The 144179-nt window shown below is 44.0% G+C and overlaps 3 protein-coding genes across 9 annotated transcripts; 1 reads left to right on the top strand and 2 right to left on the bottom strand.

The window, feature by feature from the left end:
* Positions 1-87567: 87567 nt before the first annotated feature.
* Positions 87568-112678, bottom strand: ROGDI (rogdi atypical leucine zipper). 3 transcript variants are annotated; one of them, XR_011681855.1, is made up of 12 exons: positions 112535-112675; positions 110082-110153; positions 108708-108790; positions 107374-107428; positions 106760-106840; positions 104356-104451; positions 103061-103159; positions 102479-102592; positions 101708-101757; positions 101068-101194; positions 99793-100568; positions 87568-88215 (listed from the first exon to the last, which is right to left on the bottom strand). XR_011681855.1 is itself a non-coding variant. In XM_071444664.1 (11 exons), the coding sequence occupies exons 1-11, from the start codon at positions 112574-112576 to the stop codon at positions 100527-100529; spliced, it is 837 nt and encodes a 278-aa protein (XP_071300765.1). In that variant the 5' UTR covers positions 112577-112678; the 3' UTR covers positions 99666-100526. The 3 variants fall into 3 exon arrangements, 2 of the variants coding, with proteins under 2 accessions (XP_071300765.1, XP_071300764.1); XM_071444664.1 differs by lacking the exon at positions 87568-88215 and having other exon boundaries at positions 99666-100568; positions 103061-103135; positions 112535-112678; XM_071444663.1 differs by lacking the exon at positions 87568-88215 and having other exon boundaries at positions 99666-100568.
* Positions 112679-113715: 1037 nt separating this feature from the next.
* GLYR1 (glyoxylate reductase 1 homolog) lies at positions 113716-139873 on the bottom strand. 5 transcript variants are annotated; one of them, XM_071444659.1, is made up of 16 exons: positions 139725-139871; positions 137592-137628; positions 136570-136649; positions 129598-129736; positions 128782-129024; positions 125685-125771; positions 124733-124789; positions 123628-123678; positions 123407-123480; positions 121583-121682; positions 120201-120311; positions 119799-119900; positions 118642-118804; positions 118049-118228; positions 117367-117491; positions 113716-117027 (listed from the first exon to the last, which is right to left on the bottom strand). In XM_071444659.1, the coding sequence occupies exons 1-16, from the start codon at positions 139760-139762 to the stop codon at positions 116953-116955; spliced, it is 1662 nt and encodes a 553-aa protein (XP_071300760.1). In that variant the 5' UTR covers positions 139763-139871; the 3' UTR covers positions 113716-116952. The 5 variants fall into 5 exon arrangements, with proteins under 5 accessions (XP_071300760.1, XP_071300758.1, XP_071300759.1 ...); XM_071444657.1 differs by having other exon boundaries at positions 139768-139856; XM_071444658.1 differs by having other exon boundaries at positions 119799-119897; positions 139768-139856.
* A 155-nt stretch (positions 139874-140028) lies between these two features.
* Positions 140029-143628, top strand: MRPS34 (mitochondrial ribosomal protein S34). The gene is made up of 3 exons (XM_071444665.1): positions 140029-141966; positions 142068-142110; positions 142942-143628. The coding sequence occupies exons 1-3, from the start codon at positions 141649-141651 to the stop codon at positions 143217-143219; spliced, it is 639 nt and encodes a 212-aa protein (XP_071300766.1). The 5' UTR covers positions 140029-141648; the 3' UTR covers positions 143220-143628.
* Positions 143629-144179: the final 551 nt, after the last annotated feature.

Genomic DNA, 144179 nt, shown 5'->3' with positions numbered 1-144179 from the left:
AAAAGTATGGATTGTCAAGGGTGGAAGAAGATCTGTATGAAAAGGGAGAAAGCCCAGAAGCATGCAGGGATTTTCAGGTGTGAAAGGGAAAACGACATTAAATTGTCAAGGGAAAGAAATTGAAAGAGGCAGGAGGGAGAAGGGAGGCGGAGGAGGCAAATGCTGCCTTTGAGGCAGCTGACACAAGGACCGTCGGCCTCATGAGCAAACAAGAAAACCAAATGAAACTTCACAGCAATCTCATCCACAACTTAGTGGACAAATGTGCAAACCCATTTCTTCATTTATTATGTGTCTAATATATAGAGAGATGTTCTTCATTCGGACAGAATTTTCAGGGAGCAAGCTAGTGTAAGGCACCTGGAACCAATGGTGTATTGGAAATGGCCAACATGCAGAACACGCTCCATCCTGAACGCTACCACAGCAGAATCACAGGATCATAGAATGGCCGGGGTAGACAAAGACCTTAAGGGCCATCTAGTTCTCTGACATGGGCGGGGACACCTTTTACTTGCTCAGGTTGCTCAGAGCCCCATCCAGCCTGCCCTTGAACACCAGGTTGGGGTGTCCATAACTTCTCCAGGCTGTCTGTGCCAGTGCTTCACCACCCTCACAGGGAAGAATTTCTTCCGAGTATCTAATTTCAACCTGCCCTCTTTCATTTTGAAGCCATTGCCCATTGTCCTGTCTCCAGAGTTGCTAAGGAAGAGTCCCTCTCCTGCTTCCCTTCAGATATTGGAAGGTGTTGTGAGGTCTCCATGCAACCTTCTCTTCACCAGGCTAAACAGCCCTCATTCTCTCAGCCTGTGTGTCATGGCTTGACACTGGGACAATGCCAGTGCCCCCATGAGTATACTCTCTCCCTGATTTCTGCTGTGAGATGTGACCAGGAATAAGCAAAGCAGGCTCAAACCTGGGAAAAAAAATAATTATTAACTAAACTACAAGGGAAAGGAAAAAAAAAAAAAAAAGAAACACACAAGGAAAATGAAAACTTCACAAATACATCTCCTCCTCCTCCTCCCCAAATTCCCAATACAATACATCCCCCAAATCATCGACTCTCGGTCCAGCACCACCCTTCAGAATACTCAATCCTCAGTTCATCAAGAGGAGAAGGAGTCCTTCTTGTGCCAATGGTGACCTCTTCCTTTCATGTCCAGTGATCTCACCACTGAACACGGACCAGAGCTGCTTCTAGGGTCGACTTTTAAGGATGCTTCGTCCCACTGCAAAAAGGCACAGTCTCAACTTTGGGACATCTGTCTCCCCCATATTTTTCACCCCCTGGGGCCGAGGGGTACCCAGACCGAACCCTCTTGGTCCTGAGGCATTGCCTCCCCCTAGAATGCAGTCCCTGTATCACAAGGAAACGTGGCTCTGTCTATGGCTACACACAAAGAGTCCAGCATAAGCTACTCCATCATCTCTTCCACCTGCGTTCTTCTCTATTTCTCTCCTGGCCCATTACCTCTTATCTCCTCTATATCTCTCTTCTCATTCAACTCCAGGAGGATTAGCATTTGTAAGGTTTCCATCATCCAAGAAAAGGGTTAAAAATCTGAGGCTCTGTCTGTCCAGAACTCCCATGGCTGCCCTGCCAGGCACCTTCTTGCACTCCCCTCTTCTTCTCAGATGGCCAAGCACAGGCACCAGCTCTCTCTCTGTCTCTCCTGGGGCGGGGTGGGGGTGGCTGCCCGATGCCTCTCAGTGCTCCTCCACCCTTCCGTCCTGCAGGGGCCTTCACCTCCCTTCTGGCCAGGGCCCCAGCCTACCTCACCCGGCCGGGTGGCTTCCCCTGCCCCGCCCAGCCCGCAGCCAGGCAGGGGAGATCTGAACCTTTCCCTGACCAGAACCCAAGAGAGCCTCCCAGGGGAGAGCCCTGCTTTTAACCCCGTGTTCTCAGAGGCGCATCCAATGTCCCGATGGCCACCTTAGGTGCCAATATTAAAATCTGAACATCCATTGGCCTAACCACAGCATCCCAGAAAACACATTTCCTGTCAAACCACCACACTGTGGGATATGCTCTTGTCCTGAATACTGAACTGCAGTATTGTCTGATGATTTTTTGAATCCTTTGAAGGCATTTTGAATTTTGAATTCTTTTTCAGCCTTAAATTAGACTAAATAGCTTTGATTTGTGGGTATTGAGCAACAGAAATCACTGCCCTGGCTTGCCTTTTTTACAGCTCCTTTCCGTGGGAGACTCGCTGCAAACGTCACAGCTGGTGAGACAGTGGGCACACCATCATTCTGAAAGAGCTTTGCACAGTAAACATAGAGGAGGATTAAATATTGAAATGCAGATGACAGGAGCTGCCCAATGGACTCTGCTGGTGGAAATCAAACACTAGTCTAGTCTTTTGAAGGCAAATAATTCCTCCCAATGAGGCCAGACAGGCTTGTTTGCCTTTGAATCTGAGCATGTGGACAGTAGTGGATGGTCTACAGGTTGAAAACAGTGTAGATACTTCTCCTTTTTTTCAATAGTGGCTCAGAAATTGAAAAGGCAGCTACAAAATGGTAAATACATCCCTACAGATTCAAAAATGGTTGGTCTTAATTTGCATCTCCACCATAACAACAAATTGTTAGAACTAAAATACAGATGGGAATTTTATAGCTTCTCAGAAATGAAGCAGGAATTGGCCAATGGGCCTTAGCAGTAGCTACAAGTTTTTCAGCATGAGGCATCTCAAAAGTGTTTTAACCGTACAGAACTTTTCTGTACTTTTGGCCTTTTATCTCAAGGATGCATCAAAAAAAAAAAAAAAAAAGGAAAAAAACCCCAAGAAAAATAAAAAAGGACAAACCCTACCAAATACATATATATATATATATATATTACATGACTAAGATAATAAGCACAATCAGTAACATATATAGAAACAGAACCCATGGTTTTTAACTTTCAACCTTGTCTTCTCAACACACCCTCGAAAATGGAATTGTTTCCCTATCTGCCTTGAAACATTTTGGAGCAAAAAACACTCTAAGGTCCTGATAGGTGTTTTGGTCAAAAATCCCTTCTTCTGGTTTTCTGTCCATGTCCTAGGGTGACGTTATGATGCTTGTATCCCCATTCATGTGTTCTGTTAATGTTGGATATTATGTTCTGTACCTTTAAGACTGGCTCTGAAGAGGGAAAGTTTTGTTTTGGTTTTCTTATCAGCCTGGCGGGACACAGAGACTGCAGCTTTGCCTTTTCTGCTTTTGCTTTTCGCTTTGCTCTCTCTCACTCTTGCTTGCTTTGCTTCGGCTTGCTTTTGCTCATTAGCTAGTTTAGCTAAACTGTCCAATTTCTTCCTGGACGGTTTCTCCTTTCCTTTTTCTGACCATTTCGAACCTGCTCCAGACTGGGACCTGGGAAACACCGAGAGTTTGCACCTTGTGGCCTGCAGCAGCAGCCCCAGCGCTGGAGGGACTGAGAACAGAGTGACCACCCCCCAAGAGAGACTTTCTGAATTTGTCATCTTTTTTCAGAGCGGTGTCATCCGGTATTGTTCATTTTGTGTGCTGGGGGGTGCTGTGCTTGTTAAATAAACAGGTTCTTTCCACTCCTCTCCAAGGAATCCTTCCCGAACCGGTTGGGGGGAGGGGCTGTGTGGGTTTTGCTTACTGGAGGAGCCCTAATTTGGAAATTCTCCTCCAAATTTGCCCTAAACCACGACAGTCCATAAGCAGAGTAATGGAGGGGAAAACTGGTAGCTGGCCAAAGGAGGTAGGAAAAGTAATCATCATCCACAACACTGGGGCTAAAGAAATTTCCACAGAAAATTACCTGCCTTATTACTTGTTCATGGGTTGGGTTGAAAGCTCAGAATCTGTTTCCATGTTTCCCATCCCTCGAATGTTCTATTTCACAGAATTCGAGCCTCTCAAACATCAGTCCTGCCAGAACAGCCCGCCACCTGCTGTCATAGGGGATCTGCTGATGCCCACTGACTCTTACCAGTCTAGTGCTTGTCACTGTTGCAGATCAAGAACTACTGAATAGTTCTGATAAATGCTCTTAGAGTGGTTGAAAACAAGGAAAGAATGACTAGACATTTGTATGATCAAATCCCCTGATGGAATAAAAATATGCCAGGACAACAAGCTTAATAAATGTATTCATTGTCCTAAGAAGGGAGATGAAGGGTCCAAAAGATTACTTGCATACTTACTGTTCTAAATCCCTTGTTATCTGGTAAATTGCAAAGGATGCCCGGCTTTCACCAAAATGCAAATCAGATTAAAATGTGAAGCCTTACACTTTACTGAATATAAAACTTCATCATCCATTTTTAAATCTTAGAGATTGCGACGTTGTCCTGGTTTAGGGCAAATTTGGAGGAGAATTCCCAAATTAGGGCCCCTCCCCCCAAGTGGTTCGGGAAGGATTCCTCAGAGAGAAGTGGAACGAACCTGTTCATTTAGTAGGCACAGCACCCCCCAGCACGCAAAAGGAACAATTCCAGATGACACCGCTCTGAAAAAGATGACAAATTCAGAAAGTCTCTCTTGGGGGGGTGGTCACTCTGTTCTCAGTCCCTCCGGCGCTGGGGCTGCTGCTGCAGGCCACAAGGTGCAAACTCTCAGTGTTTCCCAGGTCCCAGTCTGGAGCAGGTTCAAAATGGTCAGTCAAAGGAAAGGAGAAACCGTCCAGGAAGAAATTTGGACAGTTTAGCTAAACTAGCTAATGAGCAAAAGCAAGCAGAAGCGAAGCAAGCAAGAGTGAGAGAGAGCAAAGCGAAAAGCAAAAGCAGAAAAAGCAAAAGCTGCAGTCTCTGTGTCCCGCCAGGCTGATAAGAAAACCAAAACAAAACATTCCCTCTTCAGAGCCAGTCTTAAAGGTACAGAACATAATATCCAACATTAACAGAACACATGAACGGGGATACAAGCATCATAATGTCACCCTAGGACAGATGCATTTCCTATTAATACCTTAATATTAATAAGGTTTAGAGCTGGAATTCAGAGGGAAAAGAAAGCTATTTTGAATTCATTCTATTCAATCATCTTGTCTGGACTGTCTCTTCCTGCTTTTCACTTCTGAAACTCTGTATGAAAGGCACAGAGTTCTGGATTAATTCTTTTCAACAGTTTCCCCTGTTATTCTTCTTTAAAGGCAAACCTGAAAAATCCACACTTTCTTTCCCAACCACTTCTAAAATTCCATTGAGAAGCACAAAAACCCCCATCAAAGAACTAAATCTCTGCTCCAATTTGTAGGAAAAAACCCCACGCCATTAACTGCTTTCCTAACATATTCTTTCTCTTGTATTAATATGGCAACCTTTTCTTGCTTTCATAGATTAGAACCAAATTCTTAAAGCTATAAGGAAACACAGGTTTACTGTAGCTGATTCTGAGATACAGTAGTCCAGCAAGGAGTTCAGACCTCAAAAGAAGAGTCTGTACAACAAGATTCAGCACAACGTTGAGACATATTAGCTATTTTTCAAGAAAAGCCGCCAAAATGAAACTGCTTAGACTTCTATACTGTCATGGGTGCCTGCTTCCAGAACCTGACCTAAGTTGCTGGAAACTAGCTGCAATATTACTGCAAACAATGCTGCGAATGTAGGACATTGTAATTCTTCTCTTCCATTGAAAACCACAAGTGGAGTTGCGTCATTTTCTTAAAAATTCTCTATTTCCTTCCAAACTGGTAAAATAATGATAAATAAAGTGTTCTGTTCATACAGTTTAAATCTAATAATGTTCAAAATGAAAAACAAAAAAAATTCATTCAGATATGGTCTGCAATAATACAGCCGAGAGAAGATGAACCAGTCTGGCCTACAAAATAAAGTGAAGCAGAATTTGGGAATTTGGAACACCTTACGATGTAATATTTAAAGAAAAAAAAGAAATAAAGTGTAACCTACCCAAACTCAATCAGTGATGCACCGACAGAGAAAAAAAAACTAATTACTACTAATATTTCTTTCATTCTCAGACAAGAAGTTAAATTATCCTCTTGAATGCACGGAAGATTGTTGCGAAAGACAGCAGCCTTCTTCTTTACAACATATTCTTCAGAACTCCAGGAGACAAATCATTAGAGCTATGAGGCTCTTCCTCTCTATAAAACTTCCAGAGCATAGCCAATATCATATTCCTTTGGAGATCCTCACCACTCCGGGCGACCGGTGGATAGTCTACAGCTCCAGTACATCAGCCAGACGCTCTGCCTTATTTAGCATGGCTACTGCAGCAAGGACATCATCTATACTGGCTTTCTATCCAAAATATATGCAAGGCACAACAAAGAATATACCCAAAACACTGAGCACAGCTTATGGCCTTCAAAACAAAAATCTCACGATGGCAATACTGGACCTTCTGATCCAAACCATCAGGAAACATTTCTTTAGAGGCGAAAAAAGCTCCTGTTGATTGTACAAAAAATAGTGATGTAAACCAGAGTTGCATGACCCAATATTTCTATTGAACTGGAACTATTTTGATCAATATTATGGATCCATTTCTTTTCAGGGCACTTGGTAAAAAATGTAAAGTATAGTTTAAAAGGAATTATTGGATGCGTACTAAGTACTAGGGATTAGTTAAGGTGTTGGTTTTGCATGGCTTGGTTTTTGGTGGGGAGGGAAGAAGCCAGCCACAGAAGTGAATCTTTTGTGAAAAGCTCCTAGAAGCTTCCTCCATGCCTGGCAAAGTGAATCCCTGCTTGGCACTAAGAACAGACATGCTGCTAAGCCAATTAGACAAGCAGTAATATAGTTCAGAAGGAAATCAAAACTGCAGCCAGTTAACTTTTAAGTTTGCTAATTTTTTGGTTGGCACCTCTTCTGGTTTGAAAGCAAAACCAGCAAGAGATGCTGTCGCTGTTGCAGTGTGTGTTTTTGATTGTAATGCAGTTTGAGTAGTCAGTTTTATAATACTTCCTGTTTTGTGCTGTTGTAGCATCTTTTATTATTAATGGATTGTTCCTTTCCCCCCGTGTTGTTAGTTTTTGCCCTAGTTGTCCATCTCCCCAAAGACCTGCCCTTTTCTTCCCTTTTCCTCCTCCCACTGAATGTCAATCCCTCCCCAAGCCTGCCCCTTTCTCTAGAAACTTCCCTATCAATTTTATAGTCTTCAAAACTCCATTGGTTTGTTTAAGTTATTCTCCTCCCCTGTAGTCCCCTATTGGTTTAAACATTGTATTCCCCGCCTTGTGGTCCACCCCCAGTTGCTCCCAGTGTGTTAAAGATTGTATCCTCCTCGGGGACCTCTCCCCATTTCTAAGTTGATGTATGCATTTGAGTCAGTGTCTTTCTGTCCCTGACCCTCCAGGGAAGAAAAACTCCTTTGGAAAACATACAGAAGACCTCTCCCTGTTCCTTGTCCCTGCCCTCGGCGCAGTCCTATCCCCAATGCAGTCCACCTGTGCCATAGAGCAGCTGTGCCCTACAGCTGCACCCTGGATTCGCCAGCTTTCTGGGGGCAGCCCACTCTGGCTGTTGGTGTCAGGAGCTAGTCGGTCTGAAGAAATCCAGCATGGCAGCAAGACTCCAAGTCAGAAATACAATTTATTAGGAAATGGGGAAAAACCAAATACATGCAATAATACAAAAGAAAAACCACTGACAGAATACAGCCTGTCACCCTGCTAGTTAGGGTGGTGGCAGCAGTCCGGATGAAATGGCCTTGTTGAACTGGTGATCCTGTAGAAACCATCTGGTAGCTCTTGTCCTCTGAAGACCAGTGGGTGAGGGTGGCCGTTCCTCTAGGAAGCCAGTGGAAAGACTGCTTGTGGTGTCCCAAAACTCAGATTATATCCAGCTGGGGATGCTTAGCTCCTGCCCCCTGGGCAGAGCATCTTGCAATGGGCTCAAATTGTTCTGAGTCATGCGGTGGTTCCTTGATTACCCTTTAAACAGAAATGGCTCCTGGAGGGAGTCATCTCTGAATCATGTGGCAAGACATGGATGGCTCCGTTAAGAGATAAGGAGATAAGGAAAAAACGATGCCCCTCCCGGTTTCAGCAGCTCTTGAGGTTGGGAGCAGAATACATTTTTATATTGTAGCCTAGGACAATACAGGATGAATGCTTTTGCATTTGCAGGAAGTTTGTATGGATTTGACAGGCATCCTTATAACAGAGGCACAAAAGTATTCTCATACCCTTTTAAATCATCTTCAAACCAAGCAATTCTCACAACAACGTAGCGCATGAATGACTTGCAAGTGAGTTGATGAAACACGGCAAAGATAAGTAGTGTTCAACTGCAGAGAATCGTTTAGGGACACCATACCTTTATATACCTTTATATTTTACATCAGGAAGCATGGATGGACCGTTTTTTTCCCCTTAGTTGACTACAGAACCAGCGGTCCCTTGCGGGAGGGTGTTTGGATTCAAGATGACACTGGCAGCTAAGAGCATGGCTACATAGAAGGTGCTACTTTGAGACCAGAACATTCAACTACTTCAAGGCAGATAGGAGAATAGCTGACTAGTGACAGCTCTGAGCAGAAGAGTCTGGGGCTTATCCTGTGGGACCAATAGTAAGACATTTCAATTGAAAAACCCCATTCATTTCCAAGGAGCAAACATCAGTAAAAATAGAAGGTCAAGTAAAGACACCCTAGTGCTCTTCTTATCAGAAGCATGTTCCTCCATATGAGAGCATTTAGGAAAGGACAGTCCATTCATAAAGAAAGGTGTGCCAGTTAGAAAACCTGTAGAACACTACAAGACAAACTCACACAATATACATCCTCAAATGCAAAATGAAGAAATAATCATTTCAAGCTTGCGTGGAATTAATTGCATTTTATTTGTTCTTTTCATTTCAGCTGCTCTCAAGTTATTTTTTAAGACTGAATTTTATGAATTCAGCAAAGCTCTCTTTTTGAATGTCTGCATACCCCTATAAAACACTGAGGTGACAAAGAGAACGGCAGTGGAAGGAAACCTGGTCCACCTCCCCCTCCTTGAAGCTTTAGGCCAGCGAGTGATTAGAATTTAGTCACTTCATTTGCTTTACCAAGAGAGAATGTTTTCCAGCCTTTATCTTTCCTTTTGGAGCTGATCCACTTTGTAGTCATAAATTCTTGACTCAGTTGGTGAGAAACAATGGCATTACAGCCGTGGATGTTACAGGGCACTGATGGGAAAGGAAGTTTTCATCTTCAGGTCCTTGCTTCAGTAAATATTCCAAATTCATCAGAAAGAAAGTTCCCAGACCGGTAATCCCCACTCAAAGGACCTAATTCAAATAGTCTGTAGGCATGAGAGGCATCAAGCAGGTGCTGTCATCTGTTAGGGGAATACCCAGCCAGTACATGATTGTCTAGTTAGGCGGCAACAATTTTGGAAATAATTTAGTTTTTTGTATTGCAAGTGAATGGTCAATACATTTTCTTAGTGGATACGGGTACAAGAATGTCTTCTGCATCCTTTCAGAGGGGAAGCTTCCCTAGATCTAAAGCTGCTCAGCTCCATGATAGGATGCTTTGTCTGAAAAGGGAACTCTAGTCTTTGTCCTTTTGGATTGCTTCCATAGTTTTTCACTCACTCTTCAGGTACCTGTTAATATGTTCTGTTATCCCATGCAAACTTTTATGGGCGTAGTCACTGAATTGGTACGTATTCCATGAAGTCCACGGGCCCTGTTGAGATGCAGCCACAGGTCTCAAGGGTGTTAGCAGATGTTATTCTGAGGCCACTCCTAATGATGTTTGAAGGATCATAGTGACTGAGGAAAGTGCCCAAAGACTGGATGAAAGCAAATGTCACCCATCTTGGAAAAAGGCAACTAGTAGGACTTGGAGAAGTACAAGCCAGCCAGCCAGCCAGCGTCATTTTTATCCCCAGGAAGTTGATGGAGCAGCTATTGCTGGAAAGCATTGCCAGGCACATGAAGGAGGACAAAATAACATAGTCAGCATGGATTTACCAGGGGAACTTCATGCTGAACAACTTTTTAAACTCTGATGAATCAACTTGCCCGGTAGCTGAAGGGAATATTGTCTGCCTGGGCTTCAGGGAGGTTTTTGACATTTATCTTGGTGGCAGCACACAGACATAGCAGAAGGAATAGTGCAAAGAGGAGGGAACCAGTGTCTTTTCAAGGATGCTCAGTGAAAAGACAAGAGGCAGTAGGCACACGCTGAAATACAGGAGATTGCCTCTGCACATCACCAAATGATTTTTTACTGTGAGGGCGACTGAACCACGGCACAGACTGCCCAGAAAGATTGTGGAGCCTGGATCTTTGAAGACATTAAAAGTACACCCAGATATAATCCTGGGCAAGAGGCTCTAGGTATCCTGGTTTAAGCAGGGGGGTTGGACCTGGTGAGCCCCACTGACGCCTTCCACTCTCGTTCATTCTGTGCTAGTGAATTCTCTTAGAGATGCATTTCAAGCACTGGCATGACAAAGTTCTGTGCAGAGAGAGATCCAAATGGACATGGGATCTAAGTTCCTTAAGTAGTGTTCAAGAAGAATGCAAAACTCTGGGATAAGTGTCTCTTCCATTACTGAATCCCTTTCATGGGAAAATTCCCCAGCTATAGAAAGATCTTCTGATACGCATGCTTAAGACTGACACTGGCTGAGCAAATTTCTCCCTATGTGTGTTTAAGACCAGTTAGGATCTTCACCAATAGTGTTGTCAACATAGTCACAGAATGTATATTGTTAAGAAGGGACAACTTACATCAGAATGGCAAATTTTGGTCCACAAAATGTATTAATGTATGGGAACTATCTACTTGGGTTGAAAATAAAAAGAAAGAGTTAGTCTTTATTTATCAATTTCATCGCAATATTGATAAGGTAAGAAAAAGACCTTAGTCCTTGTAGAGAGCTTTTTGGATAATTAGCTAGCTGAGAAAAGCCCCTTCGATGTGATACCGTTGGATAAGGATAGGAGAAACAAGCTGGGGATTATGTAACCGGTGTCCAATCACTGACAAAGGTCATAGTGACCTTCGCTGAAACGGGAAGATGGGGGAGAAAATCGCTTGCCAGAAAATGTAGATATCTTAGGTAGAGAAGCTAGAAGAATGCAAACATAGAAACAAAATAATTGTTAGAGCATAGAAGTAGGTGTGGTTGATCTAAGTGTGTCTTAACCAATAATGAGCTCAGCTTTTGCAATATGTATAAGCTTCATTAACACCAATATAAATATGTGTGAGCTTTCAATAAACTTTGGGATTTGTCATCTACGCATATGGTGTGTTGCAATTCCTCCGCCGTTCACGACAAATGGTGAACCCCAGACGTGATTCAACGGTAACTACGGTCGAGCGGCGTAAGAAGTTTGGGTCCTATCGCAGCTGAGGACGGCAAAAGCACCGCTGAAAAGAGGGAAAGTGCGGGGCCCCGGTTGACCTCAAAGGAGAGCCCGGCCGATACGTGCTGCCGGAAGCCTGCAAGGGCTGCAAGAAGCGCGCTGTTATCTTCAACACGGATAAAGAAAGGCAAGCAGCATATGATTTATTTCCTAGCTTTTTATAAAAGCTTAAGGTTAAGGGTATAGATTTGCAGAAAGAGCTTCATGCGTTGGTAGCTCATGGGTACGCACAAGGACTTTTTCGGACTCCTCGCACAGTGCATAGGTTATCAGAGTGCCGTATATTTGGGGATTAGTTGTGGCAGGCAGTCATAGATGATGATAAAGCCGCGAGAAAGTTGGGAAACTTATGGCGAGTCGTGCATGCTGAATTGCTGAAATACCAGGCAGAGGAAAGAGCTGCCCAGCAGACTAGTGCAGCCCGTGAAAGAAACAGGAATTACGGAGACTGGTTTGGCTCCCTGCCGACACTAGCTCCTGCTCTAAACAGCAGCTCCTGCCTCAGGCAGCAGCCCCCCCCCCCCCCCCCCCCCCCCGCCCCCGCGCGCGGACTCCAGCCGTGCCGTCTGCGCCTTCAGCCTCCCCGCCGCAGAGCGGCCCGCGGCCACCCCGCCAGGGGGGCTCGTGCTGGCCCTGGCCCTAAGCGGCTTAACAGCTGCAGCGCGGCCGCCTCCCGCTCCGACCCCCGAGCCGGGGGGGGCGGCAGGACGGGCCTCCCACCCCCCGTGGAGCAGCGGGCCCCGGGAGGTCCGCCTGCCCCGCGGCTGCCCGGCGCGGTTCTGCTTCCCGGCCACCAGCTCCCTGCGCCCGGACACAGGTAGCAGCTGTCACCACTTCAGCTCAACCTGCCTCCAGCCCGCCACCACCGGGAGCCTTGGATTGGACCTCGCAGCTGCAGCAACAGTGACTTTGATGACTATTCACCCAGAAAAGGTTCCAACTGGAGTGAAGGGACCGCTCGTCATTGATGGATTACCCATGGGAGCTTTGCTTTTAGGACGTTCCTCGGCTACAATGATGGGATTATTTGTTTTATCTGGAATAATAGATATACAGGAATATATATATATATCTGGAATAATAGATATATGCTGATTATACAGGGGAGATTTCCATTATGGTGCATACTCTTTTTCCACCTATGCGAATCGAAAAAGGACAAAGGATAGCTCAATTGATTCCTTTGCAACAGTTGGCTAAAACTGTACCCCCTCGTCAGCCGCAGTCCAGAGGCGAGCATGGATTTGGATCCACAGGGGGCCTTACTCTTTTAACAATGAACTGTTAGATGAACTTCGACCTTTGTTAAAGGGAACTGATCCGGCACAGCCTGTTCGTATAACCCCTGAACAGGTTGAGACACTGCAGCAGATATTGGACTGTGTTACACAAGGCAGTGTTCGGAGACGTGATCTTGATCTCCCTATACAGCTGACAGTTTGATGTGGACCAAAATTTTTACTGGGTGCACTTACTCAGCATAACAGAAAAACGGGGGAGATATGGGCCTTGGAATGGATATCTCCTCCACTTCAACAACATAAAACCCTTCTTCAGAAAATTGAAATTTTAGCTGATCTGCTCAAAAAGGGTCGTGAACAGACAATACAGATTATGGGAAAGGAACCTGATCAGATACAGATACCAATGAAAAAGGATACGTTGACCTGGTATCTGACAAACAGTATGGAATTACAAGAGGCCCTGTTGGGAGCCGGCAGCGTGACTGCCACTGATGATATTCCCAATGTACCATTGAATTGGGTAGGACAGTGGGGTTGGATTCAGTGTCCAAAGAGATCACTAAAGCCCTTATCGGATGCTATAACTGTCTACACAGATGCAGGAAGAAAATCCAAAACTGCAGCAGTGACCTGGCAAAAAGAGGGACAATGGCATCATCATATACTCCAAGCTACTGAGTTGGACACTTTGCAAACAATGGAGCTATTGGCTGTTGTATGGGCCATGATGCATTTCTCTGGACCTCTTAACATTGTAACAGATTCTTTGTATGTTGCAGGCGTGTGTGAGCGAATAGAGGATGCCTCTATAAAAAAGGTTCAAAACAGGAGGTTACATGAGCTGTTTATGCAACTGGAGAGAGCAATTAAGCTAAGAAAGCATTCTTTTTGTGTTATCCATATCAGAAGTCACAAATGGGATATTGGTCTGGGAGAAGGTAACATGCGAGCAGATAAATTAGTCTCAATTACACAAGCAACTCCGATTCCCAAACAAACCATAGCCAGGGAGGCACACTCCATGTTCCACCAGAATGCAAAAGGCCTTCATAGAGAATTTCAAATACCTATGGAAGAGGCACGGGCAATAGTCAAAGCCTGTCCTATATGTAGTCATCATAATGGAGGCTGTGGTTTAGGTCTGGGAGTTAACCCAAGAGGGCTGAGCACAAATGAGACCTGGCAGATGGATGTCACACATGTGGCAGAGTTTGGGAGGTTGAAGTATGTACATGTTACCATAGACACTTACAGTCATTTTATATGGGCCACAGCACAGACTGGTGAGAAAGCAGGGCAGGTAGAGAGACATCTCAGCAGTTGTTTTGCAGTAATGGGAGTGCCACAGCGCATCAAGACAGATAATGGGCCTGCTTACTGTAGCAAAAGAATAAAGCAATTTTTGCAGATGTGGGGGATAGAACACATAACAGGCCTCCCCAATTCTCCTACAGGGCAAGCGATTGTGGAGAGAGCAAATGGTACCTTGAAAAGATATCTGAGTAAATATATGGATACCAGAGAGCCACAAGAGAGATTGTTAAAGTGTTTGTTTGTTTTGAACCACCTGTGTGTTTTTGGGGAAAATAAGGTTCCTGCTGTGATTCGTCACTATGTACATGAAACAGATGGTGTAAAGAAAGATGTATGGGTGAGATACAGAGATCCTAAAACAGGACAATGGCAAGGTCCTGCTAAGGTGTTATATTGGGGCCGCGGATATCTTTGTGTTTCCACCCCTACAGGATCTCTGTGGGTACCTGCTAAATGGACCCGAGCAGCTGTGTTTGATGGAAACTTTATGTTATTACTTTGTTAGTTTTTGCTTCTTTTGTGGACAGTGTAAACCATCAGGCATGGGCCCCACCTCAGCCCAAGACTAACATATGGGTCACCCTGGCAAACTTGACTAAACAGGAGACTATTTGCCTGTCATTATCTTCTCCTGGCAATCCATTCACAACCTGCTTGGTTGGATTACCAGCAGATCCCTGGCCGTGCCCTTTACATGTACCAACTTGTAAGGTCAGCAACACTAGGATGAGTGTGGATAATTGGGATCAGTGGATTTCCCACTTTCCTATAGCACCACAGGAACCCCAAGAGTTGGAGTTGTTAGGGTCAGTGATGGCAGATGCATGCATTCATTTTAACCATAGAAGCCTGCTGTCAGTCAAGAACCATTCTAATGTTGTAACTTCCAGCATGACTGTCTACCGAAATGCATCGGCCTGGTGCAATTATACAACAAAGAGAGTGTCAGTCTCATCAAATGACCCTATTCAATTGCCAGCAGGATATTTCCTGATATGTGGAGACCGTGCGTGGGCCGGTATCCCATCAATGCTGCACGGGGGACCATGTACACTTGGACTACTGTCTCTACTTACACCTAACATGTCCATGATACTAAACATGAGCCGCCGCCATCATAGAGGCAAACGAATGGCTCATGCATTTGCAGCAGACTGCCGGGATGATGTAAAGTTTTGGTCCCCAGCGGCCATAATCGCAGCATCTTTCTTAGCTCCAGGGGTATCAGCAGCACGTGCTCATGCTATTTTAAATAGGTTAGGGTGTTGGCTTGCTAAACAAACAAATGCAACTTCTTTAGCGATTTCTAGTCTTTTGCTTGATGTTGATTCTATTCTCCATGCGACACTTCAAAATAGAGCTGCAATTGATTTTCTTTTACTTGCACAAGGCCATGGCTGAGATGAATTTGAGGGCATGTGTTGCATGAATCTTTCTGATCATGCACAGTCTGTTCACTCACAGCTCTCTGAGTTACGGAAGTTAACTGGGAATTTACAGGTAAAATCAGGCCTTGGTATTGATGGATGGCTCAAATCTTTAAACTTAGGATCATGGTTATGTTCTATTGTTAAGGTTAGCATTGTAGTAGCTATTGTAGCTTTGTTGTTAATATTAGTCTTGTCTTGTTTTTGTATATGCTTACAGAATATGGTGAGAAAGATGATAACTACCGCATTTAACCAAACCATGCTTGTTCAACAGAAAAACGGGGGAAATGTAGAGAGCTTTTTGGATAATTAGCTAGCTGAGAAAAGCCCCTTCGATGTGATACCGTTGGATAAGGATAGGAGAAACAAGCTGGGGATTATGTAACCGGTGTCCAATCACTGACAAAGGTCATAGTGACCTTCGCTGAAACAGGAAGATGGGGGAGAAAATCGCTTGCCAGAAAATGTAGATATCTTAGGTAGAGAAGCTAGAAGAATGCAAACATAGAAACAAAATAATTGTTAGAGCATAGAAGTAGGTGTGGTTGATCTAAGTGTGTCTTAACCAATAATGAGCTCAGCTTTTGCAATATGTATAAGCTTCATTAACACCAATATAAATATGTGTGAGCTTTCAATAAACTTTGGGATTTGTCATCCACGCATATGGTGTGTTGCAATTCCTCCGCCGTTCACGACAAGTCCTTAACCTTCTTAACTCAAGCAAAGATTTTTAAAAATTCCTTGAAAAAAATGTATCCTAATTATCAGACTATGAAACAATTATAGTTGGGAAAAAAGTTCCAAAATTGTGTAGATAGTGGTAAAGAAGCCAAGAAAATAGGTAAGAAACAAAAAGAGAGCAAAAGAGTCAGCTTCAGTCTGCAAGCTCGTTCTAGAAGTAATCTGCTAGAAAAAGGAACCCCCAGTTGAATTTCCAATGTATTCCTGCACTTGATTCAGTAACTAGTCAATGTAAAAACCAGTCCTTTTGTACAACTTCTCCCAGCAACAAAAACTCCAACAGCTTGACACCACCATCATGCCTGTCCCTGATGTATTTAAAAAGAAATTATGCTTTCTTGAAACTCTATTTGCATAAAAGTTGCAAGACATTGGAGGGATTCTCCACATTCTCATTTCTCCATGTGGCTTGAAAGTCTATTTGATAAAATATGCAACAAAGCATATGATTTATAAGGTAGGGTAAAACGGATGATTTGGGAATTGATCTCTTGTTGATATTAAACTTCATATCCACTCTCGGTGAAGTTTCTATAAGAAATGATGGAGCTGAGGCATGAATCTGCCACAACACGTGTTAAGCAAAGATACACACTCCCCTTCACATGCCCCCCTTCCACACACACCTAGGCCCACACAGAGGTCAGCATAGCAGATGATGAACACCTTGGAAAAGACCGAAATGCTAAATACCTCTCTTTGGGGGCAAAATAGCTGGTGCAACACTTCAAATATCTGGTGTAAAAATTCTGTTTAATATCTACCTCCTATTTAAAATACAGCTTTTCATTTAATTATATGTAGGGAATATTTTCATATCATTTGTTTCTTTAAAATTACTTCGTTCTCATGTGTTGTATGTCTAGGAATATTTTCTTCTAAAAATAGAAAAAAATAGATAATACCTTTTCAGAAGAAAACATTGGTTTATACAATTTTAAACCATCATGATATGGAAGAATTCTTTTGTCCCTCACTAAGGTGGAAGAACTATTTGGATCACGGATCATTTACAATGAAATACTTTACATTTTTAAGATGCTTTCAGTCAATTTTATATCCTCATTGCTTATTCATTGTAAACAGTAATTTTTCAGTGAAGGGAAAGTGTGTGGTATATCTACATTATGTTCAAACCCAGTTCCTACTAAAGGCCGGGCTGAACTCCAGTCAATAATGTCCTGAATGATCTTTTGCCGCCTTCTTTGGCACTTCATGAAATCCTAACATGAGGAAGTGTGGAAATACAGAGATTTTGTCCCATGTAGAAACCCATCCCATGTATTTTATGCTGTAATTCTTCTCTCTTTTAAAATTTGCTATCTTCTGCATAGTTTTCATTAACCTGTTACAGTAGTGAAAATCACAGATCAAGGTAATTTTGTAACACTTTGATTTTACCCCAAGAGCTGAGGGAAAACTTGCTCCTATACTTCCATCTGAGTTTCTTCTAGATTCAAACTTTGTTTCTCTACCATCAAGAGTCTCCTGTGTTGCTGCTCAAAGCCCCATCCAACCTGACCTTGAATACTTTCAGGGATGGGACACCCACTACTTCTCTGGGCAACCTGTTCCAGTGTTCCAGCACCCCCACAGTAAAAAAAGTCTTCCTTTCATCTAATATGTGTCAGAAGTATTAAATCTAGGCATATAAACTTTGAGGAAAGGTTTGAAATTCTTTTGATTTGAATCACATTTTCTATGAATACTGACTTACAGATGACTAAAATATGTGGATGGGCATTTGAGCTGACACTTTTTGAAAAGGTGCATGGAATTTAAAATTAAAACCAGTACCATTAAAAGCTTTGTGCCGTTTTCTTTTTCCTCTGGTATTCAAAATTGCATGTATCAAATATCTGTGCTTCATACAAAGCTCTTAGACACTCTCAGACAAAAGCTTTTCTTTTAGACTAAGTTGCAGTTTACGTAGAACACTGGTACTAGTGAAGGTTTTTCTGGGCATAGGGGGAACACCTTCTCATTGGATTTGTGTGCAGAATGCATTTTATGCAAACTGGAAAATTGATCGCCGCTGTGTTCTAGTCATCATTCTTACTGCATCAGGCCTGAAGATTCTGTGAAAAGTAGCCTGTGGACCTTGAACATAGCTCATGTGAAACAGATGAGAGGCGATGGAGAAGTTGAGGGAGAGAATAAAGAGCATATGGCCCAGTACAGACTAACAATTGTTTGGCACCCTTTAAAGGCTGTCTTTGACAAGCAGGGCTGAAGCAGGTCTGCAAAATATCTGGGAGATCAAAATCCATTGAAGCAAATTGCCCTGGCCAGTCACCTTGCCGCCGATAATTCACTCTCCATACCAGCTGATCAGGCCTAACAATGCTGCTGCAGAAGTATTGTGAAAAAGGTAGGCCTATTTTCACAGATGCAGGGGAAAATCCCCTTGGATGATGGCTCCAAGGGATTACTTGATGGAGCAAGTTATGTACCCTTATCTACCGTGCAATATCTAAGTTGGTGAGTTCACTATCTGTCAGCATCACTTTCGAAAATAAATGTTTGATCCACAAAACAATATTTCATATGTCCTGTCTACCTGCTTCATTTCAACCAATGAATAGGCTACGTTCCATCAGCAAAGGGTTTATGATCCTATGTTTCTTTAAACTGTGATAATTCTTTATTTTTTTCTAAATCAGACACTGTCTATTCATAAGATTCAGATGTCCATGGGCAGGGGTGTAATTAAATTCACATGTTAAAAAATAACCTTGTTATCTTTTTATTAAATTACTGCCATGTAACATCAGTCTGAGAGCTGAAGAAAACCCCTTCATTTGCTGTTTGCCAAGTATCATCTATGTGATACAAATTCTACTTGAGAAATCACACCCGTACATTGCCATGTAGCACTACTAGTAATGCTTTCACAACCTTTTCTTCATCATTAGGTCTTTTGGAGAAGTGAATGATTAGAACATAAGCAAGGGCATTTGTTCAAGATGCTCCAGAGGTCTGTGGTCTGTGGTCTGTTCTCTTCTTTGCTGCCTATGTTAGCACTGAGCTGCAAAAAATGAAAGATTACTAGGAAAAGTGTTACTTTCAGTCTAAATTTGTAAATGATGTTTGGAATACCCTGTTAAATGAGAAGGTGCTCTTCTAAAATACGGCATCTTAAGGGAAAATGTCAGCTTTAAAAAGGTTTTGAGACAGTTGCTTCTGGAAAAAAAAAAAGAAAAGAATTGGAGGCATCTAAGGTCTTTAGGCATACTATTTTGAAGATTGATTCAAAACACAGTTTCTTCATATAGGAAGAACAGAGGACCATAGATGCAACCCATTTGAAAATGGATTTCTATATGTTTCTGGTTGGGAATTACCAGACATCATTTCTTGTGAAGTTGAGGGACTGCAGTTAGCACTCCAATAATTTCCTTCCCTGAAATTCATCTGCATTTGGTCCTTTTTCCAGAGTCCCCATTTATTAGTGAAGGTATACTCTATCTATGCATTAGAATATTCCATTAGAGTGTGTGACTCATACTTGCTAGTTAAAATGAGCTGGAGCGGAATGGATAGTTACAGTTGCTTGTATACAATAGTCTTATTTTGGCAACTTTTCTTTAGACAATGTTGAAGCAGCACTAGCAACTAGGAAGTACAGCTTGCAGCAGGGAAGGACACTCTTCTGCTTTCTCAAGTTTCCTGTAGTTAAATAGACACCAAAAGGCTTTTCCTAGTACTACTACTGTCTTGTAGGAATACTTGATCTAATCCTATCTTTGATCAAATTCCTAATGGGTTACTTTTCTACAAGGCAGAACATTTTTCTTTTAATACTATGTATTTTGTAAGGTGGAAACATGAACTTGTGCACCAGTCACGTGGACTGTACTCCTTATTAAGTTTCACAACCTTCTTTAGAAAATATTGACTGTGTGTAACTTCAAAAGAAGAATTCTGGGCATCTTCATTCTATTGATGCAATTGTTTTTCTGCCATGCTGGTATTGTTTTCTATCATTTTTACCAACAGAAATATTTTTCCCTGACACCTATGGAGAAGACCTATGTTTACTCAACAGTGCAGCATCAGTACATTGTTTAGAATGATTTCAACATGGTCCCAAACGTATCGGACAGCTAGACAGCAGAGGTTAGCAACAGGGAATGGGAATAACTTCTGAACCGTTTCAGTAGATTTCTCAGGAAGGGCTTGCTTTCTGCCACTGCAAATTTTCCCAGAGATTTTGTCTGGTGAAGAGTTGCATCAAAAGAGTATTTTTGCACAAACCTTGGGGCAAGCTCTGTCTCCGATTTACTAGTGAATGCAAAGAGGGTGAAAGTGCTGCTTCAAAGCCCTCTGTGCGCTTTCTGTACCAAGAGGGGGGGGGACCCCAGAAATAAGTTTTGATCTCTCTTCAGAACACAAGGCATGTCATCACCTCATTCATCTTCTTCTGGGACTCATAGCGTCTTAAGACTAAGAAGCTCTCTTGCTTGCTGAAGTGCGTTCAGCAAAAAAACCTTGTCTCATCAGCAAATTTGAACACAACTACAGTTGAGTCAATTCCAATGCTGGCAGGGCAATACTCTACCCCACTAGTAACATGCCACTATTAGAAGACTGTGTAAAACTATTTTTGCACAAAGTAATTGGAAGGGAAAAATAGAATTGGGAAGAACTGCACATTGTTCTGGAAAAAGCCTCCTGCCTCAGTCTTACAGACATCATTTGCTGGTATCATTTTTAATAGTTGGGGTTTTTTAAATTTTGTAGAAGAAAAAATATTACTGCACCTTTATCTTTCCTTAATAGAAGTACAGCCATTTCTTAATAGAATAGAAGTAAGCCATTTGAATACGTACAAATGGTCTTTTCAAATACATATGCTATAGCACACTGTGAGAGTCAGTAGCTATAAATAGAAATCTAAAGGTTTAAAAAGATTTTGGAAGAAAGTAAGTCTAAGGTGATAGAAGAAGAAGAAAACAGCAGTTTTCTTCTGGTGAAAAAAAAACAAACGGAGGACCTTGTACAGTGGAGATGTATTATTTGACTTCCTGAAAAACTGAGTAGGTTTGCTATTGCCAACGGTTTTCATTAGGAAGGAAGAGATTCCTTTGGCAAAAAAAACCCTTCAAATTGACTTGACAAAAATGTTATTACACTTAACTTCACCAATCCTGAAGAAAAATTCTCATCACTTGATCTGGAAATCATGATGGTAATGGAGACAAGGATGTCTAAGCCATGCCATCAGGAACATAAAAAACCATTAGAATGCAGGTAAGACTGAGCTCCTGAACTAGTGTGAAGAGAATGCAAGAAGGACATTTTCCTTTAAGAGTCTTCAGGATGGAGAGCAGATCAAATTTTTTCATGTGAAGTATTTCTGAATAGAATGAATCCTCAAAATAACATTGTTTTCCAAAACCTGTCTACAGTATCTCTTACCATGATACACAGTTCCTATGAAGAGAAAAAGCAAAGCACTTTTTTCCAAACTGTTGTGCACTCTTAAGCAATCTACAATAAAAATAGTATTTTTTCATGCTGGGAATGATGTGAATTACAAAAAAGCCTTGTAGCACACTTGGCACTGTGGTCTCTTGATTAGCATAGCTTTTTATTCATCAAACACGTTTCACATTGACTATTTTTCTCTTTTAAATAACGGCGTCTTTGTACTTATGCAGCATCCATGAAGAATTTCTTGGGTGTTATTTTGTACCTGATCCTAAATGGCAGGTTCTGCATTCTGCCATCTGTCTAGCTTTCCCATTTGATGCAGCTTCTGAGAGGTATTTTCAGAATCGAGGACTACTTGCAAGAATGATGCTAAATCCATGCATTTTACTCCTTGGTTAATGCAAAACTATTTTTCCTTTACAGTTCAATGAGAACAGGAAAATAATGATGGTGAGTTCAATCCTTAGAGTAATCCAAAGAGGACTATTATCATCATTAGAAACCAAGCAAGGTGTATTTATTGCACATGCAGTATACTCACTAATGCAAATTACCCTGTAAATTCAAAAGGAATCTGTATCATAGGAGTGAATGGACTGTTTCTATTGATATTTTGCTTAAAGCAGAAAATTAATTCTTTTGACAGCCAACTCATAACTGCAAGCTCACTTTCAACTACAGTTTTCAAACAGATGAAACATGTCTGTTTATAAAACGATACAGTACAGTACACAATAGCAAGTCAGGTCATAGACATTCAAAAGAAAAAAACAGCTCAAAGGACAGATTCATTCACATCTACAAGCCCTCAAGAGTGTACAGGTCAAATGTCCCCAGAAAACTAGGCTGGTGGCGCAAATTCTCTATGTTGGCACCAGCAGAAGCAGCTGCTATCTTGATAGGATGCAATCTTGCTTACATCACCCTTCAGAGCAATCTTCTGTACCCCTGCCCAACACACCTTCTGCTCTATTCCTTGGACTTCACATTTGCATTTCTACAGAGTCCTGTCCTGCAAACTGACTCAAAGTTCAGGTAATAGATTTCCAAGATTTAGAAATGTTGTGTGAGGTTCATTTATTTCATATTTCACTCCATCTAAGCAAACTGTAACTTTCTGAAGTGAAATATTTCGAGTATGTCACGTGTATTTTAATGTTAGCTCTGCTTCACATTAAAACTTCTCACAGACCCCTGTGATGCCTTGCTGCAAAAATATATAGCTGCCAAGAGTGGTTGTGGGAAGTTAGAATTGCCAGAAAACCATACAAACAATCTAACAATAGAGCCTTGGATTTCTGAATATAATTGCACCATGTAAAGTCAAAATATAATATTTAAATGATTTTATATAATGATGAGTGTGGGCTAGAGAGAATCCAGACAGAATTTTATTTTTTCAAACAGTTCCAGGAAAAACATGGCCTTGACTTGGAAGTATAGCAGGAAATATTTTTATACAGCATGAGTTCTCATTACCTAATCATATGATTTGTAGACCTGAATTGGAAACCAGGAAATAAACAAAGAAAAATATTCAAGCTATAAAAGATGGGGGTTTAAAATTTTCTTTGTATTTCTGATTAAAGCTATTAGGTAGCTAAATGGTCACCCATTATTTTAAAAAGCACCTGGACATTAAAAATAGGTAAATTTCTGCGGGACTTGGATGTCAGCTATTCCTGAAAAGCTTTATTTCACTGCTTTCCAACCCTGAATCAATCCACTGAAACGCAGCTGTATTTCAGATGCTCAGTGGAACTGTCCATGTAATGCATATAGTTGACAAATAATCTGCAGAAAAAGCTAGATCCATTTGAAGACTTTTTTTCTGTAAATGGCATTCACATTATTTGTACAAACACACAGATGGGATTTCTGCTGTCTTCTTCAGGCCACTTCCTCCAGAGAGCTCTCCATCAAATCTCTCTAGTTCTACTCTTCTGGTGATCCAGAGTCAGCACTGGGATGGTCCAACTGCATGGAATTACTGTCTGCTAGAGGGCACCCCGAGGGCTTCCGTGTGCAGCATCACGTGAGCCGTACTAATGTCACCCTGTTGGTATAAACTGAGCTAGCTGGACCTTAAGGGACAAGATTGTGCACTGATATTGTAAGAGAAATTAGGTACTAAGAAGGAGGCTGGAGGATTTAAATATTTCTGCCTCCAGCTTAAGCAACACTAAATCTTGGTCTTTATCTGAAAAACTAGGTGAATTAACCCATTTGGCATTCCTATGCCAAAAATGTCAGTAATACAACAAGAACAGTCAAAAGAGTAACAATTCCAATCCTTACTTTATAAAAATAATTCATTGGAAGAAGTCGGGAAGAAGGATGAAACATGCCAATATCCTACCCTGAGAATCATTCTGTTGATTTGCAGAGGTTTCTTATTATATACCCATCTAATGCATTGGACATGCATGCTTGGGATGACACAAATACTTGCAAAGCTTACCAGATAAACCATGTTCTCTTCAGACAACACAACATTTCTTGATGGTTGTGTTTGCTAATTACATTTAGACTCAATGTTCTTAAAGGTCTTTTCCAACCAAAGGGATTCCATCTTTCTCGAAGTCGCACATCCTGCTTGTCCTGGTTTAGGGCAAATTTGGCAGCAATCCTCAAGAAGGGGTGATTTATTAAAAATACTGATCTAGTACTGATATCCAACTGTGATGGACAAAGGCTCTCTAACAGTTGAAAATTAGAAAGTGTATGTTTATTGCAACGCTGGGCAGCGTGCGGGATAGCTCCCAAATACACACTGTGATTTAGAGGTGATAACAGAGTCTTTTTATCTATACAAGTATTGAATCCCCAAAAGACAAATACAGATTCATAATTTTGGTACATCCCATCATTCCCCACTTCGTATGGTAATTAGTTCAAAAGCTATTAAGCACGCGTAGTTTGTTCCTCAAAATGAATCGGTGGTCCCTTTCATGGGGAGGGGTTCCAAAATGAGGAAATAAATGAAGTCTTCCTGGTTCTGAACTTTCTACATTTTCAATGCAAATATGACAAATGAACCCATTGGTAGAACTCCCATTCCCCATCTTCAATTGGTTTCAGAACAGAGGTGGCCTACAATTGTCTTATGTTCCTAAAAGCTATTTATGAGTTTCTATATTCTTCATGATAAACCCAGCTAAGCCAACATGATGTTGACAAGCAATCAATTATTAGTTAACTACTAACTCTTAACGTCATCAAGGCCTACCTATTTATTTTGATAAACTCTGATAAGGCTTATCTCTAACTAAAACCTCAGCTCCTCTAAAATCCCTAAATTTCTTTAAAGTTTATGTCTCAGACCACCCCCCCCCCCCCGCCCCCCCCAGAAAGCCCACCTACACGGCCCCTCCCCTCAACTGGTCTGGGAAACATTTCCTCTGAGAGAAGTGGAAAAAATCTGTTTATTTAACAGGGAAAGCACCCCCCAGCACAAAAAATGAACAATACCAGATGACAAAACTCAATCGCCGCTCTGAAGAGACAACAAATTCAGAAAGTCTCTCCTGTGGATGCTTGCTCTGTTATCAATCCCTCCAGCACTGGGAAAGGCTGCTGCCCAGAGTAGGCCCCCATAGGCCACAAAGTGCAAGCTCTCAGTGCTCTCCAGGTCCCAGTCTGGAGCAGGTTTGAGCAGTTCCAAGAAAAGGGAAAGAAAAAAAGACAGTCCAGGGAAAACTCTGCCTCAGCCAGCTAAACCAACTGAAAAGCAAACAACACTCTGTTCTGCTCCATCAGTGCCCAGACAACACAGTGCAGCACAGAATGTGGAGCAGTGTTGCTTTTAGAAGAGTGAGTGCAGCCTGTGATAACAAACTCCGTGCTTCTTCTTCTCCCCACCTTTGCTCTCAGAACCAGTCTTGAAGGCAGAGAATAGAATATCCAGCATACACAGAACAGATGGCTGGGGATACAAGCATCATAAAGTCACCCTAGGACACTGCTCTACTGAGATATGTCACCAGACTATGCTAAGACAAAGTTTTGGGACTGCTAATTAAAATTCTACCATCACAGTGAAGCTGAGGAGGAAAGACAGCTCACTCCAGTTACCTTGTGGCATGCCAATACTTCCTTTCAACCACAATGGTTTTCGTCTTTAAGTCCGTGACATCACAGGCATAATTCAACATCTTTTGGGCAGGAAGGAAGATATTCTTCTTCTCATTATACTGATGGGTAAGCTGAAATGCAAAGCAGTTAATTCAAAGTGAAACAGCGATAAAGTCAATAGTAAAACTCACCACAGTTTTCTTTACCAACCCAAGTCCTTACTATCCCAAAATACAAGAACAGCTGTAAAAGCCTTGTGGTTTCTTAATTTTTTCCTATACCTACATGGGAGGGTAAGGGATAAATGATCCCAAACAATGGTAATCCACAACAAAGCATTCTTGACATCATATTCAGCTTTTGCATAGCGAGCTCTTCACCTGATCAAGTTATTCCATTCCAATAGTGCTGTGGTTTAGGGCAAATTTGGAGGAGAATTTCCAAATTAGGGCTCCTCCAGTAAGCAAAACCCACACAGCCCCTCCCCCCAACCGGTTCAGGAAGGATTCCTCGGAGAGGAGTGGAAAGAACCTGTTTATTTAACAAGCACAGCACCCCCCAGCACACAAAATGAACAATACCGGATGACACCGCTCTGAAAAAAGATGACAAATTCAGAAAGTCTCTCTTGGGGGGGTGGTCACTCTGTTCTCAGTCCCTCCGGCGCTGGGCCAGCTGCTGCAGGCCGCAAGGTGCAAACTCTCGGTGTTTCCCAGGTCCCAGTCCAGAGCAGGTTCAAAATGGTCAGAAAAAGGAAAGGAGAAACCGTCCAGGAAGAAACTGGACAGTTTAGCTAAACTAGCTAATGAGCAAAAGCAAGCAGAAGCGAAGCAAGCAAGAGCGAGAGAGCAAAGCAAAAAGCAAAAGCAGCAAAAGCAAAAGCCACAGTCTCTGTGTCCGCCAGGCTGACAAGAAAACCAAAACAAAACTTTCCCTCTTCAGAGCCGGTCTTAAAGGTACAGAACATAATATCCAACATTAACATAACACATGAATGGGGATACAAGCATCATAACGTCACCCTAGGACAAAGAGTTTGGGGAGTATCTTAGAGGGCTGGCTGTTGTTTGGTTTAAACCATCATGATCATTCAGGAACCCAGTAGCAATGAGAAAGTTCATAATAGGATAGTGCTACACATTGATTTTCCTATAGGACAGACATATTTCTACAAGACAGAAGGCTGACCTAATGCTTCCCTACAACATGGCTGAAGTGGCATCCTGTTCCCCATAGGTTTTTCCGTTTAATTTTAGCAGCTTTCTTACTAGATTAATGAGCTGAACTAACTCAAAAAGGAATCAGATAAGTGCCAGAGCTTTAAAACAAACAACAACAACAACAAAAAAGACGCAAAATGGTGATTTGCGGGTGTGTTTGAAAATAGAAATTTTTTTGTATTTTTCATCGAGACATGGCATTCTCTAGAATGATATTGCTCCAATGGTTTGAGTTTGGTTTTCTTTTTCCCCCTCAATTGTAAATGTTATGCATTCTTTTTGGCCATTTCAGTAAATAGATTTTCTGATACGTGTGAAAGACAGTCTAAAGTTCCCCTCATTTGCCTCACGACCATTCCCAGGACAGACACTGGGACCCTAAAGACACCGATGGGAATTCTGGCCTGCCAGTAATGGATGAACACCAAAAATCCTGAGGCCCCTGAGCAGAATTCTGGCCTGCCAAGTGATTGTTCACAGCTGTGTCTTCAGTGACTGCTTCTAGCAGGGCCTGCCAAGGGGCGACCCAGCCTATATGCTTGCACCTGCTTCACGACAATAGACCAGGAATTTTCCCACCTCTTGGCCAGATGAACTTGCTGGGGCAACTTGGTAGCCCCCCCATGGAAAATCCTTCATCTGCTCCACTACCACCGTGAGGCACGGAGATGAAGCCCCCCTACCAAGGACTGAGACTGAGACACCCATAATTCTGATGCAGGGGTGCTGGCCTGACTGAAGCAGGATGCCTGCTGAGTGCTGCCTACAGATGTGTTCACTGGACCTAGACTGGTTTCCCACAGAAAGCAGTCCTGAAACAATGGGTCCCACTTACTGCTGATACTGACTCATCCTGCTGAGAACATGGACTGTCTGTACCCGTCTTCAATACCTTTTTCTCCCTCAGCAATTTCAATAGACTTCTTCTTCTTGATTGTATCTGTTCCCCCTCAGCCATTTCAAGATCTGTTTCCCCCCTCAGCAATGGACTATAATAGAACCTTCAGTTAACCAGGCAGGGCCATTATCTTCCCAACGTGACTAGGCAAACTCTGTCGGCTGGACTAAGAGGACTTAGTCTCTCCACATTTGGTAGCTATACTCCTATCTTGGTTCAGGGCAAATTTTGGGAGAACCCCCAAAGGGGCTCCTCTAGGAAAGCAGATTCATTTGGCCCCTCCCCTATGAAATATTAATCCAAATATTAGCGGGTGGGACGTGCCTGGGCTCCTCTGACCCTTGCTGCTGGGCCAAAGGCGGCAGCTGTGATGTTTCACCTCAGAGATACATTTGGCCGGCTGGATCCTGCAGCTAGGCACTCGCAAGAAATCCAGGCATAGTAGAAACTCAGTTGACCTCTGGTGGAAAAGGTTCAGGGGACGGTGAAGAGAAAAAGGAGAGGATTCTGCTGTAGAGTTTTAATCCAGAGTTTATTCCAGGATGACAGACCTCTGAATCTTGTAACAGCTCCCAACAGAATCCAGACCGCATGGTCCCGTCTCCTTTTAAGCCCGGGGACAGGGGCAGGGGAAGGCACAGGTGAGCCACCAACCAGGTGGGAGGAGGGGAAGGCTCAAAGGATAAAGACACTTGGACAGGCCAATGAGCCCGGACCTGAGGGGCATCTTTTGAACTTCTGCCAACCACACCATGACCCTGCTGGAATGTTAACATTGATGGACAGCACTTAGCAGGAGGGCAAAGGGGGAGGGGAAAGGACAGGTTTCACCTATCCCAACACCTGAGGGATTTTCCTGTTTCCTGAAACAGGAAATGGCGTCACACTGCAACACTCCCCCCAACCGGTCCAGGAGAAAATAGCTCCTTGGAAAGAGGTGGAAAAAACCTGTTTATTAAACAATAAAACCTAAACAATATTGAACAATAAAACCCCTTGTTGCTCCAAAAGAGATGACAAACTGAGAATGTCCCATCCCCCGGCTGCAGTTCAGCTCACACAGGCTCTTATCAGTCCCTCCGGTGCTGGAAATGTTGCGGGCCGGGCCCGGCCTGGTGGGCCACAGGTGCTAGCTGCCGGTGCTCTTCTGGGTGTTCAGTCCAGGGCAGGTTTCAAGAGGTCCAAAGAAACGGGAAAAAAGAAAAAAAAACACAGTCCAGGGAACTTCCTTGCCTCAGCAAGCTAAAACTAACTAAAAGCAAAGGAGAGCTCTGTCCCACTGTCTGTTCATCCCCAGACAACACAGTCCAGGAGCAGGAATGTGGAGGAGTGAGTGCAGGGTCTGAAAACAAACTGCTGCTTCTTCTCTCCCCCCTTCACTCTCTGCAACAAGTCTTAAAGGTGCAAAACTTATGATGCAGCATAAACAGAACAAGATGATTGGGGATAAAAGCATCGTATAGTCAGCTTAGGACAACTCCCTCTCTCTTTCTCCCCCTCTTTTCTATTCTTTTTCCTCTCCCTAATTCCTTTCATGCATTTGCTGTGGTCATTCTATAGAGGTGCATTTGTTTTGATACTGCAATCCCCTTTCCGTGTTGTCTGTTGCACTCCGAGATCAGTTCACCAACCATCACCACCCCCATTGGTATGAGCGGATCGTGACATTAAATTGGCATCATGGACAGGATTCTGATCGACAGAAGGGTCTGCAAGGCTGTTTGTAGTCTGTAACAGGGGAAGGACGATTTGCTTCAGCCACACCTAGCCCCTCATTGCGAAAGGGTTGAACGAAGCTGGAATGCAAGGAAAGCTCTTTGAATTTCCCACAAACTGCGTGCGCCCAGGTGAAATACGCCCCCACACTCTATTGAGGGTTCTGTCTTTAGAATTTCCCAAAAAATCTCTTAGCGCAAAAGGGGAAACTGTTTTTGTTTATGTGTGAATTTGGACTGTCTGGGAAGGAAGGGACAACTTGAAGGAACTAAGCAGGGCCTCCCAGGGAGATTTGGTCTCTTCACCCAGCCAGGGAAGCAAAGGGGAGCACAGCAAAGGCTGTGAGATTGTCTAACTTAAGTTTGCACCTCCCTGTCATGGTTTTGGTCCCTTCATAAAATGACTGAAAACTCTAGCACAAAAGTTAAAGCTGAGTTTTTTGCTCTGCTTGCTAAATAGAATGCCAAGCCTTCTCCAAGGGGGGAGGTTTGGGCAGAGAACAGCTGGTTTAATTTAGAAAATGTCATAGATAGAATTTGTTCTTTACAACATGAAACAGAAGTTAAACTGGGCAAAAATAAAGCCATCCTCTGCTCAGTTTCGGCAGCTTGTCTCACAGCACCCATAGAAACCCTTTTTAAGCAAAGAAATGAGGAAATAGCAAGAATAGATTCCCTTCAAAACCTAGTTGAAATTTTGCAGAAAGAATTAAAGGAAGAGAGAAATGAGATCTATATGTTGCGAGCTGCCCTTAGAGAGGAACTTGCTAAGAATTCACATCCTACTGATTCCTCTACAGAGCCAGAGGAAAAGGAAACTCCTGACTTGAAACAAATCTATCCCCGTCAGGAACTTGAGGCAGTAAAAAATTGGAGAGAATACTGCTGTCCTCGCTTGAGACCCTTGGTTCAAACAGAATAGAACTATCTTAATGATGAGGATTGTTGGAATGTTGGGGGACATAAGACAGATGATGCACTTTGGACCTGGTTAACATAAGAGATTTGATAACAGGATGCCTTGGCATAAAGAAACGGAACTTTGAAAATTCGACCTGGATTGCAAGAAGATTAAATCAAATGGGTTTACTGGAAAAAGAAAATCCCATTAAACTCTGCAAGCAAGAGATGTTGTTATATGTGTAAGTTTGTGTATGTGATTTTAACCTAATCATTGTAGTACACATTACTAGTCTCCCTGCAATGGTATGCAAGTGCTTGTATCCCACAATGAAATTGGATTCTGATTACCGAGTGGGTCTCCCTGTCTCTCTGCATTGCCGAAAGAGGATCTTGACCCACATATCACAACTAAACAAATACCGTTCAGTGCTACCAAATTAGCTAAGCTGTAAAAAGAATTTGGGCGCCTCCCACAAGAATCAGAGACAGAATATGTCTTCCGAGTGTCCCTCGATGGTGGAGATCAAATTAAATTAACCGGAGGCCAGTGGGTACGGGGGGACATGGAGCCTTCTTCACAACAGGAGATAAGGAGGTAAGCGTGACGCATGGTCCCTGACACAGGGTGCGTCTTTCTGGGTCGGGAGAATGAATCCTTTGGAAAGGGGTGACCCCCTGGCAATCGTTGACACCACGGACCAGCTCTTAGAAAGTGTCCACAGAGCCGCCTGCCTGCAAAAGATTCACGAAAAGAAATTAGTTCCTGGTTTTGAATGCCCAATGCAATTACCTGTGAAGCCAGAACTAATGACCAATTGAACTCATGGGCTTCCAGAAACACTTAAACATACAGCAATGACTCTACAGAAAACCTCTACAGGCTTTGAATCCTGTAGAAAGACTAGATAAGATTCCTCAGGAATTCCCCTGACCAAAGTGGACCTAGAGATCCTGGCTTCACTCCCTACTCTTCCCCCTCACAGCCCTCAGCTTCTCAATCTGATTCACCTGCCAGTAGCCATAAAGTTTGGACATGAGCTGAAGTTGCAGTAGATCTGATTAATTATTGTAGACAATATGGACCTATAAAAACCCCGGCATAGAAATCAGAAAATAACAAAGGTGTTTGGTTTATTGGGGCTCCTCACAGTGAAAATATAGAGAAAGGAAAACAGATCTCTAACTGCCACCATTGGTGGTTGTTGGGAATTAAAAAGTGGGTCCCCAAAGAGGTGATGGATGGTTGCCCCTTGATAAATTGCAGAAAATAATAAATAATTGGCACCAGCGAAAACCGAATCCATTGGCTCAACCCAGTGCACCCCTCCCTTCTCAGGGACAAAAACTAACCCTCCCCCAGCCTTTCCCACAGAACACAGGCAGTGAACCAAAACCAACAGGGTTTTCGGCAAACAAATCTCTCTGCCGCTTACAGGCGGGCAAAGGGGCGGAGCTTGGGTTTATTTAAGAATGCTCACTAAAAATAAATCAGGAGATATATTAAGCCCAGCTATCACGGGCCTCCACAGGCTACTAGTAACCTTTTTGATTGACATTGGGGCTCAAATCTCTGCACTGACAAAAAAGGATGCCCAGAGGTGTGGAATTGTTCCAACTAAGAGACAATGCTGTGTTCTTAATGCTCTGGGAACTACAGAATCTATGAATGTCGCCTTAGCCAAACTGAGGCTCCCTGGAAATGAGCATCAACTAGTCATCAAAATGGTAATTGGGAACATTCCAAATAATTGATTAGGAATGGGTGTCCTTGCTGGGAGGCAGTGGGAAGACTCTGAGGGATTTCTGTGGTCTTTTGGCACACTGCCACTTAACATTAGGCCGCTTCAAACCGCACCCTCCCTGCCCTATAATCAAACAACTAATGTAAAACTATACCCTCTACCTTCGGGCGCCAGAGAAGGTATCAAAGCGGTTCTACAGGACTTGAGAAACCAAGGGGTAATAATTCACACACATTCTCCTTTTAATTCACCGGTATGGCCAGTCTGAAAAGCCAGTGGAAAGTGGAGATTAACAGTAGATTTTCGCAGGCTTAAAGCCAACACAGACCCTCTTACAGCACTGGTCCCAAACTTAGCTGAATTAATAACATCAATTCAAGAAAAGGCTCACTCAATCATGGCAATGGCAACTATGGATGTCAAAGACATCTTCCTTATGATACCTATACAGCCAGAAGATATAGGGACCATTTTGCCTTCACATGGGAAAGGACAGCAATACACTTGCACTAGGCTTCCCCAAGGCTACAAACACTCCTCCACTTTGGCCCACCATGCTTTAGTTCAGGAATTAGAAAAAATACCCAAACCTGATCCTGCTGATCCTGTAGCTGATAATCAATACATTTAAGACACTCTGGGGGGGGGCGGGGGGGGGGGGTGGTGGGGAGGGGGGGGAAGGATGAAATAGAGGTAGTAGGGAAACATCAGCAGAAAATAATCTCTCACTTAAAAAGTCTTGATTTGCAGATACCCGCCGAGAAAATTCAGAAACCTTCTCAGGAAGTGAAGATTTTGAGAATTTGGTGGAAAGGAGGCATGACATGTATTCCACCCGATACCCTAACCTCTTTAGATCAGACTCAAAGGCCTGAATTGAGGAAAGATCTCCAGCAAGCTCTTGGACTATTAGCGTTCTGGAGAAAACACATCCCAGATTTCTCAATAATTGCTAGGCCCCTTTTTGACTTGCTGAGGAAAAGAATGACATGGGATTGGACTCCTTCTCAGGAAGAAGCATTGCAATTACTGATTTTTGAGGCAACAGCTCACCAAGCACTAGGCCCTATCCATCCCACAGATCCCTTTCAGGTGGAATGGGGATTTGCCTCCTCAGGGCTATCAGTACACATTTGGCAGTGGGCTCCTGAGGGTCCAACGGGGCCACTTGGTTTTTATTCCTGCGGTTTCAAAGATGCTGAGAAAAGATACACTACCTGGGAAAAGGGGTTGTTTGTAGTTAGCTTAGCTCTCCTAGAAGAGGAACAAATTGCATGACAAGAGCCTATTGTATTAAGAGGCCCTTTCAAAGTTATCAAAATCGTCACTAATGGGAGCCCCATCCCTCCCCCCCACCTGACGGGGTAGCCCAAAGGGCCTCAGTTAGGAAATGGTATGCTCAGATGGAAGGCTATTGTAATACCCTCTCACTAACGGAAGATGCTGCTAAAAATCTAACAATCCAAGACACTGAGAGCCTGGTTAGCAGCCAAGATGAATCTGCCTCTGTAATCAAAGCTGCCCTTCCTTTCTCCCCCGAACAAGCAGCAAGTTCTTGGTTCACAGATGCCTCTGCAAAACGGGAAGGGAAGGTATGGAGATCTAGAACAGCTGTCTTACACATTTCATCTGGTGAAAGAATCATTACCGAAGGGGAAGGCAGCGCTCAGGCTGGGGAACTCATAGCTGTTTGGAGTGTTTTCCGATGTGAGGCACAGAACATGTCTCTTGCCTGCATTTACACCGACTCTTACGCAGTGTACAAAGGTTGTACCGAGTGGCTTCCTTTCTGGCAGCAAAATGATTGGGAAGTTCACAGAATTCCAGTGTGGCAAAAGGAAAAGTGGCAAGAAATTTTAGATGTTGCAAGCCAAGGAAATGTTGCTATTGGTTGGGTAGCTTCTCAGCAAACAGATGGAAATCCAGCAGGAGAGTGGAAGAATAGAGCTGATGAACTAGCAAGGCTCAGCCCCCTGAAAAAGGAACTCATTCCTGAGGACTGGGATCAACTATTAGAATGGCTGCATGGAAAAAGACAGCACACAGGTGCGAAAGATTTGTACAAGGAAGCTCATGCTCGTGGTTGGCTGGTTACCAGGGAAATGTGTAAAACATGCGTATCAGGCTGCGAGCAATGTCGCAGGTGACTGGAGAGACATCCTTTAGAAGATGACCCTCTGCATTTAAGAAAGGGTAAAGGCTTATGGGACGCGTGGCAGGCAGACCATATCGGCCCCTTTAAGAAGTCAGGAGGTAAACACTTTGTGCTAGTAGGAGTAGAAATTGTATCTGGGTTGGTTCAAGCTGATGCTTTGAAAAGAGCTACAGGTGATAACGCAGTTAAAGCTTTGCAGGGGTGGGTTGGAACTTTCCCAAAGCCACAGGAAATTCAATCTGACAACAGGTCCCACTTCACTGCTAGAGGTGTACAGCATTGGGCAAAAGGTGAAGGAATTAAGCGGTCTTTCCACACCCCTTTCCTCTACCCTCAAGCTAAGGGCATCTTAGAAAGGACCAAGGGTTTTTTGAAAGGACTTCTGAAGCCCCGGGAGGGAAATTGGGACGTTCGGTTATGGGAAGCTGTTAAAAGAGTGAACAGTAGATGGGGGGTGAATGGATGTCCCAAAATCACTGCCTTTTGCCCAACAGCTCCAAGCATCATTCCCTTATTACGGCGACCTGACGATTCAAAAAGTCCAGCACATTACCCTGGACAACCTGTTCTGGTGGACCTCCCTACTGTAGGGGAAGTAGCACTAGTGCTGAAAACCCCTCTGAAGAAATATGCATGGGTAGCCTCTGATGCTCTAGGGAAAGAGCATTGGATAAATACATGCTGGATAATCCTATCCATTTTAACTCTTTTCTGCCCCTCAATGGAAAGATTTCTGTTGCTTTTACTTTTACAGAAGAACCCTGAGGGACATGAAAATCATCTGAACCATGATAACACTGGTGATGCTTTTCTGCATCCTACCACAATTCCATGGACAGGATCCTGCTGAGTGGTTGTGGTCTGAAGCTACCCTCCATCCCACTAATGTTCTAGGAGCGTATCCCAAGGGGGGCCACCCGAACCTAGAGCCTATAGTGCTGCATGACTCCCAGGTATATGGTCCAAGTGAGTGGGGATGGGATCAGAAGGACTGGACTAGAACCCTAACTGGAACAATTGGTGAGTCGATTGTGGAAGCATGCAGAAAAATGGAAGGATCTCTCTATGAGAAATCCACCTCCATCACAGTTGCCGGAAATTTTATGGAACCAGATGGGAAAAATGATTTGGATATCCCTTCAGCGAGACTGTGTCCTACAAACAAGTGGGAGTGTGCCAAACAAATTCCCCTTACTCTGTGTTGCTGCCAGGAGTATGTTGGTAATTACACTCTAGGTCGCAAAACGAACAATGTTGCAAGTACAAAGGATTGTAAAAATGAACCAATTGATTGCTGGCATAATTTGACGTTAACTAAACCGACTTAAGTGACATGCCGCTGGCAAAATAACTTGACCAACCTGTTAGGTTGAAAAGGCTTAGCTCATAAATTTAAGATAGACGCTCTTCCAAAACCCACGCTGAGCACCGTAGTTACATCCCAGTGGAATAGATGGGACTGAGAGCATGAAGCCCACACTGAGCACCATAGTTACACCCCAATGGGTAGAAGGGACTGAGAGCACAAAGCTGACATTGAGTACAGTAGTTACATCCGAGTGGGCAGAAGGGACTGAGAGTCCCCTTAGTCAATGTGGCCTTGGTCCCAAGCTTTTGTTCACTTGGCAGGAATGGGAAAAACAAAAAGCCTGGCAGCTTCAAGGGGGAGTGGGAGAAGAAATTAGCCGAAGGATTTGTGGAACTGCTTATAGCAAAGCAATCTCAATCAGTGTTTTGACAGATCAGACAAATAAGCGTGAACAGGTTTGTACGCCCCCAAGCGTACAAGACTGTTGGCACAATTTTACATTAACACAAACTGCAGAAGTAGTTTGTCTCTGGTCCAAAACTACTGAAGGCTTTTCTTTTAAGTTGATAAGAAATGGTATGAACCAACCTTCTACTACCACCACTCCAGCCCAAGCACCGCTTATGCTTGGGAACAGGTTTTGGAATTCTAAATAGTATTGATTCTGAAGTACTAATGGACAAATTGGCTGCCACAAAATGGTTAGAGATTTGACCAAATTAAAACAACCACTGCAATCATCCTTATTGGCTTTGGGAACACAGCAGGGCTTGCTGTCAAACATATTACCAGCTTGGGAAAAGGTAAATGGAAGTGATCACAAATTGGTAGACTGATGCACTCGGTGCTACACCAAACAACCTTTCTTTGGCTCTTAGCTGTATCCAGGCACAATTGTCGATGCAGTCAGTTGCTGCCTCAATGATAAGAGAAGGTGAAGGCAATTTTCCTACTGAAATTCAGAAAAGAATTTGGGACAGTGCCACTGATTTTGAAAGAGAATTCCAATCCTGGTGGAACTTGGTGAATTTTACTTATCACCCCATTACAAACACAGCCACAGCTCTTGTGTTAACCGTACGCAATGCCTCAGTGCATTTGAGATTTCCTATTATTGCAGTAGGGCTAAATCATGATGGAGCTATTCCCAATCTTTCTGAACATAGAGAATGGGCCCATCAAACTGGTAAAAAAATGGCAAGATGTTAATTTGGAATCTTCTATTGTCCGAGAACAAGGCTTCATCTGTGAAAGTAATGCAATTCTAGCTCAAGATGTTTGTTTGGACACAGAACAAAATATCTGTCATTTTGAAATTCATCCTAACGAGACTTTCGAAACAGTCCTTAAATATATAGGCAATGGGTGTGGGTGCTTTAGAACTGCTTGTGATATGGTATTTGTAGAAAATGCAGTAGTGGATAGTAAAAATCATTCAAAGTTTTGCGCTTGTAACTTTACAAAATTGAGGGATGTCATTTTTCTTCAGAAGCTCCAGTTACCTCCCATTACCTTTTTCAATCCAATTAAAGACTGATTCACAAACTATTACTGTTCTAGGGTGACGTTATGATGCTTGTATCCCCATCCGTGTGTTCTGTTGATGCTGGCTATCATGTTCTGTGCCTTCAAGACTGGCTGTGAAGAGCGAATGTTTTGTTTTGGTTTTGCTATCAGCCGCTCCCCCACAGCTGGCGCGACACAGAGACAGGGCAGTACATGGGTGCTGCTTTTGCTTTTTGCTTTGCTTTTCGCTTTGCTCTTGCTTCGGCTTTGCTCCTGCTTTGCTCTTGCTTTTTTGCTCCTGCTCATTAGTTAGTTTAGCTAAGCAGTCCAAATTTTCCCTGGACTGTTTCTCCTTTCCCTTTTTTGGACCTACTCGGACCTGCCCCGGACTGGGACCTGGGAAACACCGAGAGTTTGCACCTTGTGGCCAAGGTGCAGCAGCTACCCCAGCACAGGACAGACTGATAACAGAGCGAGCACTCCCAAGAGAGACTTTCTGAAGTTGTCTACTTTTTCAGAGCGGTGAAAGAGTGGTGTCATCTGGTATTGATCCTTTTGTGTGCTGGGGGTGCTTTGCCTGTTACAGAAACAGGTTCTTTCCACTTGTTTCCAAGGAATCCTTCCCGACCCGGTTGGGGGGAGGGGCCGTGTGGGTTTGTTTTTTGGAGGGTCCACCTTTTGGAGGTTTTCTCCCAAATTTGCCCTAAACCAGGACATTTACCTACTCCCATTGGGATGAACATTACTTTGGTAAAGCAATCTTTGCTTCATCAGGACTTCATTGAAATATTGGAGAAGATCAAGAAGAATAGACAGAAAGCACTGGTAACTGTTCATCACAATGTGAAAGAAATACACCATGTCATAGAGAGAGTAAGAAAAGATGCTGAACACAGGTGGTAGGATACTCTTTTTGGGGGGTCACCTACTGCCACAAGAGTCCTGAACAGTATGTGTCATCCCATCATTGCCCTTTTGCGTTTCATTTTGATTGGGGTTTTTTAATCAGCAGTCTTACTCATTATGAATTGGAGAATGATGAAAGAGTTAACAAAATTGATGTCTGTAATTAATGCACACAACTTGGCTGATGTCCTTTTCACTGTGGCCATCTCCAAGACTATTGACACAAGGCGACTATAAATGAGAGGATGTGTTTTGAAATAATCTTCAATTTTCTTTGAAGATTATAAGAAAATTACTTTTGATTTTTGGTGAATTGTTTTGAAAAAAAAATATTTAAAATTAACTGTTGTTGATTTGTTTATTGCTTTATTGCCTTTGATTATTTGTGATTAGTTTCAGATATTTGAAAAAAATGTTTTAAAATAATATGGTTTAAATTCCTGTTATTATATTTGTTTCTTGTTTCCTTACCCCCGCCTTTTTCTATCTTTTCTTTTCCTTCCCTTCTCTCTCTCTGTCTGATGTATTGTCTCTGCTTTCCGGGATATGCTACCAATGTGCGACAAGTACACCACAATACTACAGAACACTGCTGATGAAGACCCTTTGAAGCCTGTCGTGAGTCACCAGGTGCTGTGAAAGAGGGTCTGAGGTTCCCCCCATTTGCCTCACGACCGTCCACAGGACCGATATCAGGACCCTGAGGACCCCGATGGGACCTCTGGCCTGCCAGTAATGGGTGAACACCAAAAATCCTGAGGCCCCTGAGCAGAGTTCTGGCCTGCCAAGGGATTGTTCACAGCTGTGTCTTCAGTGACTGCTTCTAGCAGGGCTTGCCAAGGGGCAACCCAGCCTATATGCTTGCACCTGCTTCACGACAATAGACCAGGAATTTTCCCACCTCTTGGCCAGATGAACTTGCTGGGGCAACTTGGTAGCCCCCCCATGGAAAATCCTTCATCTGCTCCACTACCACCGTGAGGCACGGAGATGAAGCCCCCCTACCAAGGACTGAGACTGAGACACCCATAATTCTGATGCAGGGGTGCTGGCCTGACTGAAGCAGGATGCCTGCTGAGTGCTGCCTACAGATGTGTTCACTGGACCTAGACTGGTTTCCCACAGAAAGCAGTCCTGAAACAATGGGTCCCACTTACTGCTGATACTGACTCATCCTGCTGAGAACATGGACTGTCTGTACCCGTCTTCAATACCTTTTTCTCCCTCAGCAATTTCAATAGACTTCTTCTTCTTGATTGTATCTGTTCCCCCTCAGCCATTTCAAGATCTGTTTCCCCCCTCAGCAATGGACTATAATCGAACCTTGAGTTAACCAGGACTGTGAGATCTTCCCAACGTGACTAGGCAAACTCTATTGGCTGGACTAAGAGGACTTAGTCTCTCCGTGTTTGGTAGCTATACTCCCTCTCTCTTTCTCCCCCTCTTTTTTATTCTTTTTCTCTCCCTGATTCCTTTCAGGCATTTGCTGTGGTCATTCTATAAAGATGCATTTGTTTTGATTGATACTGCAATCCCCTTTCCAGGTTGTCTTTGCACTCCGAGATCAGTTAACCAACCAACCAGTCAACCAACCCGTTGGTATGAGCGGCTCGTGACAATACCTTCTTTCAAGCTGAACTTGGTTCTAGTCCATAGAAGCACACGGGTAGGTAAAAGTAGACTCTAAAAGATAACATTCAAAACGTATTTCCCTTGTCTTCCCATTAAAGCAAGTGAAGAAAGCAGACAGGAGATCTTCAGATAACATGCTATGCAAATTGAAAAGATTCTGTCCTTATTTGAAGCAACTGAGAAACTCACACAATGAAATACAGTTCAGACAGATGGAAGGGTCACAGATGATGTCAAATCTATACGTCCAATGTTTGAATGAAGCAAGATTTCTTGAAGTACAATCCTATACAATGAAGGTGAGTTTGCAGAAGCAATTGAACTGGCTCTGTTTTATAAACACAATGTTTCCTAAGTAACTGAGGATTCAGGAAGGCAACCTTGGAATTTAAAGGATTTAGAAACATACAAATACCAAGACTGGCAGTTCATTAGCTTTAACAGTCTCTTCAAATAAGATCTATTTTTAACTTCTTCTTGTAGTAGGTCTGAAGACATTGGGAACGATGCTATAAAAAAAAAACAAACAACAAATCAAAACAAAACCAAAAGAGCTTTCTCAAAAAGCTTGGAGAAACCAGAGAAATTATGATTTTTAGGGGTTAAGTAGTCCTTTAAAAGTTGTCTCTGGGAAAAGAGATAAAAAGCCACTAATTGACTGTGCAGTATATTCCAAACTTTTACTGAAGCATGTAAGGGACAAGAGCCGGTAATAAAACTACTATGCTGGGTTCATCTGTTAAAAGCATTCCAGAATGGCTGAAATTATGAAATTATGAATCACATAATGTGGGTTTAAAAAAAAAAGAAAAAAAAAGAGAAAAAAAGAAACAGAAAAAAGAAGAAAACATAAGGAAAAAAAATATTTTGAACATGTTTTCCCACTCCCAGATGGCATAACAGCTTTATTTCATTTTGTTCCTAAGACTGATTAATAGCTTATGAAGTGTTTTACAATTGAGAGTGAGAGTGTTCACACTAACCATACAATTTGGATGGATCTCTTTATCTCTTTTACTTTGCACAGCAGCAGATACGGTTTAGCACTCCACAGTTCAGTCCCCAAAAGTGAATGGGTGTGGCAGAGTTAACCTAACTGCCCAGTCCACCAGAATGCTTAATCATCCTGAAAAATGCTTTGCTCTATCTCATTATCTGGACATGTCTCTCTAGCTCTGCTTTGAGCTCCTTGATCTTTCATCTACAGGATGAGATCCAATTTAGCTTAGCAAGGACATAGCCTTTCAAAACCACATCTTTTATCTTCTGCATTCATACAAGTACATTTCTACTGCAGGGAACCCTTTGGAAGATCCTAGTTGTTTTGTTTCTCAGATATGTAGTTGCATAAAAGAGCTCTTCTTTTAATTTTCTCCCTGCTAAAGGATAGGCTCTGTACTTAACTGATTGTGATGCTAACTCATTATCATCTATTCTTCAGTCGTACAGAGTAGGCAGCAAAGTTTTCTTCTGAAGACATTCATTTAATGAGAAATGCTGAAGGTCTGACTTTACTTGCAAAGGTCACTGATTGACAGGTTGCAAAATTGTTAAGTCTAGTAAGAGCAGGAAAAGTGTGCTGTTGCTGTGCCTGTAAATGTCATGTCAGCTGCTGTTGGGATAAAAAGCACGAGCGTAAGAGAAGATATCTGCATGGATAGAGAAGAAATTTGTTGTGATTTCTGCACTAAGGAACAAGAGGAAGTATGAAGCACTTATTTCAGTGGCTAAGACAGTATCATCATTGGGCCAGTTCTCTTCAACATCTTTTGAACAACCTGGACACAGCACTTGAAAGAATATCAAGAAAGTTTGCCAAAGACACTAAATTGGGAGGAGCTGTGAACTAACTCCCTTGAGGGCACAGAGACCTTGCCGAGAGATCTTGCCAAATAGGAGAGATGGGCAATTCTTGCTGGCCGGGAGCCTATGCACAAATCACAAAAGGGGCGGGACTGCTGGGGACGGCATCTCAAGCTGGTTTTTTTTCCAGCATCAGTCTCATTGCATGGTGATGACAATGGGAAGCTGCCAGCAGCTCATGTCCCCAGCAGCAGACAAAGAACTTAATGTTACAACTGACTTGAAAAGTTTTTTGACCAATCACACAAAGCAAAAGCATATTGACAGTACTTCTATCCAATCACTATAAAGACATGTACCTGGGCTTAGAACAATGCTCGCTTCTTTCAAATAAAAGACCTGCTTGTAAGCCTTCAGATACAGTGCACAGAGCTCCGTTATTAAGCTCAGAACTACCTAACATCTGGCTAGATATACTTTGCTGTAGCTTAGGGAGTTATTCTAGACAAGCATTAATACACAGACCATTGTTCCATTTGTCCTTACTTTTCTGCTTCTCATCTAACTTTTCTGCTGACAAACCTTATGACTACTGCTTAGCTCCAATGACAGTTCTGCTGTCTCTGAGGCCTTCCTTTTGCAGCTTTCCCAAACCCCCTCTGTTTTTGAGGATTCCCACAGGCAATCACCAACCAGATGGAGTTGAACAAGGGCAAGTGCTGGATTCAGGACCTGCAACAGGGCAATCCTGGTGGGTGTATAGACTAGGGAGGGAGCAAGAGGCTGGGAGAAGCACTGCAGAAAGGGACCCAGGCTCCTGGCCAATGGCAAGCTAAATGTGCATCAGCAGTGCCCTGGCAGCCAGGAGGGCCAAGCCTGTCCTGGGGTGCATCGGGCACAGCATCACCAGCTGGGCAAGGGAGGGGATTGTCTTGCTCTGCTCTGCTCTGCTCTGCTCTGCTCTGCTCTGCTCTGGGGCGGAATCACCTTGGTATTAGAAAGTCCTCAAATGAGGTCTACAAAGACAGGACTCAAAGAAATGGCATGCAGCTGAGTCAGGGAAGGTTTAGGTCGGGTATCAGGGAAAAGTTTTTAACCAGAGGATGGCTGGGCACTGGAAGAGTCTCTCCAGGGAGTGGCCACACCATCACACCTGTCTGAGTTTGGGACATTGCTCTCAGGCATATGGTGTGATTCTCAAGGATGGCCCCAGGCAGGGCCAGGAGTTAGACTGATGATGATCCTGATGGGGTCCTTCCAATTCAACAGATTCGACGACTCAATGGTTCTGTCCTGGCCACTCAAGGTATATTGCTTGGTCTCATCAGATTTTGATCTGCTCTTGTTGGTCAGACTTTGTCCCTAGTGGCTAATGATATTTATCACAAAAGACAAAGTGCCTTTTCTCAATTTTCTCAAGCAATTGGAACATGCGCCTTAGAATCCTAAAAAAGTCTTTTCTTTGAAACAACACTGTAGTGTTTTTCACTGCCCAGTAGTCTTTCCAGATCTTAAGGAGAAAGAAGGCAAAATGAGGGGACGTATTACAATGAATGATTGTCAGTTTTCCGGTTCTTTAGCAGTATATTTGTACTTCCACTATGCTTTTCTGTAAAATCATGGTTTTCTATAGTATCCAATTTTCTAGCAAGACACATTTCTGCAACTGAGCCCATCAGTCTTTGTGAAAAGATATTGTCAAAAGTACAAAACATATGAATAGGCAGTGACAAGTGAGGGAAAAAAGGAGTATGAGAAGCAGCTGCATGATACTAAAGTGAGACAAGAAGGAGGAGAAGGTGCTCCAGTTGACAGAGCAAAGAATCCCCCACAGTCCCTGGAGGACATCATCATCAAGCAGGTTGTCTCCCAGCAGTCCCTGGAGAACCGTGGAGGAACACAATGGAGCTCGTGGGGAGCTCCATGCCACAGCAGGTGACTGTGCCTTGAAGGAAGCTGCAGCTTGTGGAGGGAGGGAGGGAGGGCCAGAAAAGCATCCTTGACCTCTTGGAAGAGTGGAAGAGTAGGTGCAAATCTTCAACAGCTGCTAACTCTAATCTATTCTCTTTCCACTTCTTGTCTTAGGTAAGTAAGAAGACAACCCAAGAATTAGAAGCCTAAATTCTTTTGCTTGAGGCTCCCATTCTTTCTGCCATTCTCTTCCAATTTAGTTTGAAGTAAAACTGATGATAAAGTTCTTAAGGCTTGATGTTCAGGCTTTTCAGAAAATAGGGAGTGCAAATAACTCTTGTCACTGTCATTTTTTTCATAGAAGGAAAAAAGGGAAATTACTGGTTTTCAAGGACTTACGGAAATCCATTGGCAACGGTGGTGAGACTGAAGAGTTTAATTAATCTGAAAAGAGAATGTCGTGGAGCTACCTCAGCTCTGTACAAGTTTTTTTACCAGGAAGTCTAGACTTTTAAACAGACTAAGGACACAATAGTTATCTCTGGGAATATTTTAGTATGTATAGTACATTCATCTTTAAATAGTTCTATCTGTTTTACAGTTATGACTTAGGCTTTAAATTTGATGGGAAAAGAAATATTTGTGATTCAGATCATTTCCATTTCTGAAGCATTTCAGTTGTTGACTGTTTTTGCTGTCTCCTGAGGGCGGGAAAATAGTCTTTGTACCAATACTGAAACAAACTAGATGGAAAAATCTGTTTTCCTCATTCTTTTCTGTCTATTCAAACAGGCACAGCAGCAAGACCACTGCTATGAGTCAGAGTGGCCCTTCCACTCCAGGATGACAAACTTGTAGTGGCTAGTATGTTATTTGCATGCATTTCTGATGCCGGTTGTTAACTGTTGTGCAAAAAGATCTGTCAACCTTTTTCCCAGGAGGACACTTCTGAATTGCTTCACTTGTCTCTGAAGCAGAGACCTAAGCTGGCACTCCATTTCTGAGATCTTGCTGTGTTAGCCCCCAAACCCATTACTTTCAAATGCCTTTTACTTTCAACCCAAGCACTTCTTTACTTCATGATGTAATCTCTTGTTCTTAATGTTCGGGGGATTGTTTTAGACTGATAAGAAGTCTTACTTGCAGTAAGCAGGTAGAACATCTATCTTAAGCAGTATCCATCACTTGGCTTTGGTTCATGTATCATAACATCTGCAAGGAATGTCATTTACAATCAATGGATGGGCTGGGGTAACGGGCCACAGGTTTAGGAATCTTTCTCCAATTAATTTTGCCTTAAAATTTAGCTCTTATCATTTCAAGTGGGTCTTTATTAAAACAATCATCTATTTATTACCTCTACCACAATGAACAGTGTACCTGTACCACAGTGAACAGTGGCTGAGCATCCTACAACAATTCCAAGAAGAAGAATGGTCTGAGCCCCCAGTGCAGCACATGAAGTCTGTCATCAAGCCAGAGTCCCGCAGGCGTTTTCTCAGCCTGGAGAAGAGCAGACTCTGGGCAAATTGTTAGAGCAGCTCTCCAGTAGCTGAAGACAGCCTACCAGAAGGAGGCAGGTGAGCTACACAAGGGCACGGAGCGATAGGAAAAGTGTGGATGGCTTTAAAACCTGAAGAGGATAGGTTTCCTTTGGCTATTGGGAAGAAATTCCTTGCCAAGAGGGTTGTGAGACACTGGAACATCTTGTGGGTGACCAATTCCTGGAAGTGATCAAGGCCAGCTTGAATGGGTCTTTGAGCTTAAGGCGGTCTAGTGGAAGGTGTCCCTGACAATGACATGCTGGGGGGGAGGTAGGTGAATTTTAGGTCCCTTCCAAACCCAACCATTCCATTATTCTATGGTAACCATTCTGTACAGTAGCAGTAAGAAGTTGAAGCTAGAAATAACATATTCATGCTGAGAAACTGCTATCCAATGAGTTGAACGGTTTGGGTCTCACATTTATGGGCCATTTAGCAATACTATATCTAATATCTACTCCTCGCTCTTTATCATACACGCAAGTATTTTATCATCTTTAACGTTTCTGACATTTGGGAATTTTCTTTCCTTCTCTTTCTTTCTTCCTTTCTTTCTTTCCCTCGTTCCTTCTTTCCCTCTTTTTCCCTTCCTTTTCTTTCTTTCTTTTTCTTTCTTTCTCTCTTTCTTTCTTTTTCTCTTTCTCTCTTTCCTTCTTTCTTTTCTTTCCTTCCCCCACTTCCTTCCATCACTGCCTTCCTTCCACTATGTCCTTCCTTCCGCCACGTCCTTCTGCCACTTCCTTCCCTCCCTCCCTCCACTTTGATATTAATTTGCAAACTGTCAAGTAGTTACAGGAAATTACTCTTCTTTAAATATCATTTTGAAGCTTAGAAATGAAGAAATAACAAAATTGTGTCAAAACAGGGCATTTAAAAGCCATTTGAAAGTGAAAACTAGCTATTGAAAAGTCAAAAATACAAAAATGAAATGATGGCGTGGATGGTTTTAAGGGATATTCTTTGTATGGTTTTGATACAAAGGAGGATATCAATTTTTACACCTTCTAAAAACACTTCTTGAAACTTTCTGCTTTTCATGACAAAAATATTTCCAAAAAAAAGAAATTGATTTATGCAGATGAAAATATCATCCTCCGAATAGTCATTATCAAGTCCAAAAGATTACCCTGCTTTTACGTAGTAAGCTTTATGGAGATTTCTATTCTCACACAAACAATGAAGAATCTTTCAAATGACTAGAAAATCTTTAAAAGCAAAATAACCTTGAAGAAAAAAGATCCAAAAAAGAGCAGGGAATTCCATACGTGCACACTTGTTACATGTTGGTTACTAATATTGGCTCTAGTTTGTTGGCGAGTACACTTCCCATTCACGCACGCAGATAGCCCTCTTCCTCCTGCACACAGATGTGTGATATTGGGTCTCAAAGAATGGACTATTTGCTCTTAGATAGGTTTTGGTTCTCAACGTCAAAGCGTAGTCTTCCTGGATCTATTACCAGGATTTTGTTGCGGGAAGGGAATGTGCTTGTGCCTGTTAGAAATGGGGAGGAGGGGACAGAAAGCAAAGCCATTTGAAGACAACCTGCAGCAGAACTAAGAAAGAGGGGTGCTTCTTGACTGCACAGCAAAAAAAATATCGGGAGTAAAATGGAGGAAAACTTGAGGTGCTGATAGAGTTTCTCCTTGTGACAGCTTTGAAACGTACAGAAAACAGCACTTCCCCATTCTCCTGCCTTTTCAATTCACATGAACATTCGAAGAAAAGGGGTTTTGGACAACTTTCTTTTGCTTCTTGCTAAACACTCTGCGGACACTCCGTGCAACTTCCAGAAAAAGATCGGGGATGCTTTTTGTACTGGGATAGTTTCTCCTTGCGAGACATAGTAGAAAAGCTTTTTGCTAAGATGTAGGCGACAAGAGACGCAGATTCAGAGATACGGAGCTCTCCGAAGGTAAGGGCCTCTCCCGGGCGTCTTTCCGCAGAAGCCGTGCTCCGGAGCGCACCGCGACCGGCACAATGCTCTGTGCGCAAAGAAGCGGCTTCTTCGCCTCCGGAAGACTGAGGCCGCGGCCGCGTCTCTAAAAGCGAAGAACGAAGCCGCACAACATGGGGATTGTGTGTGCAGCTCTCAAACCTAAAGAAAACAGTACCTTAGCACTCTCCTGCCTTTTCCATTCATATTACCATTCAAAAAGAAGGAGCTTTGGACAACCTTCTTTTGCTTCTTGCTAAACACTCTGCAGATCGCCGTGAAACTTCTAGAACAAGAGCGGAAATACTTTCCGTACTGGCACAGTTTGTCTTGCAAGACATAGTAAAAAAGCTTTTTGCTAAGTTTGATGCGACGAGAGAGGCAGAAGGCAGAGCTATGGAGCTCTCCGAAACTAAGCCCCCTGCCAGGGAGTCTTTCGTCAGAAGCCGCTCTCCGGAGAGCACCGCAACCGGCACAATGCGCTGCGCGGAAGAATCGGCTTCTTCGCCGCCGGGAGACGGAGAGAGCGGCAGCTTCCCAAAGGCGAAGATGAAAGCCGCACCACACAGGCACAGTGTGGGCAGCATTCAGACTAGGAGAAAACAGTACTTTACCACTGTCCTGCCTTTTCCATTGGTCTTATATTCGAAAAGAACGAGTTTTGGACAACTACCTTTTCCTTCTTGCAAAACTCTTTGCAGACCTTCCTGCAAGGTTTCGAAAACGATTTTGGATGTTTTTTGACTGGCACACTTTGTCTTTGCAGGATATGATGGAAAAGCTTTTTGCTGCTTGTTGAACGACAAGAGCCGAAAAAGACGGAGATACGCAGCTCTCCGAAGCTGAGTGCCGGTCCCGGGCATCTTTCGCCACAAACCGCTCTCAGGAGCTCCCTGCGTCGGCACAATGTTGTGCGCAAAGAAGCCCCTTCTTCGCCTCCGGGAGCCGGAGAGAGCGGCAGCTTCCCAAAGGCGAAGATGCAAGCCGCACCACACAGGCACAGTGTGGGCAGCATTCAGACTTCGAGAAAAGAGTACTTTCCCACTCTCCTGCCTTTTGCATTGTTCTTATATTCGAAAAGAACGAGTTTTGGACAACTATCTTTTCCTTCTTGCAAAACTCTTTGCAGACCTCCCTGCCAGCTTTAGAACAAGATTTTGGAAGTTTTCTTGACTGGCACAGTTTGTCTTTGCAAGATATGGTGGAAAAGCTTTTTGCTGCTTGTTGAAAAACAAGAGCCGAAGAAGACGGAGATACGCAGCTCTCCGAAGCTGAGTGCCGGTCCCGGGCATCTTTCGCCACAAACCGCTCTCAGGAGCTCCCTGCGTCGGCACAATGTTGTGCGCAAAGAAGCCGCTTCTTCGCCTCCGGGAGCCGGAGACAGCGGCAGCTTCCCAAAGGCGAAGATGCAAGCCGCACCACACAGGCACAGTGTGGGCAGCATTCAGACTTCGAGAAAACAGTACTTTACCAGTCTCCTGCCTTTTCCATTGTTCTTATATTCGAAAAGAACGAGTTTTGGACAACTATCTTTTCCTTCTGGCAAAACACTTTGCAGACCTGGATCCAAGTTTAGAAAACGATTTTGGATATTTTCTTGACTGGCACACTTTGTCTTTGCAGGATATGATGGAAAAGCTTTTTGCTGAGTGTTGAACGACAAGAGCCGAAGAAGACGGAGATACGCAGCTCTCCGAAGCTGAGTGCCGGTCCCGGGCATCTTTCGCCACAAACCGCTCTCAGGAGCTCCCTGCGCTCGGCACAATGTTGTGCGCAAAGAAGCCCCTTCTTCGCCTCCGGGAGCCGGAGAGAGCGGCAGCTTCCCAAAGGCGAAGGTTCCAGCCGCAGCAAACAGGCACAATGTGGGCAGCATTCAGACAAGGAGAAAAGAGTACTGTACCACTCTCCTGCCTTTTCCATTGTTCTTATATTCGAAAAGAACGAGTTTTGGAAAACTATCTTTTCCTTCTTGCAAAACTCTTTGCAGAGCTCCCTGCCAGCTTTAGAACAAGATTTTGGATGTTTTCTTGTCTGGCACACTTTCTCTTGGCAAGATATGGTGGAAAAGCTTTTTGCAGAGTGTAGAACGTCAAGAGCCGAAGAAGACGGAGATACGCAGCTCTCCGAAGCTGAGTGCCGGTCCCGGGCATCTTTCGCCACAAACCGCTCTCAGGAGCTCCCTGCGTCGGCACAATGTTGTGCGCAAAGAAGCCCCTTCTTCGCCTCCGGGAGCCGGAGAGAGCGGCAGCTTCCCAAAGGCGAAGATGCATGCCGCACCACACAGGCACAGTGTGGGCAGCATTCAGACTTCGAGAAAAGAGTACTTTCCCACTCTCCTGCCTTTTGCATTGTTCTTATATTCGAAAAGAACGAGTTTTGGACAACTATCTTTTCCTTCTTGCAAAACTCTTTGCAGACCTCCCTGCCAGCTTAAGAACAAGTTTTTGGAAGTTTTCTTGACTGGCACAGTTTGTCTTTGCAAGATATGGTGGAAAAGCTTTTTGCTGCTTGTTGAAAGACAAGAGCCGAAGAAGACGGAGATACGCAGCTCTCCGAAGCTGAGTGCCGGTCCCGGGCATCTTTCGCCACAAACCGCTCTCAGGAGCTCCCTGCGCTCGGCACAATGTTGTGCGCAAAGAAGCCGCTTCTTCGCCTCCGGGAGACGGAGAGAGCGGCAGCTTCCCAAAGGCGAAGATGCAAGCCGCAGCAAACAGGCACAGTGTAGGCAGCATTCAGACTAGGAGAAAACAGTACTTTGCCACTCTCGTGCCTTTTGCATTGTTCTTATATTCGAAAAGAACGAGTTTTGGACAACTATCTTTTCCTGCTTGCTAAACACTTTGCAGACCTGGATCCAAGTTTAGAAAACGATTTTGGATATTTTCTTGACTGGCACACTTTGTCTTTGCAGGATATGATGGAAAAGCTTTTTGCTGAGTGTTGAACGACAAGAGCCGAAGAAGACGGAGATACGCAGCTCTCCGAAGCTGAGTGCCGGTCCCGGGCATCTTTCGCCACAAACCGCTCTCAGGAGCTCCCTGCGCTCGGCACAATGTTGTGCGCAAAGAAGCCGCTTCTTCGCCTCCGGGAGCCGGAGAGAGCGGCAGCTTCCCAAAGGCGAAGATGCAAGCCGCACCACACAGGCACAGTGTGGGCAGAATTCAGACTAGGAGAAACCAGTATTTTGCCACTCTCCTGCCTTTTCCATTGTTCTTATATTCGAAAAGAACGAGTTTTGGAAAACTATCTTTTCCTTCTTGCAAAACTCTTTGCAGAGCTCCCTGCCAGCTTTAGAACAAGATTTTGGATATTTTTTGACTGGCACATTTTCTCTTTGCAAGATATGGTGGAAAGGCTTTTTGCAGAGAGTAGAACGTCTAGAGCCGAAGAAAACGCAGATACGCAGCTCTCCGAAGCTGAGTGCCGGTCCCGGGCATCTTTCGACACAAACCGCTCTCAGGAGCTCCCTGCGTCGGCACAATGTTGTGCGCAAAGAAGCCGCTTCTTCGCCTCCGGGAGACGGAGAGAGCGGCAGCTTCCCAAAGGCGAAGATGCCAGCCGCAGCAAACAGGCACAGTGTGGGCAGCATTCAGACTTCGAGAAAACAGTACTGTACCACTCTCCTGCCTTTTCTATTGTTCTTATATTCGAAAAGAACGAGTTTTGGACAACTACCTTTTCCTTCTTGCAAAACTCTTTGCAGACCTCCCTGCCAGCTTAAGAACAAGTTTTTGGAAGTTTTCTTGTCTGGCACAGTTTGTCTTTGCAAGATATGGTGGAAAAGCTTTTTGCTGAGTGTTGAAAAACAAGAGCCGAAGAAGACGGAGATACGCAGCTCTCCGAAGCTGAGTGCCGGTCCCGGGCATCTTTCGACACAAACCGCTCTCAGGAGCTCCCTGCGTCGGCACAATGTTGTGCGCAAAGAAGCCGCTTCTTCGCCTCCGGGAGCCGGAGAAAGCGGCAGCTTCCCAAAGGCGAAGATGCAAGCCGCACCACACAGGCACAGTGTGGGCAGCATTCAGGCTTCGAGAAAACAGTACTTTACCAGTCTCCTGCCTTTTCTATTGTTCTTATATTCGAAAAGAACGAGTTTTGGAAAACTATCTTTTCCTTCTTGCAAAACTCTTTGCAGACCTCCCTGCCAGCTTAAGAAAAAGTTTTTGGAAGTTTTCTTGTCTGGCACAGTTTGTCTTTGCAAGATATGGTGGAAAAGCTTTTTGCTGCTTGTTGAAAGACAAGAGCCGAAGAAGACGGAGATACGCAGCTCTCCGAAGCTGAGTGCCGGTCCCGGGCATCTTTCGCCACAAACTGCTCTCAGGAGCTCCCTGCCGTCGGCACAATTTGTGCGCAAAGTAGCCGCTTCTTCGCCTCCGGGAGCCGGAGAGAGCGGCAGCTTCCCAAAGGCGAAGATGCAAGCCGCAGCAAACAGGCACAGTGTAGGCAGCATTCAGACTAGGAGAAAACAGTACTTTGCCACTCTCCTGCCTTTTCCATTGTTCTTATATTCGAAAAGAACGAGTTTTGGACAACTATCTTTTCCTGCTTGCTAAACACTTTGCAGACCTGGATCCAAGTTTAGAAAACGATTTTGGATATTTTCTTGACTGGCACACTTTGTCTTTGCAGGATATGATGGAAAAGCTTTTTGCTGAGTGTTGAACGACAAGAGCCGAAGAAGACGCAGATACGCAGCTCTCCGAAGCTGAGTGCCGGTCCCGGGCATCTTTCGACACAAACCGCTCTCAGGAGCTCCCTGCGTCGGCACAATGTTGTGCGCAAAGAAGCCGCTTCTTCGCCTCCGGGAGCCGGAGAGAGCGGCAGCTTCCCAAAGGCGAAGATGCAAGCCGCAGCAAACAGGCACAGTGTGGGCAGCATTCAGACTTCGAGAAAACAGTACTTTACCAGTCTCCTGCCTTTTCTATTGTTCTTATATTCGAAAAGAACGAGTTTTGGACAACTATCTTTTCCTTCTTGCAAAACTCTTTGCAGAGCTCCCTGCCAGCTTTAGAACAAGATTTTGGATATTTTCTTGACTGGCACATTTTCTCTTTGCAAGATATGGTGGAAAGGCTTTTTGCAGAGAGTAGAACGTCTAGAGCCGAAGAAAACGCAGATACGCAGCTCTCCGAAGCTGAGTGCCGGTCCCGGGCATCTTTCGACACAAACCGCTCTCAGGAGCTCCCTGCGTCGGCACAATGTTGTGCGCAAAGAAGCCGCTTCTTCGCCTCCGGGAGCCGGAGAAAGCGGCAGCTTCCCAAAGGCGAAGATGCAAGCCGCACCACACAGGCACAGTGTGGGCAGCATTCAGACTTCGAGAAAACAGTACTTTACCAGTCTCCTGCCTTTTCTATTGTTCTTATATTCGAAAAGAACGAGTTTTGGACAACTATCTTTTCCTTCTTGCAAAACTCTTTGCAGAGCTCCCTGCCAGCTTTAGAACAAGATTTTGGATATTTTCTTGACTGGCACATTTTCTCTTTGCTGGATATGATGGAAAAGCTTTTTGCTGCTTGTTGAAAGACAAGAGCCGAAGAAGACGGAGAGACGCAGCTCTCCGAAGCTGAGTGCCTGTCCCGGCGTATTTTGGCAGAAGCCACTTTCCAGCGCTCACCGCCACCGGCACAATGCTCTGTGTGCGATGAACTCTCTTTTTCGCCTCCCGGCTGCTGAAAGAAGAAGCATAAGCTTAAGACGTGATTGCCTCAATTGTGTACAGGTTTGGCCGCTCCTCTGGATTAATTGTGCCATTCCTGACAGCAGGCGTCGCTGTTGGTCAAGCTTTGAGTATGCTTAATAAGTTGGGATGCTGGGTGGTCAAACAGGTCAAGGTAAGATCAGCGATTTTAAATCAGGTTCTCATTGTTGTAGATACCATTAGTCATTGCACACTGCAAAATAAAGCTGCTCTAGTTTTCTTGTTAGCACATGGGCACGAGTGTGAGGATTTTGAAGGAATGTGTGTTTTGAACCTCTCTAACCATTCTGCAGTCATTCACTGGAAACTCAAACAAGGACAAGATAACATGAAGAAATTGATTGGGAATGAGAGGGTTACGCATGAATGGTTTGAGAGATGGGCAACAACTCGATGATTGGAAGATCTTGTAAAGGGAACTTTGTTGTTACTAGTAGTCATTATTAGATTGCTTCTTGTTATTCCATGCATCATGAAACTGGTGAGCCTCTTGGAAGAAAATACGGTGGAGAGGGTTTAGCTGGTGCAAGACGAAGAAGGGGGAAATTGTAGCAATGTAGCTGAACCTCTTAGACTACAGGGTGCACCAGCCATCCAGCTGGAATATGTTCTTCTCAGAATTTTCTCAGAGCCCTCTGGAATTCATCAAGGTTACTAAGACATACGCCGTGCTAAAATAAGAAAGAGAAGCTGAGAAACCAACTTCCAAGACTACAAGAACTCGATAACGGGGGGCAGCAAAGTGCCTGGACTGCAACCAAACGTATCTTCTGAGAGGTGCACACAGAATGCGTGGACATAACAAAGGCACCAAGATAAAAATGTGGGCCTAGCGTGTGCAGAGATTTAGAATGTGTAAGTGCATCATGTCAACAATCAACGGCTTCTGCTTAATCCTCTTGCTCCGTTGTCCTGGAGTCCTGAATGTCCCACAAGGAAAGCCCTACTAAAAGGGCTCTGATTTTAATGATAGTTGCTGTCTAGACGATGAATAATGGGACTAGTTCTTTCAAATCCTTCCCTTGCTGACATCTGTAAGTTTCATCTTTTCCTGATTGTACTGGTGGCTATACATTAGTTAGGACTAGAAAGGAATGAGTTTTAGGGATATGTTGCAAGGAAATTGGTAGCTCTGCTTCCATTTCCATTGTCTAAGAAGAATTCTGATTAGTTTTGGACTTTTCATAGACCTCTGACTAGATTGCATTTGTCTTTGATTGAGCCCGTAAATTTTAGGCTACTAGGCTTGACCAATGAATAGAAAGGGGAAAGTCACACAGCTTAGGTGGTTCCCTTGTCAACAACTTCTCAGTAGTAGGGCGATTTCTGTCCTCAAGTTTGTTACTTCAGCTAGCAGATTATGCTCACTCCAAAAGAAGGTGAGAAGTTTGCTACCGTAAATGGTCCGAGAATTCTTCCTGCTTCTTGGTGACTCTTTTGTATGACTGGGTTCTGTATTATTGGAGTTTGTTATAAAAAGTTGGATTAAATTGCGTGCGTCCGCTCTTGGGGGAAACAGAGTATTTAGCCAATAACATCTAGGCTTTTATCGACCTGAGACTGTCTGAACGGACCGGACGCTTTAAACACAGTAATTCCTGCTAGTTCCAATTCCATTTTTAGACTCGACAAACCGAATGGTAAACCTGCACCAGTAGGGAGGGACATTGGACTTTCTCCTTTTTAGAGAGAAACTAATGACAAAGTTTCACCAGAATCATAGCAGGTGGTAAAATAAGAAAAGCATCATGAAAAGAGGCCAATCCTATCCTCTTAGTATTGCTAGTTGTGATTGGACATGAATGAAATATGTCAGCTCTGTGTTCCTGGGTAACATCAGTAACAGCTACTTCAGCTGCTGTAGTTGTCTCCTAAAGCTAAGAACAGAATCCAGAGAATTGTGATTCCATGGTCCCAATTCACCCTGTGATGGTGACAGGTGAAAAAGGAGTGGAAGGCGCACGGGTAAATTAACTTGAATGGCCTATCTAAATCAGCAGCCACTGATTTCCTGAAAACTTCAACAGGTCAGTTGACCTGTTGGGATTCTTTTAATCCATGGTCATGTTTTTCTTGGGATTCTTGTAACCTTTCCCCATTCATTCAGCCTTTGCCCTCAAGCCTTTGCTGACATTTCAAGTATCTCGACAAGCTGGAAATGTGTTGTCTTTCTTTATCATGTCATAATTCCCTTCAAAGGGTTGTTTGCCTCAAGTCTTATTTTTGCTGGTTTTCTGCTAGTTCATTGTCAGAGGGCAGCAGGTGCTTTGTAAGAGCAAGTACACAATCCTATAGCTTGCTTTTCTTTTGATTTGGCCTGTCTAGAAAACTGAATGACTGGACATTTCCGACAGGATTTTCTCTCCCTATTATGTTTCACCGGAAGGGCAGATGCAAATCATCTACCTAAACTCTTGGCACGGAAGAAAGTAGTGGTTTGCTGCTGCATATAGGTAGAAGCTTACAAAAGGAAGGCCTTGGGCTGAGGCCCGTTACTTTGGCTAAGTAGAAAAGGACTATGGGAAGGTGAGGCCGCTGAATCAGAGGTAGATCAACAAGTTCTAGAATCGTCACGTGTTCACGGCGTGGTGTATGATGGTTGGTTGAATGAATTTTGTTATGGCTTAAAGCTATGGAACTGATAAAGGCCTGAGTGCTTCAAAAGCCTGGTTTTTGCAAAAAAGCAGCTCTCCTCTGCACCTGCCTGGGGACTCTGCATCACTAGGGACCCTCACTCCCAGTTTGCCAAGGAGATGATCAGTAGGAATGTTGCAGAGCTGCTGTGTCCATATGAACGGAATGGCAAAGAGTGAAGCGGTGGGTAGTTTTGGGCTTTAATACAGTGCTGCTGCATTGGTGTCAGTTTAGTCGGTTTTCCATCAGTGGCCTTTCTGTCTAGAAGTACACTGCCCAGAGTCTTTCTAGCATGTGATGCCATTTCCCTCCTGTTGTTTTAATACCTTCCTTCAGTTGAAAGGATGATACAATCTTTACATTTTGAAGATCCCTGTTAGGAAACACTATGCCAGAGGAGTCGTTGCTCCCTTTTCTTCTGCCTCCTTTGTAATTTTCAGAGACTCATTTCAAATTTCTGCTAATGTCAAGAAGAATACTGAGACTACTCAGCAGGGTTGAGGCTCTCAGCTGCTTTCCTCTTTCATACTGCTTCATACTGGATGTGACTTAATGGCCTGGTTTTGTCATCCGCATTTTGCTGTGATCTGTGAACACAAAAAGAAGTCTTTGTTTTTTGCAAGAACTACCCCTAGGAGGATTTGTGTTCCTTTTGATTTCTACGGTGTTAGCCCTGTTGCAGAAAAAAAGGAGATTGTACTCTCTTCTTGTGCTCTCATTCCCTCCTCTCTGCTTTGCATGTCCTAGTTAATCTACCGCCGTGACTCACTTGGCATCATCTCATAGTGCAAATTCTGCACAGTTGCATGGACTTACAAATGCCAGGTGCCAAGGAGCTTATATAACCATTCAAAGATTAAGGAATTGAAGGGCTGGGCAAGTTCAGCTGCTGAAACTGTAAGTGGTTAAGTCATGCCATATTAAAGAGACAGAGCAAAGCAGTTCATCTAGGACTTTGAACTGGACACCTCTGAGAATAACAGCTTGACAGCAATGACACAGCCATCTTCCTAGCTGTATTCCAGAAAGAGAAAAGGGACACCTTCAATGGTTAAGATGTTTGGCATGAGAAAACAGCAAGAAATGTAGCACAAAATACTTGAGCCAGATCAAGTGCGTTTTTCTCGTGAGAATTTTGCAGTTGTTCTTTCTTGTCTGTGCCTTTACTTTTCACAGAAGACAGGGGGGCATTTAATTATTATTGTTCTTTTGTTTTCTTTTCTTGGCCTCCCTCTTTCCACCTGCCATTAACAATTTTGCCTTTCTTGACTGGCTTGTCTTTCTTTACTTCTAGAAGGTTACATGAGGTCCTCCAACCTTGTCATAAACATTCGCAGACAGTGGAAAGGAGTAGAAGGTACATCTAAATGGACAAAACAAACCCACAAAAATAGAGTTTTTTTACAGTCTTCCGTGAGAACAAGATATCTTTGAACTGTGTAATGCTTTAACTTTTAGTCCACTCATTACTATTCTTACAAGTGTTAGTACACTTACAAGCTAGTACATAGCCTTTGAAATCATCCAGCCCAATATTTTTGGCTAATTTTTTTTTTTTTTATTTCTCTCAGGGACTTTGTTTCTTAAGGAATAGTCCAGAGCGAGAGCGTCCACGGTAGAGTTATGCTGCCATAATAAAAGCGTCGTAAATTCTGGTACAGTTTGTGCTGGTAATAGGTCTAGGAAAGAAAGGTTTTACATCTTTTTTGACTTTCAAATGTAACCATTATTTGAAACAGTTAAGAGTTGGGCTTTCCCCCCCTCCAAAATACTTCTCTCTGGAATGTTACTCAGGGATTACACATAAAAGCTCACCCTGTAAAATATGTTGCGGATAATCTGCAGTAAGCACAGCTTAGCAGCTAGAGATGATTATGTGGGTTAAATGACATTCCTTCCTTCTGCGGTGATGGAAACTGTCTACGCAGACATACTCAACAAAAGTTACCATGGCTTAGCTCCTCTCCTAAACTTCATGTGCATTTTAAAACTTTCCAAGAAGGTGAATTCAAGCTCCTTCATTGCTCTGTGCTGGAGTCCCAAGAAAATATCAGTGTGCTTTTTGTCATTTACAGCTGTCATTGCTTAGCTCTTGAACATGAGACTCTCTCATGACTGATGAAAGTTGTCTAGTTAAGAGTGGGTCAAAGACACGCTCCTGCTCTAGAAGGAGATGAGAAGGTTTCTGCAGTCTTTGTCATCTCTACTGCTTGTGATTTCTAGACAAAACCAGTGGGAAGTTTTCTGAAGGCAGTCCAGAAGCTGGCAATATGGACAGCTTACAACCAAACACTTGCTGCACTGCTACCACGGTGATACCAGGAAGGACTTAAAAAATTTAAACGGGCAAACAAAGCAGTTGGAAGGAAAAGAACATTAACCATTATTCCATGCTTCTAATATATCCTCCTTTAAGTCATCATTTTCATGCAGTTTAACGGCTTGCGTTGGTGTCCCTCAAAAGGAAATCTGAGACAGAGTAAGCTTTTGAATGCAGTAGATGTGACACATGCAGGCCAACTTGCCTTTGTTGACATCACATGCCAGTTATGCTTGAGCTACCCTTTGCTTAAGGTACTTCGCTTACACTAAGAATTTTACTCATCATTGAGCAAATTTTGCTGTCATGATTGAGTAAATTTTATTCATGATAGAGTGAATGTTACTGTCACTCAGAATTTTACTGTCATGATTGGCATTGAAACTTTTCAAGGAAAGCTCTGGATAGTGATGTTGTGTAAAAATAGTATTTTATCTGCTGTATTTGTGTGAAGCAGGTAAGCCTTTTGCTGTCACCAGTGTTGCTTAACCTTTCATGTCGTATCCCTCTTCATATCCATATTCTGCTGAAGGCTTAGTAATCTACTTTAAAATTGGCACGTGGAATAAGACTACTTTTCCTTTTTGAAAGCTAATGTCATTTGACCTACTGACAGTAAATAATTCATTAATTGTAAGTCCCCAGCTAGCATCTTTTACGCATATTCTAACCTTCTAAAGGAGTAACAAAAACACTCTCCGATACTTGACTTTCTTAAGCACACAAAATGTTTCCCTCCTTTGCAGTTGGCATCTGTAAAATGAACCACATCTCTGCAGTATTTTAACGTGCACCATATTTAACCAAGTAATTCAAAAGAAATAAAAAGCAGCCCCTTCAATTTGGAAATATTTTTGAATTGTTATGAATATACAAAACATACCCTTACCGTACGCATTGCATGCAGATTTAATCGTCGTGAAAGCAAACCCTATGTTTCTGTTGGGATAGCACGGTTTTCCAGTTTCCACAATTGTTCTTGGCACAGTTTTCTACTTATGTGACTGATAGGACACTCATAGGTACTTCTAAGGTACTGTAGTAAGCGGAAAAGGAGGAGAGGTTGTGCCTTATTTCTGGCTTCCTTTGGTTTTCTTTTTGGTTTTCTTCCTCTTGCTCTTTTTCATGTCACCTTTCTAGATACTGTGATTTAGATTTGCAGTTTACTAAGCTGTGCTTTCTGTCTGGAATTCTTTGAAATTCCGAGAGGAACCCAACCGGTAAATATGCATCTTTTTATGATTTGCTAGCTACATAGAAAATCTTCCTGCTGCTCTAAAATGCTTTTATTTGATATGCATTTTTATCACCATTCCAATGAAAAGAAAAGTTCCTCTATTCACTGCTTTTGTACTGGATTCAGTTCAATGTGCGCTAACGGTGCAAAAAAGTCCTGCTGGAAGAAAGGATCTGCATACCAATTGACCAAGACACGTGCTACAAGGGTCTTGGAAAGGTTCAAAGTTTCTCTACCTTTCTGGCAGTCTGTCTTCACAGCAGGACTTGATGAGGGATTTTGCTGGCGTTTCTTTGACAGAAAGCAATAACAAAGCAAGCAAAATGGAGCAGCAAAAGAAGAGAGCAGCAAAAGGTACATTATCCCCTCTGTTATTATCATTGTCAAAAGAGATTTTTTCTCGCCATGTTACATCAAATACCTTAGTAGAGCTAAAGACTAGAAAAACGCCGCTCTGTTCTGGTTCATTAAAAGCAAAGCCATCTGTGGACAGAAGTGCCCAGCGTGATGCTGGGAACTCCTAGCTGGTTTCAGTAAGCCGTCTGGAGAACGGCATTTTCGGTGGGCTTTACTAGCGTGTCTGTAAGGAGGGGACTTTATGTGCAGCTGTGAGCCCTGAGAGTGCCATAGGCAAAGAGACCCATCGTGTAGCTCTCTGACCAGCCACAGCACACTGAGGCATGATGGATTACTCCCAGAGTTCACGTGGTAGCAAGGTTTTCTGCCCCCGTGAAGGACGACACATCCATTTTCTTGAATAGAGCCATTCTGTATGTTACAATGGTAACTTGAATTCATCAAGTTTGTGCTATTTGTACAATGGCAGTGAGCTTGGATTCTTAAGCTTCTCGTGTTTGATCTGTTTCCTGTTTCAGTAAATAGCAAAACTTCCAAGGACTGCAGCGACAAGAAGATGAAGCTGCTAGTGTATTTCAAATGTTTGCCTAATAAAATGGTGATTTTTGCACATATTCGCAATGGAAAATTACGGTACCGAAACACCAGCTCTGCTCAGGGCAATTCTGAAATTGACTTGAGCTCTTTCCCGTGTTTCTTAGCAGGTGAACTGAGATACTTCTAGCTTCCAAGGCAAGGCGTTTGACAGCAGCTTCAAAAAGGCCCAGGCTGTTGGATGAAAAGGTGAAAAAACTGAGGGAAATGGGGGGAAATTTCACTTCTGGTTTATGTCATAGATTCAGCCAGATGATCAACAAGCATTAGTTTGATGAGGTACCAGCGTAGTCTTTCACTCTTGCAGATCCCCAAAAGCTTAACCATCCAGCAGCTTCTTCCTTGCAACAAGTGCCACAGCCAAAAGCCAGGCCTGGCCGTCACCTTCTCCTCGCAGCCTACAAACTCTGCCAAACGTACCGGTGCTTCTCACTTTCCTTCTCAGCTACATGGACAAGCACATCCTCTCCATCTCTCCGAGTCCTTAGTGAAACCAAACAGCGGTTCACCTTCAAACAGCTCAATGTGCCAGGACAGAAAGATTTCACTGGCCTGTCCCCTTGCTTTTTCCTTGCAGCCTTTTATTTTCAGAGCACACACCGAGGCATTGCACTTTGCTTTTCAGCTGAGTGCATTGCCATATTGCTGGAGTCCCGCACGTCCATCTCCTTCTCGCACTAACTGCTTCTGTTGAAACATGCTGATGTGATGTGCTTTCCTGCTCAGCTATTCACACAGTCACATTCTATGTCCTGCTTGCAGTCTGAATCTAAAAGGAGACGTTTCTGACTATGTCTCACAGACACAGATGTACCAGGATGAAAAGGTTGCTTGGACCTTGCCACTTACGTTCAAAAACATCCATTCACTCCACAATCAAGAGACACCTTTCTTTGCTTTACATCCTGCAAACTTCACTCACACAAACACAAACGCACAAACACACACGAGAGCTACACACTTTCTTTCTTTCTTTCTTAGCTGCACACACTCACCTATTTCCCAGCTTGACCTCTCTACCACTTCTCCTTCGGCCTTGCTGCGCATGGACATTTCCTGTTAAGATACCCATCGTGTTGCCTATCCCTCCCCCACATTGCCTTGCCTTTCCTACCCAATCTTGCATTTCCTTGTCATTGCTGACAATTCCTTTCTTTTCCCTTGCCTTCCTGACCCATGCATGTCCTTCCCTTGCCAACCCAGTGCCTTGTATTGACTTGCTCACCTATCCTTCTTTTCCTTCCCATTTGTCCAGCTCCAATCTTTCATTTCCTTCTCCTTCTAGGACTCTTATTGCCTTGTCTCCCTCTCTTTTGCCCTGCCTGGCAAAGCCACCACTTGTCTGGCCTTGTCCTTGAACCCCTTCCTTGCCTTGCATTACCTTGCTCACCAGTGCCCCACCTGGAATTCACCACCTCTCTTTTTGTGGAATCTCTTCAACATGCATTGCCCTGCCTGCTTCTCCTAGGATTCTCCAGGCTTCCATTGGCTTTTTTTTCTCAAGGCCCCAGCGTTTCAGGAGCTTGTGAGAGGAAGCCTGGAGGAGGCCACGTGCAAGCACACCTGTCTGTCCTGACAGCTTTCTTCTGACATCTATCCTTCCATGTCTTGAATTTTGGACACAAAGTTCATCTTTCACCCTTGGGCTTCAGGGGCAGAATGACAGTTCTTTTGCATACAAAGGAAAGCAGGCAACCCAAGTGTCTTAGGTACAGATTAGACATGACCCATGCAAGATCAAGGCTGGACAGAGGGGTCCGTCCGGGCTGCTTTTGTGTACCAGCAATCTTTGAATGGACCTGCCACTTGCCTTGCTTTGGGCAACCAACCAGTTTCCTTGCCATGCCCTGCTCATTCTCCATTGCTTTGCATTCCCTTGCATACCCATGCCTCACATTTGACCTGCCTGCAGTTTTCCTACAGGGCTTGGCCTTGCCTAGCCCTTCCGGTTACCATTACCTCCTATGCCCAGCCTTGCCTCTAACTTCTGGCACTTCTCTCACCTACCACTCCATTTGCTTTCCCCTCACGGCTTCAGTCTTGCCAACCTGTCCCTTGACTTGCCTACAATTGCCTGCACTTGCTTTGCATTGCCTTACCTGCATGGAAGGCAAGGCAAAGAGTGGTAGACAAGGCAAAGCAAAGCCAGGAAGTTATTGGAAGGGCTAGGCAAGGCAGACATAGGCAAGCAAGCAAAGCTAGGGTAGGGTAGGGTAGGCTAGGAAAACTAGGCATGGTACTGGAGGAAAGGCAAAGCCAAGTGACTTGGAGTGCCTTTCCTTGCTTGGGAAGTAAAAGATATGGTGGCAATGTTGGTAGGGCTGATGATAAGGTATCGTGGGAAGGTATAGTACAGCAAGACATTTCTGTCCTGGTCCTTTCTGTGTAGGAGCCATTGTTGGACAGAGTCAGTACCGGACGTGGTATGCAACTTTTGCTCAGTAAGTTCCTGAAGGAGAACAGCAATGCTTTCTCATGGGAAGGAAAGAACTTAGCCCCAGTGTTGGGGGTGCAGATAAGAAGCTGTGTTGTGCAGCTTAAGGGCGGTAGCAACTTTCTATCCTGGCATATTTGGTTTGGAAGCACTGACTCAATTTGAACAATCATGGAGTCGGTATCCATCTTTGGAAGGCAGTCTCCTTCCTGCAAGAATCCATTTGGCATGTGTTTTCCACTTTCTCAAGGCAGCCTTCTTGAAATTCTGCCAGCACACTTCTTTTGGACAAGGTAAAGAGCTGCGCTGGGTCTTGGTGTGCAGCCTAGCTAGTGCCCCGCACAGGTAATGCCCAATAACAGTGGTCTGACACCTTTGTAGAGGATCAGGCCCTGGATGCTTTGGATTTTGGAGGAGGGGATGCCATTTCTTTTGAGATGGGCTTCTAGTTCCTCCTCCCTTTGGCAAAGTTTGGGTGGCCACTTTGGGTGGTCTCAGTGAATTGAAAGGCTTTTCCCAATAGGCAGTTCTCTGGGTTAGAATTGTTGAACTGTCAGTGGGAATGCAGAGGCCAGGCCAGGCCTCTGCAGGACAGGTTTTTGTCCCTTGTAGCTTTAGGGACTGTGTGAGCAGTCCCTGGTGCCATCCCATTTGGATCCTGACTCTGAGAGATTGAAGGCTTACGGTGGTACCTAGAGCTGAGAAGGAAAGTGGCGATAGCAGGGTGCACGTTTATAGTTTGATGGGTGCAATTGAAATTGCAGGCAGCAAAGAGCTTTCTCCACCAACAGTTTTGCGAGCTCGGACGACATTTTCAAGTTTATTACCAGACTCTGTGAGAGAGAAAAAGTTTGTTAGGGCAGAAGATCTGGTGTCGGCCTTTGAGTGTGGGGCAAAGAAGAGTATCCACTTGGAAGGGGAAGATCGGTGACATCTTTTTGTCCTGACACAGTTGATTGGAGAGCAGGGACGTTTCTGACTTGGCTGGGTCCTGGGGGTGGTTGTGAGCTGGGCTCGGTGCGTGTCCTGGTTTTGTGAGTTGACAATGCTGTGGTGTGGTTATTTAGAAGAGCACTGACAGTGCCCAGGGAAAAGACAAGCACTTTTCTACCCCAGCCCCGTTCGTGTGGGAGCAGTGTAGGGACAAGAGCTCCGCTGTGGATCCTGGCTCTCGGGTACTAACAGAATGGGATCCTGCATGTAGCCCAGAAGGAAGAAGAATCATTTCATTGTTGGCTGCACAGTTTAGAAGCTTCAAAATAACAGGCAATTGCAGCATGGCCTCTTCATTTTAGAAAGTTTTCTGGGCCATCAGCTGCTCAACATGTAACTTGCACCCACTGAACTGCATTCAGCTTCCTGGAGATATGCACTTTCCCTCAAGATCTAAGTACCATCTTGCACTCTAACGCTTGAAGATCCCAAACCGCTTCAAAATGTCCAGCGGCTGCTCTCAAAGAAAAAGTCCTACAACAAAAAGGCAGTGCTGGCCATAATGGTCCCTTTGCAGTCTGTCAACCAAATGAAACATACTAGCGATTCTCACGTACTTTCTCAATGATATATATACATGCATCAGCACATTCTCTCAAAGTGACAGAGACTATCGCTACAGCCAAGCGTTTTCAGCTGCACTTCTGACTGACAGATGTGCCAGGACAGAAGGCATTTGCCAACCTACCCTCTTTCCTGTGCAACCGGACATTGGCAGCGCAAATATTTTCACATTCTTTCATTGTGGCCATGTCCAAAGCAGCTAAAGATCACACAGGTGGAAGTGTCAAGACAGAAGATGTTCTCAAAGTAACTCCTTTTTTTTCTAAACAGCTTTTAAACTGCGCACAATGCTTTGTATCTTCTTTCCCACATAGACCTGCCCTCACTTTTTCACACTCACATCTTTGTTGCAAACATCCAGCAGCTGTTTGCGTAGAAAAAGGCTCTAGAAATAAAAGCGAGACTTGGGCTGCACCTTATGCCTGCCCTGTGTAAGCCACATCAAACTCACCAGTGCGCTCTGTCCTTCCCTTTTCCGCTGCAACTACCATTGTGTTCTCTGGATCTCGGAACCTAAAGGTAGGCACATTTGTTTCCACAGAAGGGCCATAGGTAGCGGCACAAATAGCTCTCACTGAACTTTAATCCTTACCACTGCCACCATGAGTTTGGTTGGTAGGCCAGTAGGAGTCATGCTCCTTTTACAGCTGGTATGCAGCAGCCACCAGCCCAGTGCTCTTCGACTCTTGTAACCAATCCTGCTTTTACTCTCCCGGAGGGGATTAGGCATCTGTTTCTCACACAGATCATTGTGGCAGCAGCCAACGGCTCTAGTGCGCTGCTTCTGCCAAAAGACACTGGGGCCAGGCACTTACCTTCTCAGCTCTACGTAGCCCCGTATTCTGCGTCTCTTGTCGTCCAGATCATACCACAAAGCGTTTCACAGAGAAAAAATGTGCCAGGACAACAAGCTTGGCTGAAGTGTACCCCTGAAACTGGTGGAAGTTTGTATTTGCACCACATTCAAGGGGCAGTCCTCTTTCCTATACAACCTGCAAACTGCTGTCTGTTCGCAGTGCCCTCTGCCCGCTCCTTCTTACCTTGAAGTACCATGCCAAAGAGGGCTCTGTGCTGAGGTCTCAGAAGAAGAGGGAAGCAGATGTGTTTGTAAAGTCGACTGTCTGTTAGTCACTTCCCTCTTCAAAGCAGCGTGTTCCATGCCAAGCAGACAACAAAGCAACAAAAGATGAGTGTGACTCTGCATTCAAATCCTGCAATGTTCCCAGAAGTGAATTTCTCTCTTCTATAGGACTGACTTGTATGAAGTGGCGTGGTTGTTTCCTTCCATTAGAAGGGAAACTCATCTAGCCAGGCTTCATCACCCCCTGCATCTTTTGGGCTAGTTCTTGGAAGAAAATAGAGAGCAACTTTTCAACTCCACATGATTCATGTTTCATTCTCTTCCTTCTGTACTTCAGGGAACAAGCTATCAATTCCCTACTCTTTCTATGAAAAGGCATGAAGCTATTAATTAAATTCCCATAGATATAATAAGGAATCAAAGTCTTTTATGCCTGCTGAAGGGCAGGCCCGTATGGTATGAAAAGTATGGATTGTCAAGGGTGGAAGAAGATCTGTATGAAAAGGGAGAAAGCCCAGAAGCATGCAGGGATTTTCAGGTGTGAAAGGGAAAACGACATTAAATTGTCAAGGGAAAGAAATTGAAAGAGGCAGGAGGGAGAAGGGAGGCGGAGGAGGCAAATGCTGCCTTTGAGGCAGCTGACACAAGGACCGTCGGCCTCATGAGCAAACAAGAAAACCAAATGAAACTTCACAGCAATCTCATCCACAACTTAGTGGACAAATGTGCAAACCCATTTCTTCATTTATTATGTGTCTAATATATCTTCATTCTGACAGAATTTTCAGGGAGCAAGCTAGTGTAAGGCACCTGGAACCAATGGTGTATTGGAAATGGCCAACATGCAGAACACGCTCCATCCTGAACGCTACCACAGCAGAATCACAGGATCATAGAATGGCCGGGGTAGACAAAGACCTTAAAGGCCATCTAGTTCTCTGACATGGGCGGGGACACCTTTTACTTGCTCAGGTTGCTCAGAGCCCCATCCAGCCTGGCCTTGAACACCAGGCTGGGGTGTCCATAACTTCTCCAGGCTGTCTGTGCCAGTGCTTCACCACCCTCACAGGGAAGAATTTCTTCCGAGTATCTAATTTCAACCTGCCCTCTTTCATTTTGAAGCCATTGCCCATTGTCCTGTCTCCAGAGTTGCTAAGGAAGAGTCCCTCTCCTGCTTCCCTTCAGATATTGGAAGGTGTTGTGAGGTCTCCATGCAACCTTCTCTTCACCAGGCTAAACAGCCCTCATTCTCTCAGCCTGTGTGCCATGGCTTGACACTGGGACAATGCCAGTGCCCCCATGAGTATACTCTCTCCCTGGTTTCTGCTGTGAGATGGGACCAGGAATAAGCAAAGCAGGCTCCCACCTGGGAAAAAAAAATAATTATTAACTAAACTACAAGGGAAAGGAAAAAAAAACCAAAAAGAAACACACAAGGAAAATGAAAACTTCACAAATACATCTCCTCCTCCTCCTCCCCAAATTCCCAATACAATACATCCCCCAAATCATCGACTCTCGGTCCAGCACCACCCTTCAGAATACTCAATCCTCAGTTCATCAGGAGAAGGAGTCCTTCCTGTGCCAATGGTGACCTCTTCCTTTCATGTCCTGTGCTCTCACCACTGAACACGGACCAGAGCTGCTTCTAGGGTCGACTTTTAAGGATGCTTCGTCCCACTGCACAAAGGCACAGTCTCAACTTTGGGACATCTGTCCCCCCATATTTTTCACCCCCTGGGGCCGAGAGGTACCCAGACCGAACCCTCTTGGTCCTGAGGCATTGCCTCCCCCTAGAATGCAGTCCCTGTATCACAAGGAAACATGGCTCTGTCCATGGCTACACACAGAGAGTCCAGCATAAGCTACTCCATCATCTCTTCCACCTGCCTTCTTCTCTATTTCTCTCCTGGCCCATTTCCTCTTATCTCCTCTATATCTCTCTTCTCATTCAACTCCAGGAGGATTAGCATTTGTAAGGTTTCCATCATCCAAGAAAAGGGTTAAAAATCTGAGGCTCTGTCTGTCCAGAACTCCCATGGCTGCCCTGCCAGGCACCTTCTTGCACTCCCCTCTTCTTCTCAGATGGCCAAGCACAGGCACCAGCTCTCTCTCTGTCTCTCCTGGGGCGGGGTCGGGGTGGCTGCCCGATGCCTCTCAGTGCTCCTCCACCCTTCCGTCCTGCAGGGGCCTTCACCTCCCTTCTGGCCAGGGCCCCAGCCTACCTCACCCGGCCGGGTGGCTTCCCCTGCCCCGCCCAGCCCGCAGCCAGGCAGGGGAGATCTGAACCTTTCCCTGACCAGAACCCAAGAGAGCCTCCCAGGGGAGAGCCCTGCTTTTAACCCCGTGTTCTCAGAGGTGCATCCAATGTCCCAATGGCCACCTTAGGTGCCAATATTAAAATCTGAACATCCATTGGCCTAACCACAGCATCCCAGAAAACACATTTCCTGTCAAACCACCACACTGTGGGATATGCGCTTGTCCTGAATACTGAACTGCAGTATTGTCTGATGATTTTTTGAATCCTTTGAAGGCATTTTGAATTTTGAATTCTTTTTCAGCCTTAAATTAGACTAAATAGCTTTGATTTGTGGGTATTGAGCAACAGAAATCACTGACCTGGCTTGCCATTTTTACAGCTCCTTTCCGTGGGAGACTCGCTGCAAACGTCACAGCTGGTGAGACAGTGGGCACACCATCATTCTGAAAGAGCTTTGCACAGTAAACCTAGAGGAGGATTAAATATTGAAATGCAGATGACAGGAGCTGCCCAATGGACTCTGCTGGTGGAAATCAAATACTAGTCTAGTCTTTTGAATGCAAATAATTCCTCCCAATGAGGCCAGACGGGCTTGTTTGCCTTTGAATCTGAGCATGTGGACAGTAGTGGATGGTCTACAGGTTGAAAACAGTGTAGATACTTCTCCTTTTTTTCAATAGTAGCTCAGAAACTGAAAAGGCAGCTACAAAATGGTAAATACATCCCTACAGATTCAAAAATGGTTGGTCTTAAGTTGCATCTCCACCATAACAACAAATTGTTAGAACTAAAATACAGATGGGAATTTTATAGCTTCTCAGAAATGAAGCAGGAATTGGCCAATGGGCCTTAGCAGTAGCTACAAGTTTTTCAGCATGAGGCATCTCAAAAGTGTTTTAACTGTACAGAACTTTTCTGTACTTTTGGCCTTTTATCTCAAGGATGCATCAAAAAAAAAAAAAGGAAAAAAACCCCAAGAAAAATAAAAAAGGACAAACCCTACCAAATATATATATAATATATATATATATATTACATGACTAAGATAATAAGCACAATCAGTAACCTATATAGAAACAGAACCCATGGTTTTTAACTTTCAACCTTGTCTTCTCAACACACTCTCGAAAATGGAATTGTTTCCCTATCTGCCTTGAAACATTTTGGAGCAAAAAACACTCTAAGGTCCTGATAGGTGTTTTGGTCAAAAATCCCTTCTTCTGGTTTTCTGTCCATGTCCTAGGGTGATGTTATGATGCTTGTATCCCCATTCATGTGTTCTGTTAATGTTGGATATTATGTTCTGTACCTTTAAGACTGGCTCTGAAGAGGGAAAGTTTTGTTTTGGTTTTCGTATCAGCCTGGCGGGACACAGAGACTGCAGCTTTGCCTTTTCTGCTTTTGCTTTTCGCTTTGCTCTCTCTCACTCTTGCTTGCTTCGCTTCTGCTTGCTTTTGCTCATTAGCTAGTTTAGCTAAACTGTCCAATTTCTTCCTGGACGGTTTCTCCTTTCCTTTTTCTGACCATTTTGAACCTGCTCCGGACTGGGACCTGGGAAACCCTGAGAGTTTGCACCTTGTGGCCTGCAGCAGCAGCCCCAGCGCTGGAGGGACTGAGAACAGAGTGACCACCCCCCAAGAGAGACTTTCTGAATTTGTCATCTTTTTTCAGAGCGGTGCCATCCGGTATTGTTCATTTTGTGTGCTGGGGGGTGCTGTGCTTGTTAAATAAACAGGTTCTTTCCACTCCTCTCCAAGGAATCTTTCCCGAACCAGTTGGGGGGAGGGGCTGTGTGGGTTTTGCTTACTGGAGGAGCCCTAATTTGGAAATTCTCCTCCAAATTTGCCCTAAACCACGACAGTCCATAAGCAGAGTAATGGAGGGGAAAACTGGTAGCTGGCCAAAGGAGGTAGGAAAAGTAATCATCATCCACAACACTGGGGCTAAAGAAATTTCCACAGAAAATTACCTGCCTTATTACTTGTTCATGGGTTGGGTTGAAAGCTCAGAATCTGTTTCCATGTTTCCCATCCCTGGAATGTTCTATTTCACAGAATTCGAGCCTCTCAAACATCAGTCCTGCCAGAACAGCCCGCCACCTGCTGTCATAGGGGATCTGCTGATGCCCACTGACTCTTACCAGTCTAGTGCTTGTCACTGTTGCAGATCAAGAACTACTGAATAGTTCTGATGAATGCTCTTAGAGTGGTTGAAAACAAGGAAAGAATGACTAGACATTTGTATGATCCAATCCCCTGATGGAATAAAAATATGCCAGGACAACAAGCTTAATAAATGTATTCATTGTCATAAGAAGGGAGATGAAGGGTCCAAAAGATTACTTGCATACTTACTGTTCTAAATCCCTTGTTATCTGGCAAATTGCAAAGGATGCCCGGCTTTCACCAAAATGCAAATCAGATTAAAATGTGAAGCCTTACACTTTACTGGATATAAAACTTCATCATCCATTTTTAAATCTTAGAGATTGCGATGTTGTCCTGGTTTAGGGCAAATTTGGAGGAGAATTCCCAAATTAGGGCCCCTCCCCCCAACTGGTTCGGGAAGGATTCCTTAGAGAGAAGTGGAACGAACCTGTTTATTTAATAGGCACAGCACCCCCCAGCACGCAAAAGGAACAATTTCAGATGACACCGCTCTGAAAAAGATGACAAATTCAGAAAGTCTCTCTTGGGGGGGTGGTCACTCTGTTCTCAGTCCCTCCAGCGCTGGGGCTGCTGCTGCAGGCCGCAAGGTGCAAACTCTCGGTGTTTCCCAGGTCCCAGTCCGGAGCAGGTTCAAAATGGTCAGTAAAAGGAAAGGAGAAACGGTCCAGGAAGAAATTTGGACAGTTTAGCTAAACTAGCTAATGAGCAAAAGCAAGCAGAAGCGAAGCAAGCAAGAGTGAGAGAGAGCAAAGTGAAAAGCAAAAGCAGAAAAAGCAAAAGCTGCAGTCTCTGTGTCCTGCCAGGCTGACAAGAAAACCAAAACAAAACTTTCCCTCTTCAGCGCCAGTCTTAAAGGTACAGAACATAATATCCAACATTAACAGAACACATGAATGGGGATACAAGCATCATAACGTCACCCTAGGACAGATGCATTTCCTATTAATATTTAATAAGGTTTAGAGCTGTAATTCAGAGGGAAAAGAAAGCTATTTTGAATTCATTCTATTCAATCATCTTGTCTGGACTGTCTCTTCCTGCTTTTCACTTCTGAAACTCTGTATGAAAGGCACAGAGTTCTGGATTAATTCTTTTCAACAGTTTCCCCTGTTATTCTTCTTTAAAGGCAAACCTGAAAAATCCACACTTTCTTTCCCAACCACTTCTAAAATTCCATTGAGAAGCAAAAAAACCCCCATCAAAGAACTAAATCTCTGCTCCAATTTGTAGGAAAAAAACCCCATGCCATTAACTGCTTTCCTAACATATTCTTTCTCTTGTATTAATATGGCAACCTTTTCTTGCTTTCATAGATTAGAACCAAATTCTTAAAGCTATAAGGAAACACAGGTTTACTGTAGCTGATTCTGAGATACAGTAGTCCAGCAAGGAGTTCAGACCTCAAAAGAAGAGTCTGTACAACAAGATTCAGCACAACGTTGAGACATATTAGCTATTTTTCAAGAAAAGCCGCCAAAATGAAACTGCTTAGACTTCTATACTGTCATGGGTGCCTGCTTCCAGAACCTGACCTAAGTTGCTGGAAACTAGCTGCAATATTACTGCATACAATGCTGTGAATGTAGGACATTGTAATTCTTCTCTTCCATTGAAAACCACAAGTGGAGTTGCGTCATTTTCTTAAAAATTCTCTATTTCCTTCCAAACTGGTAAAATAATGATAAATAAAGTGTTCTGTTCATACAGTTTAAATCTAATAACGTTCAAAATGAAAAAAAAAAAATTCATTCAGATATGGTCTGCAATAATACAGCCGAGAGAAGATGAACCAGTCTGGCCTACAAAATAAAGTGAAGCAGAATTTGGGAATTTGGAACACCTTATGATGAAATATTTAAAGAAAAAAAAGAAATAAAATGTAACCTACCCAAACTCAATCAGTGATGCACCGACAGAGAAAAAGAACTAATTACTACTAATATTTCTTTCATTCTCAGACAAGAAGTTAAATTATCCTCTTGAATGCACGGAAGATTGTTGCGAAAGACAGCAGCCTTCTTGTTTACAACATATTCTTCAGAACTCCAGGAGACAAATCATTAGAGCTATGAGGCTCTTTCTCTCTGTAAAACTTCCAGAGCATAGCCAATATTATATTCCTTTGGAGATCCTCACCGCCCTGGGCGACTGGTGGATAGTCTACAGCTCCAGTACATCAGCCAGACGCTCTGCCTTATTTAGCATGGCTACTGCAGCAAGGACATCATCTCTACTGGCTTTCTATCCAAAATACATGCAAGGCACAACAAAGAATATACCCAAAACACTGAGCACAGCTTATGACCTTCAAAACAAAAATCTCACGATGGCAATACTGGATCTTCTGACCCAAACCATCAGGAAACATTTCTTTAGAGGTGAAAAAAGCTCCTGTTGATTGTACAAAAAATAGCTATGTAAACCAGAGTTGCATGACCCAATATTTCTATTGAACTGGAACTATTTTGATCAATATTATGGATCCATTTCTTTTCAGGGCACTTGGTAAAAAATGTAAAGTATAGTTTAAAAGGAATTATTGGATGCGTACTAAGTACTAGGGATTAGTTAAGGTGTTGGTTTTGCATGGCTTGGTTTTTGGTGGGGAGGGAAGAAGCCAGCCACAGAAGTGAATCTTTTGTGAAAAGCTCCTAGAAGCGTCCTCCATGCCTGGCAAAGTGAATCCCTGCTTGGCACTAAGAACAGACATGCTGCTAAGCCAATTAGACAAGCAGTAATATAGTTCAGAAGGAAATCAAAACTGCAGCCAGTTAACTTCTAAGTTTGCTAATTTTTTGGTTGGCACCTCTTCTGGTTTGAAAGCAAAACCAGCAAGAGATGCTGTCGCTGTTGCAGTGTGTGTTTTTGATTGTAATGCAGTTTGAGTAGTCAGTTTTATAATACTTCCTGTTTTGTGCTGTTGTAGCATCTTTTATTATTAATGGATTGTTCCTTTCCCCCCGTGTTGTTAGTTTTTGCCCTAGTTGTCCATCTCCCCAAAGACCTGCCCTTTTCTTCCCTTTTCCTCCTCCCACTGAATGTCAATCCCTCCCCAAGCCTGCCCCTTTCTCTAGAAACTTCCCTGTCAATTTTATAATTTTCACAATCCCATTGGTTTGTTTGAGTTATTCTCCTCCCCTGTAGTCCCCTATTGGTTTAAACATTGTATTCCCCGCCTTGTGGTCCACCCCCAGTTTCTCCCAGTGTGTTAAGGGTAGTGTTGTCAACATAGTCACAGAATGTATATTGTTAAGAAGGGACAACTTACATCAGAATGGCAAATTTTGGTCCACAAAATGTATTAATGTATGGGAATTATCTACTTGGGTTGAAAATAAAAAGAAAGAGTTAGTCTTTATTTATCAATTTCATCGCAATATTGATAAGGTAAGAAAAAGACCTTAGTCCTTAACCTTCTTAACTCAAACAAAGATTTTTAAAAATTCCTTGTAAAAAATGTATCCTAATTATCAGACTGTGAAACAATTTTAGTTGGGAAAAAAGTTCCAAAATTGTGTAGATAGTGGCAAAGAAGCCAAGAAAATAGGTAAGAAACAAAAAGAGAGCAAAAGAGTCAGCTTCAGTCTGCAAGCTCATTCTAGAAGTAATCTGCTAGAAAAAGGAACCCCCAGTTGAATTTCCAATGTATTCATGCACTTGATTCAGTAACTAGTCAATGTAAAAACCAATCCTTTTGTACAACTTCTCCCAGCAACAAAAACTCCAACAGCTTGACACCACCATCGTGCCTGTCCCTGATGTATTTAAAAAGAAATTATGCTTTCTTGAAACTCTATTTGCATAAAAGTTGCAAGACATTGGAGGGATTCTCCACATTCTCATTTCTCCATGTGGCTTGAAAGTATATTTGATAAAATATGCAACAAAGCATATGATTTATAAGGTAGGGTAAAATGGATGATTTGGGAATTGATCTCTTGTTGATATTAAACTTCATATCCACTCTCGGTGAAGTTTCTATAAGAAATGATGGAGCTGAGGCATGAATCTGCCACAACACGTGTTAAGCAAAGATACACACTCCCCTTCACATGCCCCCCTTCCACACACACCTAGGCCCACACAGAGGTCAGCATAGCAGATGATGAACACCTTGGAAAAGACCGAAATGCTAAATACCTCTCTTTGGGGGCAAAATAGCTGGTGCAACACTTCAAATATCTGGTGTAAAAATTCTGTTTAATATCTACCTCCTATTTAAAACACAGCTTTTCATTTAATTATATGTAGGGAATATTTTCATATCATTTGTTTCTTTAAAATTACTTTCTTCTCATGTGTTGTATGTCTAGGAATATTTTCTTCTAAAAATAGAAAAAAATAGATAATATCTTTTCAGAAGAAAACATTGGTTTATACAATTTTAAACCATCATGATATGGAAGAATTCTTTTGTCCCTCACTAAGGTGGAAGAACTATTTGGATCACAGATCATTTACAATGAAATACTTTACCTTTTTAAGATGCTTTCAGTCAATTTTATATCCTCATTGCTTATTTATTGTAAACAGTAATTTTTCAGTGAAGGGAAAGTGTGTGGTATATCTACATTATGTTCAAACCCAGTTCCTACTAAAGGCCAGGCTGAACTCCAGTAAATAATGTCCTGAATGATCTTTTGCCGCCTTCTTTGGCACTTCATGAAATCCTAACATGAGGAAGTGTGGAAATACAGAGATTTTGTCCCATGTAGAAACCCATCCCATGTATTTTATGCTGTAATTCTTCTCTCTTTTAAAATTTGCTATCTTCTGCATAGTTTTCATTAACCTGTTACAGTAGTGAGAATCACAGATAAAGGTAATTTTGTAACACTTTGATTTTACCCCAAGAGCTGAGGGAAAACTTGCTCCTATACTTCCATCTGAGTTTCTTCTAGATTCAAACTTTGTTTCTCTACCATCAAGAGTCTCCTGTGTTGCTGCTGAAAGCCCCATCCCACCTGACCTTGAATACTTTCAGGGATGGGACACCCACAACTTCTCTGGGCAACCTGTTCCAGTGTTCCAGCACCCCCACAGTAAAAAAAGTCTTCCTTTCATCTAATATGTGTCAGAAGTATTAAATCTAGGCATATAAACTTTGAGGAAAGGTTTGAAATTCTTTTGATTTGAATCACATTTTCTATGAATACTGACTTACAGATGACTAAAATATGTGGATGGGCATTTGAGCTGACACTTTTTGAAAAGGTGCATGGAATTTAAAATTAAAACCAGTACCATTAAAAACTTCTTGCCATTTTCTTTTCCTCTGGTATTCAAAATTGCATATGTCAAATACCTGTGCTTCATACAAAGCTCTCATACTGACACTCTCAGACAAAAGCTTTTCTTTCAGACTAAGTTGCAGTTTACGTAGAACACTAGTACTAGTGAAGGTTTTTCTGGGCATAGGGGGAACACCTTCTCATTGGATTTGTGTGCAGAATGCATTTTATGCAAACTGGAAAATTGATCGCCGCTGTGTTCTAGTCATCATTCTTACTGCATCAGGCCTGAAGATTCTGTGAAAAGTAGCCTGTGGACCTTGAACATAGCTCATGTGAAACAGATGAGAGGTGATGGAGAAGTTGAGGGAGAGAATAAAGAGCATATGGCCCAGTACAGACTAACAATTGTTTGGCACCCTTTAAAGGCTGTCTTTGACAAGCAGGGCTGAAGCAGGTCTGCAAAATATCTGGGAGATCAAAATCCATTGAAGCAAATTGCCCTGGCCAGTCACCTTGCCGCCGATAATTCACTCTCCATAGCAGCTGATCAGGCCTAACAATGCTGCTGCAGAAGTATTGTGAAAAAGGTAGGCCTATTTTCACAGATGCAGGGGAAAATCCCCTTGGATGATGATTCCAAGGGATTACTTGATGGAGCAAGTTATGTACCCTTATCTACCGTGCAATATCTAAGTTGGTGAGTTCACTATCTGTCAGCATCACTTTTGAAAATAAATGTTTGATCCACAAAAAAATATTTCATCTGTCCTGTCTACCTGCTTCATTTCAACCAATGAATAGGCTATGTTCCATCAGCAAAGGGTTTATGATCCTATGTTTCTTTAAACTGTGATAATTCTTTATTTTTTTCTAAATCAGACACTGTCTATTCATAAGATTCAGATGTCCATGGCAGGGGTGTAATTAAATTCACATGTTAAAAAATAACCTTCTTCTTGTTATCTTTTTATTAAATTACTGCCATGTAACATCAGTCTGAGAGCTGAAGAAAACCCCTTCATTTGCTGTTTGCCAAGTATCATCTATGTGATACAAATTCTACTTGAGAAATCACACCCGTACATTGCCATGTAGCACTACTAGTAATGCTTTCACAACCTTTTCTTCATCATTAGGTCTTTTGGAGAAGTGAATGATTAGAACATAAGCAAGGGCATTTGTTCAAGATGCTCCAGAAAGAGCTGTGGTCTGTTCTCTTCTTTGCTGCCTATGTTAGCACTGAGCTGCAAAAAATGAAAGATTACTAGGAAAAGTGTTACTTTCAGTCTAAATTTGTAAATGATGTTTGGAATACCCTGTTAAATGAGAAGGTGCTCTTTTAAAATACGGCATCTTAAGGGAAAATGTCAGCTTTAAAAAGGATTTGAGACAGTTGCTTCTGGAAAAAAAAAAAAAAAAGAAAAGAATTGGAGGCATCTAAGGTCTTTAGGCATACTATTTTGAAGATTGATTCAAAACACAGTTTCTTCATATAGGAAGAACAGAGGACCATAGATGCAACCCATTTGAAAATGGATTTCTATATGTTTCTGGTTGGGAATTACCAGACATCATTTCTTGTGAAGTCGAGGGACTGCAGTTAGCACTCCAATAATTTCCTTCCCTGAAATTCATCTGCATTTGGTCCTTTTTCCAGAGTCCCCATTTATTAGTGAAGGTATACTCTATCTATGCCTTAGAATATTCCATTAGAGTGTGTGACTCATACTTGCTAGTTAAAATAAGCTGGAACGGAATGGATAGTTACAGTTGCTTGTATACAATAGTCTTATTTTGGCAAGTTTTCTTTAGACAATGTTGAAGCAGCACTAGCAACTAGGAAGTACAGCTTGCAGCAGGGAAGGACACTCTTCTGCTTTCTCAAGTTTCCTGTAGTTAAATAGACGCCAAAAGGCTTTTCCTAGTACTACTACTGTCTTGTAGGAATACTTGATCTAATCCTATCTTTGATCAAATTCCTAATGGGTTACTTTTCTACAAGGCAGAACATTTTTCTTTTAATAATATGTATTTTGTAAGGTGGAAACATGAACTTGTGCACCAGTCACGTGGAATGTATTCCTTATTAAGTTTCACAACCTTCTTTAGAAAATATTGACTGTGTGTAACTTCAAAAGAAGAAGTCTGGGCATCTTCATTCTATTGATGTAATTGTTTTTCTGCCATGCTGGTATTGTTTTCTATCATTTTTACCAACAGAAATATTTTTCCCTGACACCTATGGAGAAGACCTATGTTCACTCAACAGTGCAGCATCAGTACATTGTTTAGAATGATTTCAACATGGTCCCAAATGTATCGGACAGCTAGACAGCAGAGGTTAGCAACAGGGAATGGGAATAACTTCTGAACCGTTTCAGTAGATTTCCCAGGAAGGGCTTGCTTTCTGCCACTGCAAATTTTCCCAGAGATTTTGTCTGGTGAAGAGTTGCATCAAAAGAGTATTTTTGCACAAACCTTGGGGCAAGCTCTGTCTCCGATTTACTAGTGAATGCAAAGAGGGTGAAAGTGCTGCTTCAAAGCCCTCTGTGCGCTTTCTGTACCAAGAGGGGGGGGGACCCCAGAAATAAGTTTTGATCTCTCTTCAGAACACAAGGCATGTCATCACCTCATTCATCTTCTTCTGGGACTCATAGCGTCTTAAGACGAAGAAGCTCTCTTGCTTGCTGAAGTGCGTTCAGCAAAAAAACCTTGTCTCATCAGCAAATTTGAACACAACTACAGTTGAGTCAATTCCAATGCTGGCAGGGCAATACTCTACCCCACTAGTAACATGCCACTATTAGAAGACTGTGTAAAACTAATTTTGTACAAAGTAATCGGAGGGAAAAATAGAATTGGGAAGAACTGCACATTGTTCTGGAAAAAGCCTCCTGCCTCAGTCTTACAGACATCATTTGCTGGTATCATTTTTAATAGTTGGGGTTTTTTAAATTTTGTAGAAGAAAAAATATTACTGCACCTTTATCTTTCCTTAATAGAAGTACAGCCATTTCTTAATAGAATAGAAGTAAGCCATTTGAATATGTACAAATGGTCTTTTCAAATACATATGCTATAGCACACTGTGCAAGTCAGTAGCTATAAATAGAAATCTAAAGATTTAAAAAGATTTTGAAGAAAGTAAGTCTAAGGTGATAGAAGAAGAAGAAAACAGCAGTTTTCTTCTGGTGAAAAAAAAACAAACGGAGGACCTTGTACGGTGGAGATGTATTATTTGACTTCCTGAAAAACTGAGTAGGTTTGCTATTGCCAATGGTTTTCATTAGGAAGGAAGAGATTCCTTTGGCAAAAAAAACCCCTTCAAATTGACTTGACAAAAATGTTATGACACTTAACTTCACCAATCCTGAAGAAAAATTCTCATCACTTGATCTGGAAATCATGATGGTAATGGAGACAAGGATGTCTAAGCTGTGCCATCAGGAACATAAAAAAGCACTAGCATGCAGGTAAGACTGAGCTCCTGAACTAGTGTGAAGAGAATGCAAGAAAGACATTTTCCTTTAAGAGTCTTCAGGATGGAGAGCAGATCAAATTTTTTCATGTGAAGTATTTCTTAATTGAATGAATCTTCAAAATAACATTGTTTTCCAAAACCTGTCTACAGTATCTCTTACCATGATACACAGTTCCTATGAAGAGAAAAAGCAAAGCACTTTTTTCCAAACTGTTGTGCACTCTTAAGCAATCTACAATAAAAATAGTAATTTTTCATGCTGGGAATGATGTGAATTACAAAAAAGCCTTGTAGCACACTTGGCACTGTGGTCTCTTGATTAGCATAGCTTTTTATTCATCAAACACATTTCACATTGACTATTTTTCTCTTTTAAATAACGGCGTCTTTGTACTTATGCAGCATCCATGAAGAATTTCTTGGGTGTTATTTTGTACCTGATCCTAAATGGCAGGTTCTGCATTCTGCCATCTTTCTAGCTTTCCCATTTGATGCAGCTTCTGAGAGGTATTTTCAGAATCGAGGACTACTTGCAAGAATGATGCTAAATCCATGCATTTTACTCCTTGGTTAATGCAAAACTATTTTTCCTTTACAGTTCAATGAGAACAGGAAAATAATGATGGTGAGTTCAATCCTTAGAGTAATCCAAAGAGGACTATTATCATCATTAGAAACCAAGCAAGGTGTATTTATTGCACATGCAGTATACTCACTGATGCAAATTACCCTGTAAATTCAAAAGGAATCTGTATCATAGGAGTGGATGGAATGTTTCTATTGATATTTTGCTTAAAGCAGAAAATTAATTCTTTTGACAGCCAACTCATAATTGCAAGCTCACTTTCAACTACAGTTTTCAAACAGATGAAACATGTCTGTTTATAAAACGATACAGTACAGTACACAATAGCAAGTCAGGTCATAGACATTCAAAAGAAAAAAACAGCTCAAAGGACAGATTCATTCACATCTACAAGCCCTCAAGAGTGTACAGGTCAAATGTCCCCAGAAAACTAGGCTGGTGGCGCAAATTCTCTATGTTGGCACCAGCAGAAGCAGCTGCTATCTTGATAGGATGCAATCTTGCTTACATCACCCTTCAGAGCAATCTTCTGTACCCCTGCCCAATACACCTTCTGCTCTATTCCTTGGACTTCACATTTGCATTTCTACAGAGTCCTGTCCCGCAAACTGACTCAAAGTTCAGGTAATAGATTTCCAAGATTTAGAAATGTTGTGTGAGGTTTATTTATTTCATATTTCATTCCATCTAAGCAAACTGTAACTTTCTGAAGTGAAATATTTCGAGTAGGTCACGTGTATTTTAATGTTAGCTCTGCTTCACATTAAAACTTCTCACAGACCGCTGTGATGCCTTGCTGCAAAAATATATAGCTGCCAAGAGTGGTTGTGGGAAGTTAGAATTGCCAGAAAACCATACAAACAATCTAACAATAGAGCCTTAGATTTCTGAATATAATTACACCATGTAAAGTCAAAATAAAATATTTAAATGATTTTATATAATGATGAGTGTGGGCTAGAGAGAATCCAGATAGAATTTTATTTTTTTTAAACAGTTCCGGGAAAAACATGGCCTTGACTTGGAAGTATAGAAGGAAATATTTTTATACAGCATGAGTTCTCATTACCTAATCATATGATTTGTGTACCTGAATTGCAAACCAGGAAATAAACGAAGAAAAATATTCAAGCTATAAAAGATGGGAGTTTAAAATTTTCTTTGTATTTCTGATTAAAGCTATTAGGTAGCTAAGTGGTAACCCATTATTATAAAAAGCACCTGGACATTAAAAATAGCTAAATTTCTGTGGGACTTGGATGTCAGCTATTCCTGAAAAGCTTTATTTCACTGCTTTCCAACCCTGAATCAATCCACTTAAACGCAGCTGTATTTCTAAAGCTGCCAGTAAGAAGTACCCTGCAAGTCCTTAGAGCCCCAAAGGCCACCTTTCATCTGACATCCAGACTGTGGAGAAAGGACTTCTTTTTCCCATGGGAAATGGCCTCCGTTTGCAGCCACTCACCCTGGCAGAAAGTGGGGAGCCAAGCTAGAGTGATGCAATCTTTGCTGGATTTCTCCAAACCTAAAGCTGGCAGCAGCTAGGACCCTGTAAGTACTTAGAGCCTGAAAGGCCTCCTTGAACATATTACTGCGACCCTGGGTAAAGGACATTTTTCCCATGGAAAATGGCCTTCATTTGTGGCCACTTGGCCTGGCAGGCAGGGCAGTGCCAAGCGAGAAATTTACAAACTGTGCTGGATTCTTCCAAAACTAAAGCTGCCAGCAACTAGGACCTGCAAGTCCTTAGAGCCCCAGATGCCACCTTTCATCTGACACCCAGACCCTGGGGACATAACTTCTTTTCCCCATGGAAAATGGGGTCAGTTTGGGGCCACTTGCCCTGGCCATCTGCTTCGTTCCCTGTCTGAAATTAGCAAACTTGGCTGATTTTCTCCAAAACTAAAGCTGCTGGCAATGAGGAGCCTGCAACTCCTTAGCGCCCCAAACATCACCTCTCTGCTGATACCCAGATGATGGGGAAATTACTTCTTTTTCCCATAGAAATGGTATCCCTGTGCGGCCACTTGCCCTGGCAGAAAGTGGGGTGCCAAGCAGGAAATTTGAAAATTCTGCTGGATTTCCCTAAAAGTAAAGCTGGCAGCAACTTGGACCCTGCAAGTCCTTAGAGCCCCAGATGCCACCTTTCATCTGACACCCAGTCCGTGGGGAAAGGACTTCTTTTTCCCATGGAAAATGGCCTCTCTTTGCAGCCATTTGCCCTGGCCAACCGGGCACTGCCCAGTGAGAAATTTTTAAACTTTGCTGGATTCCTCCACAACTAAAGCTGACGGCAACTAGGAATTTTCAAATCCTTAGAGCCCCAAAGTCCACCTTTTATTGATACCCAGACCCTGGGGACATGACTTCTTTTCCTCATGGAAAATGGGGTCAGTTTCAGGCCACTCGCCCTGGCCATCTGCTTCATTCCCTTTCTGAAATTTGCAAACTTGGCTGATTTTCTCCAAAACTAAAGCTGCTGGCAACGAGGAGCCTGCAACTCCTTAGGGCCCCAAACTCCTTAGGGCTTTCCAGAAGTGTCCCTTTCAGGTTGCAGCTGACTGAACCACTCCATCTAAGAGACTCCAACTTCCATCTGGTAACTCTTTGCTTCAAGTGCCCACGTAACTGGCGACAGATCGAGTGTAAGTATGTCATCCTAGGAGACACAAAGTTTACACCAGTTGAAGTAAATTTAGTCCCAGGTCTCTTAGCATCCGACCCAGGGAATTTTTCTATGGGGCTGTACTGTGTCTGCCCTCCCCTCTTCCTGCCTAAAGGTCAGGTTGTAGCTCAGGCCATCCCAGTGCCTGAGCTGACCTGGGGTCTAGAGGTGCCTTACACACCTCGGCAAGATATCCCTCACACAGCAGCCTGGGCCCAGGTTTTGGGGCGAGAAAAACCCTGGATCACCTGCTGCCTTTCGAGGGGTGGAGAACACAAATCTCTCCAGGGGCTTTTGGACACAGGGGCAATGTGACGATCATTCCTTCTCAGGAATGGCCATCACATTGGGAGTTGCAGGATGTGGCTGGTCATGTTCAAGGTGTCGGGGGCATGCAATTGGCGAGACAATCCAAGAGTATCATGCAAATTAAGGGGCCGGATGGGCAATTGGCATCTATATGCCCATTTGTTTTGGAATATAGGGAACCCCTGTGGGGGAGAGACCTTCTTGCCCAGTGGGGAGCCAGAATTGACTTCCCAGCAGCTCCCCAGATTTATTGGGCTGTAGTCACTGAAGAGCACTCTACCCAGAAGCTGCATTGGAAAACCGATAAACCAGTATGGGTAGAACAGTGGCTGCTCAATAAACAAAAATTGAAGGCGCTCAACGATCTCGTCCAGGAGCAGCTACTTAAGGGTAATCTGGTAGAGACCATGTCGGAATGGAACTCCTCAGCTTTTGTCATAAAAAAACCCAACAAAGATAAGTGGCGGCTCCTGCACAACCTCTGCCAAATTAGTAATGTCATTAAGGACATGGGTCCTCCCCAACCAGGGATGCTGTCCCCAATGATGCTCCCCCAAAATTGGAATTTGGCAATTGTACATATAAAAGATTGTTTCTTTCAAATTCCCCTACACCCTGATGATGCCCCACGTTTTGCCTTCACGGTCCTGGCCATCAACTGTGAAGCCCCAAGGAAGCGCTACCATTGGCATGTTGTACCAAAAGGAATGAAAAATAGCCCTGTTATCTTCCAGTGGTACCTCGCTTCCTTGTTGTCCCCAATACGTACAGCAGCGAAAGACACTATAATTTCCCATTATATGGACAATATACTTGTTTGTGCTCCAACGGATGCACTTACGTGCTTGACCTGGCAATCAATGCATTGATTGCTGCAGGGTTCGAGCTTCAGGAGGAAAAAATTCAGTGAAAGCCACTCTGGGAGTACCTGGGTCTGGAGATTAGCAGGCGGACTATTGTGCCACAAAAACTGGTTATAAAGACCAACATTAAGACCTTGGCAGATGTCCACCAGTTGTGTGGGTCTTTGAATTGGGTAAGGCCTTGGCTAGGAATTCCAACCGATGACCTAGCCCCCCTTTTCAATTTATTGAAAGGGGGATAGGAGCTCAGTTATCCTAGGTCACTCAGCCAGGAGGCACAGACAGCACTGGAGAAAATCCAAGAGTCCATTTCAGCCAGGCAGGCCCACAGATATCAGCTGGGTCTGCCGTTCAAGTTTATTATTCTAGGAAAGTTGCCACACCTCCATGGGGTAATTTTTCAGTGGGACGAGTCACCCAAGGACAAGGGCCAAGGCTCGAGAGACCCTCTTTTAATTATAGAGTGGGTCTTCCTCAGCCACAAGAGCTGGTGGCAGAACTGATCCGCAAGGAAAGATTGCGGATCAGGGAGCTTGCAGGTTGTGATTTTGACTGCATTCACATCCCCATCCAATTGAAATTGGGCCAATTCAAAAAGGACACATTTGACAAACTGCTCCGAGAGAATGAGATGTTACAATTTGCACTGGACAGCTACACCAGCCAAATCGCTGTTGATCGGCCAGCCCACAAAATTTTTAATCAGGATGTTCAATTTTCCTTGTCATTAAAAGTGTTCAGAACCAAACCCCTCTGAAGGCACTGACTGTGTTTACTGGTGCGTCCAGAGCATCCCACAAGTCTGTAATGACTTGGAAGGATCCTCAAACCCAGCGGTGGGAGGCTGATGTTATTGAGGTGGAAGGATCACCTCAAGTAGCTGAGTTGGACGCAGTCGTCAGGGCTTTTGAGAGGTTCTCTGAACCATTCAATTTGGTCACAGATTCGTCTTACGTTGCAGGTGTAGTGTCCAGGGCAGAAAATGCAATATTGCAGGAAGTGTCCAACATTCCCTTGTTCAACTTGCTCTCAAGATTAGTCACACTGGTCTCCCACTGAGAGCAACCTTTTTCGTAATGCATGTCAGATCACACACCGACCTGCCAGGGTTCATTGCAGAGGGCAGTTGAAGAGCTGATGCCCTTGCCGCTCCCGTCCAGATTGCTCCACTCCCGGATGCATTCAGCCAAGCTAAGATTAGCCACCAGCTGTTCCACCAAAACGCCCCTGGCCTTGTTCGACAATTTCAGATCACTCAAGAACAGGCCAAGGCGATTGTGGCTATGTGCCCTCAGTGCCAGTCCCATCAACTCCCATCCATCAGCTCCGGTGTCAACCCGAGGCTTGTCTAGTTGTAAGGTGTGGCAAATGGACATGACACATGTCCCATCTTTTGGCTGGTTGAATTATGTCCATGTTTCTGTGGATACCTTCTCCGGTGCAGTCTATGCTTCCGCCCATACAGGGGAGAAAGCAGCCGACACAGAAAAACAGGCTCTTGTGCAGGCTTTCTCTGTGCTGGGCATCCCCAAGGTCATCAAAACTGACAAAGGCCCAGCGTACAAATTCAGGGAACTCAGGAGCTTCCTGCAGCAATGGGGAATAGAGCACAAGACCGTCATCCCCTATTCCCTGACAGGCCAAGCCATGGTGGAGAGGACCCACCAGAGCCTGAAAAAAGTTCTGGAACATCAACGCATGGCAGTGAAGGTGGAGTCCCCACAAGTCTGACTGTCCAAGGCACTTTTTACAATTAATTTTTTTAAATTGCTCCTTTGATAACCTGAATCCCCCTATAGTGAGGCACTTTGGTCACCACGAACAGCTGCACCTGAAAGTCAGGCCTCCAGTCCTAGTCAAGGATCCAGAGACCTGGAAGACAGAAGGGCCCTTTGACCTGGTAACCTGGGGAAGGGGATACACATGCGTGTCCACTCCCTCAGGTTTGAAATGGGTTCCATCGAAATGGGTCAGGCCCTTTCTTCCAAGGAAAGCACCGTAGTTGGGGTTGTGGCACAGGTCGAGGAGGCCTGTTGGAGGAGGAAGCGCAAACCCTTCAGCCAAGATCTAGACCTCCTCCTGGGGCAGAATCAAGGTTTTTGAACTTGTTTCTCAATTTTGTTTTTCTGTTGTTTTAGCGACGCCAACCTGATGGCTCCTTCTCAAGCTGCTGTCATCCTCCTGGTGACTGCATTCTGATCCTTTGTTCCACCATCGGAACAATGGATTGTTCCTCAGCCCAAAGCTAATGCCTGGAAGACACTCGCAAAAGTCGTCGGCCAGGATCACATCTGCCTTAACATGGCATCGGCCGAGGACCCAATGTCGTCTTGCCTTGTGGGGATCCCTCTCCCTCCTAATGATTTCCCCTCTTCCTTTGCTACTTCCCTTGCTCCCCTGATGCCCCAAAAGGTTGCCTATTCTCCTGGTTTGGATCCTAACATCGGTTGGAGGGACAGAATCCAAGGTCTGACACCTTTGGATTCCGAACCCTGGAATTCGAATTGCTCGGCTCTGCCAACGCCTCCCTCTGCATTCAGTTTATGTTCACCCCCAACCCTCCAGATAAGTTATTCCAATCAGTTCGGCAGTTCAAAAAAGAATATACTGCCAGTTTATGGTGCGAAGTTGTTGCCCATATAGATATGGCATCCACCTTTGATTACAAACCTTTATCCCTACCCCGTGGTGTGTTTTTGGTTTGCGGAGACCGAGCATGGGCAAGCATCCCCTCTCGCCTTATCGGAGGCCCTTGCACTTTCGGACGGCTGTTGCTGTTTACCCCCAACAAAACTCAAATTAATAATTGGATATTAAAAAATGTCACACTGAATTCGGCCCGTTCCAAAAGAGATCTTAGAAATCTTGACCCAGACTGTGACTCAGAAATTATTCATTGGTCTAAACCCAAAGGAGTTGCAATTACTGTGGTTTTGCCCTGGGTATACGCAGCCAAGGCTCTAGGCAAATTGGCCCACCTAGAGTTTTGGGTGGCTAAACAAGCCAATCTTACATCAGCCGCATTATCAGACCTCCTATCAGACAAGGAAATTACAAGGAAGGAAACATTGCAAAATAGGGTGGCCCTCGACTTTCTTCTCCTCCTTCACAACCACCAGTGCGAAGAATTCGGGGGCCTCTGCTGCCTCAATTTTTCAACAAAAGCTGAGGACACAAGAAGTGCTATCAAGAAGATGTGAGACATGGTCAATGACATTAAGAAAGAAACATCGGACTGGCTGAGGGACATTTTCTCAGGATGGGGCCTCTCAGGTTGGGTAGGGTCGATTTTAAGGGCTGTGCTTTTAGTTCTTTTAATTTTAGTTGTAGTTTTATTTGCCTCCTCCATCATTTGGAGATTAGTTAAGAGACTGTTAATTAATTTGGTACCCACTCCGAGCATCAACAACGTGGTGAGCCTACATGATGGACAATCAGATGGTGGACAGTCCAATGATGGACAGGCTGCAGAAGAGGATCAGTGGGCTTCAGACACGCTGAGCCACCCCTGGTTCGGAGACGTTTACTACGACTCAGAGTTCAATTACCAAGTTCAGGCTGCAGAAGAGAATCAATGGGCTTCAGATACGCTGAGCCACCCCGGGTTCAGAGACGTTTACTATGACTCGAAGTTCAATAACCAAGTTCAATTTACCTCCTTTTAGACCTTTCATTATTTTTTTTTAAACAAAAAAGGGGGAGATGTATTGTTGTGTCTGTATAAGTTGGACTGTTCTGTTCCCCCCTATCATCTAATGGTTCTGCCATGGTTCTCTTCTCCCTCCCTTGTGCTGCCAGTTATCCCAACTCCTCCCCAGTTGTCTTTGAGACTAATGTATTCTTTCTCAAATCCCTCCCCACTGCCCTGTCTGTCACTCGGCGCTCCCACCCTTCTCTCTAGAAACTTCCAGCTAGAGCGTCGAGTGATTGGTTCAGGGGCTGCAGCCCCACCCTCAAGTTATCCCCATTTGTGGTCTCCCCTAAGTCAATCTTTTGTATCCCCCTCCCCTCTAAACCTCTATTCGTCCAAGGACTGACTCCTCCCCTGTTTCCCTCCCTCCTTATAAGCTGTTGCAACCAACCCAGAAACTCTCTTCGGCTGTCCGTTTCCCCTGGGACCCAAGAAACCTGGATTCACCACAGCTGGAGTCCTCTCTCTTTTTCTGCTGACTGTAGCCATAAGCCAAGCCACATCCTACCACAAAGTACAGCTGCTGTCATAGCGCAGGACGTTTGCCTTAGGTGCTGTCCCAAACCACGGAAATCAGGATAGTGCCCCCCTACTGCTAGAGGAGCTAGATAGCTAGCCAGGACGTCCAAGAAGGACAATCCTTCCTCAGCTTGACCGCTTCAGCATCCTGTTCCCCATAGGTTTTTCCATTTATTTTTAGCTGCTTTCTTACCAGATTAATGAGCTGAACTAACTCAAAAAGGAATCAGATAAGTGCCAGAGCTTTAAAAAAAAAAAAAAAAAGCAAAATGGTGATTTGTAGGTGCGTTTGAAAATAGAAGTTTTTTGTATTTTTCATAGATACATGGAATTCTCTAGAATGATATTGCTCCAACGGTTTGAGTTTGGTTTTCTTTTTCCCCCACAATTGTAAATGTTATGCATTCTTTTTGGCCATTTCAGTAAATAGATTTTCTGATCTGTGTGAAAGACGGTCTGAAGTTCCCCTCATTTGCTTCACGACCATTCCCAGGACAGACATGGGGACCCTAAAGACCCTGATGGGAATTCTGGCCTGCCGGTGGTGGATGAATGCCAAAAATCCTGAGGCCCCTGAGCAGAATTCTGGCCTGCCGAGTGATTGTTCACAGCTGTGTCTACAGTGACTGCTTCTAGCAGGGCCTGCCAAAGGGTGATGCGGCCTATATGCTTGCACCTGCTTTGCGACAATAGACCAGGAATTTTCCCACCTCTTGGCCAGATGAAGTTGCTGAGGCAACTTTGGTAGCCCCCCCCATGGAAAATCCTTCATCTGCTCCACTACCACCGTGAGGCACGGAGATTGAAGCCCCCCTACCAAGAACTGAGACTGAGACACCTGTAATTCTGATGCAGGGGTGCTGGCCTGACTGAAGCAGGATGCCTGCTGAGTGTTGCCTACAGATGTGCCTACAGGACCTAGACTGGTTTCCCACAGAAAGCAGTCCTGAAACAGTGGGTCCCACTCACTGCTGATACTGACTTATCCTGCTGAGAACATGGACTGTGTCTCTCCACGTTTGGTAGCTATACTCCTGTCCTGGTTAAGGGCACATTTTGGAGAGAACCCCCAAAGGGTCTCCTCTAGGAAAGCAGATTCATTTGGCCACTCCCCCCAACCGGTCTAGGAGAAAATAGCTCCTTGGAAAGAAGTGGAAAAAACCTGTTTATTAAACAATAAAACCTAAACAATATTAAACAATAAAACCCCTTGTTGATCCAAAAGAGATGACAAACTGAGAAAGTCCCCTCCCTGGGTTGCAGTTCAGCTCGCTCAGGCTCTTATCTGTCCTTCCAGTGCTGGAAATGTCGTGGGCCAGGCCTGGCCTGGTGGGCCACAGGTGCTAGCTGCCGGTGCTCTTCTGGGTGTGCAGAGCAGGTTTCAAGAGGTCCAAAGCAAAGGGATTACCGAGTCGGTCTCCCTGTCTCTCTGCATTGCCGAAAGAGGATCTTGACACACATATCACAACTAAACAAATACTGTTCAGTGCTACGGAATTAGCTAAGCTGTAAAAAGAATTCGGGTGCCTCCCACAAGAATCAGAGACAGAATATGTCTTCCGAGTGTCCCTCAGTGGTGGACATCAAATTAAATTAACCAAACAGGAGGCCAGTGGGTACTGGGGATGTGGAGTCTTCTTAACAACAGGAGATAAGGAGATAAGTGTGACGCATCATCCCTGACACAGGGCACGTCTTTCTGGGCCGAGAGAATGAATCCTTTGGAAAGGGGTGACCCCCTGGCAATCGTTGACACCACCGACCAGCTCTTAGAAAGTGTCCACAAAGCCGCCTGCCTGCAAATGATTCATGAAAAGAAATTAGTTCCTGGTTTTGAATGCCCAATACAATAACCTGTGAAGCCAGAACTAACGACCAATTGAACTCGTGGGCTTCCAGAAACACTTAAACCTACAGCAATGACTCTACAGAAAACCATAATGGCTTTGAATCCTGTAGAAAGACTAGATAGATTCCTCAGGAACTCCACTGACCAAAGAGGATCTAGAGATCCTGGCTTCACTCTGTACTCTTCCCCCTCACAGCCCTCAGCTTCTCAATCTGATTCACCTGCCAGTAGCCATAAAGTTTGGACATGGGGTGAAGTTGCAGTAGATCTGATTAATTATTGTAGACAATATGGACCTATAAAAACCCCGGAGGAGAAATCAGAAAAAACCAAAGGTGTTTGGTTTATTGGGGCTCCTTACAGTGAAAATATAGAGAAAGGAAAACAGATCTCTAACTGCCACCGTTGGTGGTTGTTGGGAATTCAAAAGTGGGTCCCCAAAGAGGTGATGGATGGTTTGCCCCTGGATAAATTGCAGAAAATAATAAATAATTGGCACCAAATCCATCGGCTCAACCCAGTGCACCCCTCCCTTCTCAGGAACCAAAACTATCCCTCCCCCAGCCTCTCCCACAGAACACAGGCAGTGAACCAAAACCAACAAGGTTTTCGGGAAACAAATCTCTCTGCCGCTTACAGGTGGGCAAAGGGGTGGAGCTTGGGTTTATTTAAGAATGCTCACTAAAAATAAATCAGGACATATATTAAGCCCAGCTATCATGGGCCTCCAAAGGCTACTAGTAACCTTTTTGATTGACATTGGGGCTCAAATCTCTGCACTAACAAAAAAGGATGCCCAGAGGTGTGGAATTGTTCCAACTAAGAGACAATGCTGTGTTCTTAATGCTCTGGGAACTACAGAATCTATGAATGTTGCCTCAAACTGATGCTCCCTGGAGATGAGCATCAACTAGTCATCAAAATGGTAATTGGGAACATTCCAAATAATTGATTAGGAATGGGTGTCCTTGCTGGGAGGCAGTGGGAAGACTCTGAGGGATTTCTGTGGTCTTTTGGCACACTGCCACTTAACATTAGGCCGCTTCAAACCGCACCCTCCCTGCCCTATAATCAAACAACTAATGTAAAACAATACCTTCTACCTTCTGGTGCCAGAGAAGGTATCAAAGCGGTTCTACAGGACTTGAGAAACCAAGGGGTAATAATTCACACACATTCTCCTTTTAATTCACCGGTATGGCCAGTCCGAAAAGCCAATGGAAAGTGGAGATTAACAGTAGATTTTCGCAGGCTTAATGCCAACACAGACCCTTTTACAGCAGTGGTCCCAAACTTAGCTGAATTATTAACATCAATTCAAGAAAAGGCTCACTCAACCTGGCAATGGCAACGGCAACTATGGATGTCAAAGACATCTTCTTTATGATACCTATACAGCCAGAAGATAGGGACCATTTTGCCTTCACATGGGAAAGGACAGCAATACACTTGCACTAGGCTTCCCCAAGGCTACAAACACTCCCCCACTTTGGCCCACCATGCTTTAGCCCAGGAATTAGAAAAAATACCCAAACCAGATCCTGTAGCTGATAATCAATACATTGATGACATTCTGGTGAGGGCTGGGGGGGAGGATGAAATAGAGGTGGTAGGGAAACATCAGTAGAAAATAGTATCTCACTTAAAAAGTCTTGATTTGCAGATGCCCCCAGAGAAAATTCAGAAACCGTCTCAGGAAGTGAAGATTTTGAGAATTTGGTGGAAAGGAGGTATGACATGTATTCCACCCGATACCCTAACCTCTTTAGATCAGACTCAAAGGCCTGAATTGAGGAAAGATCTCCAGCAAGCTCTTGGACTATTAGCGTTCTGGAGAAAACACATCCCAGATTTCTCAATAATTGCTAGGCCGCTTTTTGACTTGCTGAGGAAAAGGATGAAATGGGATTGGACTCCTTCTCAGGAAGAAGCATTGCAATTACTGATTTTTGAGGCAACAGCTCACCAAGCACTAGGCCCTATCCATCCCACAGATCCCTTTCAGGTGGAATGGGGATTTGCCTCCTCAGGGCTATCAGTACACATTTGGCAGTGGGGTCCCGAGGGTCCAACGGGGCCACTTGGTTTTTATTCCTGGGGTTTCAAAGATGCTGAGAAAAGATACACTACCTTAGCTCTCCTAGAAGAGGAAAAAATTGCATGACAACAGTCTCTTGTACTAAGAAGCCCTTTCAAAGTTATCAAAATTGTCACTAATGGGAGCCCCACCCCTCCCCCCCACCTGACGGGGTAGCCCAAAGGGCCTCAGTTAGGAAATGGTATGCTCAGATGGAAGGCTATTGTAATACCCTCTCACTAACGGAAGATGCTGCTAAATATCTAACAATCCAAGACACTGAGAGCCTGGTTAGCAGCCAAGATGAATCTGCCTCTGTAATCAAAGCTGCCCTTCCTTTCTCCCCTGAACTAGCAGCAAGTTCTTGGTTCACAGATGCCTCTGCAAAAGGGGAAAGGAAGGTATGGAGATATAGAACAGCTGTCTTACACAACTCATCTGGTGAAAGAATCATTACCGAAGGGGAAGGCAGCGCTCAGGCTGGGGAACTCATAGCTGTTTGGAGTGTTTTCCGATGTGAGGCACAGAACATGTCTCTTGTCTGCATTTACACCGACTCTTACGCAGTGTACAAAGGTTGTACCGAGTGGCTTCCTTTCTGGCAGCAAAATGATTGGGAAGTTCACAGAATTCCAGTGTGGCAAAAGGAAAAGTGGCAAGAAATTTTAGATGTTGCAAGCCAAGGAAATGTTGCTATTGGTTGGGTAGCTTCTCAGCAAACAGATGGAAATCCAGCAGGAGAGTGGAAGAATAGAGCTGATGAACTAGCAAGGCTCAGCCCCCTGAAAAAGGAACTCATTACTGAGGACTGGGATCAACTATTAGAATGGCTGCATGGAAAAAGACAGCACACAGGTGCGAAAGATTTGTACAAGGAAGCTCATGCTCGTGGTTGGCTGGTTACCAGGGAAATGTGTAAAACATGCGTATCAGGCTGCGAGCAATGTCGCAGGTGACTGGAGAGACATCCTTTAGAAGATGACCCTCTGCATTTAAGAAAGGGTAAAGGCTTATGGGACGCGTGGCAGGTAGACTATATTGGCCCCTTTAAGAAGTCAGGAGGTAAACACTTTGTGCTAGTAGGAGTAGAAATTGTATCTGGGTTGGTTCAAGCTGATGCTTTGAAAAGAGCTACAGGTGATAACGCAGTTAAAGCTTTGCAGGGGTGGTTTGGAACTTTCCCAAAGCCACAGGAAATTCAATCTGATAACAGGTCCCACTTCACTGCTAGAGGTGTACAGCATTGTGACTAAAACGTGACTTTCCACACCCCTTTCCACTACCCTCAAGCTAAGGGCATCTTAGAAAGGACCAAGGGTTTTTTGAAAGGACTTCTGAAGCCCCGGGAGGGAAATTGGGATGTTCAGTTATGGGAAGCTGTTAAAAGAGTGAACAGTAGATGGGGGTGAATGGACAGCTCCAAACATCATTCCCTTACTACGGCGACCTGACGATTCAAAAAGTCCAGCACATTACCCTGGACAACCTGTTCTGGTGGACCTCCCTACTGTAGGGGAAGTAGCACTAGTGCTGAAAACCCCTCTGAAGAAATATGCATGGGTAGCCTCTGATGCTCTAGGGAAAGAGCATTGGATAAATACATGCTGGATAATCCTATCATTTTAACTCTTTTCTGCCCTCAGTGGAAGGATTTCTGTTGTTTTTACTTTTACAGAAGAACCCTGAGGGACATGAGAATCATCTGAACCATGATAACACTGGTGATATTTTTCTACATCCTACCACAATTCCATGGACAGGATCCTGCTGAGTGGTTGTGGTCTGAAGCTACCCTCCATCCCACTAATGTTCTAGGAGCGTAGCCCAAGGGGGGCCACCCGAACCTAGAGCCTATAGTGCTGCATGACCCCCAGGTATATGGTCCAAGTGAGTGGGGATGGGATTAGAAGGACTGGACTAGAACTCTAACTGGAACAATTGGTGAGTCAATTGTGGAAGCATGCAGAAAAATGGAAGGATCTCTCTATGAGAAAGCCACCTCCATCACAGTTGCCAGAAATTTTATGGAACCAGGTGGGAAAAATGATCTGGATATCCCTTCAGCGAGACTGTGTCCTACAAACAAGTGGGAGTGTGCCAAACAAATTCCCCTTACTCTGTGTTGCTGCCAGGAGTATGTTGGTAATTACACTCTTGGTCACAAAACGAACAATGTTGCAAGTACAAAGGATTATAAAAATGAACCAATTGATTGCTGGCATAATTTGACGTTAACTAAACCGACTTAAGTGACATGCCGCTGGCAAAATAACTTGACCAACCTGTTAGGTTGAAAAGGCTTAGCTCATAAATTTAAGATAGACGCTATTACAAAACCCACGCTGAGCACCGTAGTTACATCCCAGTGGAATAGACGGGACTGAGAGCATGAAGCCCACACTGAGCACCATAGTTACACGCCAATGGGTAGAAGGGACTGAGAGCACAAAGCTCACATTGAGTTCAGTAGTTATATCCTGGTGGGTAGAAGGGACTGAGACTACAAAGCCCACATGAAGTACAATAGTTATACCCCAATTGGTAGAAAGGACTGAGAGTCCCCTTAGTCAATGTGTTACCAAATGGCCTTGGTCCCAAGCTTTTGTTCACTTGGCAGGAATGGGAAAAACAAAAAACCTGGCAGCTTCAAGGGGCAGTGGGAGAAGAAATTAGCCGAAGGATTTGTGGAACTGCTTATAGCAAAGCAATCTCAATCAGTGTTTTGACAGATCAGACAAATAAGCGTGAACAGGTTTGTACGCCCCCAAGCGTACAAGACTGTTGGCACAATTTTACATTAACACAAACTGCAGAAGTAGTTTGTCTTCGGTCCAAAACTACTGAAGGCTTTTCTTTTAAGTTGATAATAAATGGTATGAACCAACCTTCCACTACCACCACTCCAGCCAAACCACCGTTTAGGCTTAGACCGAGAAGTCTTGAAATTGGACCATATATAATCAGGAAAACTGGTCAACAACACATATTGTTCAATCTGGCACGGTCTCTTAAACAAGTCAAATTGCTGATGATGCAAAACAATGTCTCAGAAATTCAGCTGGCCTGTTTGCCTTTTTTGCAGACTTCCTTTGAGGGTTGGACCACCTGGCTGCAAAAACAGAAAGTCCGTTTTTTTCTTTAAAAACGGACACTAAGAGACATAACCGGTGTTGTGGGAACAGGTTTGGGAATCCTAAATAGTATTGATTCTGAAGTACTAATGGATAAATTGGCTGCCACAAATAGAGATTTGACCAAATTAAAACAACCACTGCAATCATCCTTATTGGCTTTGGGAACACAGCAGGGCTTGCTGTCAAACATATTACCAGCTTGGGAAAAGGTAAATGTAAGTGATCACAAATTGGTATACTGATGCACTCGGTGCTACACCAAACAACCTTTCTTTGGCTCTTAGCTGTATCCAGGCACAATTGTCGATGCAGTCAGTTGCTGCCTCAATGATAAGAGAAGGTGAAGGCAATTTTCCTTCTGAAATTCGGAAAATAATTTGGGACAGTGCCACTGATTTTGAAAGAGAATTCCAGTCCTGGTGGAACTTGGTGAATTTTACTTATCACCCCATTACAAACACAGCCACAGCTCTTGTGTTAACCGTACGCAATGCCTCAGTGCATTTGAGATTTCCTATTATCGCATTAGGGCTAAATCATGATGGAGCTATTCCCAATCTTTCTGAACATAGGCCCATCAAACTGGTAAAAAAATGGCAACATGTTAATTTGGAATCTTCTATTGTCCGAGAACAAGGCTTCATCTGTGAAAGTAATGCAATTCTAGCTCAAAATGTTTTTTTGGACACAGAACAAAATATCTGTCATTGTGAAATTCATCCTAACGAGATTTCCGAAACAGGCCTTAAATATATAGGCAATGGGTGTGCATGCTTTAGAACTGCTTGTGGTATGGTATTCATAGAAAATGTAGTAGTGGATAGTAAAAATGATTCAAATTTTTACGCTTGTAACTTTACAAAATTGCAGGATGTGATTTTTCTTCAGAAGCTCCAGTTACCTCCCATTACCTTTTTCAATCCAATTAAAGACTGATTCACAAACTATTACTGTCCTAGGGTGACGTTATGATGCTTGTATCCCCATCGGTGTGTTCTGTTGATGCTGGCTATCATGTTCTGTGCCTTCAAGACTGGCTGTGAAGAGCGAATGTTTTGTTTTGGTTTTGCTATCAGCCGCTCCCCCACAGCTGGCGCGACACAGAGACAGGGCAGTACATGGGTGCTGCTTTTGCTTTTTGCTTTGCTTTTCGCTTTGCTCTTGCTTCGGCTTTGCTCCTGCTTTGCTCTTGCTTTTTTGCTCCTGCTCATTAGTTAGTTTAGCTAAGCAGTCCAAATTTTCCCTGGACTGTTTCTCCTTTCCCTTTTTTGGACCTACTCGGACCTGCTCCGGACTGGGACCTGGGAAACACCGAGAGTTTGCACCTTGCGGCCAAGGTGCAGCAGCTACCCCAGCACAGGACAGACTGATAACAGAGCGAGCACTCCCAAGAGAGACTTTCTGAAGTTGTCTACTTTTTCAGAGCGGTGAAAGAGTGGTGTCATCTGGTATTGATCCTTTTGTGTGCTGGGGGTGCTTTGCCTGTTACAGAAACAGGTTCTTTCCACTTGTTTCCAAGGAATCCTTCCCGACCCGGTTGGGGGGAGGGGCCGTGTGGGTTTGTTTTCTGGAGGGTCCACCTTTTGGAGGTTTTCTCCCAAATTTGCCCGAAACCAGGACATTTACCTACTCCCATTGGGATGAACATTACTTTGGTAAAGCAATCTTTGCTTCATCAGGACTTCATTGAAATATTGGAGAAGATCAAGAAGAATAGACAGAAAGCACTGGTAACTGTTCATCACAATGTGAAAGAAATACACCATGTCATAGAGAGAGTAAGAAAAGATGCTGAACACAGGTGGTAGGATACTCTTTTTGGGTGGTCACCTACTGCCACAAGAGTCCTGAACAGTATGTGTCATCCCATCATTGCCCTTTTGCGTTTCATTTTGATTGGGGTTTTTTAATCAGCAATCTTACTCATTATGAATTGGAGAATGATGAAAGAGTTAACAAAATTGATGTCTGTAATTAATGCACACAACTTGGCTGATGTCCTTTTCACTGTGGCCATCTCCAAGACTATTGACACAAGGCAACTCTTAATGAGAGTATGTGTTTTGAAATAATCTTCAATTTTCTTTGATGATTATATGAAAATTACTTTTGAGTTTTGGTGAATTGTTTTGGAAAAAAAAATATTTTAAATTAACTATTGTTTTATGTGGAGACAGAGCATGGGCAGGTCTCCCTCCTTGTCTGCTTGGAGGTCCACGCACCTTCGGCAAGCTGAGCCTGTTTAGCCCAGATCAAACAAATTTAATGCATTGGCAAATAAAAAACAATACACATAAACTGGCTATCCAAAAAAAGTACTTAAGGCAATTAGACCCAGACTGTAATTTGGAAATTGTTCACTGGTCCAGATTTAAGGCCACCGCAATTACAGTCCTTCTGCCGTGGATCTTGGCAGCAAAAAGCATGGGAGAATTAGGCTGATTGGAATGTTGGGTTGCAAAGCAGGCAAAACTCACTTCTACTGCCCTGAGTGACCTCTTATCAGACAAGGAAATTACCAGGCAAGCCATCATTCAAACCAGGGCAGCCAGAGACTATCTGCTCCTTCTGCACAACCATCGCTGTGAAGAATTTGATGGTCCCTGCTGCCTCAACTTGTCATCGAAAGCAGAGAACGTCTATGCCACGATCGACAAAATGAAAAACATGGTGAACAACATCAAGAGAGAAACAGACGACTGGCTGAATGGACGGTTCAAGGGCTCGGGATTCTCGGGCTGGTTGGGATCTATTCTGAAAACTGTGGTTTTAGTACTGTTTATTCTAGTTATTGTTATTGTAGTTGTTAGCATTGTTTTTGGGCTAATCAAGCTCATGGTTTACAAGAAGCTAATTTCAAGCTCATTTTCCCCTCCTGAAGTCTATCATTTGGAAGCCCCTAGCACTCCAATGGATGACATGGAAGCCTCAATGGAAAACACTGACACTCCTGATGAGGAGGAACCAATTTACCAGCCATGTTTTGGTGAGCATTCTGCCCCCCAAACACAGTCCTCTTCATTTTAAACAAAACAAGGGGGAGATGTTGCAGTGTGATTTCAAGCTTTACCTCAGAAACCTGGGTCCCTCCCCTGAAGGTGTGTCAATCATCGTTCCTTTCCCCACCCTGATCCCTGCCAAGCACTGTCTCTCAATCCTGCAATTCCAGAAGGGCCTCGAGTGATTGGCAGATTCAAAGGATGCCCTTTACCCCTGGGGGGGGGGGGGGGGGGGGGCATTGGCCCATCCAGGGGTCCTTTGTCCCCTAAGACCTCCTCACACTTACCTGGTTGCACTTACCTGGTTGGTGGGCTTCCTACCCCTTCCCTCCCCCTCTCCCCCAGGTAAAAGGGCAGGCAACCACACACTCTGGGAGTTCTGTTGGAGCTGTTGCTGCATTCAGAGGCCTGTGGGCCAGAAAAAACGCTCTGGATTGAAACCTTCCATCAGAACCGACTCCTTTCCTTCACCATCACCTTAAAGCTTCTCCATCAGAGGTAAACCTAAAGAGTGGACCCTTATGGGAGGAAGCTCCATCCCGCAGCCACCAGAGCCCCGGCATGCCTGGACTTGTCTCCACGCGCCCAGGCGTAACACCCAGCTAGCCAAAAGTGTCTCTGGATCGAAACACCACAGTTGTTGCTATTTGGTTCAGCAGCAAGGGCCAGACAAGCTAAGGCATGCCCCATTCAGCAATATCGGTAATAATATCAATAGGCTGGGAAGTGTCTTGTGGGAGGTTGCGGGGAAATTGGGAAGGAGGAGGTAGATGTGCCAAGGTGTGGAGGGGTATGGTGAAGTGGCAAAGATTTTGGGAGGGGGAGGGAAGGAAGAAAGGGGCAGGCGGGAAGGAAGGAAGGAAGGGCAAAGGAAGGAAGGGCGGAAGGAAGGAAGAGCATAAGGATGGGCGGAAGGAAGGAAGGGCGGAAGGAAGGGTGGAAGGAGGGAAGGAAGGGTGGAAGGAGGGAAGGAAGGGCGGAAGGAAGGGCGGAAGGGCGGAAGGGCGGAAGGAAGGAAGGAAGGGCGGAAGGAAGGAAGGGCGGAAGGAAGGAAGGGCGGAAGGAAGGAAGGGCGGAAGGAAGGGAGGAAGGAAGGGCGGAAGGAAGGAAGGGCGGAAGGAAGGAAGGGCGGAAGGAAGGGCGGAAGGAAGGGCGGAAGGAAGGGCGGAAGGAAGGGCGGAAGGAAGGGCGGAAGGAAGGGCGGAAGGAAGGAAGGAAGGGCGGAAGGAAGGGCGGAAGGAAGGAAGGAAGGGCGGAAGGAAGGGCGGAAGGAAGGAAGGGCGGAAGGAAGGAAGGAAGGGCGGAAGGAAGGGCGGAAGGAAGGAAGGGCGGAAGGAAGGGCGGAAGGAAGGGCGGAAGGAAGGGCGGAAGGGCGGAAGGAAGGAAGGAAGGGCGGAAGGAAGGAAGGAAGGGCGGAAGGAAGGAAGGAAGGAAGGGCGGAAGGAAGGAAGGGCGGAAGGAAGGAAGGAAGGGCGGAAGGAAGGAAGGAAGGAAGGGCGGAAGGAAGGGCGGAAGGAAGGAAGGAAGGAAGGAAGGAAGGAAGGAAGGGCGGAAGGAAGGGCGGAAGGAAGGGCGGAAGGAAGGGCGGAAGGAAGGAAGGAAGGGCGGAAGGAAGGAAGGAAGGGCGGAAGGAAGGGCGGAAGGAAGGAAGGGCGGAAGGAAGGAAGGGCGGAAGGAAGGAAGGAAGGGCGGAAGGAAGGAAGGAAGGAAGGGCGGAAGGAAGGGCGGAAGGAAGGGCGGAAGGAAGGAAGGAAGGAAGGAAGGAAGGAAGGAAGGAAGGAAGGGCGGAAGGAAGGGCGGAAGGAAGGAAGGAAGGGCGGAAGGAAGGAAGGAAGGGCGGAAGGAAGGGCGGAAGGAAGGAAGGGCGGAAGGAAGGAAGGGCGGAAGGAAGGAAGGAAGGGCGGAAGGAAGGAAGGAAGGAAGGGCGGAAGGAAGGGCGGAAGGGCGGAAGGGCGGAAGGGCGGAAGGAAGGAAGGAAGGAAGGAAGGAAGGAAGGAAGGAAGGAAGGAAGGAAGGAAACATCAGTGCCCACTGCAAGACAGAGCAGTGCTCAGGTTACCCAAGCTGAGCACAATGCAGGTCTGCCTGACAAGAACTAGGTCCCAGAGGAGCATGGGGACTGCCCTGTGTCCCTCCAGATCAACTGAGCTGGTTTTACTGCACCTATCAGAGGCACCCTCCACCCCACCAGCACAGAACCAGCCCTGGAAGCAGCAGTAAGTACAGATAGCCTGTTCCTTGTCGCCCCCTCTTCTCCCTGCTCCTCTCCGGTTAGATCAGCAGGGCCTCTGCTGTCCCCACCCAGCACTGCTGTCTATCCCCTTATACCATGTTTCTTGACCTTCCCTCGCCACAGAAGGTTGGCAGTACTGGCCTGCAGTATGCCTGGCATCCATGACAGTCTGCCTGCTACTAATAAGGCTTTGTCTGGGGCTTTTTGTTAACCTCACCAGCTACATATTTGGAACAACTTTCCCGGCCATTCTTTTACCGAACCCTCATTAGCAAAACCAGGTATCCTGAGCCCCAACTTTGCCACTGATTGGGATCTCATCCTTTAGAATTTTTACTTCTTTGATCACATGGCCTCAGCCCCTGCTAGCTCTTGAGTAGCAGATGTAGGAGAGGAACCCAACTGCCCATGCTCTTTTCCTCCCTCCCTCCCTCCCTCCCTCCCTCCCTCCCTCCCTCTCACTGTTCCTCCAGGCTATTCAGAACCAAGTGAAATTTGGGAGCATTTACACAGACCTGTTCACAAAAAGGTGTATGAGAAGGTTGCAAAAGACTTTCAAGGGCAACAGAGCCATGTGGGTAGGTGGCAGCTTCCTGAGAAAATCCTGAACAGGGACCTGGAGTCTTCCCACTCTGCCAGAGATGTTCTGAATGACTCTATGAGCCAACCCACCCCAGTGTCTGAATGCCTACTGTCAAGACATGTTTGGAAAACATGACTGTCAAGACATGTTTGGAAAACTGTCAAGACATGTTTGGAAAACTACTTCAGGTAGTATTTCAAGTATCAGACAGCACTGGGCTGATGCTATGCAAACAGGCTCAGCCTTTGAAGTGCTGCCCAGCTAATAGTGCCTCCACTACTGTCCTCCCCAGTAAAACAAAAGACAACCCAGCACGCATAACCAAGAACAGCCACTCACTTGTGAGAGAGCACGGAATCTCAAGATACTCATTCTTTCACAGCCCACATGGGCACTGCAGATATGAGTGTTTATTTCACAGTTAGCAATGACTAAAGGTATGAGTTACACATTGTAGCATCCATAGGCAGCAAATCATAGTAGCAACATGGTACTCACTTTGCATTTAATGACAAGATGAAAGACTGCACAAAGGTACACCAGGACAACTCCAAAGGCTGGTAGTGAAAACAAGATACTAAACCTGGAAAAGACCAATTGGCCCAACTAGGGCTTAGGAAAAAAAAATATATATCACATGGATGCTGGATGAGGGGGGAAAGAATTCAAACAGCAGCAAGTAAGAGCATCCCCAAAGGGGAATCAGTAACATGGGGATGGGCAGACCAGGCAGGGGAAGGAGTCACTCCGAGTTAGTTATAAGCACAGCTGGACCAGATAAAAGAAACATTTCACTACAGGGAGCCACATGCCCTACCTTTTAAGAGGTGTGTTAAGTTAGTCTGTTTTCCCCCCTTCCCAGCCACTTCACAGTCAAGGAGTTAGTTACAGCACAATGCACAGATCTAGTTAGTGAGGGTGGTCCAGAGCACCTATCCCTTTTAACAGACCTGTGTGACTTATGAGGGGCTTGGGAAGTGTCAGCCACAAAATGCACAAGAGGGACTGATGGAAGCTCCTGGCAACCACACAGCACTACTTGGTGCCCTGCTTATGCAGTAATCCCAGACAAGGCTACTAAAGCTGTGTCTCCAGATACACTGACCCTGCCCTGTGCAGGGCATACGGCAGTGAACCCCAGCACTCCTCAGGCTGACCTGGACTCAGCTGGCATGAGAGAACAGAGAGAGACACTTGAAGTACTGTAAAGGCTTAGACCATTCCAAAGTGAATTAATATGGCCTGTAGTTCCAGTAACTGGAGAAAACGGAGATCTGGAAAGCAAGAACAAAAGCAGGTAAGTTCCTATACCCCCTGGACCACAAAAAAAAGGGAGCATATAATGTGTGAGGGAGGGCTTGGCTTCACAGCTTGGCTTCACAGCATTCAGCACCGCACTACTGAAGAGCAGGTTTGCTGCTGCTGTCACTCAAGGAGCACAAAGTTACTTGCTCAAGGTGACAGCTGCAGAGCTGGAACTGAGCACTGATCTACTGAAAACTAGGTTGCTTGTTCTGTCTCATCCACCTCATGACTGAGAACACAGAAGTGTCTGCTTGCTCCTTTCCATCTAGTCACCAGCTCAGCAGACATCTGCCACATCACTATACCTATCCTATGGCTGCTTGCTAGGCAGCACCAGCCAGCTCCGTGGCTCCAGAACACTCACTCATCCCTTATTTTCAGCAAGCTGAACAGAAGAACATCACATCAGATCTGAGGTCCTCTCAAAACCCAGAGTTAAAAACAAAGCCCCTTTTTCAAGGCCATTACCTTATCCTTCAGCTGCTGGCAAAGCTGCAACGAAACTGTGAAGAAGACAAGGGCATCATTTAACCATGGGACAACACATTCCACTTTATGGACATGGCTGACTTCATATCGCTGGCTGCCAAACTCACTGGAGAGGGGGGGAAAGAGCACAGCTTCACACACAACAGCATAGAACTCAACTGTCCTACATTCCCATAGGAGAGATTATGATTATTTCTATCACATTTAAATCAGCACCTGGCAAAGTTACAGAATGCAAACACTCCAGTCCACCTCTGACCAGATTTACAGTTAAGCAAAAGAGTGAAGTTAGGAACTTCCCTTCATTCCAGACAGGCACAGAGGCAGATGTCAATGCCAATAACCAAACACTCATTTTTGTTGTAAACTCTCATCTCTAGATAAACTCGTGGTATTGTCTAGATGGGCTGAATCCTGGAAATTCACATATTCTGGCCTTTAGGACCAAGTCATTCAAAAGACACAACAGAGCATTCACAGGTACCGCAAGTGACTCAGTCAAGGTTTTCCACTTCAGAGATGCTATAATAGAAACTGCACGTAGCTGTTCGGATTTCACCCTCAAGACATACCAACACCTGTTACCCAGGTACACTACCCTTGTAGTGACTGTACTTACAACATGGCCCCAGGGTTGTGTAAAACAGACCCTCCAGCAGGCTTGAAGTTCTAGAGAAGGAAAAGGTCATTAGGATTTTGATGTAGTAAACAAACCACTTAGAAGAAAGACAATTAAGGCTCACACTTTCAGTAGCCTGTCATCAAGAAACACCCATGCTCTATTAGCCTGGACCCTCCAACAATATGAAATCCCTTTTGTTAGAACCCTTCCTGCTCCTTCATGAAAGGAGTTCATTCCTTCATTGGCTGAGTTCAATGTAGCTACAAATGTTATCACTACAGAAATAAGATGAGAAGATCCAGAAGAAAAACAAAATATAGATTTTTAGGAAAATCTTCCTTATGGAAGGACTGCATTTCATAAAGCTTAAGAGTTTAAGGCTGTTTTTACAAGTTGACCCATGCAACAGGTGAAGCGGAAAACTATCTATCAAAACTCCATGAGGAAACCCAAGATGCTACTCAGATGTAAACTGGATTAATATAATTATGCCACAAAATTATCAAACTATATTTAAAGTATTTGCTAAGAAATGGCTTACTCCAGAGCACTGGTATGTTCTTCTGGGCTAAGCAGCGATGCCCCGAACTCGATTTAGAGCCCGTGTTCTGTGTGCAGCAGACCTAAACACACTTAGTACCAGCTGAACTTATTTCTGCATTATCTTATGAATATAACATTGCACCAGGTAGCAGTGTGATCTCCTCCTCACAGTCAGGAATGTCAGGAGAGGAAACTAAACAAGGCTCATGAGATAGCAGGCATCACCTTGGTTGTGCTGGGCTGCATCACGTGGAGCTGGTAGACAGTGAGGCACAGCTTGTTCAGATTAATATAGAAATTCACAAGGATGTCTGGAGGCAGCACAGGAGTGAACATTTTCTGGCAAGAGAATTAGTTTGTCAGTGAAAAGATCATAATTTCTAATGCTGGGAAATCATTCCCTTTTCCCAAGCCACACTCAATTACCCCATGACAAAAGAAAAACAATAGGAGAGAAACAAAGACTGAGCAGCTGCAGACAATGACTGTTGCTCTCACTGCTCTTGATCAAATGATGAGAGTGACAAGAGAGGATGAAGCAGTGTTCACAATGGTAAATCATCCCTGGACAAGACTCTTGGGCAGAGAACAGAATTTACTCTCAAGAGAACCAGAGTCCTCACATCCAAGTCATCTGCATTCCCACAGGAAGATAAAGAGCAGTCAAAACCAATCAGGATTTGCACTTGCTTAAGTTCTGCCTCAGGAGACACTTCAGAAACCCACTTCCACCAAGATGCAGCCCAGAATCCAAACTGCTGCAATGCTGCCAGACCTGTATAGAGATCTAGACCATCACATACTTACTGTGAGACCACTGGAGGCAATTTCTGGTAGTGTCAGAGTGGCAGGAGTGGTCAGTCGATTTCGGGCTCTGGAGAGCTGCAACATCACAGCATCCATAAGCTACAAGGTAATGTACAGAACCACTGCTGAGTGTGATTCTTGGACAGCTCTGGGCAGAGTGCTGCAGAATCCTACAGCCTTCTGCAAGTGTTAAAACAACAACCGCCACTACCCCCCCATCCTTCCAGGAATTCGGGAACTTATTGGGAAGGGCTGGCTCCCACATAAATGCAGTTTAACTTTCACCACCATCAGAGACTTATGAGACAGGTCAGGAGTGTTCAATACCAGCGACTGATGAGAGAACAGCTATTCATGACAAGAATACCAAGCCAACATGAGATCAATTACTGATGCTACAAAGGCATCAACAAACTCATCATCAGCTCTTCAGAAGAACAGGCATTAAGGAAAAAAAAAGCTGCATTCTCGGTCTCCCCACTCCCACATCACAGGTCCAACTGCTGCACGGGCTCCCTCTGTTCAATAACCAGCTATGAGCGAGGCAGTAAATAAAAAGAACCAGCTCATTGTGAGGCCAATCCTGCCAGAAACCACAGTTCAAAGGCTCTTCAGGCAGACTTCCTCTTCCAGAAAAAAAGGGGAAGCAACATGTCTGTCACAGGTCTCATGACTGCTAAGATGAAGGCATTTTGTATAATATCTCCCTTCACTTCCACTTGAGTTTTCTCATGTTTGATGTTGTGATGAATTCTAATGAGCAAGCCGAAATTCTGTTGCCTTCAGAGAGCATTTTCAAGCAGAAGGTTGGGCTTCACTGCCATTGCAGCAGCTGCTCTGTATTAGACCCCAGAAAATACTACTGGCAAGAGAGAAGTCACTTTCAGATTTTCAGTAAATCACAAGTACTGTCATCTTCTGTTTACTGATGGCTGCCTCACTGCTGCTCTTGCCTGCAGCACTGACCAACAGAGAGTAAGTTATGTAACAACATCTTCCACAGAAGATCAAGGAATATCCTCCTACATTATCACTGGTGTGTAACGGTGCACTGACTGCTCAGATTACTGTTCACCAGGATGTACAGCCCTGTTACTAATGCTAAACTAGTACAGATTCATATAAAATATGAGGTCACGTGGACACTTCTTGACATGGGTATGCATGGGTACAACTATTAAGTCTGTTTCCACTAAGAGACTCAGACGGTAATCTGCATTAACTGTGTTTAAAACAATAAATGGAGGAAAGAAAAATGCATGTTCCTACCCAAGCATCAGGAGCTTTCTCCTCACCTTGAGCACCTCCAAGCCTGTTTTGAACTGGTAGTTTGCATCTCTGTTCATAAGCAGGTAAATGGCTTGGTTCACATGGTTTCTAGCATCCTGGATCTGCAAAGGTACAAATACAGTCCTATGAAAGAAACACTCTGTAGTAACATGTACTCGGAAGTAAAGGTTTCCCCAGTTATCTCACTGACCTTAAGAATAGTGTCTTCTCAAATGTAATGCCATGTCTAAATGTCAGATAGTGTCTAACACAAACCTACCACTGGTTCCCAGAAGCATTACTGGGTTCTCCACTCATGGACTGGAGATACAGAACAGTCTGACAGCTACAACCTGGATTGTCAGTACAAATACTGCTCCTGTCCTGAAGTGACATCAGGCATTCTCATCCTGGGAGTGCTCTGACCATGACTGCTTGGTAGGAATTCTCACCAGTAATGGCACACAGCAGTCAACTCCAGCACCATGAACAATGATTTCATCCCATCAGAGCTAAAACAAATGACATCAATGAACAACAAGCACTGATTTCTAATACAGTGTCTCTGTCAATATCCCAGAGTACTTCTAAAGTGAAATTGTTGGGATTGAGAGTCATCTCCAGCATCAAGAAGCTGTGCCATTGTGTGGGACTGGACCAGACTCAGGACACAGCTGGCTCAAGTTCCTCTCAAGCAAGAGGAACACAGTCACAAAAGCAAGGTTGACAGGTGTATCCTTGCTTTCATGAGAGCAAGGACAAACCAGAGGAAGACAATGGCCCTGGGAGAAGCTGACTGCGTTCAATTTTAGGCAGCAGCATGAAAAGGGAAAATCAAACCCAAGGACTAAATTAGAGGGTGCAAATGGAACAGCTAAGCAGGGAAGCCTGTACAAGAAGTGTCTGCTGGGAGACAGGCTACACAGCTTGGGGTATTTTAGTTTGATATATTTACAATGCCCTCCAGCAGTCACAGCTCCCAGCCCTACATCCTTGTAGAAGCCTCCCTGGCATAGACCTGGCTCTGGTTCCTTCTAATGCAGAGCTCAGGGAATACAGAACAGCCCTGCTCTTAGAAAGCTCTTGCACTGGAGGCCACAGAGAGAAGAGTGAGAATGGTAAATCCACTGTCGGACTGCAGAGAGACTGCAGCTACCTGGGCATCTCCAAATATCAGCATCTCCGGCCTTGACATCTCCTAGAGGCTTCTGAGCAAGCTAAACTGCTCCTGGCAGCACTACCAAGCAATGCCAACCCTGCTGTTATGATGCTCCATTCATATTCCCCCTTGACTTTGCTTTGTTTTCTAATCAACTTCCTCAAAATTTATGTGCCTGCACTTGTGTTCCTCAAAAATGTGCCTGCACTACAATTTCTTACCCATGACTTCTCTTTGTACAGAGAAATAAAACTCCAACTATCACCACTCAGTAAGGGAAGACACTCCTTTGAGATGCTAATTTTTAATTCAGACAGGCCAAAGATCACCATATAACCACTTTAAACGCTTTTGCGCTCAGTCCTTTAGGCACTCACACTCCATATCTGAACAACGTTAGAACACAAAATGCAAGTAAATACAGGAAGTTGTTTTCCATAAAAGCTGGTAGAAGTCTTCCAACCAGGCAGCAGTACAAAATAGCCACAAAAGAGGAGGCACTGCTGAGTGTTCTCACAAAAACTTTCTTGCTTTGTTGCAAGGCATGAACAAACACAGTCAAGTTTGGTATTAACATCCCAAGTACACAATTTTCTAGATTTCTACAAATTTGCTAGGTAGAGCTTTCACTGCTAAAGAAAATGTTGGGAACTGCACTCAATGCCAAATGCACTCATCACCTAGAAAAACCTGAGCTATGGCACAAGGAAATACATTGAATCCATCTTCCTCCAACCTACTCAGCTACGACAAATTGAGGCAAACCATGTCTTCAGACACTAGGTCAGGTCCTGAAATCGGGTATGTCCCAGCAAAATTATGGGAAAGAGATTCTGGTTCTGGATAGCTGCATTATTTTAACTCCTTACCTGCGGGAACTCAGACATGCTACTGAACACAATAAGTTGTTCTCAGTGTAAACAAATGAATCTGTAAGAGAATGAGAACATGCTACTCAAAGCCCCTGAAGCTGCTCTTTGCCCTTCTAGCTTGTGGTGACATGGGACAGTCCTGCACAGGCACCTCAGGCACTCCTTTACAGGATCATGACTGCTATGCAGACAGCCTTCAGATCAACTGGTGTGTAGGGAATGAGCCCACCCAGGCACCCTAACTCAATTTAACTGATTTAATTGCACCTGCTTCCTCCCTTAGCTTTTACCACTGTAGCTCATGTGGAATGGACACAACAATCTCTCTCAAAAGACTAAAGTTACTGCTCAGAGAGCACTGAAGCTGTGGATGGGTGGGCATCTAGAGCCAACAGGTACCTGCTGCAATTTCCACTGCTTGTCTTCCCGGAATGCAAAATGCAGGAGCTGATTGTTTCTGGGCATTTTCAGATTAACATCCTTGAAAAAAGAAACAAAACACATGAGAGCAAGAAATGCCTGTATGCAAAAGATGGGGGCTGGCAGTCACATTCCCTTCTTCCAGACCATCCTAGCAAACTGCCTTCTGCAGTCCTGGCACAGCCAGAACCTCAGTGCTTCCACAGGATGATATTAATACAAATAATAGGTTGAAATGCACTGAGTGAATCAGGATCCTGGCAGGACACATGACCTCAGCCCAGAAGGTCCCCAGGGCAACTTGTTATTACACAATAAAGGTGGTGAAGGCAAGGAATCCCAGTGGAAGTTGACTACAGCACTCACCACCAGGTGGTGGTGGTAGAAGGGGATATCAGATGCTGAATCTTGATAAATTTCAATGGTTGCTGAAACATCTAGGCCAATTAGGGAGAACTGACACTGGTAAAGAAAGAACACTGATCACTGGTAACACAAAACCAGGGTGACCTCCCTCCCTGAGGTGATCAAAGGCTGATAAGGCTGACACCCACCTATTGCCATACAAAGCAAGAAGTGTTGCAAGTACTCACAGCTTGACACAGTGCATCTCCCTGCAGCGTCATCACACCTTTCACCTGGTCTGTGCTGGAATGAGAGGAAACATCTAGGCAACACGTGTCACAAGAGGCACCTATCAATTGCCAGCCTAAAACCTCCCCTCCTCGTCCTGTGTAGCCAGCACAGCTCCTCCTGCCCAGGGTCTGAACACTGCTCCTACCAGCAGCTGAAAGCCACACACACTTTCAAGCCCCCAATTCTTGGCCTGTGGTGAACTCCAGTCATATTCTTTACGGGCCACCTCACCCTAACTGCTCTGCCTAAAACATTACCTTCATTTCTGATCCCATTCTTGTTCCATTTATCACCTGTCAACAATTTGGCTGCTGTTACAAACAGCTCCAGCAGGCACAAGCACAAGACAATAAATTAATTACTGACATTGAAGAGTTAGATGATTCCTACAGGAGTTGAAAGCTACAACCCGCACCCCATTCCAAGAAAAAAGACCCTAAATAAGTAAAACCCCACAACCTTAAAAAAATAAAAACCCCACACGCCAAACTCTTTGAAAGGTCCTGCAAGATGACTCACATGTATAACGGTCTGAGGAGAAGACTGAAGCATCTAGTTGGGCCATACCTTACATTTTACTATATAAGAGACTCTTTTGATCAACACTACAAGATCCACCTTACAACAACAAGTGAAAACTAAGTTAACTAAGATCTGAAGAAGACAATGTTCAAACCTAGTACAGAATTATTGCGTGATTCCTTGCAATGATGTGACAGTCGTAATGACTAAGGTTAATTGCTTTGTGAAAAGCTTCTGACCTCCACCAATACTGAGACCACTGAGGATCAAAAAATGGATATCAATTTCAGAAGAACTGCACACCAACAGCACCTTCTGCACAAGCCTCAGTTTGCTTTGTGTGAAGGAGATTTACTATTGCTGTTTTATGGAGATTAGGAGAAAGGTTAAGATTTCTCCATAGTCAGGGTCAGTAACTGAGCCAAGAGCAGAATTCAGGTCTTGTAACTACAACTCCCTGTGTCATAATCAGAAAAATGCCCTTTGGCAAACTGCCCACAGCACTGAGGCAACACACAGGCATGTGGTCAGGAATCAGTGACTACATTATAGGTGTCAGCACAAAATGGCACAAGGCTGGCTCAGGCAGCCGTGGAGCACAGCTACAGACTGTTACCTTCACCTGCCATGAAAACTAGTTTGTTTTCCTTAAGGCAAAATCTCCTATTAAAGAAAACCCAGGCCTTCTGCAAAGCCCTACACCACAGATCCTCCAGGATCTGCACCCTTTGCTGCAGAGGGAAGTGACCTGCTGACCATCACCACTTACCCTGATGTGCTTAGTACAAAGTTCTCTTGCTTGACAGCTCCTCCTGAGCCACTGGTGGGAAAGGCAAAGCGGTGGGAGGCCTCCTGCCCAAGAGAGGACACAGTGAATGCTGGAGCATCTGCCTGGGTCCAGCACACCATGAGCCAGGAACAAAGATAATGTGGACACCATCAAGTGGCTAAATATGTAGCAGTCACCTCTGCCAGCCTCCTGAAGTTCACCAAGCAGAGCACTTGGATTTCCTCGTACTGCAGGACTGGTGAAGCCCACGAGGAGGCTCAGCACATGCAACCCATAGTGAAAGGCATTTTCAAATCCCACACCCTGGAGCTGGGCAGTGCCAGCAGGATCCCCAAGTTGCCCACAGAAGGAGCAGCACCTGACAGCTCAGCTCTGCATACCCTCAGGCACCATAGTGCTGCCCCTTATCACAGCTGGTCTTTACACATGAAGGAAGTGTAGAGAGAACACCAGTCCTCCTCGGCCCTTCATCTGGTTATACTGGCTGGTGACTGCCCTTTACACACTTCACCCTCAAAACTATAATAAATTCTTCAAAACAGGTACTATATATAAAGGTATTGCAGTCTATTGTCACCTGCCATTGACTCCAGTCCTGGGGTTTTGAGTCAACACTAAGGCACTCGCACCTGCTCTGGTACTTGCCCCTCACCTCCACATTTTTGGCCCTGCTTTTCCATCACTCCATAACCTCTAAAAGCCAAGGAGTGTTAAGGGGCTGGGCCTGTTGAACATTGATCCAGCAGACACACAGTGCATTCACCATGCACGGAAGTCCCTTTGGCCAGTTCCTCAGTGGCTGCTTGGAAAGAGTCAGCCTCACAGCACATGCTCAGGCTAGAGAAAGGTGAGAAAAGGGCTGCCCATCTGCTTCAGCTGAACACATCAGGCCTCTGAAAGGGACAAGTACCAGCAGAGGAGTGGGCAGGCTGAGGAAAGGATGATTCTGAACAAGGAGAGCACATGCCAGTAATTACTGCACATGTAGCAGCTGTCACCTAAAGGCCATGTTGCTTGCTTCCACCGGCACATATCAGAGTTACAGCAGATTCAGATTCTCTATTCCAGAAAATGTTTGTATCTCAGTCAAATGCCTGGCAGATACGTCTGGCTGGCTCCATGTACCTTTTCAAAGCAGCTCTCAGCAGAGGATAAAGAACAGAGAAATCTTGGGGATATCAGATTTACTGTGAATCCTCAAGAGCAGAGGGCAAGCAAGCACCAGGGAAAGAACTGGATATACATGAATGACCTTTCTGTGCAGCCTCTATCAAGAACTTTTTCCTGCAGGGGAAACCTATCACCATTCCTTACACAGAAGGTCAAACAAAACTCAGACAAAATTAACCTCACCTTCAAAATATCCTGCAGCTGTCTCAAAACAGCATGGACCTCTTCTTGTAAAAGCCATTTAAATTCTTCTTCCTATGTAATGGAAAAATAGCAGTGCAATCATTAGACATCAAACACTGCAAGCAAATCTCTCAGACATATGCCAAAATTATTTAAGTGTACTGCTGTTTCTGCGCTGTTTAAATAAAGGAGAACAAAAGTTTTCTTCCTGATTTGTTGAAACACCTCAGTCTCCACATCTCCACTTCTCCACCTCAGTCCAATGAACTGTCCTCATTATTGCCCTTTGTTTAAGAAAGCAATTTGGTACACAAATCACTGTACCAAAAAACCTAGAATTGAATGCAGCTTTCAGAGCAAAGTAAAAATACTACTGTGTCAAAAACTGGGGCATCTTTTTATGCTGTTAAGATGGACTCACTTGGCTGCCAGACACATACCCAGCCTCCCTCACTGCCCCTTCCTCAGAAGGAAATAAGATAATAGGCCAAGGTAAAGCTAGAGAGATCCATTACCAACTCCTGGCACAGACAAAACTGAATCAATTTGCAGACAAATTCATTGCTAATTAAGTGGTAAGAAACAAAGATAAGAACTAAAATGAGCATCCCCACCCACATCCCCAGCATTTCCCCAAGCAATAGCAGTCTAAAACCAAAACAGTTAAACTGAAAAGGGGGTGGGGGGGGACAAAGGCTGGGGACTCCCAATCATTGGGGCAAATTCAGTAATGAACAAGGTCGGATCTGATGACTCACTGCCTTGAGCCTCCATTGGCTGCTGCCACAGAGAAGCCTGTACAAAGCAGACCCTCAAAGCAGATCTAGTGTTCCTGTTAAACCATGAGTCCCCATGCAGGTCATCAAAGAAGTGGGGAATAGAAGCAAGCATGGGACAAAGAAAAGATTGCCACTCGTCATCCTGTAAGAAAAGAGAAATTTTCCATGGGGAGAGTTCTGAGCAGGTTGCCCACAGAAAAACAGGCAAGCTATGGTCAACTCAGATTTTTAAGCTTGCAGTTTCTCTGCTAGATGGCTCCAGTTCACCATGAGGAACACAACCCCCCACTGATGTGTCATCACCTTATGCAAGAGTTATCTCGACAACCAATAGAACAAAATCAGGCTTGTTTCAGCAAACATTTATCCAAGGCAGGCACACACAACAAAGCCAGGCAGGATTCTGTTATCCTTCAAAGCAGTTTGAGTGCAGGACCACTGACTTTGATGTTTTAATCCTCTTTTGGGTGCCTGGGAATTATACTGATCATAGAATATTCTTAACTGGAAGGGAGCCACAAGGATCATGAAGTCTGTGTGTGGGCTCTACACAGGACAGCCCCAAGAATTCCACCATGTGCCTGAGTGTTGTCAAAACTCTCCCTGAAATCTGTCAGTCAGGGTGCTATTGCTATGACCACTGCCCTGGGGAGCCTCTTCCAGTGTCTGGCCACCCTCTGGATGAAGAAACTTTTCCAAATATCCAGCCTAAACCTCCCCTGACAGAGCTCCATGCTGTTCCCTCAGATCCTGTCACTAATCACCAGAGAGAAAATGGATGTGCAACTCTCACTCTGTAATGTTTGGCGTCCTCCAGGTTCCCAAAGGAACAGTGATCCCCACGGGTGCAGCAGATACCTTTAGTACCTCCAACACCCACCACTATCATGTAGGTGTTTCTACTCAAAATGCCCATTGCTATCTTTCTTCCCTTTAGTCACAGCAAGAAATCGCCTTTCCCCTGCCCAATAATTTTGGCCTAAGTCAAGTTGGTGCACATCTGTGTGCTGCACAGCTGTGTTTTTGGGGAATGCTGGTCATACGCTTCTAAACCATATGACATTAGAAAAACCCGCTTTCCTATGTGGATTTCCATCCAGACCGACGTATCTCTGAACCCTATCTCCATACCAGAGATGTCATTCCTCCTCGGAGATCCTGTCCCGGGGAGGTCGCAGTGACGCCTGCTCTGCCCCGCCCCCGCTGCTACTAGTTCACTAGGGCGGTTCGGGCACCCGCCATGTGAGGGGCGCTTCAGCGGGACATCAAGGTCAAAGGGCACACTCACGGTGTGCCGGGAGCAGGGCGACCCCGGCCTTGCCACCCCACCCAACCCATCGGAGGAGCAGCGTCGGTGGCAGAGAAACCCGGGCGCCGCTGCTGGGCGAGGCGGGAGGAGGCCGCGGCCTCCGAGCCACACGGCGACGGCGCTCGGGCATCGGCCCGAAAGCCTGACCCGACAGCATGCCGGAACTTCGGCAGCGCCTCCAGTTAAAGCAGATGCACTGGGGCTGGGCCCGGGCAGCCCCTGCACAGCGCTCGGGCCGGACCCAGGCGCAGGGGACGGCCTTACCGCCATCCCGCGGCTCCCTGCCCGAGCCCGGCCAGACAGAACGAATCTACGGGGGCCTAGCAGCGCTCACCCTGGCCCCGCCGAGCGCCCACCCGACTCACCAGCACCGCCCGCTCCCCTTGCGTCGCCATCGCCGCCGCCATACCGACACCGCCGGCCCCGCCCCCAGCACCCACGCGCACGGCCCAGCAACGCTTGATTGGGCAGCGCCGCTCCCCTCCGCCGTCCGCGAGGGCGGGGCCCCGTGCGCGACGACAGCAGGGCGGGACTTCGCCCGCACAGCCCCCGAGCCTGTCCCCGCTGCAAGATAGGTCAGACCTGCCCGTCGCCAGCCCAGCGCACATCGGCGACGATCAAAACGGGCTGCGCGTAAGAATACTCAAATGAGTGGAAGTTTAATCACTTCTTAAAATAAACACATTTATCCTGGCAGTGAGGTCTTTGTATAGAAGTCGGCGAGTTCCCTTTCACAACGGTTGTGCTGCGAGCGAGATGAGAGGTGAGGGCATAGCATCTTCACCACACCAGCCCCTGGGGAGGGGTAGGAGATGGGAATGATTCTTCAGGCTAGGGAAAGCTTCCAAACAGCCCCGGTTCCCGCTGTAAGCACAGCTCTCGACTTCCTCTCTGTTGCTTTTAATGACAGTACTCTAAGAGTGCTTCCTCGGGCACCTACAACTCACTACACCTGAAACCCACTATTATCTACACTTCATTTCATCCTGATGCCTCAGGGCAGGAACAGCTACGGCTGTCCAAGTGTCTCATTATCCACAAGCAGTATTCAGAGCTTGTAAACATTTCAGTTAAGGATCATATCTTAGAATACCAAATTAACTGCTGACTTACTGTTCACAGAATCATGGGATGGCTGGGGTTGACAGGATCCTTAATGCTCATCTCATTCCACCCTCCTGTGATGGACAAGAATCTTCCACTGCACTCAAAAAAACCCAAATGCCAGAAGGATGAATATCCCAGCCCAAAATTTAACAGAAGTTGTCATCAACACCGGAACATTAAAACCAAGGATCCTCCTCTCATTCCAGATGCATGTAGCCCTCTGCACACAGAGCATGGAATTTATCTAAACTTATCCTCTGTAACGCCTCACTGAGAGTTTCAAACTTGAGCAATGACTGAAGTGCTCTCAGAATTACTCAGTTTTCAGATGACTTGGTTTTGAGCAGCTCTGAGTTTCTAGTGTTCTGAGGAACACATACTTCCTTAATGCCCCAAGACAGCTCTGATAGGCTTTAGAAAATGCCACAAGAACATTCAGTTACCAAGAAAAGTTTTATTCTTTTTGCCAGTAGCTTTGTTAATTGCACCAAAAAAAAAAATCTTTGCCATTTAAACATTTTCACACATCCTATTCTGAATGACAAATGTTAATTAAAAACAAGGCAGGAAAATAAAAATTCACAACCTTAATGAACTATGTGATCTATCATTGAGGAAAAAGGAAACTGCTTTTCTTACAAGCTTTCACAAGTGTCACATTTTCTCTTTAAAAAGGAGGGAGTTAAAAAAAGCAAACTTCTAAAACAAATCTTCATAAAAAGAAACTTTACAGAATTGTCAACAATATTAGGACAACATTTAACTAGCCAGTTTTATTAGAGCATCTCTCAATCCATTGCTTCCCCCACTTCCCTCCCTCAAATCCCAGGCCTAGGAACAGACTCAAATCCACATTCAGAGGCTATAGACATAAATACATGAATCTGAGTGAGACTGAGAGACTGACAGCAATCTCAACTGGCATCTGGAACAGTCTGGATTCCCCCATTTCCATCCCTCCTCTTCAGAGCCACATCAGAGCTCTCTGGTCTCCTCCTGCTTCTCCTGGGCACACCTGTGACTGTACAGCTGTCCAGGCAGCACTGCAGCCACTCTACAGCCACCCACAATGGCTGAAAACTGCAGCCAGACCCTTCCAGGATAAATTACAGCGTTCAACTAGTCCGCATCTGCCACTCCCACAGAAATAACCATCTCCATTCTGGGAACTACAGTATTTCTAGAAACAAACCCTGCAGCAGTGAGCTGCCTTGGGACTGGTCCTTTGAATTCATTATGAAATACCTGCCACAAGACTTGAGAGCTCCTTTGGCATTCTCTCTGTATCCAGAGGCACCACAAACTAACAAAGATACTCCATTACCATTGCTCACACCATTCGTGGTCACTCTGGCCCAAGACGGCAGGGACGGGGAGGGGATGCCACTGAACTGGCTCTGAACATGGGACAGTACCTCCTTCTTCCTCCCAAAAGATTTTTTCCTTCAGTTTCATTTCCTGCCTCCAAACCCACAACTTTCCTCAGATGCCCACAATGCACAATTCATACAAGAGATGTTTTTTTTTTTACTATAGTATGTTTAACAAAGGATTTCAGATGCTAACTGTGGAGTTCTGAGTGGAGAAGAACAGTGTGCCAAAGCAGATCAATGGTTAGCTATGCTGGCAATTTTACATGCCTTTAATGTGAATACCTACATACAGAATGGCAGTGGCATTGCCAAAGGAACACAGGTGTGGAACTACCATCGCCCACACACAGTGGCCAACAGGCAGTGAGGTCTGACAGCCCTGTTGCCAGGTGTTCACTACAGGATATAAGTAATGCAGAATACAGCATTAGCCCACAAGGAACAGTCATCACAGGAGGTGAAATACTCAAAGTAACATTTACAGCATAAGGCATTAGATGTTGTGATTCGATGAGTATGTGACAAAATGAGTATGTGACACTTTCTTTCTTTCTTAACAAGGTGTCCCTGAACCATACACACATGCTGCACAAAGCAGGACTGGTAAGAAATCCTAACCCAGGGAAAATTTCCTTACACAGCCATTAAGTTCCTAGGAAAAAAAATAAGATGGCAGGGGCAGATGTCAGGAACACAACCTAATTTGAATCTGTCTTCTTTCCTTTCAGAATTCCAGCCCAAGGGAGGAAGGAGATTGTACCACTTGAGAAGTGATTTTGGCCAAAGTTTCTCACTGGCATTTTTCTAACACTCAAATTTAAAATGCAAGAACACTCCCAAAAGGCTAATACTGAGAATTGGGGGGAAAAAAAAAAAACCCAAACAAACCAAAAACCAAGCCACACTCTGTGCATTTTTTGTGACAGGCAGCCTTTGGACTCTGGGTTGCTCTGCTATTTACACTGAGACCATCTCTGATCTCTAGCCTTGGCATCTGCAGTTCATGTCACCCATCTCTAGACTAAAGCTCAGCAGTGGTCTTAGCCTCCCCAGCCTCAGTTACTGGTCTTTCTAGAAGTTGGTATCTGGCGACAAGCAGAGTTCACAGATACAGGGAGAAGGCTCATGCTGTGCTATCTTGTACCCAAAGTAGTAACACTAAGAACATGTATGGAAAATCTGACATGTATAAAGATCACCAGGCAGTACACAAAAGTATCCCTGTGAGGTAGGTAACCATCACCCACCTTTATAGATGGGCAAACAGGCTGAGAGATATGACAACCATGCAAAGGCCAGAGAGCGTGGAAAGGAGCTCAGGAATCTCAATCTCTTGGATCATTCTTCTCTCCCTTTTCAGACTCACCACTCTGCTTGTGACACTGCTGCAATCCAAGACACCTTTGCAATTATTGACTACAAGGGTTAAAAAAAGCCAAACAAGTAGTAACATAACATAAGCTAAGGCCAGGAACAAGTAAAATCTCTAGCCCAGTTTTATAGGCACTATGTTTGTCTTGCAGTTTTCTATGCAAAGGTGTTACTTTCCAATGATGTTTTGGATGGGCTATGATAAACCTTTCAGGAGTCTCATTGACATAAGCATTCTCCTATTTTCAGTACAGTTTGTGTTCCCTAAGCTGTAATTGTCTGTACAGGGGAAGACATGGATGCAATGTGTTATCTTTAACAGTACAGGAATTCCTCCATCAAGGTGGGGAAGTGGAAGTCTAAAAAGAAAGTGAATCAAGACAGTGTTGCACTCAACTCCCCTTACTCCCTGGAACTGCCCTTCTCCTCCATGGGAGGTGCCTTGTTCTCTAACAGTGGCTAATTAGCAGGCATGCTCCTCACCTTACTTGGGACCAAGGACTTGAGTGATATTCACAGGTAAATGGGATGTATGTCACCCTGTCCCCTTGATGCAGAGTCCAACACTTGCATTATTTCACAGCAAAGAAGAAAAGGGATCGTTAGAAACAGCATCTTGGACTAGCAAACAGAAGAAAATTAAAGCAGCCAAGCAGCAGATTTCTGGCAGAGTTGCCTCAGAGCTTCTGAACAATTGCCGCTGTTTCATCTCATGACTGTCAGTGCATGGCATGGATTTTTCTAATTAGACTGCAACAATCCGAGCCCCCTCCTCCCCCCTCCTGCCACAGTGGAAGGCTCACCACAGCAGGTCTCAAAGTTTGTGTATAAAAGGAAATGGAAAGACAGAGATGGACTGGTCCAGAGTTAAAACCCAGTATCATAATAATATTAATCAATCATCATCGTATGAACAGTAAGAAGGGTGCAGCCTAATGGATGTAGGCCCTGTACACTGCAGACATGTCGTTGTCAGATTGGTCCAAGGCTTTTGCTCGTTTATAGACCTAAAGAGAAATCAGAAAAGGATCAGAGCCTGCTCTTGTGTGAAGCCTCTTCCCAGCAGAAAAACTCCTTTGCTGACCACTGCAACCAGAGAACTGCACAGGATGTCAAATAATCCAAGTGCAGATCAGAAAATGCCAGGTCTTTCTGTGTTTCCTGATGTAACATTCTAAGGGTCTCTACAATCAAAACAAATCCAATGCCACCCTAGTCAAAAAATATTTCAATCACTGTTCCCTTGTCTTAGAGATGATGTAATTCTTTGATCTGTATCTCCGACTGACAAATGGTACTGTTGAATAAATGCTGAAGAACACATCTGAACACTGAACAACTCTTACCTCGTTGGCAGCAGCTGCCATGGGAGTTGGGTGGTTGACAGAATCGCCCAGTGCAATAGCTAATCTAAGATCCTTCTGGATGTACTTCAGGTAGAAATCAGGTTTAAAGTTTCCTTGCAAGATATCTGCAGAGAGGAACCCATGCAAAATTAAGCGTGACAAAAGTAAGCCAAGCCCATGCTGCAGGGGGCTGTAATTCAACACTAATCTCTCTCTCCATTGCTGATCACTACTTTTAGCTCTCCTGTTTTTGTACTCTCCATCTTCATCTGGCCATAGCAGATTGATATCACTACTGCCCACTGACAAAGTGAGCTCAGATTTCTAAGCAGCTTATTACCCTGCTGCAATGAAATCCTGACTTAAGCCCTAAGCAGTCATAACTCAGATTCTCGGAAGTCCCAGCTATGAAGGGGAAGGAATGGGAACTCAGCTCTTCATTTACAGAATGCTCAAAATAAAATAACCATTATCCCAGGTTGATGAAGATGAGATTGTTATGTTCTACCTTCTGCCACTATCTGAAAAGCTGTATTTTAAGCATTTATTTCCAGAATGCTTAAAATAACCACTATCCCAGGCTGATGAAGATGGGATTGTTATTTTCTACCTTCTGCCACTATCTGAAAAGCTGCTAGATTGTAAAAATGACCTGTAAGAAAACAATGTAAGAGAACTTTACTTTGGCACTTCTGGTCCAGGAAGATGCTGGCAAGTTGTCCCTGATTGAGGATATCCAGAAGGGTCTGCTGGGACTGGCCAGTCACTTGAGCCAAAGTCAGTCCTTCTGCTATTGTTGCCATGAAGCTGCCTTGGACCATGTTCACAATCAGCATCATCTTGGCAGCATTGCCTACTTCACCTGGGAGCGAGACACACCATTGGGATTCCTCCAGAAGAGAAGTAGCAGAGCCCTGCCTCCCTAGCCCACACAGCAGTAACACTGTTAGATTCCTGTCATCAAGCACTTGGCATCTCTCCCTTGCCCTGAAAGACTTCAGAAAATATTTCCATTTTCCAAGCACTCAAAGGAATGGAGAAATAATAAGAAAATATGATTTAAAACCAAAAGTATCACAGATCCTCCAAAATAAGCTGGCATTCAAAAAAGAAACCTTAGCCTGCAGGCTCTGAAACTGGCCAAGTTCCAGAGCAGCAAGCCAATTTCCCACACTGCCCTCAGAGAAAAGGTGACATATACATCTCAGACTCCTTGCTGAAATTCCCAGTCCTTCCACTAAGAAACTGCTATCAGGCCCTCCAGGTTTCAATTACCTAGGAAAAAAGAGGTCTTCCCCATGGCTTGGAAACAGCTGCTGCAGTCCTCATATAAACCCCTGTCACCAGCTGCCAGGATCACAAGCATTCCATCATTAGAGAGCTGCTGGTTTCCTGAGACTGGTGCTTCCAGAAAGCGACCACCTCGGGACACTATCACCTGGGAGAAGAACATCTCTAGTTAGCTGTGCATGAACAGCAGCAGGAACATAATTTAGGGCATACCTGCCACTAAGGACAGAAATTTAAAGCAGAACGAATAGCTACAACAGGAGAGGAAAGCACTATTGTGATGTATCCTGCAACGTGTGATTAAGACCAAAAAGGTCCAGGCAAGACCCTCTGGCACCCATCACTACTGTGTATATTTTAAGCAGCTGAAATGACACCCTTTAGTCATGGCACCCTATACTGGCCAAGGGACCAATGTTGAAGGTGTATATGACGCATAAGAATCCCAGATGATTGATCATTGTATTTTCACCTCTTTCTCACAGAGGAAAGGCCTCTGACAGATCTCTTCAGGCACATGTTTACTAATATGGGTGATCTGCATTCTCCAAATTAACATTACACACTAGTGCATCAACAACATGTCTACTTAAAACTTGACAAAACCAGTTCCCCTTCCTTGTAAAACCACACATGCTGCCTTAGGGCAGTGGGGAACAAGCAAGATGCCGAAAAAGGAATCACAGATACCACAGCAGAAGTAATCAGAACACTTCTACAGAAATCCTATAATAATATTTCTATAGAATGAAATGTGAAGGCATTAATTTTCCCCAACCAGAGTACTTAAACTAGGCAGATTTTGCATTTCATCAGTTACTAATCCAGACAGGGTTTTACTCACCAGTTTGCTACAGAATACCAACCTGTCTACAAATATTTCTTAGGGGATCAAAATTTGGCTATCTGTTTGCAATGGTGTCAGGTAACAGCTCTGCCAAATCTACAACTTTAATGGTATCACCAGGGAACATCTCATCCAACACTGTTTGCTGGTTAAGACTTGACAAAGAAGACTTGTCTTGTTTGCCTGGAACTTGAGACTCTCCCAAAGACCTCTAAAAGTTTTATTACCAACAGAAACTGAAGAACTTCCGCTGAATGAACACTGCTGCTGTTAAGAGGCTCGGTTCAGTGATTACCTGGGCCAGCTCTGTGACTGTATCTGCATCCACTGTGGACATATCCACATAACACTTCCCTGGGCGAATCCCTTGCAACACTCCACTTGGACCAAGCACCAGCTGTGGAGAACAGAAGAGCGGTAAAGCAATAGGGTGTCTGCAGAGAAACCCCACTTCTGCAGGAGTCCAGCTGAGCCTGGCACTACAGTGGCAGATCCCCAGAGTGTTATCAGAACCGGTCCTCAAAGACTTCATTTTTAAAATGCTTAATTTTTGTTACGACATTTATTTTTACACAGCTGCACTGCTCAGGATGTACAATGACCCAGGCTACTGTGGTTAGCAGGAATCAGAACTGGCATTCAGTGACTGCCATCTCATAGTCTAACCAGCAGGGGTAAAATAAGAGCTAATCCTTACATCCTTTGCTGCTTTTGGATCTGATACACAGGCAAACGTGATGTCACAGGTGGAGACTACTTCAGCAGGGGTTCTTCCCAGCCGTGCACCCTCCTGGATGAACAAATCACACTGCAAAAGGCACAAGTCCAAAGGTAAGACAAATTAAATACAAAGCAAATGGATTCTTTGCATTTTGCTGTAAAAATTCTACTGCTGGACACAACTCCAGAGGAGACAGGCATGTTAATTACACAACTTTGTCTTCTTCTGTTGCTTTGTCTACACACACATATGTGTGTGTGTGCGGGGCTCTTTTGCAGCTTTTCTGAAGAACAGGTGAAGAACTTTGAAAGAATGACACAAAGAATTTTACTCTAAGTAAAATTTTTACTACTAAAAGTAGTTTTACTCTAAGGTGAAACAGCAAGAATGTTGTGGGTTTGACAAGAAATTATTAGGGGGAAAAAGGCAGATTTAGGGAAAAAAAATTGGTTAAAGGACATAGCAACATGTGTTACTGCATAGTAATAGGAATATGCACATCTGAGATGAGTGTGTTTCAGAGGGCTGCTGCTTCAAAATCTTAGCTCCTTCTTACCCTATCCCCTCATATCAGCCATGTTTTGCTCTTGAAAAAAATAAATCTTTTAGTCCCCTTTTAACAAAGTAACCACAGTGCCCTTCCTGCTTTGCTATTCCACAGCATCTTACAACTACCACATCTCCCCCAGCTACCTATATTCCTCCTCCACTACAACAAGTAACACTGTCTAGTATACAAGTGCAATGCAATATAAGCTCCATTTTCAGTTTGAATACTCCTATAAAGCCCTTCTCAATCCTGGTCTCATGACACAGCAGGTCTTTAACAGAACACTTGTTACCACATGACTAGCACAATAGATGTAGACTAACCTGCAGCTGAGCAGTGCATCTTACCATACCCGCAATCTCCTGGGATAACTCCCTGCACCTGGCCTTTTTGGCACAATACATTGCATGGTAATTCACATCAGCAGTATTTTCATGGCTATTCACAGATGCACAATACACTGACCATGGCTATTCACATCAGCAGTTATTTTCAGAGGCATGTTACATCTCATTCTTCAACACATATAAGGGTGTAATATACAAGAGTGTAATTTTTCTGACAACTCTCTCCTCTCACACAAAAAGGCAGTGGGGTGAGACAGCTGACATAAGAGTGACCACACTAGAACAGACCACAGCTGCACCTAGTCATGCCCACCAACAAGCACATAGGAAACAGGACAAAACAAGGTGGCAAGCATATCCTTGTGTTTCTTTGGCATCCCCTCCCAGACACCATTGACAGATGATTCCATGAGATAGAGGGGATAACTGAATGTTTAGCAGAGGCTTAAGCACATGCCTACCTTCTCAGCAGTCCGGTTCCAGACAGTGACAGTGTGACCCATCTTTAGCAAGTTGGAGACAATGCCACTTCCCATCAGACCAAGGCCCAGAAATCCTATCCTGAGGGTAGAGATAAACATTAATGCAAGAGAAAGCAATCAGTGTTAGTTTCTCATGGTGCTGGAAATGATGAAGAACAAACTGGAGCATCACCAGCACAAAAAAATACCCAAACAAACATGTTCTACTGCAACCACAGCTACAATGGGCAAATGCTGAGCTTTAAAAGCAAGCTGGAATTTATTTTGCTTACCAAGCATCCCTAACAATTTCCTGAAGAAAGTCTTTAGCCTATTTCAGATCACCTAAATATTAAAGGTTTGGATGGTCTGGATCCTTTTTGTTTGTTTGGGGTGGATTGTTTGTGTGTGGTTTTTTGCTTACTAAAAATTGCTGTTTGTGTGCTTTCTGTTGACAGTCATTGCTTTACTGAAGTTAAAGGGAACATTTAGAAATGAGCAGGTACTTCTCTAATTATTAATCTTCTGACTCTAAGTCACACATACAATGTTTGCTTGTATAATTGAATGATACATTAGTATCCTAGTTTTGATAAAGTCTAGCTAAGACTACTGTGCTAAGCATCATGCCAGACCGAAGACCTAGTCCCTGTTCTACAGCTGCCATTTCAGACAAAGGAAGAAAGGAAGTATTAGGCCAGTACAGGTCATCATCAGTCCCAGAAAACAGCCTTCCCTTCCTCCCACAAGCCTGAAAGAATTTTGCTCCCTCCATTCAAAAAAGAGAGACTATGCCACCAAGTCCCTATGATCACCTGCAACAAAAATTCCTCTTGCAGATATTGCTGCAAGAACCATTTTACCCAACATGCAGTTTTCCATAAAACCCAGAGTTTTCAAAGAGATTCTGAAGCATTCAGTTATATCCAAGGTAACATCACAACAAAAGCTACCTGGCAAATCCACTAGTTAATTCTGCAGAAATAGCCACACTACAGCAGCACCTGTCCTCTCTCAGCTAGCTATGCTGCCTTTTCTCTTTCTTCCCTTAGACAGGGCAGAGCAAATCACTACAGGCTCCTTACATGGCCCAAATAAGATCTAGCTATTTTCAAGTCTCGAAACCAGCAGAGGTATTCCTTCCTTCACAACCCACCTCTGAGATGCACTTTCCTGAGAGACTGTTTTCCCTGAACAGCTTCATTGTTATTTTTGTTCCCCTGCAGTACAAGTGAGAACCGGCATCCCATGTGAACTGCCCCAACAGCAAACAGCAAGAGTGGCCTGAACTCAATTTGAACAGAGCAGAAGTTACAGGAAGCTCAAGTTCGCCTTTTCTCACTCTATAAAAGAGAATGGGTGTGTTAGGAGAAACCAGAAAGCTCACATGCTACACAGCAAAGTTTTTGTGAGGGGAGAACACATCTCCCTCTTTCTTTTGTCTTCTGCATGCTCAGCAGAGCGATTAAATGACCCCAGCCAACTAATGAAGAGAGATCCCCTTTTATCTTCCTATCTCATGCAACACTTAGGAATACTGCTGCTAACATCCTGCAGTGGGACCTACCAAAAAAAGCAACTGCAGAAACACTATGAATTGCAGATGTATCCAGGACAGAATTTACTCTGAATTTTGTATTGCACAGCTCCCTTTGAATTTAGCTGCCTCTCTCCCACCTTGTCCCCCAAACAGTTTCACACAAGGAAAGAAGGAATGTGCAGTTAAAGGGAAATGTTAGGTTTATTCATTCTCAGTGACAAGCTGGAGAATGGCTGCATGTGTGAGCTGGGAAGGAAATGGCTGAAGTGTATTGGAGATCTTACTTTTTGTCTGTAGGTGTGATGCTGCCATTGACTGCTGTGCTGTCTGCTGCCTGGATGGACGTGGATCCTGTCTCCTGAAAGAGTGGGGTGGGGGGACAAGGGCAGGGGGGTGGGGAAGAGAGAGGGGAAAAATAATAACAAAAACAATTTAATGCACAACTCTGGAAGAACTTCAATGCCTCATAACAATAAACATCCATCAAAATGAAGATTTGCTTTACCTCTTCACAAACCTTCAGCTTCTTTGTGATGGCTTGATAGCAGACAGCTGGCTGTATGGAGAAGACAAAGCATTCAGGGGAAGGACAGTGCTGATTTACTCTGCCGAGCAAACAGACCATATCCTTACTCCACAGAAGCAGGCAGCTCACCCACCCACCACCACCTTCAAACCAGGACAACTCTGGGGCTTCCCTCAAGTGGAGAAAATAAAACCTAAAATATATTGCAAGATATTAAGATCGTTCTTTCCCACCCTGCCCCAGCAATTCAGCCTGTCTTCTGACAAAGGCACTGCAAACTCCCTTCTGTAGTTCCTATAACAGGCTCCTCTGGAGGCACCAGAACCTAAACCATCCCTACTCCTAACATTTAGCTCTCTGAAGCCTGCCATGAAGCCTCACGTCTACACTCACTATGTCTCTGCAAGTTGTGGAACCAAAACCTTCTGGTTAATGTGAGAAGGCATGTAGAAGGCTTTCTACAAATGCTAAGGCAAAGGCTGCTTCTCCCCATGCTGCTTACTGTGAGCTTGTATAGATAAAACTGTTAGCAGCTCTTAATCCTTCTGGCTCTGCCCAGATCCCCAGCGAGATATAAATCCTTTTATGCTTAATTTGATCTTTCCTTTTCCTCCTGATGTTCAGTGCTGAATATAAAATCCTGCAAGACTTCTGACTCTCAGGAGATAAACAGGCTGTATTTTACACGGCGCTTTTCTGGTCTTGGAAGTTCTCTTGCAACATTCAGTGAACTGGCAAGCCTATCCAGATGGAGAAACTGACAGGACAACCATCAAAAACAATCAAACAACAGGATTTCTGAACACAAAAAAAGCTTTTCCTGTCCATCCTGTTCATTCTACACAATTTATTACATCAGATCTGTCAAAAACTAGTGGTAGATAATCTTGAATTACTTAAAACTATTCATTGTACTTAATGATAAATCACTCTAAATCTTAAGGCTTGGAAGTACTTCAACTAATCTAACTGCCACCCCCTAAAGAAGAGAATTCTGGAGCTCTTCATGCATACTCCTTGTACTCAGTTCCAGCAAAGGACTCCAAGCTACCCAGCAACATGATCCTGTCTGCCAAATCCTTACCTTCTCTGTCTGGCTCAGTAGGAAGTGATGAAAGTGTGGATCACTGTCCTTCACAGGCTACAAAGAGAGAAAATACAGCCTCAGAAATAAATCCAGAGAGTCACTTGAGTTACCACAGCACAATTCCCTTGCTCTCCTGAGCAGCATGAGAGCAACAGCATAAGGCAGAAAACATAAAATGTATCAGCTGTCACAAGGAACCTGTTTCAATTAAGTAGTTTACATTTTGTTTCATTCTCAAAACCAAAGCCATTCAAACCAAATTCCTCATTTTTGAACATCTGTAGGAAAGAAGTATACAAGCAATATTAACATGGGAGGAAGAAAATTCATCTTCCACTTCTTCCTCTCCCAAGCAAATGAAAACACTTATTTTCCAGGTTCTAAGTAATTCCATAAGACAGCATTCTGGGAATTGACTAGAGAGTGTCACATGCCAAGCAAACCCATCCTAACAGCAACAAGGACTGAAGGCCCAGATCCCTCATCTCCCCAGTGAGCATCATACATACTAGCCTGGAATCACACTGCTCTTACTCTGCTTTACTGATCACTCATTTATTCAACAAAATCGAAAGGCTTTCAAAAGCTGCTTTGTGAAGGAAATCAAATGTAAGCACCCCATGTGATAGCATTCAGACAGGGAGAGGAATCAGATCACTTCCACTCCTGGGAAGTCAGTCACAGAAATGCTTCTTTTGAAATGTTTCTTTTGAAACAAGAAGTGTAAACATTAGTACAGCAAGTTTAGTGTGAATCTGCAAGTAGTTCCACAGAGACAGAAATCTCATTTCCCAGCATACTTCTGAACTATCTGGGATATTGTTCAACTTTGTTATACTGCAATATGTTCGTACACAAGAAGGTTAAGATCTGGGTGTTTTACAGCCAGACAAAAGGCTCTAGATTTGCTGCCACAAACTCAGAACGTAGACATTGTAAAGCTTCTCACCTCGCTCACACTCGGTGGCCATTTAAATCCAGCCACCGTTCCAGTCATCACTCTCTTCACTGTACTTGACTCTGGAATTGTGAGGTCCTGAGGAGACAGAAGGAGGATCAGAAGGAGCTTAAAATCTGGCTCAGGAGCGGGTCACAGCATGATGATCATTCAAACACACATAGAGAGCTCCAAAAGCACTACAAAAGCCTTCAATTTCACAGGCCTTTCCATGAGCATTCATATTTAAACACAGAGTATTAGCAATACAGGTGAGGTGAGAAAAGCATCAACTGCCAGCTAAGGATTTCAACCAGATTTATGGCTTCTGGAGAGTCCATTCTTCATACCTAAGAAGAATCACTGCATTTGTGCACTTACGCAATGAGCAGAAAACAAACATGCTTGATCATGTACTTTCCTCTGGTGGATGCAAAATGCTTAACAAATGAGTGAAGAACATCATTACAAGCAGAGGTCTGAACCCTTTCAATCCTACCCTGTCACAATAGAATAGCCTACCTGTTATCAGGAGAACCTTCAAAGCATAAGATTGACAGCCACATCTGCTCAAGTTTGCAGAATCCATGAGACAAACTGGTATGTGGGCTGCCCCATGTGCTCCACAGGCCCCAGTTTGTAGTATCATGATAGTACTTAACATACTGGGGCTTTTACTATTGAGCAGATTTAACTTCATCTTTTATTTCCCCAAAACATATAGGTTAAAATAAGTCTCTATGCTATAGGTCATCGATATATGATATAGACATCTAGGATTTTATGCTACATGAAGAGAACACATAGGACTTCTACATAATACGTGCTGTCTTCCTCTGACATGAGGGTTCAGAAATGGAGTCACATTACCTCCCCTCCAAAATTACTTCCTGAAAATGCAAAATATACCTTAGCATCCACACAGAGGCACAAGAGAAGAACACTGTTTGCAAAAACAGACAGAGTAAGACTCCTGGAGGAGTAACCTAGAACAATGCAACTGTCCGAGGGTTAGCAGGATAATGCAGACATCAGTCTCCAACCTTGTAGTGTCTAGGGAGAGTCCTGCATACTTCAGCTGGTGAAGTGTGGATAAAACCTGCTTTGATACCTATGAAGTTCTGCCGCTCCTTCAAAAATATTCATAATAAGCTTAAACATAAGAGTATGTCAATGATCTTGTATGGCCACAGAGCCTTTCTAGACAGAGCACACCTCAGCAAAAACCGGATTCTTGATTTTTATGCATTCTTATTACTTGGAATGCCAGAATTTGGACTGGGACAGAGGAAAAAAAACACAAATCCTAGGATCATATTAATTCAGGACAACAACATAAATGTTTTCTACTCTAGGGCTAAGAACTTGAGGAATTTATGAGAACCAGGCAAGAAGACAAGATTTTAAAATTATTTCATAGGCTGAAAACCAGTATTAAGGCAGTATTGTTATATTTTCATAGCAATTATTTTATTTTTCACTTTCAAGAAGCTATAAAGCTTACTTTCCTACCTTATCCTGCCTAATTTCCTGGTCTGTGGCCAGGAAGTTATCACACAGCTGGCCACCACTGTGTGGCAACTTTAAAACCAGTCTGCTTGTCATGTGCCAGTAAAATAATGTCAACTACCACAATTAGCTCACTCAAAGCACTCTGATGTCCTGAGGTAAATAACACAGTAAAACCTATGCATGCAATGTGTCAGCACAATCAGAATTCTCCCAGCCATTAGTTTTGATTAATTTTGGAATGAATCTAGCTCAAAGACACAGAATTATTTTTCAAGTGAAAAAAAGGTCCTGTGGCTTATTTAAACAGAAATACGTGGAGACACAACATGTTTCTAGGAAGACACTTAAAAAAGTGAAAACTATGTTGCCAATGAAGCATTTTCCTGCATCAGTCAAGACAAGTTCTGTAATTATTAGTTTTAATTCATAAATATGCATACATTTCTCCCCTCCTCCAACTTCCCTCAATAGAAGAAACTGATGGGATCTGTTACGCAGCCTAATTTCACAGACATTGGTGCTAAAAAAGAGCCAATATTTTCTTTAACTGCTTAGGAGTTGGACTTGATGATCCTTGTGTGTCCCTTCCAAATCAGGATACGCAATGACTCTACTCTGTGATGCCTTCACAGCTAATATCTGAGATGATCAGCTTCATTTTACTACATCAAGATAGAGTCTGCTGTTCAGCCAGCGAAGGCCAATCCATTGACAATTCCGGAGAGCAAGGACCACCATCTTGACTTGCATCCTGACTGAAAGAAAAGACCGTGAAGCACATCGTGATCCCCTTGAAGCACAGATGAGCAAGCACATTGCCATACGGTGTTTCAGTTGAGGTCTCCCAGTTGTCTTCAGGTTTAGTCCTTGATGAAGGATATGACTTGTAATAATCCACCAAAATAAATATCCATTTGGAATAAGAAGATCTAGACCGCAACAGTGAGTTCCATAATAAAAGGCTGGAACTCCATATGAGGGTAGACAAAGTGCTGCCACAACATAGAGAAATATCATGGAAGTAGTAGGAATAAAATATAAAGGCTCCTTCAGAATGGATGATGGGAACATATCCCAAAGCACAGAAGCTGAAATGAAGACAATTCTTCTGGTGGATTCCCCAGGCTACGAATTTCTTCTTTAAGCCCTAGCCCTTAAAGATATCTCACTCTTTGTGAGTACTGAGGTTGAAGTTGAGCAACTACTTATCACCTGATCATATGAAGTAGATGAGATGGGAGAAGTCAGGAGCCAGATGAAGACCCATATCTCTTTGCTAATCCTTCCCACACAAACTGAACTCGAGGGATGACAAGACGAAAGAATGGAGTCTCCTGATACAGCTTTCAAAGCCCTCTCAAAGATACAAACAGAGCCACTCACAGCAACTAACTGCTAAAAATCACAGGAAGAATCAACAATATGCTTGCCAACTGGTATCAGGCAGCCAAATGGTCTAGAAGTAGCAACACGGAAAAGCTTAAAGAAAAGGGATACTGAACTGATTCTTCCTGCTGGCCTGTTAGTCAAGGTGCCAGTCAGACCTCAAGTCCAGCTGCCAAGTCCATGGGCACTGGCGGACATGCACAACACAAACCTTCTCATCCTTGGGTGGACGCCCCCGCTTTCGGGGGCTCTGATCCTGGGCTCTTTTCAAGGGTGATTTTGATCCTCTCTCTGACGAGACAGAAGAAACCCTCTTTTTTCCTTCCCCTGTGCCCTTCTTCACCTTTCCTTCAGACAAACTGGCTTTGCGTTTCTCTTCACCAGCAGATTGCTTGCCTCTTTCTTCACTGGAATTACGCCGATTCTTCTCTTCAGTGGAGTTATGGGAAGACGCCTGAGAGATTATAGAATAGAAGATGGTAAGGAAAGAAGAGAAGAGATGGAATGATTTTCATGCAAAACCAAGGATGTGAAGGACCCCGTGCTGATTACTATCAAGTAAAACAACAGCACAGTAACTTGAAAACTACGTATCTGTTAGACCTTTGGAGTTGGTGAGTGAAGTTCCTGGTTAGTACTCCTGCAAAAACACACCAGTTTAAGTAAGCATGTAACAGAACAGGCCACCTGAAGACTTGCCAGGACTGTGCGCACTTCCAATATATTAAAGACAAGATTAGTTGATACCAAATACTTAAGACTGATTTATAAAATCATCACAAGTAGATCAATTAGCCTCTTCAGTTTCTTCATCATTTAATAATCCAATAATCACTTTTCCCCACCAAACAAGATTTAATGGGGAAGAATAGAGGATCGGAAATAAACCCCAGAAACCAAGGGAAGGAAAACCCAATCCTCCTCAACTTGCCAGAGGCAATGAACTCCTTTCACATAAACAAGGCATCTAATCATCATTCATGCCAAAACCTGTTTTAATGCACACAGTGAAAAAAAACCCACTCACCTGGTCCTTGCCTTTGGTTTTTCTAAGAAACTCCTCTACAGCATCCACAGCTTGCTGGAAGCGCTTACCCTTGTTAATCTTTATCATTTCCTCTTTGTGAGGGTGATAAGGCTTCAGCTGCTCCACTTTGATCCAAGCACTTGAAACAAAAAAAGAAGCTAGTTATATTTTCCAAACCACAGCCCTCTAAATCCTCCTGCTTTGAGAAACACACAGCTACACTTTCTCCCCCAGCTCTACTGATGACAACAGCCCAAACTCACTTCCTATCTAGAAACTGAAGGGCTGCTATTACTGAATTCACTGAGAATTTTCTTCTGGCACTTTTGTTACTTCTTAAGTTTTATGTCCTTTCATCCTAGCACTGTCCCCCTCTTAAGCATTATTCTCTACTGACAAAACAGCTTTTGGATGTGATCACAAGACACATTTAAAACAATGGCAGCCCAATGACTGCACTTGTTTCACCATGTGGAACACCCACAGACCCACACTTCCAGGTAAAGTAGGCAATACCACTAATCTACTCAAGAGCAAAGTTCACCTAGCAATTCTCAGCCATCAATCCCTGGTTCAAATATATTAAGCACACAGGTGTCTAAAAAACTGTAGGAAAAAACTTCCAAAATTATGCATTCTCACTATACAGATGACCACACAGAGTTAATACAAAAGCAACAGCTCATGGCTGAACTGATTCCTGATGTACCCAGGTATTCTGTATGAAAACAATAATTCTGTTTTTGAGAAAAAGGAACTATTTCCTTTGCCTCTGACTGGAGAAATCAGACTTTCTCTTGGCCCCTGGTATTTCTACGTTACATAGACTATCCATGAACACAGGGTTTAAATATTCCCCAGTGCAGTCTAGCTTCTGCAAGCAGATGAAGTGATTTAAAGGCTGCATTTTCAGACACTGTATAGTTAAACTGAACATGAAGATTAAAACAACAAAAAATAATTGTAATGCTTTGTTGAATCTTGATTGTTTCTCCTCTCTTCACAAAATAAACTCAAACTAAAAAATATTAAGACCTTTCTCCTCACTGGCAATAGCAATTGTTTGTAAATTGCTTGTAATCAGGAATCAACTTTATTAAAGTAGAATGAAACATTTTGGGTCTCACTTGCAAGACCTTCACTCACAAGACCTGCTAGAACCTACTGGAAAATGCCAGCATCCTTTCCAAAGAAGCCAGTGCTCCAGCATGCAAAGCTGAATCCTTTCACTTTGTTTACATTGTTTTTTAAGAACTGACTTTATACAACAAGTCAAATCATTGCATTCAGACCAGAATCTGAGTCCAGGAGCTATTCAGAGAATCTCTCACAGCTGCCCAGGCATTACTGTGAAACACACCTTGAAATTATCTTACACTGCAAAACCTGCCTGTATGACAAACAGTGACAAACATCCCTGTGTACCACAGAACACCAGCTCATGAGAAGCCTTTCATTACATGTATAAAGGAAACAAAATTTTGGACCACAATATAAAAAAACATCTTAAATGTTGTTGCGGGACTGAATTTCTAAATAAAAATAAGTTATTTTCCCTCAAGGCATTCCCTTAGGTTTCTGCACATCCTATCAATCCTCACTGCACAGGTTCATTAGTTTCCTTTCTCATTCCTTTTCCTTTGGTATGGAGAAAGCCCGAAGTACAAAGCTTTTTCTCGTTCCTAGCTTCAGAGGTGTATCTTGGCACTTGTGATCCACCAGGACAAAGAACTAGAGATCTCAGAGAGAAACTAATAAGTGAAAAACAATCTTAAATGCTGCCTCAGTTAAAAATAAACTTAAAAAAAACAGGGAAAAAATTAAATTGGTCTTTTCCCTTCCAGTTTTTTTTAATGCATCACCTACTCGGACAACCTTCTATAAGAGATGAGTATCTTTTGACACCAATGTCCACAAACCAATTGCATGCAGTGTTTCAAGCACTTGAAAACAAAAGAACTTTTCACCAAACAAAATTATTCATGTTTATACACAAGATCTCAATACTCTCAAGGCCAATAAAGCCCAGTATTTAGATCAGCCTCAAGGATACAACATATAAAATTAACTACTGTTTCTCTCCTGATTCAGCAATGAATCAATGCATGAAAAGAACATTAGCGATGACACTAAAGATGTCATATTTAAGATGACATTGCATTCATACTGCTGCACAGTCACCCAGCAACTCTAAAGAATGTGCTACATGGAAAGTGAAAAGATGTAATAAAAATACCTATTAGCAATGGCTTTCTCGTTTCATTTCTCCACACTGCTCCTCATCGTCTCCAAAATACCACTCTTAGAAAACCACTGCCCATGTCAAATCCACATTATAAACATGAACAATAAGCAAAACTTAGAATAAGCAGAGACAAGTATGAAAGTGACCTGCAGTTACACAGAAACAGTGGTACAGATAGATGCAGAGACACCAGATTGAAATCCATGGCACAGGCATGGCACAGGCAAGGAGATCTTCAAACCTTCACCATTCCAGCCATTCTCTTCCTGTCTACAGATACCAACTCCTAATGATAAGCTGCAGAAATGAGATGGAAGAATATCCACCAATCCTTGCTTTTTGCAAACCATATAGCTAGGGATGGAAAACAGTAGCACTGTATCTCCAAATTTCTGTTTACCACAGTCTGGGAAAAATTTTACCGCTTTAGACTGTAGCACTTCAGATGCCCACACTAAAAACTAACACAACCAGTTCTAAAAGTCAAAAGAAAGTTTCTTAGTTATTAACAAGGCCAGTGTGTGTGAGCATACAACAAATCAAGACGGATTTCCTTTGTTAAAAGGGAACATCCCAACCCTCATAAATTAAGTAACTCAACTAAACTCTGCAACTTAGTACATAAACTCCTAGGAAAAAAATACAAAAATTACTATATCATACTAGAATAAAGGAAGGGATATTTAGAAGAAATCCAGAAGCAGGGCAATACTGAAGGAAATTTAAGTATTAGGTTTTTCAAATATGTGCAATAAAATACTTCCTCAGTACGAGACGGAAGAGTTTTGTCTGTAGTGATTTTCAGCTATGGTACTGTGCCTGCAGGGATGTTGAACAACATTCCAGCTGGCTCTGCTACAGCAACACAGAGCTCTGCATGGGATAATCGGCCTCACTGAGAAGTACCAGGAACACAAGTTCACCCACTCCATTAGTTTAGCCCATCCCTCCAGACCCTCAGACTACTAAGGTGTATTTCAAACAGTTGGCTAATTTAAAGCAAGTGTTTTCTCATGTCAGGACCTGAAAGAACATTTCAGAAAGACTACATCCTGAATTTACTCTCTCCTTGAAAACCAGGGAAAACAGTGGCAAAAGAAAAAGGTAGGTGCTTTCATCCCAACAGGACATGGAGGATGGAAAGGTAATGAGCACTGTGTTAAAATTACTGTGCCTGATGGAAACAGGCTGCAAATTATTACATTTATCTTCGATTGCAAGCTTCCTCCATTTTTTCCCTTAATATATAAAATCAGGAAGTGCCCCTTGACCCCACCATATTTAGTTTCACACTGATGCTACAAAAGGTTGTAAGGAAGAATGGGCTGTAACAGCTTCCTGTTAAGACTGTGATATCCATGACTTGCAAGTCCATTTGGCTATCAGGGAATACCAAAGGGGGAAGAAAGGTGAATGGCTGTGTTTGTACACACATCTCTGAGGGCTGCAGGACCATCACTAGTGTTTCTATAGAATCACAGTAGAAAAATACCTTCAAAGCAATTATATCTTAAGTTCTAACAAATATGAATTCTTAAGCAGGCTAAAAAATGTAAAACTATTTTCAACTGCATGACACACCCAAGAAAGACTTGTGGGCCATCCAGTCTATTAGTTTTAACTACTAAAAGCAATAAATGTACATACATAGCAAAATAAAAGTTCTTACTTGACTACTGAAGTATCTACAAAGATTTCCTACAACAAAACTGTAGTATGGAAATAGAAATAAACAGGGATTTTAAATACTATCTGAGAAGCACAGTTAGAAACACAGATAAGAGATCTAAGTTCCACTTCTAAACTAAATCAAAATTGTTGTTTAGATTCCTGTAATGATGTTGTTACATGCTTGTCAGGTCTGTGGGCAGGAAACATCAACTGTTCTTGATTTTAGATAGAGAATCCTTTTAATGTGACTTACTCTAAGAAGAGACACAGAAAAAAAAAACTCCTAGGCAGACTAGAAAAACCACCTTATCAATTTGAAGAACAAGGTAATAAAGAGACATTACATGATTGTCTTAATTGCACACAATCACTTAGAACAGGACATGGGTATTACATCACTACTATGAACATCAGGTGGCTTTCACTGTGGGAAAGCATATATGTACTTCACAGTTTAAACATAAGCAAAATCTGCTTCCTTAGGAGAATCCTTATATTTCAGAAAACCCATTCCTTCAAAAGTAACAGAAGAAACTAACACCACCAACACAATACATGGAGTACAGTGCTCTGTAGAAAATTTATCAAAAGCCAGGATTTAGAGCACAGCCAGAATGCACTCATGCTCTCACCTCTGTATGATGGACCAAAAGTACTCACAGCTTTCCAGTTAATCTATTTCCTTAGTCACTGCATCATTGCAAAGGCCCAGTACACAGTAATATTCGATTTGCAGAAAAAGGAAAATGCATTTCCCCTGTGCTGTATCCTGAGCTAGCCATAATTTCACAAAAAACTTACACACTACACCAAAACCACTGCCAAACTCATCAGTATGTTTTTATTTACCCTTCTGCTGTGCTCAGGCACATCAATTTTTACTTCTAAACATCTTTCTCCTTAAACTTTAGTATGACAAACCAAAGCCACATGAGTCAGTGGGGAACAATTTGCACCCAGCCTGGAACAGGCGCATTTCTGGCCACAGAAGACACCTAAGAATCCTCAGAAGGAAGTAAGTCTAAAATAGGGTCTGACACTGCCTACCTCTTGGCTGGCAACAACCCTCAGAAGTTCATGGGAGGGACTGTACCCAGAAATCAGCATCACCTTTGCCTTATATGCACTGGACAAGAGGTGAACAGACAATGACCAGATCCTCTCCTGCTCAACCTCGAAGGGTAAGGCAGTAAAACAAGAGCTGCAGCAATGGATCCATGGTACAGAAATGCCATCATACAGTGTGAACATAGCAGAAGATGTGAGGTGCTAAAAAAGAAGCTATATACACTAGACCATGGGTATGGGTAAGTAACTCCTCATCTCCCCTTGAACAGTGACAGCTCTGCACTCTGCTGTTCCTCAGGCTGTTCATAAGGTGGTGGTGACATTCTCCCAGTTACCTTCCAAGTCCTGTTTATACACATACCTGAAAAAAGTATTTGCCAAACCCACTAGTTTACTTGTACAAAAGAAGTACAAAAGATTTCCTCTTCATCTTCACATTTGAAGAAAAATAATTTCTATTTTTCCTGATTTGGCTGATTATGCTCAAACACAATCAAACATATGAGAACTTTCTCAGGCAACACACTGGTTAGAACAGCACAGCTCTAACCAGTACATCCTTCTGACATTCCAAGTCAGGACAGAAGAGGCACAAAAGCTTCTGTCTCTTGTCTCTATCAACAGTATTTGAAAGAAAGGTGATAGTCTTTATTTCTATTCGATTTTCAGGTACAGTGTGCCAATCAAAGCAAGTAAATTTCTAATTCTTGATTATCTAGCATGATATGATTAAATTTCACAAGCTGGAGATGTGGGGAAGGGGCTACACTACAACAACCATACTACTTCACTGTGCCAGATGACCAAATTTCCCCTGGGCAGATCTCTAGAATCTTGTAATAAATCCCGATTATTTTGCAGCTCTGAACTCTTCATTTGCAATCATGTTATTAATCTCAGCTACAGTATCCAAGATATTTGATCGTTTGTCTTAATACCAAAAAAATCTGTATTTGATTCAATGTGAAATAGAAGAATTGAAAACAAATAATCAGGACAGAAATAATCCACTTCAACTCAGAATTTATTAGCTCAAATAATCATATTTAATAACACCACCAAAAAACGTTCTCTGGCCTCAAATCAACCTTCACCTGCCTCAAATTACTAGAGATCCAAACATTCCCATTACTTTGTGGCATTCACTACTCCTCCATCAAATTTAGACCTCATTTCTTAATGGAAAAATATTTTAGTACTATGCAAAAATAACTTAGCAGCGAAAAATAGTTTCCTTAAGAGACATTCACCAAATGGCCTCAGTTCTTGTCATCTTTCTTCCTAAAAAAGTAAAGGGGTTTTTAGTCTTCCACAGATATTTGCAATTTTCTTCTATATTCCATGACTTAATAGCAGAAAACAAAGAGGAAAACTGAAAAGTTATCAAAATAATTTTCAGTTCCACAAAATATCCCAGTTCTCAGGGGCCTTTTTCATTGGGTTTTTTTTACCTAGTTTGTAATCATTTAAATCTAAGACAACTATGATTTTGTTCACATTTGAAATCATTAAATTCTGCTTTGCAAAAAGGAAGTCTAAAACAGTTTTGGCTCTCTTATACTGTGAAGTCTTACAAAAGCACAGCAAGAATATTTTCAATACCATGTAGGACAGTATATTCTTTCACAAATGACAATTATATAGTTACTTTTATTCCTCTGGCAGCAAAAATAAAAATACTCTGAGCTGTACCTTTCTCATTACATGCTAAAATCTGACACAGTCATGTCACACCTAAAGCTATCATCACTCATAGGTGAGCTATCATCACAGCAATTCAAATCCTAAAGCTAAGTTTTTATACCCTTCATCCACCTCAGTGAGCAGCTATAGCATGCAATAATAGTTGAATTTCTTTTATTGTGTGGTTCAAAGGGAATCCTTTACAATGCTACATTGCACTGTAATATTAGTAAATATTTCTTCCACAAAAGATCCACATTATGTGGTACAATATTTTCCCCAGATGAAAACAAGGAGGTACATACTGATCTTCTGTTCCAAAAAACTTCACGAAGAAGCACTTTTTTCCTCGAGGTTTCTTCAGATCTTTAGGTGGGTTAACAATCTAAAGTGGATTAGAAATCATAATTAAAAAGCACATAGTGACAAATTTTGTGATTTTACCACCCAGTGTTCAGCTATTATAGATTTTTTTAAAAATCTGATTAGGAGGATAACTTGCATTAATAAAAATTTGTTCCACTTAGGTAACTTTAAGAATTTAAACTTTGTCTTTACTCGCAGAATAAATTGCTTATCAACTTTAAAATGTTAGTAAGGAGAAAAGCTATCATTCAGTTACAAGGTGACACCTATAGAGGAGCCTGGTGTTAAGTTAACCCAATAACCAAATGTTTATAGTTGTCAGCCACATTGACTATTCTTTTACCTGACTCATACTGTTACCTCAGCATGCTTAGCCCTCATACAACATATAAGATAAAAGAAAGGTCTTTCTGAGAAGTAGAAGGAATAGAAATGGCATATAAAATTCCTTTTTAAAAATCTTTAATCTGAAAATACCCCAACCAAACCAGAAGTAGGATCTAACTACCCTAGATAATTCTCAAAAACAACAACTCTAAAACAGTATCTTGAGAAACCAGACTCCTTATTTCCATTATTTAACACAGTACTGTTAGCCAACTTACTATGGAAGAAAAAAAATATGTCTTGCAGAAAGTGGCAGGGATTAAACAACTAAATTTGGGAAACACAATCAGTTTCAGAGCTGGCTCTCTGTTGGCTTTTCATTCCACATGAACTACCAGCTCTGACAGACTGAGATAACATATCAAATTAAGCCCTAAACTAGTTCACACTTTAGATTTGTGGGATAGATGTGTAAAAGAACAAACAAGAAAACCAGTATTAATCTACAACTGAAATGCTTTTAAGCAAAGCTTTCCTTACACAGAAGGAAAACACAAAAAAACCACACCCAAACAAAAAAACCCACAAACCATGAAAAACTAAGAAAGCAACAATAAATACAAACAAACCTCACCTTCCCTGGCCATGGAGGGTAACGGCCGAGCTTCCCCCTAGAGAAAAAAAAAAGAAATTATTAGGCACTAGAACTAGAGAAAAAACTAACTATCCCAATGCCTGCTTTTTCATATTATGTCACACTTTTCATAATAAGAGAGTTATAGTTTGCAGTCAAAACCTTTTGTTCAAGGCAGGACACACGGCTGACATCTGCACCTAACTCAGGTCTCTGGACAATCTGTTTGACCTTGCCAGTTTCAGTTTCAGTTTCAGTTCTGGACTGCCAGAACTGAAGAGAAGAGTAGCTGTAACACAGTCTGCAAGATACAAGAGTAATAGGCACTGCAGCACCATAAGAGTGGAGATTTCTTCACATGGAACTGAAAAAAACACTGAGGCAGGCAATGAGACCAAAGTTCAGGTTAAGAACTTCTATCTACCTGTCTAGAGCAGTTGGTGAGCAGAGCAGCCACCAACTCCCAGCACAGAAAGCTAAGGTTCCGATTCGTGCAGAAAGGCATTAATAGCAGGATCCTCTCAACGGGTGTTCCATTATCACTTTCTTCAGGTGCTCACCACCACACTAACTGAAATAGGAAGACCCATAAAAGAAAGGCAGAAAAGCTTACTTTCTACACTTGCAAATGTTTCCATTATGAAAACTAGGCAATACTAGAAATAATCACAGAGGAGGAAGAGACATTAGTCTTAGCCCTCAGCTCATCAGCTTTCCTGGTGAGCTTTATCCTTATTTCACCCTTGTCACTTCATGACTTGTGCTGCAGTACTCACAAAACCCCATTAGTAAGTGTCTTGCAAGAGATGGGCAAAGAACCTGTGGGGCCCAACAGCTCCTGACACAAAACTTCTCAGCAAGTGGCACTGTAGCCTGCTGAGATGGCAATGCTGCACAGAGGATTCAGAAGCCAGGGGCAGGCAACAACACTGCCAAGACCTGTGACCAGGACCATGTCTCATATTCAATGCTCACATTACTGTACTGAGAAAAAAAATCAGCAAACCCTTTCTGCTGTTGCTGTCTGATTGTTAGAAGTTCCCTACAACACTCTAAGGACAGCATCTGGCTGTCACATACAAAACTAAAGCAGGATAATCTGCATTCCAGCACTGAGAGTAACATTCCCCAAATTCTCATCTGAAATAAATATGCTAAAAGTAACTAATCTTTACTTACTTTGCTATATAAATTAGACAACTTCCCAGCACTGCAAATTTTTCAGATTAGAGCTGCAGTTGTCACAGTCTGAAGCACAGCCTTCTTTTTATCTGGGTTATCAGTATAAATGCATGCATTTATTCACGTGTTGGAAATCAGCTACTTCTCTGAGCCCTGGCAGGACAGCCTAGCCCATCCAGCACAGCGAAACCTATGCATTTAATCCGTGCTTACAGGGCGCGGTGGAATGCTCTCACTTCTCCCCACCAGGAAACACAAAATCACAGCTCTGACTATCTGAGGGTAAGATCGCAGTGACAAGGGGAAACGGCTTCTGGGTGTTTCCACAAGGACACCCCAACCTGCAACGAAACGCTGGACTGTTGTGTTGCTTCATTAAAGCACTGCCAAGAAACAGTGCGTGGCTCTCCATAAACACTTTCTATCTCTAACTCTTCTCGCATCTCTCGGGAGGTGAGCCCGGGTTTACAAGGGAACCCCGCAGCGCTCGTCCTTCCGTCCCGCTTCCTTCATCCTTCCATCTGACACAGCTTCCGTCATGCGCCGCCCCCGCCAGCCTCCTCAGTGCCGGCCCGGCTCGTAGCCCAGCCCGCCTCCCGCCGGCCCGGTGCCCTGGCTCCGGGCTGCCTCCCGCCGCTCCTCCCACACTGCCCAAGGGAAAGCGGCGGCGATACCCGCAACCCGGCAGCAGCCCCATCACTGCACTGCCCTGCCCTGCCAAGCCCCACCCTGCCCACAGCCGCTCTCCGAAGTCACCGCGGGCTGACAGCGCCCAGCGCGGCCCACACCGACACAGCGCCCAGCGCGGCCCACACCGACTCGGCTCCCGCTGCGTCGCTCCCAGGGCCGGCTACAGCCCCGCCTGCGTCTCCGCAGCCGCAGCCTGATTCCACTAAAGACGCCCGGTCCGCCATGCTCCGCGGCCGCCGCCCAGCCTACGCCGCCACTCACCACACCAGATCTCCGAGCCTCAGACTCACGGTCGCCATCTTACCGACACGGACCGGCCGGGCCGCGCGGGGGCTGCCGGGAGCACGAACGGGGGAGGGGGGCGGTGGCCGCGCCCATTGGGCGGGCGCATCACGTGGGCAGGCGGTCCATCACTGCTGCAGGAGGGCTGTCAGTGGCAGCCGCCCCCTCCCCCCCCGCGACGCCGGGACGGTGGCGGCTCCCATGGGCGCGCGGGGCGGGGGCGGGGCAGAGCTCTGCCGGACGCTCCCGGGGCTGCTTCCCCGCCGTGGGTGTGGAGGGGCCGTTGCGCGGGAGCTCGGTGTGGAGCGCATCGTCGGAAGTGTCGGAAGCAGCGCCGTGTGCCGAGCGTATCGTTGGAAGTGCAGGTGGCGGCTCGTGGGGCGGTGTCTCTTTGCTGGGCCCCTCTGGTGGTGGCTGCCGCCCCCGCCCGTGTTTGCGCCGAGGCAGCGAAGGGCGCTGCAGCACCCCCCAATTAACAGCGGTTCCCTTGACAGAATTCCCCTTAAGAAGCAGAAACCGAAGGGCTCCGTTGCTGCCGCTGCTCGCTGCCCTCGAACTGTGTATGTATCCCCCGTTAGCCCCGCGGAGCCACACCAGGAAGTGGCGGGTTTGGAACATGATTTGCGCTCGTTCACCCGGGCAGGGGGAGACGCCGTATGTGGTCGGCTGTTGCGGAGCTGCATCGTTTACTTGATGACTTGCTGTGTGTGGTGGCGTCTTTAATTTCTGTCCGTCCAGCAAAGCCAATTCCATAATTTTTCAAGCATTCTTGTCACCTCTTCTGCTCTGTGGACGCACAGAAACTGATATGTAGGGGCCTTAAACAGAAACGAGCTTGATCCTTGTGCTGCACAACCCTTGGGTACAAGCTCCCAACTCTGTACCTTATTATAAGTGGTTTAACTGCTCTGCTAGTTCCCCCAAATCACTTTAGTACCGGGAATTTCCTCTCGTTTTTAACAGCTGGGTTGAGATCAAGTATTTTATTGTAAGCCAGTGTTTCTCAACTTAATCAGCTACCTCCTACTTACTCCTATGCCCCTATCTTTTTTCAAGAGATGCACCATATTAGTCTTAAGAGCATTGTCAGCCTTTTTAATGTGTGGTTTACTTTTTTAGTGTGCAGCACACATGAACACACCACTTTCTCCTCACACATTGATCTTGGCTGCTGGAAAAACCCACTCAGTATCCTGAATGCCTTCAATATAGGACTTAGCAGCAGTGCTGGAATTGCTGTGCTTCTTTTAATTTAAGATACAGATTTCAATGAAAAAAAGCCTTCTGTCAAGATTTAATTTACCAGTATTTAGCCAAAATCCAAGGGCTGATCTATGCAGTTTTTACTTAAAGTCTACTCATTAAAAGTGTAGCCTCACTGTGCTGGCATTCCATGACTGGAGCAGCTCAGAGGAATTTGTCTCATTCCAGTACGGAGTTTCATGACCCGGCTGCTGCTCGTGGCCCAGCCTCTGATTGAAGACCTGGGCCAGACCTGTTGCTTTAATCTTCCTGAAACCTGGTTTATTCGGGTTTTGAACGTTCCCTGGCATAGCAGAATCTGCGCAGATTTTTCTAAACCAGAGACTGTTCAGATGCATCTCAACAACCAAGCCCGGCTCCCCCGAGAGCCGCCTAGCACACAGTACCATCAGGCCGCGCCTGGCCTGCTGGCACGGGCAGGTCCGCACCACAGCGACGGGCCCCGGCACGCTGTGCGCTCTGCGGGCAGCAGCCTGAGAGCACCCGCTGCGGGCGGCTGGGCCACGCGGAACGCTGCGGTTGACCCTGGCGACGGGCGGGGCGACTTCCGCGGGGCCCGGCGCGGCTTCCGGTAGAGGCGGGAGCAGCGGATCCAGGTGCGGCGCTCGGTTCTGCCCGCTCCGCACCCTCGGCCGCCGCCATGGCCCGCAAGAAGCTGCACCGGCCTATCGCCGCCATGGCCAGGAAGATACGCGAGTACAGGGCGCTGAAGGATCGGCCGCGGGACTCTGAGCGCTTCGCCGTGGACTACGAGACCATGCGGCGGCCGTTGACGCAGAAACGGCTGCCCGTGCGAGCCTGGGAGGACGTGCGGAACGAGAACCGGCTGTTGGCGCTGCTCTGCCGCCTGCCGCGCTTCGGCGTGGGCCGCACCGTCACCCGCAAGTCCTGGCTGTGGGCGCACCGCGAGCCATGCTACTGGGTCATCACCAAGGTGAAGGCGGACTACACGGCCGAGGTACCTGCCCCGTCCCGCCCGCCGCCCCCCCGCGCCCTGCGGAGCTCCCGCCATCCACCCCGCCGCGACCCACCCTCAACAGGTTCCTCTTTTCTTTGCAGAACATGGACCATGGAAGAGCTTGGGGCTACCTGACCTTCAAAGGTAAAACCAGCTCGTTTTCCCACACATGGGGGCAGAGCTAGAGAGCACTGGGTGCGTGAGGGTAGCAGAGAAACCGCAGGCTGCCTGACTGGGAAATTTGTTTTTCTCACATCTTTTTATGGGAAAAGAAGTTCCTTGCATTTAGGGAATCTAGCCCCTTCACAATGTCTTTCTAAGGAATGCTGTGGGAGAGCCAGTGGAATATGACCTTGGGGAACAGCAGCACTAAAGGCTTATTAGATGAGCTGACAGACTGTTCTGAGACTTTCAAAGCAAGACACAGTATGAGCATGAGGGTATTCCAATTTAAATTGTCTCTAAAAAGGAAAAAGTGCAATGGCAATGAAGTTGTGTTACTGGAATTTTAATTTAATGATTGGAGTTGTATGAGTGAATTTTCCTTTTTAGAGTTGCTTTATATTAAGTATATAATTTTCCCTTACTGGAATTACTGAAATAGTACTCATTCAAAGGTTTTAAGTTGTTGGCCACTTCTAACACTTAGTTTTCCAGGAAGCTTTCATCAGTGTAGGGAGAAATTACTCTTGTTCTTTAACCATGGAAATGGAACTTGAGAGAGACAAAGCAAACCTTTAAATTAAGAGAGGGAATCACCCACTCAGCTGGAACCTGTTTCTATTTCTATTTCAATTCTCAAGGACAGAAGTGAGATCCTATAGTATAGCAGGGAATAATTTGTCCAGCCCTTTGAAAACTCTGTTGACTCTTGCCTTTTGTAGCATTTTTGGTGCCAAAGAGTCAACACTTGCTGTGTCTGGAGGCAGTTTTATGTGATGGTGTTACCCACTGGTGTTCATCATCTTTTCCCAGGCAAAACTGAAGAGGGAGTGAGGGAGATTGACAAAGCAATGTACCATGACTGGCGTATAGTGCCCAAACACGAGGAGGAGGCCTTCAAGAAATTCATCCCAGTGCCTGAGGTGACTGTTCGGTTCCTGCCATACCCACCACTGCTCCGAGCCATGATCCTTGCACAGTGGCAGAAGGAGGGAAAACCAATCATGGAAGAGCCAATTATTGATCTGGAGAAGGTCCTGGCCTCTCCCCAAGAGTGGGCAAATAAAAAAGCTACTGGAACACCGGTATAGAGACTTCTTCAGTGTCCTAAGCATCCCATGTGCTCTCACTACCTGTTAGAAGCTCAGTGCACAAAGGGTCTTACAGAGCCCCTCTGTGCCCATTGTCCTAGGATGTTTCCAGCTTTCTCCTCAGCCCTGTACACCTCATCTGAAAGGGAAGATGCAGATATATTCAGACTCCTCTTCCATAACTTTGGTTACAGTGAGCAGAGGAGTCTTCTTGGTTCCCTGGATAGTCTCTAAATACACAGCTTCAGCTGCAGCTTCAGCCAGCTGCAGTTCTTTGGAGCATAACATTTTTTATATAACTTGGGTCCTGCATGAATCACAGAAAAATGACTGTAAATATCACAGTATTTCACAGAGCTGTGAAAAAATGTATCTTCAAATGGAAATAAATGTTAATTCTGCAGCACAATTCTAAGAAAACCCATGATTTTTTTTCAATGCCGAGACATTGTGACAGCCAAATGGAGAGCCATTAGCTCAGGCACAGCATCTGGTTCTCTGCAGAATGATCTGTTACTAGCATATGAAGGCAGTGAACAAGAAGTGAGAAACATGACTTCAATACTAAGATAATCCAAAGCTATCCGTCTCTTACTCCCAAAGATGGCTGTCAAGAGATAGGGGAAATTATTTTCGCTCTGGTGATGCAAAGGAGGTGGGATTGGCTTTTACCATTTGAAGCCAATTGTAAATTACCCATGTTCCAGGGCAACACGTTGTGAACGTTAAAACATGCAGCTCCTGAGCACAGTTCATGGTATTTCATCTTCTCTTGCAGTGGCTGCAGATGCTGCTGCTGTGTCAAAGGCTGTTGGAGGCTCTGGTCTGGGTGTGGGTGGAGGGAGCACAAGAGCCATTCAGCTTTATATATTGATTCCCTGCAGAAGTAACTGTTTAGTTCCTGTGTCTGCAGATAGTCAGGAGGTGGTGTTCCATTTACTGCAGCATCCTGAAATCAAA

The sequence above is a fragment of the Agelaius tricolor genome, unplaced genomic scaffold (genome assembly GCF_023055355.1).
Source record: "Agelaius tricolor isolate 1412-34295 unplaced genomic scaffold, bAgeTri1.0.p SCAF_19, whole genome shotgun sequence".
Lineage (NCBI taxonomy): Eukaryota > Metazoa > Chordata > Aves > Passeriformes > Icteridae > Agelaius > Agelaius tricolor.
Note: the sequence above shows the minus strand (reverse complement) of the source record. Positions and strands in the feature narration are given on the sequence as shown.

Bases quoted from the DNA above. Each gene is read 5' to 3' on its own strand.
- MRPS34 (XM_071444665.1), top strand. From the start codon at position 141,649: ATGGCCCGCAAGAAGCTGCACCGGCCTATCGCCGCCATGGCCAGGAAG. The intron at 141,967-142,067 runs GTACCTGCCCCG...TTTTCTTTGCAG, and splicing joins AGGCGGACTACACGGCCGAG to AACATGGACCATGGAAGAGC. The intron at 142,111-142,941 runs GTAAAACCAGCT...ATCTTTTCCCAG, and splicing joins GGGCTACCTGACCTTCAAAG to GCAAAACTGAAGAGGGAGTG.
- GLYR1 (XM_071444657.1), bottom strand. From the start codon at position 139,841: ATGGGCGCGGCCACCGCCCCCCTCCCCCGTTCGTGCTCCCGGCAGCCC. The intron at 129,737-136,569 runs GTATGTACCTCC...TTTTGTTTCAAG, and splicing joins TTTTTTGGAACAGAAGATCA to TGCTTGGATCAAAGTGGAGC. The intron at 121,683-123,406 runs GTAAGATCTCCA...CTCTACCCTCAG, and splicing joins ATCACACCTACAGACAAAAA to GATAGGATTTCTGGGCCTTG.
- ROGDI (XM_071444663.1), bottom strand. From the start codon at position 112,576: ATGGCGGCGGCGATGGCGACGCAAGGGGAGCGGGCGGTGCTG. The intron at 108,791-110,081 runs GTGAGGTTAATT...TCTCTTGGGCAG, and splicing joins AGCTGCAGGATATTTTGAAG to GAGGCCTCCCACCGCTTTGC. The intron at 101,758-102,478 runs GTGATGCCTGCT...TTCCTTCTCTAG, and splicing joins TGCAGCCCAGCACAACCAAG to AACTTCAAGCCTGCTGGAGG.